Source organism: Argiope bruennichi, chromosome 2, assembly GCF_947563725.1.
Source record: "Argiope bruennichi chromosome 2, qqArgBrue1.1, whole genome shotgun sequence".
Lineage (NCBI taxonomy): Eukaryota > Metazoa > Arthropoda > Arachnida > Araneae > Araneidae > Argiope > Argiope bruennichi.
This window is the reverse complement of record NC_079152.1, coordinates 85,724,236-85,847,958: the sequence shown is the minus strand read 5'-3', so window position 1 is coordinate 85,847,958 and position 123,723 is coordinate 85,724,236. Positions and strand designations below refer to the sequence as shown.

At 27.8% G+C, this 123,723-nt stretch overlaps 1 protein-coding gene across 2 annotated transcripts; it reads right to left on the bottom strand.

Moving 5' to 3' along the window:
- Nucleotides 1-35,816: 35,816 nt before the first annotated feature.
- LOC129958323 (organic cation transporter protein-like) lies at nt 35,817-120,224 on the bottom strand. 2 transcript variants are annotated; one of them, XM_056070733.1, is made up of 11 exons: nt 120,204-120,224; nt 85,671-86,168; nt 72,294-72,397; nt 66,362-66,516; nt 65,254-65,422; nt 63,995-64,124; nt 54,764-54,879; nt 52,356-52,561; nt 49,423-49,604; nt 43,150-43,313; nt 35,817-37,675 (listed from the first exon to the last, which is right to left on the bottom strand). In XM_056070733.1, the coding sequence occupies exons 2-11, from the start codon at nt 86,031-86,033 to the stop codon at nt 37,096-37,098; spliced, it is 2,169 nt and encodes a 722-aa protein (XP_055926708.1). In that variant the 5' UTR covers nt 86,034-86,168; nt 120,204-120,224; the 3' UTR covers nt 35,817-37,095. The 2 variants fall into 2 exon arrangements, with proteins under 2 accessions (XP_055926708.1, XP_055926700.1); XM_056070725.1 differs by lacking the exon at nt 120,204-120,224 and adding an exon at nt 97,288-97,467.
- Between the last annotated feature and the right edge of the window lie 3,499 nt (nt 120,225-123,723).

The window sequence follows — 123,723 nt, the reverse complement described above, 5'->3', positions numbered from 1 at the left end:
TGACATTTAATTTTACAGGTAGCTATCTTGTGGAATGGCAGTTAAAACTAGCCGATGTCGTCTCAAAGAAACTTCATCACTTATTCTCCAATAAAGATCTCATTCTTTCTCCCTGGTTAAAATTGTGCCCGCCAGTGTCTTAACTACGAAATATAGATCTCTGACATGAATCTAGCATTTCCATGAATCTATCATGTGAATATGTAATTTGGATGACTTTTTTTGGACCGATCGTAATCAAAATTTGACACGCAACTACAGTTGTAGTCACATGATCACGCAATTTAATTTATTTAATCATTGCACAAATGACCTATTGCATTTGTATGCGTGCTGAAATACAAGCTGATAGATGGTCAACCATTTGACTTATCTGATTCAAAATATAGTAAGAATTTACATTTCATATGCTAAACTTGCGCACCAAATTTTGTCTATCTAACTCTTAACGTTTTGAGTTATCGAGTTCCAAACAGATCTAGACTTCCACTGAATGGATTTCATTAAAAATTTGATAGAAATCCACAAATTTAGTTTTAAGTCCCTATACCAAATTTCATCCATCTAGATTTTTGATTACCTGTGGCAGACATGCAGGAGACCTAATTCCAAACATGTATTTTTCGAATTCAGGGAGATCTGAAACGTGATTATTTACAAAAATCTCAAATTCGAATTTTTTTAATGATATTTTGAGACCAGTAATTTTGAGGCCGGATTTCTTAAGAGGTACTATAGCGATATTTTTTATCTACTTTACAATACAAGGGTTTTTCTTATGTTCCTACTGTTACGTACTCCGGACTTGTTATTGCTGTATTTTCACTGGTATCCATTGGTTGAAAGAGCCATTTAATTACCTTTAGAAAGTAATTATATAGAATTATATTTAAGTGGTTTTAGTTTCTGATGAAATAATCAATTATCCTTGTTTCTGCCGTCTTACGGTGATATTTTGTAAATGTATGAATCTTTTCATATATTTGAGTGGTTACTCTCCATATTAATAAGGTATTGCTGTTCTCCAGTTTATACAGAAGATATTTTTCTTCATCGCGAATTTTGATTTATTGAACAATAGTAGATATACTAGTTGGACTTTTGAAGTCTTACTTTTTTTTATTTGACTGTTTTGATGAATATGAGGGTTTTTTATCACGAAAACTGAGGTATTGAGTTTATATGTCCCATGGTATTAATGAACGAAATAAAAAAAATGAAGGGTATGTGTTTGAATTAGGAAAATAAAAAACTTCACATTTGCTAGCATTAATTTTATTAGCACCAGTCAGTTATTTGATCATCGTTTGTTGTCGATGGTTTCTTGGTTGAAATTTTTTCACAAGATTGCCCTATCATTACTAAATAAACAAGTATCCACAGATACGTATGATGAATAAACTGAAATATTGAGACTCAAATTTCTACCTTTATATTTTTGCATTTGTTTTATTCTAGGTCGATAATTTTTTCCAACTCTAATTAAAATCGTCTGTTGCTCTGAAATGATGATGTAAGTAGAATTAAACTATCTGGAAATCTAACTATCATATCGATTCAGATTATATCAATTGCTTTTGCTATGCCAGTAAATACAATTGGTATGTCATGGCCCTGATAAAATTTGTTATTTCTGTCATTTTAATCAATTTGGCTACAGTGGAAAATTTGGTTCGAAATTGAATGGAAATAATGTTATTTGATCACTTTTTACAGATCTTGATCTATTAGATTTCACGACTTCACCAAACTTACTATATGTAGATCATCTGAGGTTTTTACTTTCCTTGTGAAAATGGGAACTGGTAAGCCACTTTTCCAATTTTACGAGAAAGAATTTAGATATAAGATAAAAAAGAACCCATTAAGGTTGAAGAGAGGTTTAACCAAGTTCGGTTTAAGATTTAACAAACCTTTAATATATCATAAACTGAATGATACAAGAATATTGTAATGCTTTAATTATAATTGGATAGTTTAAACCAATGCTTTATAAGTTAATGCCTATGTCGGTACCACTTAGTGAAATAAATGTTTAAAAAAACTACCTGCATAGTTTTGGATTAGTTTTTTTTTTTTTTTTTTTCATTTTATCACCTTTTTTTTTAGAATTTTATATATTGATAATTCTATTCTTTACTGAACTTTTGAATATTCAACTATTAAATAATTAATATTTTCTTTCAATTAAATTCTCATCAAATTAATTACTTACGAATTATTTTTTTAAATGAGTTAGTAATGCATAATGCAATTGAGTTAATTTTACTAAACCGGAAATGAAGTTCTCTGAGCCGAAAGATTCCCTTTTCAAGATATTAAAATCAAGCCTCATTTGTACATGTTAAACACGTAATTAAAAAGCTGAAGTTGAACTTCTTTCAAAAAAAAAAATCAAGTTTTTGCAATTTATTCTTTCCAGATTCACGTGATAAAATTCACGTTTAATGCATAAAGCATTTTTTCAGACCTGCTGCGTTTGAACATCTATTATTGAAAGAATAAAAATTAAAATGAGTATGAAATATTTTAAATGACGAAAATACATCCTCCAATTATGTTTTAAATAGATTTCCAATTCAAGGTCGTACTGGAAAAAATAATGCAATATAATTATAATGGTTCACAGGTTTTATGACTCCTAAATTATAATAATGTAGTTATAATTTATGAATTATAAAACCTATGAACCATAAGAGCGAATGCTTCTATAGTACTATTTGGAATCAAATTTAATACCTCAATTTAGTCACATGATATATGGTAACTATTGTATTACATGGAACATCTTGGTACCACTTGGTCTTGGTAGGTCTATCATTTGTTGTTAACATCCATTTATTCCTTTTCAAGTCGTAATATGTTTTGAATGGGTAAAATACATCCTTGTCTAATGGATACATTCGATAAACATATCATTTTTGTCATCTCAATAACAGGAATAGTTACATGGTTATCAAGGTATAATAATACAGGAAAAGTAGTCATGTAAAGTTATCTAAGAGTCGAAAAGTTATCTCATAAGGAAGGAATCATAGACTAAAAGTAATCAAAGGACTAAAACATTTAGATTTACGATATTGTGTAATATCGTATATCGAATTAAGAACTGAAGTATGCTTACTAATTCAGGGATATTTTCATTAATCTTTCTTTGAAAAGAACATATAATCTAAAGAGAAATAAAGAGAGGAAATTTACTTCAGGTTTTTAAAATATATTTACCTTTTCATCTAATTTTTTCTTTACTACTGGTATAGAAATTTTTCGATAGATCATAAAACCAAGAATCAAATAGAGATATCATATGCAAAGTACCATCTACCTCATAATACGAGAAAATGATCTTGTTTGAAGTATTCCTAATTTTTTTAAAATAAGAAAGATTTTCTTATTAATAATAAAGACATCTTTCTAAATAGTAAAGATTCTGAATAAAAGAACAACCCATCTTGGTACTCAAAATTACAACTTGATATATTTTTACATTTAAACCTCTATAACTTATTTTTGATTAGGAATGGAAATATCAGAGTTTGCACAAAATGAGATTATTAGTCTCTCTGTAGTATGAATGCAATAATATTATTTCTTAGTTCTTTAAAAAGAATGTTGTGAGGTAAAAGGTTATGTTTGTAATACTTACTTTTTATTAATAAAAATACCCATTTCTTTAAAATAGTAATTATTAAAATTAAATAATATTAATGGTTAAACTTCAAATCAAATTTAACTTCACATTTCGTCACCCGTTGCAAGCACAGACATGTGTCAAAGGTACAATCTATCAAATGTACAATACACATGTACATGTATCTATTATAATATAATGAAATGTTTTATAATATATTTCATTATATTATAATATATTTCATTATATTATAATATATTTCATTATATTATAATATATTTCATTATATTATAATACATCCATCAAGCTAAATGAAAAACAATTTCTCGAAAAATAGCATGCATTTAATTTTATTGACAGATAAGCAATTTAGAAACATGAGGCGTATTTATATTATTATTTTCCCCCTAAATGATAAAAAAAGATTTTCTTAATAAATGAAATTATTAGATATTGTATAATATATTCTATGTTACTTGATAATTCCATATTTGAAAGTACGAAAAAAATGAATTAAATAAAGCGAGTATGAAAATCAAGTTATAAAATTATTGTATTTAATAGATAAGTTAATGCGATTCAAATTCTGAAAAAGAATTCTCAATTCAAACAATATGAAGATGTTGAAACATGATTTTGTTGGTTCGTTCAACGACTAATTATAATGATAAACAACAATCGTACAATCTTCCAATTTTTAAAATTATAGTGAAAAAAATCGCAAAATTCTAAATTTATTTTTTGTAGTTTCTTTAAAACCTTTTAATGTATATACATTTATTTTTAACCCGACCTAATATTTGCGGCTTGTTTTTAAAATCCTGTTCTATTTGATAAATACAAAAATAAAATGTCTGTTATTTATGCTGTTTTTGATTATACATATTATACGATGTAAATTTTCACAAATAATATATTTTTACAATTTACAAATAGCATGTATTTTATCTGTGAATTCGCTTATGAAGCTTCACTCCATGGCTTATATCCTGAGTTAGCTGAAGGTCATCTGCGAAAAAAACTACAACATGATATAAAATTTAGCTGCGAGTTTTTGGAATAAATTTTGTACAACAGAATAATAATTCAAAACATTTTGCTATTTATCGTAGTAAAATATTTAAGGATTTTTTTTTAATTTAACACTTTAATTTACACAAAAAATCGTTAATGATTCAAATAACAAAAATAATTCCTTCATAATGTTAAAAAATATAATTTTCTGAGGGAAATATTGGAATAGTATTCCAATATGTGATTTTCTTTTTTTTTTCATTTTCTTACATGTTTTAAAACAAATTCGTTGATAAAATTACAAAATTTAAATTTCTGACTGATTCCGATTTATGAAAAGTCAAAAGAAATAAATCGCTCTTGATTAATGCAGAAATTCAAGGAAATATTTTATCATTTCATCATATTGAGGACTCTGCAGATGCAGCAATGTTCATAAAATCATATAGTTTTCAGAAGAATAGCAAAGTTTGGATAATTTAAAGAAGTAATTTTTGAAAAAATATTATACTGCGATATTATGAATCTGGAAGATAAAATTTATTGAGAAAATCTAATTTCAATAAATTAATTTGTAAGATCATTTTCATCTTGCTGTAACGTATTTAAATTTTACCAAAGTTTACTTGAGTTAGTAGTTAATAGTTACATGGATAGTAGTTAATTAATGACCACAAAACGCTTGATAATATAAAAATCTATTTTCGCATTAAAAAAGAAAGAAAATCAAAACATTTTTCTTTTGTAAAATCAATCAATAGTTAGAGACGTGCGTTTACATCATTCACACTTCCTCAGATCAGCGTTTTTCATAATATGTACTGACTGTGAAGCATGATTTTATATTTCCAAAGTGATATACTTTTTAGTCTAAAGTTTCTGTTATCTGATATGCAAAGAAAAACATTATACATGTTCCTTTTTAGATCGTTTCTAAATTTTTTTCAAGGTCACATTTTACTTAAAAATACATCAATAATAAAAAAACAAACTGTTTTTATTATTCTTAAGATTTATGAAGTCTACGATGGATTCACTTTGCAATAACTTTCCTTCCAAGAAATCGATTTTCGAAAAACAATTTTCCAGTGGTTTCATGTATCCACTTTTTCCAGCTACTCACATGATTTTATATTTTACATATTCTGGAATAATATTATTCTATGACGACTTATACACTTTCAAAGACCACCACAAGAAACAAAGTGCGTTCCATTTTTAATCTTACATTCATTCTGTTTGTTGGCATCTAGCCAAAAGGGGTGATCTCGACGACTTACAGATTTCAAGCCGTGAAACTTCTGGGAAATCCTTAAGGAGAAGCTCTAGAACAGCTTGTAATTGGTTTTTTTTTTTTTCTTTCCAGTCGTGACTTTTTATATGAGGTTTTATGTTTCAGCTGCGCGACTTTCATTTATAAGAAAGAAGTATTCTGTTGTACAACTTTGTTGTAACTAATGGTAAAACAGAAAAAAAAAAGTATTAAAATTAATCCAAATGAGCCAATAAAAATGAAGTTAGCCAGACAGAGAAAATAATCTTTATTTTGATCTTTGCACTGTTTTTAGTGTAACTTATTTTTTTATGTTAATTCATTCACAAGATGCTTACACTTTTCCGAATAATCACTGTCTATTGTCAACGGTGGTCATTACTTAGTTTTGACAGCAACCGACTCGTCAGGGCTCTACGCTCACATTACTGCAACTATTAGATTAAATTATCTTTCCAGAAAAAGCAAAATATTAAAAAAAATTACTTAAAAGTATCTGTAGTACGCTTCATGAGACATCTTCTATCTACAAAAATATACCAACTTTGATTGGGAATCGAAGTTTGCAATCTATCTGATGGACCGCACCATGCCTATTCTAAGCATTGCTGTCTCACATAATATTAACCGAGATACCAATGCTAAGTTAACTGAATCCAATGTTTTATTTTATTAATGTTTTCTGTTTTAACTGTGATCACATTAGGAAAATGTTCAATTTACCTAGACTGAAGTTCCATTTAGAAGTTAGACAAGTAAACTATTTTTGGAAGGATCTCAAGATTTATATAGAATTAAATACTATTATCTTGACAGTATTCAAGCTAGTACACAACACTTCTTTTCAACATGAGGATATTTTAATAATAATGACAGTTGCATTAGACATAAAGCCAGTATATAGGGCATATTTGCAATGGGACTGGCTCTCGACCCCGTTGTTCTTAAGTTTTTTTCCATCACGCCATTATGGTCCTCATAGTTAGTGATATTAAACGCGATTGACATTTTCTAAATTAGTAATTTTCTGATAATGGGCAATTCGATTTTAAGAAACAGTGTTACTGCAATTCATATTTTTATTGAAAGAAAAAATGATGCAGTTTTTAAACAGAAAACCTATTCTAACCATGGCTTAATAGCTAATAGCTAAACCACTGACATATATGTTGTGTGCTGTTTTAGCAAATAAACATACAACTAAAAATTACGAATCTATAATTTTACGTCATATTTAGTAAAGTATATTTTGAGACACTAACATTTTTAATAAAAACCCTCGTATGCGACCAAAACTTATAGAGTTATGATGTCTCTAATTTCATTATTTTAAATCTATTATGATAACTTCAATGATTTATGTTTAGACTTTAAAGAAAAAAATATCAATCTTTTTTAGTGGCTGAAAAACGAAGTTTCATAACCGATCGGATTATAAAGCTTTGAATATCATTATTTTACCCGAGTTTTGACCAATCTTATGCCCATCCAGATGAAGACCCACCAATCAACGGGCAGTGATTGAATAATAATTTAAAATAATCAATTATTTAATAATAAAATAATAAATTAATATAAAAATTTAAAATAATTACATTATTTTATAATGGCATTCTTAATGAATGAAATACCTTAAAATAATTGAATTATTATTAACTTTAATAATTTGAAACATAATTCTTTATGTTATTCGAAATACTTTTTCAATTAATATTATATGATCTTCAGTTTAAGTGCTCATCTAACCATCTGAAGCCATCCGTTCAATCAAAATATTAGTAAACATTAATGAAAACCTTCAATTACCATCATGGACATCATTGAATGAAATACAAATTTTTTTCTTTATTATTAGTGTCAAAAGGTAAAAGTCATTATATTATCGGAGAAACTATTGTCAAGAATATAATATTTCCGGCAATAGGGAAGCTTTACAATAAATCTACGAAGATTATTCTGATATTAGAAGACATTTTTCTTACAACATGGCCATCTGAGTCAATTTAATTTGTCTGCTCAGGACCTCTTTATGTTTTTGTTAAATCTGACTTCCTATAATGATATTTTTTTAAAGTTTTTCTTAGAAGGAAAATGAATTTTTTGCTAATGAAGAAAATGTAGCCTAAGAATTGAATTGCCGAATTTTTTGCTGCTATGTATGTCATTTTTTTCACATTCACCAGTCTCTTACCACTTTACTTAAGTTTCAATCATCGCATACATAAAAAGGAAGGCAAAAAGGTAGAATTGAAACGAATGAATAATGGTCTAGTAACGAATGAATAGCCCTTTTTTCTATTCTTTTTAACAACGTAACGATTACATAAGAATATGCTTTTTCTATTCCATACTAATAAAATATTATTAAAAAAAACTAAAGCATCAAATTTCCTGAGCTCAGGAATAATTAACTGTATGTGGAATTCAATTCAATTCTTATCGTCACATGATAAAATTTGCAACTTTTATTTTATATACTCCTCCCTATTTATATACAAATTTGATTCAACAAAATTATATACATTAAGACTACTTCAGCCATGGTGAATTTAGATACTTTTGACCGCAAGCTCTACTCATTCTAAGGCTCCTGTTTTTATTATCTTACCCATTTTCAACTTGTTAATAATTTATTTTGAGATTATTTATCTTTTATTTTAGCAACTTTGTGGAATTGTACACTGCTTTATTTATTTATTTATTCATTATGTTTGCATACAATTATATTTAAGCAGACGCTAAGAATACACTAAGAACTGTTGTTGTTGCTAATCTCCATGGTCTGACTTAATCAGACCAAATCCAAAAATCCGTTGGCAAGAAGAAAGTCAAAAACGAGAAAGGGAGAAGAATAAATTTATCCCCAATGAAGTCTTAAACAGTCTAGAATATGTTCAGCAGAGGCCTGATGTTGGCAGCATTTCGGGCAAAGAGGGAAAACTTTTTCACCCTGAGAAAAGAAAAGACATTTAAGATGGCCACTAGCAAGGCGCGACAGGCAAGTGTTGGTTTTTCTATCACAAGGAAGAATTAAGGACTTGCCCGGCTTATTGGCTCTATACCAATCATGAGTAGGGGGAACCATTCAATTCTTCTTATTTAGGAATTTCGCCTGAGAGAAAAGTTCTAAGTATGTGAGCTCAGCAGAAGATGAAGTCGCTAGGCTGCTTCCTTTCTTTGCAAGCCTGTCTGCTATTTCGTTACCAAGTAGATCAACATGAGATGGGATTCACTGGAAATGAATATCATGTTGGAGTGAAATCAGCTTCAACTTCTGAAGAATAGACAAACTTGCTTTATCTCCAACATAGGTCCCATTGCTAAGGTGTTCCATTGAGCTGCAGCTATCAGTAAGAATCCGAAGGTTCTTATAATTATTTTCGTGTAAAATGGTCTTAAGTAGCTCATCGATTGCTAGAAGTTCGCTTCTAAAAACGGAACAGAAGTCTGGATTTCGTTGGCATAGAGAAAAAATAGACTGAGGAGTTACAATATATATGCCATCAGTATACAATTTAATGTCACATTTAGGGATTTTATTAATGGCTTCCAATGCCAATTGTCTAAGGTATTCTGACGCATGTTCCTTTTTATTAATGGGAACAGGAAGGTTGAAATGAAAGTGAACCCTGGTAAGTTTTTCAGTAGGATTCATACAGGAGTGAAGAGAATGTGGCTCTACATTTTTAGGAATTATATTCTGAGACAAGACTTGACTAAAGGGACTATTTTTCTTGTGTCTCTGGAGGTTAGTCCAATTACTTAGGTATTTTGAGGTGTTGTTTTGAATGCCATAACTGGAAAGTTTGTTGTAATATTTGATAAGGTTAGCATGTCTTGTAACATGGAGAGGTTTCATATCGGCTTCATAAAGGACAATATCTGAGGGGCAACTTCGTTTCAAACCAGTTATTATACGAGCTGCACTCAGCTGAACCTGTTCAAGTTTCTTCAAGTTAAAAACGGAGACACAGCAATAAATTGGGAATCCGTATTCAAGTAAAGGTCTGATGATAGCTAGATAAGTAGTTCTAAGGGTAGTCGCGTCAGCTCCCCAGTCTCTACCTCCAATATATTTAAGTATCTTTAATAGTTTTATTGCTTTTGAGACTATGTAATCAATGTGCTTATTACTTGTAAGTTCAGAATCCAAAACAAATCCTAAATATTTTGGGTGTTTTTCATATGCAAGTTCTTAATTTTCAAGCATCAATTTTGGTTTGTAGTTGTATAAGTGTTTATTGGTTGTAAAAAAGGTGGTAATTGATTTGGCAGGATTAAATTTGAGTTTAAGTTCTGCAGCAAACTTGGACAAGGCCTTCAAAAACTCATTGAGTTTGGACTCTAGAAGGTTTATATCGAATCCAGAGCTCCAAAGAGCAATGTCATCAGCAAACATATTAATGCATGTTCCAAAAGAGATAACTATTTCTGCACCTGCTGAAAACAAAGAGAATAGTGTTGAACTAAGCACTGTACCCTGTGGAACACCTTGGCTAAGATGAAAATTATTTGAAAGTGTCTTATTGAACATAACCCTGATAGATGTCTGTTGTAGATAATCTGAGATCCATGCCAAAGTATTGCCTCGGATGTTGAAGCTATTACACTAAGAACTATATGAGCATAGTGATATAGATAAGGATCTGATCTATTAGAATGGAAAAAAATGGAAATACTATTCTAATATTTTATAATTCAAAGAAATGTATTGTTTTTTTTACATATTTATTTTCCAACTAGACTAATAAAGGTCTATTAATCTATCTGTCTGTCCCCCAAGCCCAGCTGATACAGGAATTTTCCTAGTCTGCTTCGAACTCCACTACTGTTGTTTATACACTGCTGCAGTGCAATAGCGAAAGGATTATACTGAAACGACAGTGGTTTAAAGAATTACTGCGAAAGGACACATACATATAAATGAGAACAAAGCACTGTCGAATTTCGGTTCAAAATGAGATTGGTTTCTCATTTGAGACACATAATATAATGGTGCAATTATACTTTTAAAAAATTCAGAATTATTCTAGTATATTACAATTATGTATTCAATTTTTAAATTGTTTCCTTGTTTATGTAGAAATGATGCAAAATCTCGATGAGCAAATTTTATATTTTGTTATTTTTGAAGAAAGAATCATGAATAAAGAATTTTTTGAAGTTATCCACATGAATGGCAAAATTCTATACCATGTTTTTACCAATTAAAAATGATTTTATATCGGCAACTCTAAATAATTTTAAATCAGGTTTAATACAATTTTCAAATAAACAAAAAAGTAGATATCTCTTATATTTTTTTTTTGTAAAAAATATTTATAAAAAATAAATAATCTTGCAACCATATTTCATAAAACAAAACAAAGATAAAAGAAATTAAAAATCAAAAATCACACAATGCTCAGTTGCTTTAAGGAAGGCATTATTTTATTTCATTAAGTAGAATAATATGAATGATTTTAAAATTCACTTCAAAACCATCTAAATCATTAATGATGAATTTGACAATGAAATGCTTTGTAAATCTTTGCTTCTTTGAATACTCCATGCACCGCAATAAAATTTTAAAAAATACCAAATGTCTGTTGTCAAACCATCAAATTTCGGAAGGCAATAAACGAAGAAGCCAAAATAAATATATGTACTAATACCCGAAAAGTTTCTGTGGGAGACAGAACTTTGATAAATAATAAGATCCTGCTAAGTAAGATATTTTCGAAATCTTTTTCAGAATGTGAAGGCTTTAGAAATTTTTTCTTTTCTCATAATGTACACTCAACATATTATTAAAATCTTTTCCTCTGTTCAATGTGTTTCCGTATGTGTGTCTTCTTTATCTGATAACCTTCGAAATAAAGTATATCCAAACAATAGTCCTCTTTGATCGAAGTAAGTGAAATTGATACAGATCAAATTTTTAAAAAATGAAAAATATATTACAGCAATCAATATTTTAATAATTCATCGATTGTTATATTTCTTTCACTCAAATAAATTTATCGTATGGAAAGTAGACTGTGCTCTTTCTATATTTTATACTCACAAACAAAAAATAAATCGTGTTTATGCAATTATTTTCTTTGCAGAATTTAAAAAATTCACCTAGCTAGGCTTAAACAGAATTTATCAATCAATAATCAAATTTTAATAAAGAAAGAAATTTTAGTATTTAATTTGATTATTAAATACTAAATCCTCTGAATCTAAATCTATTTTTACACTATGATTATGAAAACTAGAATGTTGTCAATTCGTCATTATCTTGACGAATAACTAAGTCTTTAGTTCGAAATTTTTTACATTTGCACTGTAAAATAGTATTGTTTCCACATTCACTAGGCAAGAGTTTGTAATAGATATTTCTCAATAGTCATTTCTTTCAAGTCATTAAAACTACTCTATAAGATGCAATATTTTGAAATTGTGGTAATATAAAATTCAATACAATATTAAATAAAAATCAATAAGAATCTATAATTTCAATCAAAGATATCTTTCAGTGAAATCCAATTTTTTGTTCACTTGGCAATGTCCTTCAAACCATCCCTGACGATGATTTTGTCATATGTCAATTTTTTTTCTAATACAACGATCGATTTCATAAAACAAATGACAATATTTTTTTTAGAAAGGGACATCTGAAGATTTATGACTTTCTTTTTCGCTTTTCAACCTTGAAGTTGGAATGCTATGGCCTTCGTTCATATCGATATAATTATTGCAATTGCATCTTCTGGTGATCCTCGTGTTGTTTACTCTAAAAAAACATAAATAAATAAAGGCTGAATCCATGTGTGATAAAAATTAATATTAAAGTTTTTGCAATAGGTGTGGTTGTTGCATGCCTGCAATTGCCACACGTGCTTTTCATTGGAGTATTTCCAACTTCTCTTCATTTTTAATTCAATTTGAGGCAAACAATTCAATCTGTTAAACAGTTCTTCAAAAGTCAACATTTTATAGATTGCTCGAACGTTATGTATGAAAAACTTGAATAAACGTTACATGCTTATTTCAGCTCACGGGTCTTATAATTAAAAATTGTAATTGCTATTCATTGATAAGAATTAGACACGCCTGAGCGAGTGCCTTGGTGCCGTTTATCATGCTTTATATCTATAAATCGGTATTAGACTTTGGCTACCAGGTGGTCGTCAGAATTAATATCTGCTAAAATACTGGTATAAATATTTTATTTAATCTGACCTTAATTTCTTTCTCAGCAAAGTATTATTAATCAAATTTGAATAGACTTGGAAATCATATGGTTTATGAAGTCTTACATTTTTTTATTTATTTGTACTAAATAAGGAATAAAATACTATATCCAATTTTTTATCACTTCATCTAAAATATGAATTTTAATTTAAAATGGAATTTCTATTATTTCTGAAGTTAAATTATTTGATACTATTATTTAATAAGAATTAGTCACGCCTGAGCGAGTGCCTTGGTACCGTTTATCATGCTTTATATTTATAAATTAGTATTAGCTTTCGGCTACCAGGAGGTCGTCAGAATTAATATCGGCTAAAATACTGGTATAAATATTTGATTTAATTTGACCTTAATTTCTTCCGCAGCAAAGTATTATTAATCAAATTTGAATAGACTTGGAAATCATATGGTTTATGAAGTCTTACATTTTTTTATTTATTTGTACTAAATAAGGAATAAAATACTATACCCAATTTTTTATCACTTCATCTAAAATATGAATTTTAATTTAAAATGGAATTTCTATTATTTCTGAAGTTAAATTATTTGATACTATTATTTAATAAGAATTAGTCACGCCTGAGCGAGTGCCTTGGTACCGTTTATCATGCTTTATATTTATAAATTAGTATTAGCTTTCGGCTACCAGGAGGTCGTCAGAATTAATATCGGCTAAAATACTGGTATAAATATTTGATTTAATTTGACCTTAATTTCTTCCGCAGCAAAGTATTATTAATCAAATTTGAATAGACTTGGAAATCATATGGTTTATGAAGTCTTACATTTTTTTATTTATTTGTACTAAATAAGGAATAAAATACTATACCCAATTTTTTATCACTTCATCTAAAATATGAATTTTAATTTAAAATGGAATTTCTATTATTTCTGAAGTTAAATTATTTGATACTATTATTTAATAAGAATTAGTCACGCCTGAGCGAGTGCCTTGGTACCGTTTATCATGCTTTATATTTATAAATTAGTATTAGCTTTCGGCTACCAGGAGGTCGTCAGAATTAATATCGGCTAAAATACTGGTATAAATATTTGATTTAATTTGACCTTAATTTCTTCCGCAGCAAAGTATTATTAATCAAATTTGAATAGACTTGGAAATCATATGGTTTATGAAGTCTTACATTTTTTTATTTATTTGTACTAAATAAGGAATAAAATACTATACCCAATTTTTTATCACTTCATCTAAAATATGAATTTTAATTTAAAATGGAATTTCTATTATTTCTGAAGTTAAATTATTTGATACTATTATTTAATAAGAATTAGTCACGCCTGAGCGAGTGCCTTGGTACCGTTTATCATGCTTTATATTTATAAATTAGTATTAGCTTTCGGCTACCAGGAGGTCGTCAGAATTAATATCGGCTAAAATACTGGTATAAATATTTGATTTAATTTGACCTTAATTTCTTCCGCAGCAAAGTATTATTAATCAAATTTGAATAGACTTGGAAATCATATGGTTTATGAAGTCTTATATTTTTTTTATTTATTTGTACTAAATAAGGGATAAAATACTATACCCAATTTTTTATCACCTCATCTAAAATATGAACTTTAATTTAAAATGGAATTTCTATTATTTCTGAAGTTAAACTTTAATTGCAAATACAACAAAATTTCAAAATTATTAAGGTATATGACTACCTTAAAATGGGAAATTTTTTTATTTACTATTTCTTAATATTTGAACAATTTTCTTAATAAAACCCTTTGAAGTTAGTTTCAAAGTCTATTTTATGGAAGTTATAATGATATTTACATTTATATACGTTATAATGTTATTTTTCATCTTTAAAGGCTATTTTCTTAAATTCTAGTCTCTGTGCAATTTTCTTACGAAAAACATATAAATTAAAAACTAATAACGATTTTTCGTAAAAATTTGGTATTACAATTTCGCTATATGTTCCACCGTTCTTAGAGAATAAGTAATCTATTCATTTAGAAATATTCTGTAGTTGTTTTGATTCTTCAAAACACGAAAAAAATGGAAAATTTCGTGTTATTTTCCAGTCGAATCCCTATATTTAAAGAATGGATAAAAATATAACACAATTTTTTTGTTCAGAAGTTAGGTAATATATTTCTCAAGCTGTCTACAAAATCTTAAGCAAATCATTTGATAAACTAAAAAAGGTTTTGCTTTTTACCTTTGTTTAGCCATAAAAAAGCTTCTTTTTCCAATTTTAAAAATATTCGGGTTATTTAACGGGCTATTTTTGTTTAAAAGATGTTTTTTCAATCTTTTAATATTCAAAAATTCAAAAATATAGCCATTATAGAGTGTTTTTCAAAAAATTAATCCCGAATGTAGTCACATTTAAAAGCACGCCTTACATACATACTAGAAGCCCAGCTGACATGGGAAATTAATTCCTATTTTTCATATATTCTTTCACAAAAATAGATTAAAAATTTAGATGAAGTATTTCTAGCAATGCTAAAAACAATATAAATTTTTTTCTACATTGCAAAAAAAAAAAAAGAAATATTGTTGTAAAATAAATATTAAAATATCTTTAAAAATATGCAACAAAATTATAGGACATCAAAACTGATATCTTTGAAAAAAATTGAATTTTTAGAAAATGCGTGAATTATATCCAAAAAATGTGACACAAAATATTCTAAAATTTTGCATAATTACTAATTAATTAAATTTTTCATCAAAATTTCAGAAAGATATCGCTCTGAATTGCACATTCTTTCAGTCGCCAAAGTTTTATCATTCAGTTTATTCGCCAAGTCTGGAAAATATAATTAAAACTATTATAAAAATTTAACGTGATGCTAAATCAAGTATAATTCATGTAAGGAACAAGTTTTTGCAAATCAATATTACAGAAATTGCTTCTACATTTTTGAACCGATATGAAACAGTATTTATCATTTTTCTACATTGAATTCTAATACTTCAAACGGTATATTTCTATTACTTTTGCTTTTAACTGTTTTCAACAGTGCGGATATAGTAATTTGCTACCTTAAGCAGTACATATTACAAACAAAATGGCTAATTTAATTTTAAGTTTCAATGAATTTCCAGCTCTGCAACATCCTAATGAATTATTTTGAATTCATTTTTTATTTAGTTTATGAGCAGCAATTTATATTTATTAATTTACATTACTTATGATTGCAAAATATTTGTGTTTGTAAGCCATATAATTTAAGCTGATTCGTGTTGAATAAAAAATCTGCAAGGATTAAATGAAAGCAATAAAACAGATAGGAACTTGACTGGAAAAGTTTTAAATATTGTAACTAAATAGCAAATTATTATTTCTATATTCGTAATTCTTAACAAATGACTCAAATATGTAAAGCAAATAGAAAATCTGAAAATTACCATGGTAAAAAATGGTAATTTCATCAAGAATACTTTATTTGTACTAAAATTTGTACTAAATTTATCTATAGAGTAAATGAATTAATTAAATAAATAGAAGAACAGATTAAAATACCTAAAATTATTTTAAAATGTTATTCTGTTTGTATAGAAATGGAAATTTGATAAGCAAACGAAATAAAATTTTTAATACATATTAATTTTTTTCCTAATGTTTAAGAAATATCTTTTTTTGAATCTACAATTTTAATCAAACTATGCCTAAAAGTTTGAAAAAGAATGTCGACCATAAAAACTAGTTCTAAAATTTTTAGTTCATTAATAGCGAAGAGCATAAATATAAAAGGCGACAGAATACGCAATAAGCATTTGCTGCGTATAAAACTTGCATGTGAAATCTTTGCTTCCTTAAAGAATGAGGTCAGTAAAAATATATTAAATTATGAATACCAGAGAAAATTCTCATCATGTCAGTGAAATTTTCTATTGAAATTACTTCTTAAACTTGTTATTTAATTCCTCGCATCTTATAGCGTGGCTGGTAAAATCTTTCCTAATATGGTAATAGCTTCTTTTTTTAATTCTTGGGTTTTAGTTGTTTCGAAATGACATGTCTTTTCACATTGAAATATTTTCATCAAGAATGAGGTCAGAGTACTTAATCAATATAATGAAATATTCTAAAATACTTAGATATGAATACGAACAAAATACAAAATTCACATGGAAAATATTTGTGATATATATATATATATATATGTGTGTGTGTGTGTGTGTGTGTGTGTGTGTGTGTGTGTGTGTGTGTGTGTGTGTGTGTACCGGGTGCGGCATAAATTCGTGCAAACTTCAAAAAAATCATAATAAAAAAAGTAATATTCGAAAAAAATTGCGGTTTGCGGGAATATGTTCAGAGAGCCTTTGGATTTCGTTATTTCCATTAAAAAATGTATTTAAAAATGACCGATAGATGGCGCTCACACGGTCATACCAAGACGGTTTATGCAAATCAGGTAAACAGAGCATAGTAACATTATAGTACATTTTATTTTAAAGCAAAAGATGCTCAACATGACCGCCACCACAAGGTATTAAGCAAGTGAGGCACGTGACTACGCCTATTACAGCTGCGTGTAACATGTCGGCATCGATGCCACTTATGACCAATTGGATGGCATCTATCATTTCCATCAAAATGGCAGGAGAGCCCTGATAGACACGAGACTTCAGGTATCCCCACAACCAAAAGTCCGCTGGAGAAAGATCTGGCGATCGTTAGGGCCACTCATTCTTACATCCTCTGCTTATCACTCTGTCCTCAGTGAATGTCTCTAGGAGGAACGTCTTAACGGACCTAGCAATGTGGGGTGGGGCACCATCCTGCATGAAGGTGACGGAAGATAAAGCACGTCCTTGCTGCAAAGCAAGCATAACGTTGTCTCTCAAAAGCCTAAGATAGCGTTCTGCAATGACGGAATATGTTTTCCAACCTGATACAGGACATCGAAAGGGCCTAGAATGAAGGACGCAGTGAAACCGCACCAAATAGTCACATGTGGAGAATGTAGTGGTTTGGTCGTGTACGCACGAGGGTTTGATGCAGCCCAGATACGACTGTTTTGCGTATTGACGTCACCATGGAATGAAAAGTGAGCTTCATCTGCCCACATGATGTTCAGTAACCATTGTGGGTCACGTTCCATTTGTGCGAGCACCCATGTTGCAAAAGCTTGTCTTTTCTAGCAATCTGCTGGCAACAGCTGGTGAAATGCCTCTATTTTGTACGGATGCAGCTTCAAGATTTCGTGCAGAATGTGTCGGATAGACCTTTCCAGAATTCCTGTTATTTTACCTGCTTCACGGGCTCTAGAACTCCCCGTTGAAGTCTCGGTTGCCACATTTCTCATGACCCTTTGGACAACAGGGACGCGGTCAGCGCTGACGGATGGTCTGCCACTTCGTGGACGATCCTCTAATCTTCCCGTTTCCTCAAAACGGCGAACTAAATTCAATATTCCATTCAATGAAATTGGGTTTTTCTTTGCCTTAATTCCTTTCACAGTCCGTAACTGTCGCAATGCTTTAGTCGCTGATTCACCGTTCTTATAGAACAGTTTCACCACTAATGCTCGATTCGGTAGCGATAGCATGCTACTGGCGTCGAATGACAGATCCATTTCCAGCCTTGTGTTTTATAGCTATACTGATTGCATAAACAGTCTCGGTATGACGTGTGAGCGTCATCTATCGGTCATTTTTAAATACATTTTTTAATAGAAATAACAAAATCCAAAGGCTCTCTGAACATATTCCCGCAAACCGCAATTTTTTTCGAGCATTACTTTTTTTATCATGATTTTTTGAAGTTAGCACGAATTTATGCCGCACCCGGTATATATATATACACAGGGAGTTGCCGAATTCGACCGACAAATTCAGAGGCGTGATAGTAGACATCAAGAGGATAAAGAATCTCCATACAACATGGGGTCCCAAACGACGTTTAAGGGACGAAAATCACAAAAAACATAGGGAGTCAGAAAACTATTGGAAACTGCAAAAAATTAATAAAAAAACAAATGGTGTTTCAACTATGAATTTTTTAAAGTGAAAGCACATTCTTAAAGGCTATTTTAATGTAAGTAACATGCCGATTTGATGAACCAGGGGTCGTAAATTATTGAAAATGGAAAAGTAGTTTAGAACCCTTATCTGCAAGAGTATTAAAACTTTAATAAAAATAAAAGCTTGAAAATATAAGGAATTTTATACTCTTTAATATGATATAAGTCCGTTGCGTGAAAACTGAGGAGGTTTTAAGATATTCAACAAAAAAAAATGTTTACCAAGAAACATCGCTGCAACAACGGCACCGATGTTTACAGAAGATGTTGCAAAATTCTACCAAAAAATTCTGAGGAGTGATAGTAGGCATCAAGGCAATAAGAGTTTCCAAACAAATATAAAGTCGCAAACGACAGTGAAAATGTTTTTGGTGGAAGATACAGCATACATTTACAAACAGACATTTTACCATAAGAAAGGAGACGTTGAGAAACTTTTATAAAAGTCGCTCAATGTTGCGACCGCGAAGTTCATTACACAACCGATAACGACGTTTAAATGACCGCCGGACGCGATCAAACATACCAGGTGTGCTTGCGATTTCTCCAGCAGGGACGATGATCCGTGCTACGAGATCTTCCACTGTATCCAAAGGTGTCTGATGAACAAGAGATATCATGTGGCTCCAGAAGAAGAAATCCAAGGGATTGCGGTCTGAGGAATGTGGATGCCAATCAACAGGCCGCCGCTTCCAATCCACCTCCCAGGATCTGTACCATCTAGGTAGTTACGCATAGAATTCGAAAAGTGCGCTGGTGCACCAATCATGCATTAACCACATATTCTGGCGTGCAGTGGCCGGTATTCCCTGCAGTAAATCCGGAGGACGTTCTGCAAGAAAAAAAGGTACTTTGCGCCACTTAGGCGAACTGGCATAAGATACGGTCCCAAAAGATGATCTCCGAGAATGGCTGCCCAGATGTTAATGCTAAATTTGTATTGCACGTTCGACGAGATAGTGATATGGGGATTTTCGGCTGACCAAATATGTGCATCACGCGTATTGAAAACGCCTTCTCTAGTAAATCAAGCTTCATCTGAAAATAAAATTCTTGCAGGAAAGAGTGCATCTTCCTGTGTGGCACCAAGCATCCAACGTGCGAACTCCATCCGACGTGGGAAATCGTCATCGCATAGGAGTTGGACTTTATGCAAGTGGAAGGGGTACATGTTTTCATCCCGCATGACTTTCCACAACATTTCGCGCCGAATACCCAATTCAGCTGCAACTGATCGCGTGCTTGTCGATTAGATATCTGCAAAGCACTGCAAAACTCGGTTTTCTGTTTCAGGTGTGCGCACACTGCGTTCTTGCCCTGCATTTGGCCTCGTTATTTTGAAGGATCCTCTCTACAGCAAACGTCGATCAATGTTTCCAAAGGTACTGTGGTGTGGACAACACCTACTTGCATATTGCTCTTGGTATATTCTTTGTGCTAGGCGTCCGTTGCCATCCGCTCGGCCGTAAATTAAATACATATCCGCATATTCGTCATTCGTGAAATTTGACATGTTGTTTGAGAATGAAACTTATCGACTATCAATTCTGCACTCTTCTTTAATGAATACAAGCTGCTTTTATATTCCTAGAATGCATGGAAAATTTACATACGAGAAAGCTTCTTCTTCTCGACTACCTTGTTCCAAATCCTTGCATTCTTAGGGCCATTCTCTTCGCCAGGCTGATTGTCTCTTCGATGTCAATTGTCTTTTTGCGATATTCACAGAATAAACGTCTCCTGCTACCCTATATTTTATGATAATTTTTCATCTCTTTAATGCCTACTATCACTTCTCTAAATTTACCTTTCAAATTTGGTAACACCCTCCGTAAATTTAGTTTAGTTGAAGACACCTTGTGAGAAAAAACATTTTAGTTTTTCTTGAATATCTTAAAACCTCCTCAGTTTTCACACTACAAACTTATATCAAATTAAACATAAATAAAATTCCTTATATTTTCAAGCTTTTATTTTTTGCAGATAAGTGTTCTAAACTACTTTTTCATTTTCAATAATTTACGATACCCTAGTGCATAAAATCGGCATGTTACTTACATTAAAAATAGTCTTTAAGAATGTGCTTTCACTTTAAAAAAATCATAGTTGCAACACCATTTGTTATTTTTTTATTAATTTTTTGCAGTTTCCAAAAGTTTTCCGACTTCTTATATTTTTGAGGTTTTTACCCCCTAAACGTCGTTTGGGACCCCATGTTGTATGGTGATTCTTTATCCTCTTGATGGTTACTGTCACCCCTCTTTTGAATTTGTCGGTTGAATTCGGTAACACCCTGTATATATATATATATATATATATATATATATATATATATTACTTGGATTTTTTGGCGAAACGCTCTACAATAGCTGATAAAGACGTTTCAGTACACGAATGCTCTGCAGCAAAAATACAAATGAAATGTACACAAACTAGCACTTATAGTAAACAGTAGCACTCAAGCAATCGGTATAATCAATCGTAAGAGCGATCATAGAAAATTCTAAAGGCTAAATTGTAGCCTTGATCTCAACTCAACTGATTGACTGACTCAAGTAGCACACATAGGTTTGTACGATATTGTACATTGTTTGTACAATATTGTTAAACAGTGTCAGCAATAATGTATAATATTGTAGAATATTGAATTACTACAGCTCAAAAGGAAGTGCTCATGGAGACACCGTCTACTCTGCTTTTTATATCTTCTGGTAAAGGGGTTCGAATGTTCTAGAACGAATAGTGGACTCGATTTTAATGAAGATATCACAAAGATTCTCCAATATTCTGGGTCTTTTACTCTCGCCAAAATCAAAATTTTCCGCCAACATCGGTGATTATTGGCATCATTTGTTATGGCTATCTGTAAAATCCTCTTCCTTACTAGGGTCTAATTGCCCAGGTAAAAAAAATTACAGATTTGTAAAAATATTTTCATTTTACAGTTATTGATACAAAAATTAGAAACTGGCAATTAATTACTTTTACGGCAACTATAATACTACTTTGTTTGTCATATAATTCATCAGTCCATTATGACCATAAATTAAGAAATCATAATAAAGAAATAAGGCATTTTTTTTTATCAAAATGATCTCTGCGCATCTGAGATATAAGCCGAATCTTTAATATATAGGATAAGTTTGCATTCTTCGGAAGAATTAAGTAGGGAAGTTGACTCACATGTCTGTTTCGGTTGGTGACATAACTTTCAACGACTAACACGATTTTGACTAATAATTTGTCACTAAAATGCACATATGATGCCATTAAGAATGCAGTAATACGTATTATTGCTTTGTTTATCCATCACATTTCATGCTGTCATTATTTTAATCCTAGTTTTTAAAAATAAAATATTGCAAAGGAAAAAGAAATTAATTTTTTCAGTTTGCATTTATTCTAAAGAATTTCATTTAGACACATTTAATAACACCAACAAAACTACTTGGTTTGTAATTTTACTTGATACTAAATATCTGGTAAAATCAAAAGAGAATTTTATTATTCCCAGCCGTATTTTCAGTAAGCTTTTTCAATGAAGTATTGTCAAAATATAAATTTGCTTGCATTAATGTTTGTGGAAATTTCGATTTCTTTCTAAGGCTTTAAAATTTTAAATTCAGAACTTTAAAAAGGCTTTCATTCTGTAATGTATTTTGTATTTTAAATCTTTATTTTATATTTAACTTCTTTTAATGCGAGGGATGAACCAATAAAAGTTTAGAAGGCAAACGAAAAATGCTTTATTAACAATAGACACAGGATAGAAATGGTAATTAAGAGACAAATGTGGCGGTCACTTCTCTACATAATCACTAAACTTGTTGAGGAATTTATCACATCTCTGGACCAATTTGTTTAACTCATCTTGGCAGCAACAGGTCTCTGGCCATTGAGCCAGTTCTCGGCACCTTTTTGAACATCAGCTTATGAAATGTCTGATATGAACCTTGTTTCGAATAAGTTTTTCTCCAATGCCGTAAAAGGAAATAATCACTGGGAGTCAAATACAAGTTGTATGTGAGGGGTGGTGGTGGCTTCAGACCTTCCACCTAAACGTTTCCAGCAATCTCTCTGCTCGCTTCAATAGAACGACATAATTTCGCCACCTGTTGTCTACTCATTGCTTCAACCCCTGTACACTTCAAAGATTTGTCTGTGAATGTGCGATGGGGATACATTCTTGGTCCATAGAAACCGCATTACGGCTCGCATCTATGTGCGAGACCACTCCTTCAGACGTCTTTCCACTACTGTCGCTGTTTTTGGTCTCAGTACTATCTGCTCGAACAACCGGTCTAAGACAACTTGGGTCATCTGTCTCTACTCTGGGTATCAATACTTCCATCCACAATTTCTATTTTCCGAATACTGCTGCTTGTAAACTCTTTTTGGGATCACCCCTCTTATATTTGTATTCATGTTTGAAACAACTTTTCTGACATTGGTTTTATAAAAGGAAAACGACGTTTGCTTTGGTTTTTGAATTTACTCATTAATTTGTATTTTTAATGCGGTTTTTTTTTGTTTTTTTTTTGCTTACTATGTTATTCAGTACCGATATCACGCTGTGTTTGTTTTATAACTGTATTTTTTGCTCAATGTCTCCACCTCTCGAAACAGCGCCTTACGCCCTCTGAGTTGATGTTCGCAACTAAATAAATAAATGTTCTTAGTTCTGCCAAAATTTTTAGAATTCATTTAGTTATTATTAATTGTATTTTGTTTCTAATCACAAGTAGACAAACTCACAAGGTCTCTTCAATACAAACGTGTTTTTTGAAATTAGTCCACAAACTATCTCATTGGAATATTTATTTTAATACAATAATATTTCCTCATTCCAATAAATTTTTCTATTGTTTTCCTAGGTAATTCGGATCATTCTTAGTCATTTCGAGTTTTCCGAAACCCTTTCATAAACAAATTATTTTTAAAAAAACTGCAAAATAAATTTAAAATATATTCCCACTTCTAAAAAAATCGATCCTTATCTCAAAATTTTATTTTAAATCTCCAGAAAATATTTTATTACTGATATGACATAAGCACAGGCAATTATTTTCTTACGGTTTTGAAGAACATTTTCCTGTATTTACCAATTTATTTTTGACCACATCCAGAATCACTTTTCTATTTTTTTCTGTCAGTGGACACAGTTATATAATTGAGAATTAACTACCCTTATTGCCCACATTATTGTACAATATTGTATAATGTTGAATAATATTCGCAATATTGTATAATGTTGAATAATATTCGCAATATTGTATAATGTTGAATAATATTCGCAATATTGTATATTGTTGTTGTATATTGAATAATATATAACATAATATCGCCAAATATTGTGTAATATTGTTGTATATTGAATAATATATAATATAAAGTCGCCCAATATTGTAAAATACTGTGAAACAAAAAAAATTATGCTTCTGTAGCTGAGAAAACTATTTTCTGTTATAGTTGTTTTCACAAAGTAATATAAAAAATTACATTTCTATGCATAAAATTGATTGCATTACTAATAGTCTCTTGTATTTAGAGTCACTGTAGAACTAATTAATTAATTTTAATAATTTAACGTATTTAGATCTGATGATCTTTTAATCTTATATTATGGTCTGCTTCTTTGGATAGTACATTGTCAAAACGGATTTAAAAAACTCCACTACATAATAATGGATTTTGATTTATCTTAAGGCATTAAAATCATGAAATTTAGTTCCCTGTATTTTATCAAAAAATCAGACAATTTAAAAAAATTATTAATTCATTATCGGCTTACTTCAAATGACGCATAGAATTTTTTCTCTTTTTTATTATAACATTTTTATAGGGAAAAAATTTAAAGCTAAGAATGTGACGTTTTTAATAACTTGAGTTTTTAACAGTAGAATTTAACACTTGAGATTTTAAGTCCAATATATTAAATTTGCATGAGCTATATATCATATTGTAATTTTCTAAAAGTGACTCAATTTCAACTTGATTGAAAATTAAAAGTACTCTATGCGCATAAAAAATTAAACTGGAGAGATATCACTAGCCATTTTATTGAAATATTAAAATGACTAGCTAACCAATATTTAAATTTTAAGGGGATTTGGGGCAAATTATTTCAATCAAATAATGGAAAATTGAATTCTAAGGGAATGTCGAAAGATTCAAAAATCAAAATTAGAATTTTCGAAAAATATTTGTGAAAAGTAAAAGCACCCAAATAATTGTTTAAATCTTAAATTGCAGTCATGGATACTTATTCATAATTTTTCGGCATTTCATAGCTATTAACACTGACACTAAAGTAAATAAAAATTCTCTAGTTTTCGTTGAAGTTTCCCAGTAATATTAGGAAATGATCAATTGATAAAAAGTACATTAAATCTAACTTTAAATGTTGAAGATTTTTACTATTAAAATTGTTATATGGCTTTAAATGTAGAGTTTGGAACATGGTGGTCAAAGAAACATATCGAATATAAATAATAAAGTATTTGATTTACTTTGAATTTCTCATTCAATAAATCTAATATTCAATGTAGCGACCTACATTAATCATCAAATAATTTTTTTTTTTCATAATGCAAAAAATTTATAGGATGTTTTTTTTTTCTTTTGCATTTTTTATATGAAACATGGTAAAAATTTTGCAACTTTAACATGCATTTCCAAAAGAAACCCATAGTATTAATTTCAGTGACTTATTTAATAAAAATTAACTTATTACATTAAAAAAATGAATCGAAATTGCAAAAACAAACTATAAACGGAAATGAGTTTTTGAAGAAATTAAACTAATTAAAGAATAACTTTGACAAATATTCAAGAATAATGTAAATAAATAATTGATAATTTAACTGTAAAATTGGGAATTTTATTAATTCTAACCGTTCCAAACGGGAAAAAAAGATTTTTCAAATTAAATTTCATGACTAATAGTTTGAGATAATTCACTTCAATGGGATGTTCGTACCACCAAAAGCTAGACTGATAACATTCTGAGAAATGAAGTAAGTCCATATTTGTGTATTACATAGCTATTTTTTGTTCACAAAATTTCTGCATCAAATTGTCTTTATTTTGTATTGTTATTTTATTTTATATACTTTGGAAAAGTATACTTTCAATTTACTTATAATTGACCATTTTGTTGATAAAATTATCAAACTACTTAATTTATTCTTTGATAAAACTGTTTTCAAAGTAAGAACCTTTCCTGATTTTATTTCATAGTATTGTTGATGCTGACAAGTTATCATTATAAATAATAATTTTTTCCTCATAATTTTTAATTTTGCTGCATTCATTTTTGCTCTAATAGTTTTTTTTAATTAAAATTTTCTTTTATATTATACATAAATATTTGTATAAATTGAGATATAAATAAAGAAAAAAATAATTTTATTTTCATTTATTTAAGAAACATTAATATAACTGACACAAATTATCTGTACTTTAGTTTTCTTTATTTTCTTTTCTTTATTTCCATTTTGTATATTGGGTGGGTGAAGGGAATTATTATTAGTAAGTGCAATAGAATAGAAAAAATATTTAAATATTTTAGGCTTAGTTGCCATATGAAATGATTTGCAAAAATGTTCAATTCTTTGAGTAATAAAATAACCAAAGTTTTGCCAACTACAATTGATCAAATTCTTATCTGTTTCATTACATTTATTTAGTAATTAAAATTACCTAATTTTAAATACATGTTGAAATATAAAAATTAAATATTTAGACATTCTCACATAATTAAACACTTATTAATAATTGTCATTTATTTACTAAAAGTTGAAATATTTAAAAATAATTATGAACATGGATGCTATGTAATCAACCACGAGACACATGGAAAAAATAAATGTTGCAGAATTACTAAGATAAAATATTGATCCAAAAGAAGTAATAAAATTCATTAAATAAAAATATATTGAAATATAAAAATAATTAACCAATATATCAGGAGATAATGTGCACTGCATCTCAAAAGGTATAAATCTGCCACTGTCGTCATTGTAACAGAAATGCATCTGTTTCATATTAATATTTGACGCATCTTCATGATAAATAAAACATATAAGTCCTTAAATGCTTTTGATTGTATAGTGTATATTTATTGTAATTTTTAAATATATTCAATGCAAAAATAAATATTTAATGAAAATAATGTGAATAACATAGTAAAAATGATTGTGATTTATGATGCCAAATTTGTTGCAATTTATGTTACTTGTTTAATTTTAAAATATGAAGGGGAAATTAGTGTAAAGGCTAATTTTTGCCTTATCTTTCTGGAAATTTTCATATGGAAATTTTATATTAATTGCCTTATATATCTGGTTTTGAAGTTATGAAAGTACGCTGCTCTTTGCACATGCATAATTAAAAGTTATTTACTTCGAACATTCATATTTCCTCAATTATAAAAAATATTTTCTTCCATTTTTTTATAATAATGCTGCACTTATTTGATATATTAGAGCACTGCAATTATTTCGTAAATTTTGCGTAATTTGGTTAAAATCTTTGCATTTTATAAGCAAATAATAATAATAAAAACAAAAAACTTAAGCATTTTTGTTGAAAAAGTACTCCTGAAAAATTCGCTATTTTTATAAAACATTTTCAATTATTGCGTATAACAAACAAAAGAACCTTTCAAACCATTATAATTTTTCTGTTAAAAGGATTACCCTTAAATATTTTTTCTATTATCTATTCAATCCCTTGAACACACTCATTATCGAATTTTTACTGCAAAATGCCAATTCAAGCATATTCTTTAAGTGATTGAAATTCAACTGTAGTTCGTTCAGTCTTTCTGGAGATATATTCGAAAATGTATCAATCTAAAGTGGTAGGATACTTTTGATCACATAATATATGAAAATATTATAGGTTAATCAGTGCCATGTCGAAACCATGTAACTAAAGTTTCTGTGGCATATTAGGAGTTGTACTATAGATAATAAGTGAACAAATTGATTTCATTCATTATACTGTATGCAAACAAGAAAACAATTGTTATTAAATTCTTTCTTTGTTTCTTATTAATTCAATTTTAATTACTTCACAATTATAATCTCATCAACATATCCTAAATTATAGGGTAATTAAATAACTTTTTGTTTTAATTTTCGAATGTCAAAAAAAATATTCTTGTGAGCAATAAATTTATTTTTTAATTCCATCTCGGTTGAAGAATTCCATGCTGTTCCCAAGTATCTAATATATTTATTTGGTGCCGCCATCTAGGTATAAAATATCCAATCACAATTTTTCCATAAAAAGATTTCACGGGAAATTAATCGAAAAAATCGAAAATATTTGGGAAAGCTCTGACATTTCGAACTTAGAGAAAATATCCAAATAGCTCACTCATTACAGTTTTGAAATATAAAACTATAATGAGTTAGCCCAATGTGTGAACAGTGTAAATTAAATAAAATTATATACATGTATACAATAAAACTTGCATATGTGCATAAAAAATTAATTTTAGAGCAACTATATAAAGATTGTTGGAGTCAAATTCTTATATATTTCATTTATAAAAATTTTTTACTCTAGTTTTAAATTATGTATTTCGGGGCATTTCAATTACAAACAATCAACATTCCTTTAATTAGCTCTATTCAAAGAATAACTGAATTTTTTTTTTCACTAAATGTAATTAAAAAGATTTTTAGTTAAAATTTAAAAAATAAGAAAGTGTATTTCATAAGCATAATATTATCTTGGTAATATTAGAATTTTAAAATCATCAAAAATGTTTTTACAACTTATCATACGATTGTGAAAAACATTAATGTAAATAATTATATTTATTATTAATTATCAAATTGTTATAACAGATAAGAGAGGCAATATAATTTTAAATATATTAATTAAAAATAACTGTACTTATATATATGTCAAACTACGTGAATACTGAAAAATTAAGGTTTCTTCGTTTGGAAAATAGTATATTTAAAGTGACATTTCAAATTAAAAGATAATTCAATGGAATAAATATTCTACAGAATATTAATAAATTTTAATTAACATCAGAAAAATTATAAACATTACAGTAAGCAAATTTCACATTTCCACGTGGTAAAATTTATTCAGGGAATTAAAATTGAATGTTTGAAAATTATTGGTATCGTAGGCTATAAATATTGTTGGAAAAAACTTTGAGTCTTATTTAAGCTTAAAAATTGATTTTTTTCAAGCTTTTTTAGAATACTGTATAAATTAAAAATATTTATTAACATTAAAATCAAATCTTGTAACAATTAAAAAAAAACAAATATTAGGCTGCTATTACATTTCTGCATTACGCATTGCTATTATATGTATTATTGTTGTTTTATAAATTATATTTGTTGCCTTCTATATTTATTTCAGTAATCTTTCTTGTAGAAAGGCACTTATTTGTACACAGTCTTATTTAATTCATCTTTATTTTAAAAAGAAATATTAAAAGGCTTTTCAAAAAGAAAAGAAAGAATAATTTTACATTTCTACTAAATTTGCTTTATTTCTTATACTGTTTTTTAAATGATAATTTAATTTTAAAATCTGTGTTGAACGTAATAGATACATTTTACTACTAACAAACTTGAAGAAGTACTTTCTAATTCTTTAGCATGAAAAATTATAAAGATGACAAGGTTCATTAAAAACTGGAATAAAAAATTATCATTGTGTGAAGGTGAACTGGAGAGCATACGAAATCTTCATAAATAAATTATATTTTTATATAAATATTTACATTTTGTTATAAAAATATGACATTTTTTTTTTCAAAAGCAATGTTTCTTAAGCATACAGTATCTAGAAATTGTCTGAAATGCGTAAATAAGATAGCACATTCCTGCTTGTTCGTAATACATCTTAGCCTCCGTTTTTGGTCAAATGATAATTTGATTTGCATGTAATAAAGGGGTGGAGTTCTATTGCATTTCATTCGCATACATAAAATGTCAAAGAACAGCTTCTCAGCACAAATTTATAACTACGCCTATCATAATAGAAATAGTTCACAGAATTTTAAGAATAAATTACTTCCGAAAAATAAATAATCGTCATATATTCCATTTCTTTATATATTGAATTTTTAACATTCATTTGAAGTTCTTTACATCTATAAGAAAAATTAGAGGGATTAAATTTCAAATTAGTATTATATACTTTTAAATATCAGTGTAATTATTTAAAAACAAAAATGCATTTATTTCTGTTTAAAGGCAATAGATGTCGCCACAAAAATGTATGATTTACTCCCTTTATTTTTTAACGTTATTTTTGAAAGTTGAAAACAATAGATAATATTTCCTGCTTTCAGGTGAGTGCCCATGTGACGCTCGCGTGTCAAAGGAGGAGGAAAAAAACATGTGTTAATAGGCTAGGTTGAAAAGAGGCACAATAGGTCAATTATAGAACTTTATTTTCCTGTTCTTCAAATAAACAAGTTTGTACAAATTGCATAAACTATGAAGTATTAGGATAAAATTAATATTTTATCAGATATAACGTCAGGTTCTTATATGTTTCACTCAGTTGTTAGGATATTTATAAACAAAGATATTTGCATTAATAACGTTGAGTACAAATGTGGATGCCAGGATATCTAGAAGTCATTGTAAATAAATAAAATCAATGACATAACCACAAAGTAAATAAAATGAAAATATAACATTAACATGTTGATATTGCATCATAATATAAAACTAAATTCACCAGTTTGTTGAAAATAGGTTCTCTTACCTAAGGTCACTAAATACCTAAATCTAACTCTGATTCCCCATAGAATATTATAGAAATATATACATTGCATAGAGCTTTAATTCAGCAAATGAATTATATTTTGTTATATTTTTATGTTTATAGCAAATCTATGTATATTAAATGTTAACGTACGTCGCACAGAAATCGCTCTTATTACTTATTACAGAATGGCAGCAATGAAATGCGATGAAAGTTTCAGTACACTGCTTTATTGAGAGTTTTAACAGCTACATTTAATTTAACATTTGCTAATTAAATATAATTATCATTTTATAAACACTGCTCGTCTTCTCAAACACTTCATTCTGCCAGAAGAGGTAAAATAAATTAAAAAATAAACGTTAATCGAAAAATTTAATAATTGCGAGTGAAAATAGGCTTAACCATCACTATGGATACTCGTTGACTTTAGAATTTTCACTTCCGCTTATATTTCATAATATATACACTTTTAATTTCTACCTACAATAATTTGTGTCAGAATAATTCAATTAAAGTCCTATTGTTATGTATATCAAATGAACTGAAATTTAAAAAAATGCATTCCAGATAAATCGTTAAAAAACCTAAAATATCAACGATATTGGCGAGCAAGTTGGTCGTCAAATATATATATATATATATTAACAACTACTAAGTCAGAATATAATTTTTTTCTCGTGTATTTATTTATAGGTTTTTCATTTATTAAAACATTAGTTTTTCGTAAAAACTTACAGGTTACAGTAATTATAGTACTTATCCAAATATTTTTGTGGTTCATCTATTGTGGCTAATCCAATTGGTTTGGATTAGCCACAATAGATGAACCAAAAAAATTATTGACATCATAAGATATCAAAAAATCATTTCTAGCTAGAAAAAAAATCTATATATAAATTTTGAAATTGAAGAATAGCTTTTTGTATGCGATTATGGAAATTTTACTGATTTTTAATGAATATTATTAATTACAAACTAGAAATGAAATATCCAAAACCTGAAATTTGTTTTCACTCACCAAGTCATCTGTGAGAACGAGATAAAACATTGTCACGTTAATAAAAAAAATTATATTGAAAATGAAATGCTATTAAAAATCAAGCAAAATTAAATTTAGTTAAATATATTTATTTGTAAAATTAATCTGAAATCCTTTAAATCATATTAGTTCGTGATATCAGCTTGACTTGTTTTACTTTTGCATCGACCGAATTTAATAATCGGTTTTTCCCTCACTTCCGATCGTGTTCGAGCCCTCAAACTTTGTATATTTATATGTTGTTATTGGTAATAATACCGTTTTGAGGTTTTTAGAACCCGATGGGGAATTAATTTATTATTAATTTATAATTCTATTTCATATCATGACGCCACCTGGTAGTAAATTTGAAAAGCAGATTTGAAGATATGAGGAAATTTATTTATAAATTATAGTCTAAAAAGTAGATCATACTTAAATTATAGTCTAAAAAGTAGATCATACTTAAATAAACTTTTTTCTTTCACTAATGACAATATTTTTTTACCTATTTTTTATCAAATTTATTATTAGATTACAGAAGTAAATGCATCAAAATTTTGCTGACCCCATTTATGGTCGGAGTTTGTTGCTAAATTGATTGTAAAAGTAACCTCATAAGGAGACTAAATATGCAATATAACTATGCATACTAACTATGCAATATTTCATCAAATCGAACAATATCTTATTTTGATCGATTTATTTTAATTTCCTAATTGAATTAAACAAAAGTATTCAGATTTAAATGAAAATATTCTCAAAATCAAATTATTCAGTCTTTACAAATTGGTTTGAAAAGTATGTGTAGATTACGAAACATATGAAACGATTAAAGACATTGACTGTATTCGTTTTTACTGCATCAATGAACATATTCAGATAAAGAATGAATTCGTGTTTCCGTGATACACATCGAAAAATTGAATTTTGGAATCTTTTATTCATCTTGCATGTAGCAATGCAAAAAATTAGATATGTTGAATGATATTTGTTTGACAATTTTTTATCGTTAGGTGAATCGATTCCATTCTGTTGATTATCAAACAACATGTGTATAAACTCTTTGTGAAAAGATCAGAAGACTAATAAAAGAATTTTTATTTATTAGTTTCTAAAGATGAGATAAAAGAATTGCAATGATTTATTAGGATACGTGGTGTTTCTAAATCAACCACCATTGTGGAAATAACTCCTGAATAATATTTTATTACATAGATAAATATAGTTTTGGGTGCCGAGGATATTTTAATTCATTTTAGGAGTAGTTTATGTGGTCAAAACCCATGCATTTTCTTTTTCGTCATCGACTCATGTTTTGTAAGATACGATAGTAGCGCTATGTACCCTAGCACATTCAATTAGGCTTAAGCTATAAATTTTAAAATAAAAATCCTTTTCCGTACAAATTCTGTAAAACTTTTTACTTAATTGAAAAACACTCAACAACACTCTGGTAAATCTATAATAGTTTAATTAAAAATAGAAATTAGAAGAATTAAATAAAAAGAAAAGGAAAACTTATTATGTTTTATATTCTTGAATGTTCTTTGTTTATAGTCTTTTTTGCCGACAAAGTCCAGTCGCAACTCTTGCCATATAAGTACCCTTAATATTGGCTCCACAATTTTTTTATTTTTTATTTTGGATAAATCAGCCATCTTTATTAATTTCATCAAAATTTTCAAAAAAAAATTATATAAATGGCTGAGAAAATAATGAAATTTTATGCCATTTTACAATCAATATCTGAAACTGTTAAGGGTGTTATTAACTACATATATCAAGATTGTTTTTTCATTTATTATGGTACATAAAGATTTTCATAGCAAGAATGAAAAAGAATCTTCATTTAACGTTATATCTTATTCACAGAAACCATAAATTTATTATCCTTTATGACCTGCCTGATTTGGGAATTGTAAAAAGTTAAAACTTTTAGTTCTTATTATTTTTGTTTTAATGGCGGACATTTTTCTTCTATCAATGCTTTATGTCTCCTTGACAAAAACACATACTCTAAAACAAGTGGAAGAAAGAAGAGGGTTTATTTACAAAAAAAAATTACCAACATCAAATGTCATATATCAAAGTTTTTTCTTCGTCAGAAACCTGCTGCCTTTACTTCCGATAAAAATTTGGCCAATCTTACTTCTCCAGATTCTTTCCACTCTAGTCTATTTCCAGAAGAATGATGAGTGGATCAGGCGAGCAATTATTTTCTCCCTCATATCTTCTATACCATCACGATCATAAATTAGCTTAAAGAGGAGGACTGTTCTATATATCTATCGAATACTTTGTTCCTTTTATGAAGGACTGCTTCATATAAGCATATCATAGAATATTCCTGTCAAGAACTTTCATGTATCCCGTTTCATTTATCCAAGCTTTTAGTGTAGCGGAAAAAAGACTAACTAAGATTTCATGACTAACATTTTTTCCCCTTTAATTACCATATTTTTTTCTTTTCTTTTTTTTTTCTTTCGCCATATTTTTTCTTATCCGATGTTATGTTTGGATACACTTTTCCATTCTGTATGTATAAAAGGTCCCGTGGCATATGGACTATGGTTTACTGACAAAAAAAGGAAGAATTCCATATAATTTACTTTTAACATTTAATGAATTATCTTAAAATTTTTCTCCATGACAAAACTATAATATTATATCCCTCTTTTATACATTGCATGATTTTCTGTGAAAACAAAGTGCTAATCTTTGTCATTTTCTTTCTTATGATTAATCTGTTTGAGGGATAATTATTTTTTTTTAAGTTTTAATCGTTTCATTATTGTGTGGCGGATTGAATTGAGCGAGGATAGAACTTGGGACCTTGTGGTTCGCAGCCCAGTAACATGACCACGATGCAAAAGCAATTGCTCGTGCAGCGTAGCTGTTAACTGGCTTATAAGCTTTCACCATAGACTCTCCCTCCAGTGAGTCGGATTTGAGACGAATGATATGGCTATTGAGTAGTGATGTATTAGCTGATGATTCTAATGCGCCTGTACCCATTTAAGTAGCTCCAAGCGTTATGCTTAGAGGGTGTGGGTGAGTGGTTGCGGATGCTTTTTGCTGCGTCAAGTGAGTCTGACGACTTTGTTTTGCTGTGGGTATATGGCGCCACAACAGCTGTACGAAGGTTCATCGCCCGAGGTCACCAATGTGGCGAATTGTTATGAGCGAGGATATAACCTGGGACCTTATGGTTCACAGCCCAGTAACATGACCACGATACAAAATTAATTGCTCGGGTAGTGCAGCTGTTAACTGGCTTATAAGCTTTCACCACAATTGATAGCTACACTGAATCTCAAAAAAAATATCTGATATGAAAATAGATCAAAATATTTATTTATTCAAAATCATTTAAACATTTCAGGCACAAAAAATATTTTTGTAGGCTTTTATGTTATTTCCAATTTTAAATAATACATATAGTTATAATTTTGCACGTGATAAATTTTATTCGTTTTGCACCATATATTAGTTTCATTTAATGCTTCAACATCTCACAATAAGCTTGTTTATTTCTCAAAAAACATTTTTCATTGATATCTTCTATTCTGTTTTGTAAAATATGTTTTTAATTTGTAATTTATTAAAAAAAATCAGCAGAGTTTAAATTTTAATAATGATTTAAATGGTAACAATTTACTTATCAGATACAGAAAATAAAGAAATTCGATAAAAAAAAAAATATTTTATTAGCTCAATAAGTTTACACAGAAATAAAAAAAATGCAACAATGCAACAAATCTACTTTTATGACTTTTCACAATACTAGATGAAACTAAAGGACAATTACAATAAAAATATTTAACATCAACAATTATGCACACACTGATCCATTTTAAGAGCAATATTTAACTATAAGATTATATATTGAATGAATAAATTTTAAAAAGTAGGTACATTAGCTTTGAGGACATTCAGTGAATTATATTTCTTAAATTAAAAGAATACAGCTTTCAAACAAAAGCATATATTTTTTTCATACAAAGCCGTATAGTCAAATTTTAGTATTTTTTTAGCAAATTTGTTTTCAAATATTAAAATAATATAAAGAATAATTATTATATGCATTCAAATTACATTAATTATCTTTGTATATACACGAAGCAAAGTTAAAATTCTTTATAAAATATGAATACAAATTTTATTAGAGATTAAGAATAAATATCTAAGAGATGTGTAATCAGAATTGATAATTGAAATGCTTCATATTAATGAATAAAATTCGACAGTCAAGAATTCAGTTTCTTAAACTGTTTTACGAAAATATATGCAATGAAATAAACAAAAATATAGACAAATATAAAGCTCGTTTCTGATCATAAAGATATATTCCATGGAAATGCTGTTAAGATAAAGTATGCAATTTATAACTAATATTTATTTCATAATATACAAGGAAATATTCGCAACATACAGGTAAGTAAAAATGCGTTACTTCCTAAATATGAAATGAGATCGCAGATTTAATGATTCAAAGAACATTCAGAATTTATAAAGATTCTTCATTGAAACAAAATGACATTTCAGAAGGTATTCAAACGAAAATAATAATAATATTAAATAGTTACATTTTTTTCCGTCCTATGATTTAACAGCAATTCATTATCCAGCAATCTTACAAATCCAAATGAGCATTAGAGTTTCCAAAACTGGTTTTGAATTGTGCGGACAAAAGTGATTATATTTGGTATTAATAAAAGGGATTTTCAAGTATTAATTTTTATTGATTAATCTCATTAAAACTGAATGAAATGCAAAATGACAGTTTAAACATAGCATACGAACACAACAAAAATAACAAACTATACATTAAAAATAAATCTCTTTTTAAAAATGAAACATTTTTCAAAATTAGCAGGCTTTGGTTTTATATTTGAATACAACTGAATACAATCCGTTATGGATCTAATCCATCACCCTTTCCCAACTACTTTTACTTAATCAACATTCAATCCTTCCGTGTATCATTACTTAGAAATCTATCCTCAAATATACCTTTCTAATTTATTCTGAAACACAGCTTAATCTCTTTTAATTATCACCCACTAAAAACTGAGATTATTTTCAGATATTCATACTTTCTAAATCCATCCTAAGCTAAAATATGTGCACTGCTTTCTTCAGTTTTATTGTATGGAAGGATTAAATACTTGATTTCTACACATCAATCTTAGAGGTATTATCATATTCAGAATGAACGCTTCCACTCTTTCCATCTCTGATTACTACATCATCATTTTTGGTACCAACGGCATCATTGTTATCAAATACCATATTTACATATGAAAATTTCTCGTTGGAGTCCTGTCCAGATTGATCTGGAGCTTTATTCTGAAACCCTTCCTCGTTTGCTACGCTTGTTGACGATTCTTCTACTTTATTACTCTTACTGTCATTAGCATTTTGCCTCAGCTCTTGGGCACTTGGCATTGTAGAATCTTTGTTTTGCTTGTCTGAATCCCTGGACAACCCATTAGGAACAGTGCCGATTCCATAGGATTCTTTAGTGGAACTGTCAGCTGAATTTCTTTTTCTCATATTGTGGGATCCACCATTCAGAATGTTCACTGAATCGACGGAAACGCATGTGGTCTCCGATCCTGGAACAAATTCGACATTTTGTAGAATTTGCGAGGATCTATAGACTTTTGATTCATTATCGCCATCCCCTGTGCCATCAGGTTTGACTTTAAATCCAATCGAAGCAGCTCTTTCTCGACTAATAGAATGTTTTCGTCTAAAACAAAATAAAATAAAATTTAGGACATTTTTCATTGCAGATTTGAAAATGAGTAGACACTTCAAAAAAGTGCAAAAGCATTGCTGAACTTAAAGTCTTTATCACCATCTTTCTTTCCCAATTACTTAAAATAATGAAATATTTTGAGCAAATATTGATAATATTGTATTAACAAAATAATAATGAATGCTGTTTCATCAATATTTGAATTAAAGACTAATCGAATTTTTAAAAATTATTATAAAGTAAAATTTTGGCACAAAGTTTGATGATTCATTTTATTTGATATTTCATTAAAAAAAATCACTGGATTAATTTCTAATAATAAGTCTAATAATATACAATATTATGCAAAAATATTTCAAATTTTATATTCATTTGAATAACATTGCAAAAAAAGTATTTTTGTTTAACAGTAAGTGATCTTTAATGTTGTTATGATAACATTTTAATTTCTGCATTCAACTATGTGAAAACAGTACAATTTATTCGTTTTATGTGTTTTATCTGAAGTGACCTGTCAACCTGATTGTACTTCCTTGCGCAATACTCTCGCAATTGCGCAATAAAGATATTGCGCAATACTCTCACTTTGTTATTAGCAATATTGTGAAAATATCACAATAGTATTGATTGGCAATTCATGCTAATAGTTGTTAATATTCTGGTTTTTATTCTCTGTTATATCCAAACTTTAAAATTATTCGATTTTTAGCAAAATATCTAATATTGCCATGTATTAATTTATTTAAAGTAAAATAAAATTCTTTATAAAATTTAAAAAAATTATTAAAAATTAAAAAAATTAAATAAAATCATGATAAAATTAAAATGTAGTTATAAAAAAATTTGATTTAGAAAAATTATCTGTTTCCACTTTTATTATATATGGCATCTTTTGTTTTACCTTTCTATTTCATCTTTTTCTATTTTATCTTTTTTTTAATAATAAAGAGATTTTAATGTTCATAAACAAAATCAAATTCGAAAAATTTTTAAGTGGATGCGGAAAAAATAATAACTATTTTAATGTCACAGAATTTTAAAAACAATAACTTTTGAACTTAATTTCCATAATTTATTTTTAAGGCAAATCATATTTGCAATTGAAAATGTCTTTGATCTCAAAATATATTCATGGTACAAAATTTTAAAAAAAATAATTAAGAAGAATATTTAAAATTAGATGTGAAAGTATAGGGCAGTTCTCATCGTACCAAACTCTAAACAGAGCCTCCTTTGCTATAATTTACCAAAACTCTTCAAGGTCTAGCTAATCCAATAAACAAGATGCATAATAGATAGCTAAGAGATACCGGATTCGTTTTTCAAAAGACTTTATATTTCGGATAGTAAGAGAATTTATAAGGTAACGATAACAATATTGATTAAAAATGTTGCAAGGAAGTAAAAATAATAATTTTACCATAATTTTAATTTTAATTTAATTTTAGAATACTTTAGCAATATGTTTGGAACTAAATTGTATCATTTTAGAAACTTTGTTTCACAGTATTGGCATTCAGTATTAAACAATATAACAAAGTCTTATAATTCACAGTATTTTAATATTTTAAAACAGTAAGCTACAGTTCATCAAGTTTTGTAGTATTATACAACACATTAGATCTTTCATAAAAATAAAGTAATAAAAAGTATTTACGCTGATAAGGTGAAAAAAAATTTATTTGTTTTTTCTATTCATTTTGAAGGGGAATAGGAAACTATAAGCATTACTCTAATGCAAGCATAGATAAAAAATACCGTTCAAAAATTGGAAAAAAAAATATTTTAAATTTTTCCTAAGGTTTCAGTACATTTTGGCATATTTTCATTATATTGAAGACACCATTAGTTCGTAATGGAATCATACCAATACTGAAGCTAGTCTAAAGCAATACACTTACCCCTTTTAACGCCAAAAGGCAACATTTTAGAATTCGTATTACAAAGAGACTTATTTTTTATGCGAACCGTATATTCTATAATTTTGTATATGTTGCAGTACGTTTAATATTTTATTTATTTTCCATAAAGCAATCATCCCATATCAATAATTATTGGAATGATTAATTTAATCATCATATATAAATAGTTAATTAATGATTAATTTAATTAATCATTAATTAATTTTTGGAAATTTAATGTATAGTATTTTAATTTTGATACAAAGGGGAATTTTTTCTCTACTTCAATGCCGAATTTAACAGTAAAAAGAACATGTTGCTGATTAGAACAACTTAGGCATTTCTCTATTAAGCAGCATAAAATCTCGTTTAATTAAAAAATTTCCAATTTTGTCTCGTTAAAATGTAATACATTAATCTAATTTTTAGTGATGAATTTAATAAATTCTTGTTAATTAACTCTAATAGTCTTCACTAATATATTCTTACTAAATATTATTCAGAATTCGAATGCTTTGAATTAAACTTTCGTTGGTGATTTCCTTATATTATCACAGAGAATGAATAAAAGTCTTTATAAATTTGATAATTTGTTAAGTCATAAATCAACTTATCCATTCCAACAAAATGTTATACTATCGTTTTCAATCTGATGATAATAATAATTCCAAAATTTAACTACAATTTTTAACGTAAATAGATATTTGGAATGCAATCTAAACTTTGACCATGTAAATTTACAATTTGTCATACAATTTTAAATAATTATGTTTCGAATTGAGCAGTTTCTAGATAAAAAACATAACAATACATTGAGATATAATAATAATAAATTATTATTATTTCATCAGTTCTTTCACTTTCGAAATAATAGAGCAGCAAAAATCTTTAAAATTGGGTGAATGTTGCCTAAATTGCTCCGTCATTCCTGAAAACGTTGAACTATGTAGATAATAATGATAAGATAAATTTTTTAAGACAGTTGGATATATTATTTCGTTCAAAGAAAGCATTAAACGTTAATCAATTATTTGATCTTAACAAAAATTGTTAAACCGCTTATAAAAAAGTTGATATTATCTACATACCAAAAAACTATCGTAATCGAATAAGAAAAGGTAATAATTATCATGGCTTACTGTTTTCTTACTTCTAAGGTATTCGGTATTTAATAAGTGTTAGAAAATATTGCTTTGGAGAGTGAAAAGGAAGATATTAAATTACATGAAAGGGACTGCAATTGATGATGCAGAAAATTCATTTTCTTAATATTCCTAGCATTCGTTCTAAATTGTTTTGAGGAACTGACATTTCTACTGATAATGGAATATTTACTAAGGATGCGCAGTTGCAAACACATGTACTTAAAATTCCAATTCGGTTTTATATTTCTGCTTAGAGGTGTAAAACAAAATGACTGGAATAATTTATTTGTTACCGAAATCTAGATTTTTTTTCATCGATATGATTTGCTTGACGTATGTACCGTTTTAAAACTTCACCATAGCTTGGAGCTATAGCGTATATTGCCACAGCCATAGCATCACCTTCACCATAGCCATAGCATATATTTAGAGAATTATCTCGTTAATTGTAACTCATATTCATATGACTAGGGAAAAAATTGGGCCTGGACTCATCAAAAAACTTTCTTATCAAGTGTTCTTTCAGATATTTGACATCAATGGATTAAATGTAAAACAAGTTTGGATTCGTGACAGATCTTACTTTCCTATATAAAGAGTATATATTTGTCTTTTTCCCAAGCAGTCTTTGTTATTTTTATCTTTTTAGTTTACCTTTTCTTCTTGCCGCCTAAATGAAATGTATTATTGAATCTGATAGCACTTTTAAAGCTTTTCAATAATATATGACGAATTTTCACAAAACATGGATGACTCGTTATGATCCACAAACTGTTTTATAAATCTAGCTTAAATGAAATAAAGTCACTTATTTTCGTATATATACATTCTGTTATTCCTTGAAAATTCAAACTTTTTAAAATACTTATTATGTACTATCTCGTATTTTTTTTATTTGGATTCAAACTTATTTACAATTTAATTTTTCATAATTTAATTTATATAATTCATATTTCATTTTTTTAATTTAATTTAGCATTTTATTTCTTTTAAATTCTTTTCATTTGCATTCCAATTATTTCATATTTTCCTATATAAAACTTTTTTAATAGGATAACAAAATTTTGTCTTTTTGCCATTGTTTTTTCTTATTCAACTGAAATAAAATTCAGCAAGATTTGTTGAAGAAAATAGAAAAGTGACTGAACATTCAACAAGCATAATACCTTCAAAAAAAAAAGAGAGACAAATTTCTTCAGCAGATTTTAAATTTCAAAGTGAAACAAATTCATTTAAAAACTTTAAGAGTTTAGATATGCCATAGGTAAAGATAACAGAATGAATAGAGATAGATAGATAAGATAGATAAATAGATTAGATAAATGAAATAGATAGAATAAATAGATAGTTAGATATAGATAGATAGAATAAATCGATAGATAGATAAATAGATTAGATAAATGAAACAGATAGAATAAATAGATAGATAGATATAGATAGATAGAATAAATCGATAGATAGGTAGAATAAATAGATAAATAGATTAGATAAATGAAACAGATATAATAAATAGATAAATAGATTAGATAAATGAAACAGATATAATAAATAGATAGATAGATATAGATAGATAGAATAAATCGATAGATAGGTAGAATAAATAGATAAATAGATTAGATAAATGAAACAGATATAATAAATAGATAGATAGATATAGATAGATAGAATAAATCGATAGATAGGTAGAATAAATAGATAAATAGATTAGATAGATAGAATAAACAAATGGATAAATTAGATAGATAGAACAGATAGAGAGACGGTTAGGCAAATCAGCAACATGCCGTAATTTGTCAGGAATAAAGATATACAAAAAGATCTGAATGCCTCAACTTTGCAAGACTTCAATAAGAAACACTCAAAGCGCTTGTTTGAAAAAAAAAAATCGACAACAGCGATAATAATGCTTTAAAAAATTAAAGTATACTATCTAACATTTCCAAATAATGCTAAGCGACCTCGTCATTTCCTACATGTCTAGGATATCACCTTAGCTTTGCCATCGACTGGACTCTGGACCGATTTTGCCAAAATTTATTAGTGTGAAATCTTTTTCGTTATTTTTTTCTCTCTCTTGTGTTATTTTTTAAAGCAAATCCACAATTTTTCTTGCACAAACAGTTATTAAATAATCTCATTGTATACCATTACATGCCATTTATTCACCTATTATGTCCGAAGGTTAAGAATCTAGAGTTCAAGCACTCCATGACAATCCTCTCAAATGGGCAAATTGGTAGATATATATATAGAGAGAGACAGATAGATAATATATAGAGAGAGATAGAACTTTTAGAGGTTAGATAACAGCCATGCCTTTTTTAATTTTTTACGACTTTTCTGAAACATTAAAATACAAATTTAAAGTAGAGTACTGCTTTACCTTCGGGTATCTTAGTTAAAGAAATGTGGTATTTACCTGTTCCAAGAGAAAAACTTCTGATTCAATCCAAACTTCTCCGCATCGTTGATACTTTGAGGCAGGTTCTCATTAAGAGTTTCTGGTAAGAATGCAGCCATGATTCCTGCGACGATACCTGACATGCCGATGATGATGAAAGGGATGGCCTTGCCATAAATACTCTGTTGAAAAAAAAATTAAAGAAAGATATTAAGAACAGGCAATGAAAAAATATTTAAAAATAGTTTTTACATCTTAAGATTAAGGGAATGAAATCTCTAAATATCATTCTAAAACGCTACTTTTATGTGGGGGTTGGGAATTCTAAAACACTGAAGTGGAGGGAAAGCATTTTCCTATTCCAAAAGCAATAGGAAAATGCCTCCCCCCCATTTCCCTGCCTCCTTTTGCAGGTTATTGGAATAGAAAATCTGTAATACCTTTCGATCGGAATATGCTTAATCGATTCATATCTTCCAGCAATTCCAATGAAAGATGAATAAATACATATGTATTGAAGTTCTGCAGGCCAGCCGGCTATCAAGCTTGGTCTTTAGAGGGGAAAAATGTTAACCTCGGATATATTTTTTTTGAAATTTTAATTAATTGAAAATTTTGACATTCCTACTATCGGGAAAATATTACAACAAAAAAAAAAGATTTTTACAATATCCTAAAATTTAAAAAAAGTGTCTTTTTATGGGTATTACTTTGATAGTTGTTAGTTGATTTTCTAAATTTGGTAATTTAAAAAAATATTTTTTGCTTAATTTCTAAGAATAGATTACACTCCTGCTCTGAAATTTAAACCGTTTTCATTTTTTCATCAAATATTTAATAGCATGATTTCTTTTCCATTGTTGAAAGCTAAAGAAAAAGGATTTTTTTAATTATCTATGTAGTTTCTAAAATGAACAAAAAAGTAAAATTATAATATTGCGAAAGTTATATGATGATGAGCTGGACATTTAAGTTTTTAATACAGCCACGATGTTATAGGATTGTTCTCCATTTGAAAAGTTCATGTATTCAATGAATAGAGGTTATGTAGGAAAATCAAAATAACATGGCTTTAATATTTGACAATTTGATGGAGTCACAGTCATAAAATTATATTTAAAGGATTTAACTGAAAATAATTTTAACCAATATTCCCATCACATTAACTGGAGAAAAGCGATTAGTCGATAATAAATTTAACCATCACATATAGAGAAATAAATAAAGTAGAGAAATAAAACTATCTGCTAAGTTATTAAAAAGCAGTCCGATCAGTTCCAAAGAGAATTGGGGAACTATGGACCACAAAGAACCTGTGGCAGAATTTCGGTTTAGCGATCAATGTGTGGTACATTCGAAATATAATTCTACAACTGATCTATCGTGTATACGGACTTAGTAAATATATTAAATCTTTTAATAGTTTAATGTGGTTGGTGTGGTTAATGTGGTTGGCATGCAAATTGGAGGATGGGAACGACTTCAGGTAACGTTCTAAAGATATGATCATGATTATTTTTTTTTTTTAGTTTCTAAACGAAAAGTTAATTTTATTATCATAATTATTATGGCCATGGAGGAATTAAATCCTAACAATTTAGCAGTATAAATCCTATACCAGCTTATAAATTCCAATTTTTTTTACTGATATAGTAAATATATCACCTACAAGAAAAACGATACAAACCAGCATTCATTCTTAATGAGTGGACATGTAATGAGTCCTTTCCTGATAATACTATTTTATTATATTATCTTTATCTTTAATTATATGACAATAACGTAACTTACAAAACTCGTACTTCCGCATAATTACAGAAATGTCACTCTCTGTCGAAACCTGAATCTAACACTTCCGTGCAATTGTTCTGGTGACATTTTAAGTGACAGTCGAATTCTTAATCCGTACGAATTGTAAAGCCAAATAATCATTAAAATAATGACAATGATTTTTTTTATAAATGTATAAAGGTAAAACATTTTTACAGGCAATCTGAAAACAAAATACTTTATCACTGTTATTTAACTGTGTTCCAGAATGTAAACTCATCTAATCGATGTTTAGTAAATCTACTCATTATTGCTTTTAAAGCTTTTGATGAATGCATTGTTTACTATATTGGAAAAATCCTATTCTCCTTCATTAGTCGTTCCATTATAGAGTGTTATCTGAAACAAAATATATAAATTATATATGTTACGGCCAAAGCCCGAAATACGGCCAGTTCGCGAATTGGCCGGCCAATTCGCGAACTGGCCAAGTGGTTTGGCCAAAGTCCGAAATACTTGCAATTAATGTTGTATTTTCTACTTTGGCTGGCCATTTCGCGAAGTGGCCGGGCATCCTTGGCCAAAGCCCGATGTGATAATCTATACTTATAAATGAAGCTCAATGTATGTTTGTGTGTGTGTGTGTGTGTGTTGGCGCTCTACAGTCCAAACCGTTTGACAAACAGTTATCAAATTCGGCATATATATACCTTGGGGTTCGGAAATGTGCACCCTGGAGCGATTTTTTTAAATTTTTAATTGGAATTTTAATTAAAAATTAAGCGTAATTTCGGCGTTTTATCGCTATAACCAGAAAATATTACAGCACAAAATGGATTTTTGCATCAAATTAAAGCTTTTTCTAACTAAAGCTTAACATTTAATTTATAAATTATGCTTAGATTAAATTATGCTAAAATTTAATCTGCATGAGCACGTCAAATTAAAAAATATATATCTTTTATCAACGTGTTGCCACACATTGATAGAAGTTTAAATTAAAAAATAAATCAACTATTATTGCAAATTTAATAAACAAAATTGTAATTTTCTGCAGGTGTCTGTATAAAATGAAAAAAAAAAAATGAAATAAGATATTTTCTGAAAAGTAAAAGGAGAAAAAGTTTTCTATGAACTTTGACAATACCTATATTATTTATTCAATAAAACAATTTAATTTAAGGCAAACATAGTTTAATATACTTAGGATAATCATTCTAATCAGCTACCATCAGCTAATTTGGGGCATACATTTGCTAACAAAATGGTCTAAATTAACTAAATAATTATATTTAATATAACTTTAGTCAATAAATGCTCCGATGAATCAGGAATTTTAAATTTTTACATAGGTCCTCTATCCTTTGAATCATATTTAACAAAATATTCTTGAGACACCAATATTTTTAATAAAAATTGTTGAACTCCAACCAACTAAATCAATTACTAAAACTGACTGATTAATGAAATTTCAATATCACACTTCTATAAATAAAAACTGGCGATTTTAGACCACTTCACCGACTGTCTTAATGAAGATACGCTAATCCTCTGCAGGGTTTCTAGACAGTGATTGGCCTGTGATTATAAAAATGATGCATAAAAACTTCATAAATCGGTCAGATTTCACTGCTGAACGACTCAAATTTCAGTTTTCATATTAAAAAAAAAGACATGGTTAGCTTTAATATAAAAAGCTTTTATATTGATTGCAGTTTAACATTTCCACTTTAGTTTAAAGTAGAAATTTTATGGATACTGACAGAACATTAGGGAAAATAGTACAATGAAACAGAACTGTTTAAGGCCTACATAAAAGTACGACTGAATCATATAACTACCAAAATATGAAGCTCAAAAATATTTTGCAGAAATAGCTACTAAGAGAGCAATTTACATTAATTGAAAATTTTAGGGATCATTAATACTGGTGAACCGCATGGTCGCCAAAGGCGACTAGTGGTAAATAAATATGACATTCATGTATAAAATATAAATAAGGACATGTAGGAGAAATTCGACAGATGGCGCCAACAAAAAAATGTCTTTAACTGATATTAATAACAAAACTATATGTCCTTCATATTTGTTTTAATTAGCCCTTATTTTTGTTATTTGCCTTTGCAAAAAATTTCATATTTTTTGAAGCGACATTTCGAGAGACAATGTGATCTGGGATCTTTAACATTAGGTCCATGGAGCAGAAAAAGACTAAGGATCACCCTAAAGGTAATTGAAAACTGAATACTCAATTTGCCTTTGTATTCATACATGATACGCAACGCCTTTGCTCAAGATATAATTATTTTATTTTGAAGGGCGCAAATCTAATCTTTACGCTATCACGTTGTTAAAGTATACACGTTCACTGAATAATTTCTATTATGGCTTTAATATGAGAACAGAATAACACGAGATCATATTTTTATATATTACAAGATTATTTTTAACTCAGACGTGTCACTTATATTTGAACTCGTTTCTGAAACAGTTGCACTTAAAAAAAACAGTACACAGAAGTACTCATTTTTAAATACTTCATTTTTAACAGGGTGTAAAACAATGTGCTCTTGATTCCTTTCTTTCTACTTTGGCCGATCGTCCCCAGCCATTTCGCGAATTGGCCGGCCAAAGCCCGAAATCAAGAAAAGATCGGACATTGGCCGGTAAGTTTACAGCAACGTTGGCCAGATCGCGAATTGGCCGGCCAATTCGCGATCTGGCCGATTTCGGGCTTTGGCCGTAACATATATAATAAGAGACTAATTTCAGTATTAATAATACTTAAGTTTTGAAATAATTAATCTATTTCTTTACTGTTTAAGGAAAAATATAGGGCAAATTTCTTTACAAATTCTAAATTATTTCTTATCTACTTTCTGTTAAAACAATAAAAAATAAATGACTATAAATTTTATATTTAAAATGTCATTTTAAAAAAACCAGGAAGAAGAAGTATTATTATTAGAAATTCGTATACGAATCAATTTACTTTAATATAAATAGGATTTTTTAAATCGTTCTTTGGTATATTTATAATAAAAATATACTGATTTTTAAAAATGTATACTAAATATAAGTAGTATTTCCAGACGAATAGTTCGTTTCAAAAATATATGGAAAAAAGGTATTATTACCACTAAAAATACTTTCTATTAACTTTCTCCCTTCCTTAATACAAAGTAAATAAATCGTGATAAAAAAACTTTATTTAATAGAGATTCATGCTATATGATAGGACAAAACAGCCTAACATAGCTCTATTTAATTTTGATTCAATTTAAGTTTTGTTTTTAAATTACAAAAGAGGCATTACGATATGAATCTAAAGAATTTGAACCGTTGACAACATCTGAATCGATTCTATTTTTTTCTCGCAATTTCTGCGCTAAGATGTTTTACCCTGACGAATCTTTTTCGCCCATCTGCACGATGAAATGACAAAATCTTAAATTTCTGCCTCTATTCGACCAGAACACAATTTTGTTTTTTAAAAAAAATCAAATAATTTTGAATGAGTTTTGTAAGAACTCAATTTTTTTTATTGTACTTTCTATAGAAAGAGGAAAAACGGAATATAATTTCTAATAATGATTCTTATTATTATAAACTTCTAATTTGTCTAATTATTTCCGCTTATAAAACTATATTTTTCAGATATATTTTATCTCTACCTATTTCTGATGATATCAGAACAATGTAATTGTTAGACTTTTAAAAAAAATTCGAAATACAACAAAATATGCAATATAGAGTAGAAAAGAATCTTTATTGTTCCATTTATACCTGTTTTGAGAACATTTCTTTTTCGAAAATTGAATGAAATCACTTCACCAAAAGCTGCATGACAAAGTAAAGACAGAATAGTTATCCAAACTTTAATTTATGCCATCTATAATTTAATTATATTGAGGAGGTCGATTCAAAATTAAAAATGACATACCTTATGATTTTATTATCCAATATTTACTACTTTATTAACTTACTAGATATTGCTATTAAAAACTGCATAATGAAGCCAATGTTATCGTTTCGTACACCGTTACAATTAATGATTATTTGGATTTACAATTCTTTATCAATTTGTTCGCCTGCTTATTTAATATTGTAGCTGTTACATAACTCAACTACCTTCTTTTTTGATACAACAGAGGGTGTTATCTTATTAACATCAAGGTATATTTCCCATGATCTTCCTTGGGAGTCATTATTAAATTTTATTTGAAGTGTGTGTTGGTATGTCCGTGTTCGTGTTTGTTTTGTCTTGTCTTGTGAAATGTGAAACTTAGAAAATAATTAAATAACTGTTCCTCAAACTCGTTTATTATTTTCATCTATTTCATAATGAAGTTATAAAGAGTCTCGTACCTCTGCAATGTTTAAATGTATTGGTTTGTGCAATTGCTTACTTTCTGTACTGCTGTCTGAATCTGTAAATTTATGGTACTTTACTGAAGAATTTTTACTTTATTGAATATAACTCTTATGAACATGTTATATAAATATGCTTTAAATACTTACAAGATAGACTATGTATGGAACTATGAGAGTGACTAACATGGCCACTGTGCTACTCATGCCCATTCCAAGAGACCTTACCACAGTAGGATACAATTCGGAACTCTGCTGGTAAGTGGCCATAAATGTCAGAGCTGCAAAGTATTTTCCGAGCATGGAGCAGATGATGTCATTGTGAGGGAATTCTGGAAAAGAAATAAGCCATAAGCGATAAAAAAGGAGCGAATAATTGAATAATTAATTAATTAAATAAATGTTAAATTTTAAATGAAATAAACGAATGAAAATTGTTTGTCAGCCATCCTATTTTTGAAATAAAATTAAATAGTTGGATTTTTAGGCATCATGATCATTACCATCATCATCAATTCATGAATTTTTCGACATCATTTTTAGAAATTGGATTATAAGACTATGTTGATGATAAAACCAGTAGAATTACGTGACTTATTTTAGGTCTCAAATCTTAGAAATTTTGGATGTTAGGTTATTTAGAAATTTTAAATTTTATTTTCAAAATCACTGAAAACAAGTTTGGCAGAATGAAATGATTCTTAAGAAAGTTCAACAATCCAACAACTTTATTTATCTTTCTTTTTGTTTTTATAATATATTGTTATAAACAGCATGCAATATTAAAATTGCTGGAATGTTTGCTTTAAACATTGAAAAATGGTCTAAGAAGTTTTTAATGTATATTAATGATGTGTAATGTCATTAACATTTATAATATAAAACATGTTTAAATATGCTTACTTATTTTTTGTTCCATTTAAACATAATTATTCTTAAATATTTAAAATATATGCAAGAGTACGCTAAAAGTGTCTGCATATTAGCTGTATTAAATTATGAATGATATTTTTTGTAAAAAATTATTTCATCAATTCATTTCTTTTGAGAACTCCTATTACATTTTAAATTGTAGCATTAAATATTATTTTTGCAAAGGTATGATCCGATGAAATTGAGTGAAGAATTGGCATTCCTGTAAAGAATAGAAGTTTGACTAACTTTTCTTTATTTTACAACAAGGCAAATAGAATTGCCCCGAGTTTAATCAAATATTTAAAAAAAATCGATTTCTGTTATTAAGGCTACAAGCCAATTGAGAAATTATTTATTTAACACTATATATAACTGAAATATTTCTTTACTTTTATACATTGAAATGAATACACAGAGAATTAAAACTGTATGAAAGGAAAATTCTGATCTTAAGAAATTTTTAATTGCCTTTATACTTATTAAGAAATTGCTTTTATTCGATTTTGTTTAAGTTTATTTCATCTCTTCACCTTGGTTAACTATCACACAAAAATATGCAATAAATTTTCACAATCCAAACTATTGATTATCATTACATGGAATTGATTATCATTACGACATAAGAATATAAATTAAAAGAATTCTAATAAAGATATAATAAGGTTACCATTAATTTACCCCATGATCATCAGATTAATTTCTTTTGAGGAAAATTTTCTAAAGAATGGACAATTCTTTTAATAGAAACATAAGGATCATCACTCGAAATCTGTCCTAAAAGAAGTCGAATTTTGAATTTGAGCGTTAACGTAAATCTCTTTGTACTGAATTTGATTAGCATCAGCTTTTAAAGCGAACCTTAACTACGTTTCAAGAACGCTAAATCACATTGTCACTGGACGGATCTTTTATTAATTATATCTTTCTGTAACTGACGGTTTTTTTTTTTTTTGTTTTAAAGCTGGAAAGGCAAAGCAAACACGTGTGAAAAACAAAATGTAAACAAATATGCAAATAAAATAAAAAAAATATGTAAATTTGACAAAATTTTGCTGAAACGTGTTAGATATTTCAAAAATTTTCTAGAGATAATTGTTTTATTCGATTCCAATGTCGTGATTGATACCGAATATACAAATCTACCAGAAATATCAAAGACTATCCAAGAACTGTACGTCTTTCCACATTATGTTGAACAAATACATAATTTTATTTGTACTAGCCACAATTAACCATCTCTGAAATAGAGAAACACTAGAAGAAACACATTCTTAGAATTTTGGCTGATAATCTGTAGACATATCGCAATGGAACAAAATCTAGGCCTTGTTACTTCACTCATTAATAAAACATGAATCATGTCGCAGCTAGCCAGACATTGCTTCATCATTTCCAAACATTCTAGAACGTGTCGTTAGAGAACGTAATTCTTCATATTTGACTTTGCGGAATTTCTTTTGTTCTCAAAGTTGAAATCCATCAGAAGGAGTTGTTTGTTTGAAATAATACCCGCGAAAGAAGAAATTTTTGCTACAAATCTTACATTTGGTAGCAAAAAACGATTTCCAGGAACAATTGCAGATATGAATACATGTTAAAGGGTGTATTAGTAGAGAAGGGAAATATTTTGAAGGATAAAAGTTTTATTAAACGGTTCTTTTTTCTACTTTAGAGTATGTCTTTAGTGATAGTATCTTTTTGAGCAGACTCTGTACAATCGACGTGTCGGGATCTCATTTTTTGACAAATTATGTATAACCGACGACAGATTTCATTTTTGACAGATAAAAAATTATAGGAATGACAGTTGATTTTTTTTTTTTTTTGACAGACTGTGTATCGTCGAAAAGATGAGATTTATTTTTTTGGACAGACTGTATTTCATGGGAGAATTGAGAGCAACCATAAAAGAAAAATGCTATTAAATGCAAAGGTTTTGTTCTGTGACATATGAAATTACATCTGCATTATCAACATTGCTTTCAAGATAACATTGATTATTTTCATCAGTGATAAAATTCTGTAAAAGAATAACAATTCTACAATTTTAATTAATGTTATTAAAAATTAATGTAATAGTTATTCAAAGTGTGTAGGAATTTAGGGACATCGCATATAAAAATGCTTTGCTTAATTTTAAAACAAGCAAACAAAAAATGATATTTTACCAATAGCTGACATCATGCATACAACTCCGGTAAGCAAGAAGCCTGCCACGGAACACCAGCGTCGGCCAAAACGTTCCATGAAGAACCAACTGCTCAAATAACCAGGAACTTCCGCAATACCCAGGAGAAAGAAATTAATGAATTCATTTCCAGCCAAATTAGAGATATTTAGCTGAAGTCCGTAATACGACATGATGTTCGCCATCCTGAAGTATAAAGAAAAAAACAATCATTTGGCACATAAAAATATTTGGTAGAGGATTCTCCAAATAGCTTCTTAAGCTATTAATACCTAAAGATTCCAGATCGTGATGATAATATATGTAAAGAATTTACTAAAGGAGTCAATTTTTCAATAAATAAATCTTTTTACATGTAATTGTTTCATGTAATGATAAAAGACATAGAAGCACTTGGTATAAGATTCTTCAAATAGCTGTTTTAAGCTGTTAATATTTAAGGATTCCTCCTCATGATACTAATATATATAAAAAAATATTATAGGAATCAATTTTTCGATAAATAAATCCTTTTATACGCAAATGTTTCTCGTACTTATAGTGATAAAAGGATAGGAATAATAAATAATATGGATACATTTTGTTGGATTTAAAAAATGTGACACTTCAAACAAAAGGCTGAACCTTAATATCTTAACTTCCACAAAAAAGAACTGTACTGTAGGACCTAATCGTACTGTAGGACCCAATTTTTTTTGCTTGAGAAATTTTTGAATGTATTCAAAATATCACTGCGTTCAGATTATAATGACTAATTATATAATTACATGTGAAATTTTACATAAAAACAAACTTTATCACGCATCTTACAGTTCCTTATTTAAATTTGGTACGTTAAGTAATTTAATATCATATACTTAATGTTTTTTCACTATTTATCTATACTATTATTTATTAATTATCCATATATTTCATTATATTAAAATTATTAATATATTTTTTTAAAACTAATGATCTTTCTCCAAATATCATTAGAAGAATTCGTAGAAATCAAAGTAAATAAAGCTGAATAATTTTTAAAAAGGTAATTTATTTGACGGAATTTATTTTTGTTATTTTTTGCTATATCCTTTTTTTATTTTTTAATTCTCTAACTTTTCTTTATCGACACTGAATGAAGACAGCAGTAGCTGCTGGAAGAATTTGTACTGTAGGACCTGATCGACTGAGTTTGAATCTCAAATTTCCCCGAAATAATAAGTATTAAGCTCATCGGGGTCAGATATATTCCTGATGATTGGTTTTAGGATTAAAGGACGATGCTAGTTCAGATTTCGCCCCTTCTTCTGAGCACTGTTCGAAAGAACGAAGTCCATATTCAAAATAATTCCAAAACAGAATCTTAATGTTTTACTTAAAAATAGTGAGAGATTGATCGAAGTATGTCAACATCTGTTTAGAATTTAAAAGTTTTTCCTTGGTTTAATGTCATGTTTTTTCTCTCATGCTGAGAATACAATTAACTATTTATTATCCACAGAATTTGATGGCACAACAGGCAAAGATAGTCTGTAAAATGATCGAAAAAGAACACAAATAAATATGAAATTGCTCTTGAGCATTTTTATTTGCGAAAGGGAGTTTTTCGTGCTCAATTATGATTAAATAAACAGTAAAATTCTATATTTACAAATTTGTTGATTTATTTTTTTAGAAAAAAGTATTTGTTGAACTATTGTGATTGTTTCTGTGCCAACGTTGATTGGGACTGAAATTCATTTGCCAACGTTTTGAAACGAACAACCGAGGATGTGTAAGAGATTACTAATTCATAAAAGAGTTTCAGTGGCCTGGTACCGGAAAGTCTCAGGTTCAAGACCCAAATCCACCGAAGAACCAGCGTGTAAGCAGGCATGATGCACTCCAAATCCGTCGGGAGCAAACGTCCATCCGCTGGTGTGTCATGATATGAAAGCTTGGAGAGGAAGGCGCTATCCAGGTGTTGTTCTCGTCATCTGACCGCGGTTTAAAATTAGTATTGCTTTAAATAAGGACGTTAATATAACTAAACTAAACTGCTTATTTATAATAAAAAAGGAAAGTGATTTCTGAAAATATGAAGTTACTTTCTTTAAATAAAAAAAATAGCTGTGAAAATTTACTATGCCTTTTTAACTCTATTTTCAGTAATATATTATATGTATATAAAAAGTAATTATTGGTTTCTAAATGAAGATACCGGTTGTCATTGTATTTCGAAAATTCCCATATTGTAGTTTCTTCCTCATTTAGGTTCATCTGTTTAGATTTTGAATCCTCTTTAACACTGTAGTGTTAAAACTTTTGAAATTTAGTAATAATATTTCAAAGAATTTGATGTGTAAAAATGCTTATTGTTAATAATTAATCTTCGCTTTTAGAAACAAACTTGTTGCATTTGAAACTTACCAACAGAAAGTGATGATGATGAATTTCTTTCTGAGTTGGGGATATCTCAGTAAATCCAAAGAAGAATTTTCAACTTTATCGACAGTCTTTTCTTTCTTCATCCTTTCTCCCAGTTTCTAGAAAAAGGAACATTTTGATATATTATTTATTTAAAGAAATTCCTCACATGTAGAAATGCTTTCTTGAAATATTTTTAAAAAAGTTGATTAAATAAATTCAGTGGTTCTTTTCAACAGGTAAATCTCCACTTTTTTAAAAATTTAAATTACACATTTCCAATTTTACACATCATATAAAGCTTGTTAAAATTTGTTATCAATTGAGTAATTTTTTTTTATTTAGTTATGCGATTACAAAAATAGCGTTTATTGACTTTATTAATAATCTAAATATTAATTCCTTGTTTAAATGAAGGAACGACCAAATTTAATATATAAAAAATCAAATAAAGTTCATAAATTTAGAAAAAAATTATCAGATATTTTTAAAATTATTATTTTTCTATCAACAGACTATCAATCGGTATGATAAATTTATGTTTTATCCATATTTTAATTTGTGAAAATAATATGTTATGTTCATGGATCGAATAAATTGTAATAATATGTATATCAGGGAGAAAACAAACAAAGAATGAATTTTTTTGAATGAATATTTCGTTTTTTTAAATAAATGAAATATTTTTATCTTATTTCTATTTTTAAATGTTTAAATTTAAACTTTTCTCAAATTTCTATATCATTATACTCTACATTTTAAATTATAAACAAAATTCAAGAATAATTTTTTTCATGTGACAAATTTTTAATAATTTTTGGAAAACTAATTTTCGCTTGCTATGCATTATACATTCTACGACACTCCACTGGTTGAAACTGTACTAATTATCAGGAGCTTTGTTCAATAAATTGAAAAAAAAAATATTTTTATATCAATAAATCTATAATTTTTCTGGCAATTATATCAATTTTATCGATATATTTTAATGGCCAATTTAATTCTTCTGATTCGAAGGTGAATAAACATGAAAAAGAATATTTATAACATCACAGATAGTGCACAACCGAAACGGATAAATCAGAAGTTGTGAACATGTGCACCGTTTTAACTAGTTAATAAGAAAATTGTTTGCGTAAACTTTGATTTAAAATAATTTGAGTTGATTTAATTGATTTAAAATAAATTGATTTGATTTAATTGATTTAAAATAAATTGATTTGATTTAATTGATTTAAAATAAATTGATTTGATTTAATTGATTTAAAATAAATTGCGTGTTAAAAAACTGCATTCGTGTTTTCTTCGATCGAAATAGATTTTATTAATCAAAAAAGTTGAATTATTGTTTGGTTGGTTGGTTTGGATTTTTATGACACAGGAGCCAGTGTTGGCTATGCTGCGCCAAGACACATGGTATGAATATATTACCACACAATTAAATGAGAAATAAAAGTATGTTTCCACCAGGCTAAAAGATTGATAAAAACATTTTATTAAAAGAAGCATTTATAAAAAGATACGAAGCTTTAAATAAGATAAAAGTCTATGGCTTTAAAAAAACAAAAAGTTTTTTTAAAAAAACAACAGTGATATTTATATAAAACGGATAAAATTAATAGCTCTTAAAAATTTGAGAATATTTCGGTGAGTTTGTTCTCCAACAAGTTCAAGCAAATCTAATGATGATGAAGTAAAGAAATGCATGCGATAAAAATTAAATTTGGGACATTCAATTAAAATATGTAAAACTGTAAAGTTAGCTCTGCAATACGAGTACATCGGTAACCTCTGGACAAACAGAAGATGTTCGTGAGTTAGGCGGGTGTGACCAATTTGTAGTCTAGTTAATTTTACATCAGTCCATCGAAAGCAACAGGCAACATTCCAATTGTCGGATTAGTAAAATGCAGTTATTTTCGATTTCTTGATTCCAACATTCTTGCCAAATCGAAAGTATATCGCCACTATGCATATTAATTAGATGAATATGTGGGGAAGGGCGATGTAAAAAACAATTATTATTGTTAATAATCAATAATGTTGATTCTTTAATGATATTGATTATTACAGTTGTGGTAATAATCAATAATTCAACAGTTTTGGTAATAATTATTGATTATTACTATAACTTTTCAGCTTGAGACATTTCTTTATATTTTAATTCAAATCCTTTTTACTCGATTTAAATATTTAAAATTAATATATTTAATAAATATTCTTTTCTATTTTCTATGATCTCTCTTTATATGAGTAAATGGCTCCAATAAAACTTAAGAACTGTGGATATGTTTATCTTTATAATCTATAAAAATATAAATCTTCTTAATTTAATTTAATAATGACATGAAGCAGCAAAGTTCTTTTGGAATCTCCCGAACTTTTAAATGTCAACTGCATTTGCTCGTTGGCAAATATCAACGCTTTCAAAAGGCAGTAACTTATACTTAAGCTGCTTTTCAAAAATATATTTATAATAGTCTAGAAATGTCACATATTTTCTTTTGAAATACAAATTTAATATTTAAAAACCCATGAAATTCTGTGATGGGTTTGTCTTTTACTAGCAAAATTTAAGTTAGGATAAAGAGGATGCAACATATTTTAAAATGTATGCCTATAATATGTTGGAAAATTGAAATAAAAGGTAAAGATTAAATACATAGAAATTAAATAAGAATTATATGATTTAGGTAAAAGCCACGCAGCAATATTATAAGATGTTTAATATCAAATATTACATCTTTTAATACGAAAATGATAGGATAATAATTCAATTCAATCTGATAAAATGTCTTTAAGTAAGAATCTTTTAAATAATTCAAATTATTTAAATCATTCATTGTAATATTTTTGATTTAATGACCATTTCATAACATTTCTTATTCATGATATTTCTTATACAAGACGATTTTTTTATTTATTAATAGGTCAAGTAAATGAAGTTAATCCACTGAATCAAATTTGCCTTATCTGATTTGCGACTAACTGTTGCATGCAAATAGTCCTGGATGAAAATGGCGAAATAAGCAGGAAGTTCAATGTTCTTCAATTTCGTAACTTCATTTAAATACAGAAAGGTCAGCCTAAGTTAAAGGACAATTAGTTTATGATGTTATTTGAAGATGCCGTGATAATGGCGAGATGGTAGAAAGCAGTTGACCTCGAAATTCAGTCGTATAGATAAGCACATTTAGAGCATTATCTGAAATTCGGCGTTTGAGAAAAAAAAATACTTTCTCTTTCAATGAAAGTGGCATGAAATATATTTGAAATAGCCTTGGAATTATATTTTGAGTTTAAAAGCGTATGCAGTACTTATGCAAAATATCGACGCACTGTTTGTCATTGACGCTTTCTGTATTTGTTTGATAAAATTTCACGTTGGAAATAAAACTAATTAAATATACATTTGAAAATACGCATATAGGAAGATCCAATAAGAATGGGATAAATTCTTGCGGCTATGATTTTGCTTGGGTATAATCCCTAATTATGCATTATTTTATAATAGACGCTTTTGGCGAACTGCTTACTCACATAGATTGCTGATTAATTTTTGGTTTTTATTTGGTTCAAATTCATTTTTAAAAATTTAGTTTTCTTTAATATTTCTCAAAAATAAGACTTGAACTGAATCCTTATGTAACAAATTATTGTAGGCACAATTTAAAAGTGTATATATTATGAAATATAAGCGGAAGTGAAAAACCTATTTCGTAATAAATTATGAAAAAAGTTATTTTTCATCTTAATTATCATCAAAAGCACTCGATTGAATATTTTGATGGATGAGTTTGAATTTCATAACGTCAAAAAAACTATTGAAGTGAGCGTTACTCTGAAAAAGCTTATTTCAAGCCAAATTAAACCAAATCAAACCTAACATTAAAAGCATCATAACATTGTAAAATAAATTAGAAGAATTTATTACAATTAAAGAAAAAAAACTCTATAGAAAGAAAATCGGTATCATTATAAAGATAATTTTGAGTTTTAAGATAATACAAAAACCTTTTTGGGAAATTAAAAGTGTTGAAGTCATCTATTTCCAGTAGTTAAATCATAGTGAGTATCCATGGTAATAGTTAAACCTATTTTCATTCTCGATTATTAAATTTTCCGATCAAAGTTTATTTCTGAATTTCTTTTACATTTTCTGATTGAATGAAGTGTTGGATATAGCGAGAAGCATATATAATATAATAATTTTATTTAATTAGCTACGTCTTGAATAAAGTGCAGCTGTAAAAACGCTGAATAAAGCAATTTGCTTTCATACATAGATATGTTTACATTTCATTGCAGCCATTCCTTAATAAGTAATAAGAGCGATTTCAGTTATACGAACGTTAATGTTTTATATATATAGATTGCATTATGACACTGTGATTTGTTTGCTCCTTGTAGATGTGTAATGTAAAATTAAATTGATACTACTCAGTTGAAGAATACCATATGAGCATAAAATGACAGTTTGCAAATTGCAATTAGTTCATCAATTTAGCTTCCATAATGTTTCTCAGAAAGAGAAAAACACATTTTCTTTTCATAGAGAAAACTGCGAAAATTTCCTCCTAAATATGGAATAAAATATAGGTGCAAATTCGCTGACCATTTTCATTACTAGAAGCACTGAAATGTTGCAAGTATCATATAATACCTCTATTCTCGATTTCATTGCCTCCAATGAATGTCTTTATCTCTCGATAGAACTGATAACGCAAGTTGTCATTTAGTAGGTGCAATTCAAAATTATTGCTTGCATTCATCTGTCTGTCTATCGGATCTGCTTTGAAGCATTGAAAAACGTATTATTTCATGACATGCTGTTTGCCCTGGAATCCGTCAATTGTAGAGCAGATGCCTGCAGTAATTAATGAATTTCCTGACATTAAGTTGAATTTGACAATAAACCAAGGGGGGGGGGAGCGATCTACCCAAAACTTCTTCGTATATTCTATAATAAGCTTGTTATGTCAGAGAACCCCTTACATGACACAGACGTACAATAGTTATGAAATGTTTTGGCGTGAATTTAGCAATTTTAGTGAATATATTGTGTTATTCTTGGCGAGTTATTTAGCGATTAATCCCTGGCATACTGTTAATAGTATCCGAAGATGGAATGTGACTTTTAGGTACCCACCGATTGAAAAAAAATAGACACATAACCACACTTGTAGCCAAAAAATCCCACATTAAATTTGATATATTCAAGTCACTGCGCTGTCGAGTTATTGCTTTTGCTTGTTTTAGAAAGTACAGATCTATAGATATGTAGTAAGGTGGAAATTTTTTTTTTTGGATTTTAGTTTGGTAATAATAGGGAAAAGTTGCCTTTTAGGTCCATAAAGAATAATTGAAAATTTGATTGCAATATTGCAACATCTTGAGGTGCTGCAAAGAGCTTGAAATTTAAAAAAAATTGAAAAAAACTGACAAATTTTAAAATGGGCCTTTATTTTTTTTCTTCGATTTCAGTTAGGTAATAGAGTGAAAAAGGTGCCTTTTAGGTTTAAAAAAGGTTGCAATACTATAACCGCAGCTTGCAATGCTATATAACTTGAGGTGCCGCAAAGAATTTAAAGTTTGTAAAAAATTGGAAAATTATAAACTTTGATAAAAAGAATTTTATGAATTTTTCATGAATAAAATACACATATAGAGGGTTTTAAACACATATATAAGCACTACAACTCAAAAAAATTTTAATTACAAAATATAAAAATAAAAAAATATATTAAAGTTATTTTTTTTTAACTTTTGTATCTTTAATGATTACAAATGCTACAGTTCAAAATCTTTTCTTCTACTTCATTGCCACATTAATTTTTTAGTATTAAATTTTGACATATTCACACGTGAGTCAATTTTTGCTCTTATGTATCCTTCTCTTGCGACTGAACAATAGAAATTTTGGGCCGATTCGGTCACCAGATTTACAGCTCTTTCCACAGCTTGTGTGTGACAAGGAAGCCGGAGAAAGTCGATAATCGAGCCCACTATATTATTTGGTTCAACTTCAGATGCCTGCAGTATAAAAACTTTGAGAGAATCACTGGAAACATGTTTTAACAGGGGGGGGGGAGCTCAGTTACATCATTTTCAGACCATGAGATCATATCCATGTAATCCTTTGCATCGAAGTTTATCTTTGGAATTTTGAACTTCCTAACTATGTCTCTGCTTTCTGTTCTAGCTTTTAAAAAACTTTGTAAATCAAGTTCTCTTTGAATTTTACGTTCATCACTTAGCATGGATAAAAGATATTTCCTGGAGCAGCAAAATACCTATTTCTTCGAATAATCGGGTCTATAAGGTTCTTGAGATCTTCAAAAAGATAGCGTGAATATGATATAAGATTAAACTGATGTTTGGAACCATACGTACATGATAGTTTTAACTTAATATTAAACTATACAGGCACATACACTTTCACAATGTACTCAGCCGGAGTCTTAAGATTTTCAGTTGTTGCATATAATCAAAGCAAGTGATTGGCTAATGTCAACCACCTGGAGTGAGCAGATTTTCCAGGATTTCTTAAAGATAAATCTAATGAGCAATTTCCACTTGATACAGCGACACACATCCCAATAAATATTTGTGATATGTACTTAAATCATTTTTGTCTCCCAGAAGTGGAAGGTTATTTTCGATTAGAAAGAAGGTAACCACAGGAAGACTAGCACATTTTTCTAGCTGCTGACATATTTTGCCTTTAAACTCATTGGGTCCTTTCGTTTTACCATCTAAATGACAAAAAAGATGTCGCAATGGTAGCTCATTACAATTAAACAAACAGATTAACCATTAAAAATGTCTTCCTATTTCTTTTTCCACCAAAGAAATCACGCTATTATTATACCCAGTGTTTACAACAGCAGTAAAGTTCAAAAGTTGTTTGTTGCGCTTTCTATCTTTAAGGAATTCCAGTATAAGTTTCTGCTATGTCTTTTCCAGTGCCAAACTTAGGTGTTACATGGCCTAAAAACTTTGAGTTTGATCCCTCTATTAGCGAAACGTGCACTTCTGAAATAACTTTTTAATACAATTTCCTACCTATCTTTTCTTTAAAAATTGTTATGTCTTTTCTTCCATCAAAAAACAATACTATCTGAGTATAACGATTGTCTTTAATGAGAATTCTTCAGTTTGATCTTGCTCTTCTAATTTTCATCCTGTCTATTATATAAGTCTTGCCTTCTTCTGTGATTATACCCACGTCCTGTAAAGCAGCATTAGCTACAGCTGCATCAACTCTGTCTGATATTCCGATACGGTCAGGAATGGAAGCTACATATGGCAATTTGATAAGCATTTGAGTGCTTTTCTCTTCGTTCAGTTTTGAAGAGTCTGTTAGTTTTATCTCCTCTTGTCTATTTGATGGATCTGATTGGTTTGTCTCTTCTTGTGATGCTCTCTTAAAGAACACTGTTGTTCTTCAGCTCTGTCAATAACCATTTCTGGCACACTAGTATTTTTTTCCTGTTCTTGATTAAATTTAACTATTATCTGTAGTTCTTTACTTTTTCTTCCTTCTCTCTTCCGCAAAGCGCTTGTGTTAGCTCCATCAATGTTATCCATAACTATTTTCCTGTTAGAGTGTTGACCGTTTAGAAACTCTTGTTCCATAACTGGTACTTTGTTTTCTTTTATGCAGGTTCAAGTATTAAAATTTACGCATTTACAGGCAGCAATATTAAATAAACGTTTAACTACTTCTCTAAATTTTCTGAGATTGGAATCAAATTCATCTGAAACTTTTCTGCTTTTAGAATTTAATAAATTCCTGTATTTAGCATGATAAGCTTTTATCATTTGTATATCATTTATCAGCTTTTATCATTTGTATAATTTTATCATTTGTTGTAAATTTGTAATTTTATAATTTGTATTCTACAAATGATAAGCTTTTATCATTTGTAGAAATAAAGGGAATAGAAGATCTTGACCATATTTGTTTTATTTTGCGAACTAAAGTGTCAGATATTTCCCTTACAGAAGGATCCTTCTCTGAAGCAATTTTGAGGTTATGTCTAATTTAATAATAGCATTTCATAACAGATTCGTAAGTAGGCAGTTCAACTTCAAGAAAATCACTAAATTTCCCAAAAGTAGGGTCTTTACTAACTTAACTTGGGTAATTTTTTACTAACTACAAAGTGCACAAGGGTATAAATTCACAAATCAGTTGCGTTAATCATTACACAACAGACGGAGCGGAGACTCAAACTCAACTGAACTCGGCACCAGCTCTGATCTCATCACCAAACGCGGACATAACTCCACCTCCCCTCAATAACATCTCCATTTCCTGGGTACCATACCATAGCAAGAGTAAAATTGTTTTTATATTTTTATTCATATTATAACACCTATTTAAAGCTTTTTATTTCGCAATCGAGGCTCGCAAAAATCTTTAAAAAGTTGTAAAAAGTGTGTTTTTATTAAAATTTAATGTCCTTGGGGCACTACAAAATGTACTCCAATATTTTTTATGATTTTTATTTTTCTTATCTATAGCAAGCGACATCTTTTCCACGCTATTACAAATTAAAAATTAAAAGTCGATTATTTCGTAAAAAAAACTTTAAAATGTAGCAAAAATTTCAATTTTATGAAACTTTAACGCTCTTGCGCCACCTCAAGACGTGCTCTAAAATTGCCCATATTTATAATTTATTTTATCTGTACCAAAAGGCAGCTTTTCCTCGCTATTCCAAATTAAAAATCAAAAGTTCATTTTTTCTCTTCACTATAATGGACAGCTCTTCTTTGGATTTGGCTCAGAATTCCATGGATATCTACTCTATAGATGTTAAACATGTGTATATATTCATGTAGATCTCTTCGTTTTGTAAATTATATTCGAACAGCCGGACAGGCAGACTTTCTGCTAACGGAGTTTGCTCAAAATCTCATAGAAATCTGAATATTTGGTCTAAAACCCATATACCAATTATCAACCGTCCAGTTCTCGAGTTCGAATTTTTGATGGCTACAGTACTTTATCTATACTGCGTATACGAGAAGGTAAAAAAGGAATATATGTGCTTTAAAACATTTTTTTACTCATCATGTCATATAAAAATATGCTCCAAATCTTAACTAGTTTAAAGATATTTTTATGATAGTTTGGTGCAAGAATATATAACCAAATAGTATAGAAGAAACATTCAGCTATTTTTAAAGCATTATCATTTTGCATAACTTAAGAAGACATCCTACCTGTAATTTTTGAACCAGTTCATTCTTTTCAACGACTTTTTTATTCTTCTCACCAATCTGGTATAAAATTGTTGCAGCTTCGTCATACCTTTCTTGAGACACCAACCAACGAGGTGATTCTGGAAGGAAACTGATGAGGAAAAACGGTCATAAAGGGATTCATTAAAAAGCGTTTAAAATATTTTTCTGATATAAAATGTTTACTCCTTACGAGATATGCAAATTGAGCGTTCTGTGTTTTTTCTATTCGCTTGCATTCTAAGTATTTTTACATTTTTTTTGAAGTTTCAAATCATTATTACAATTTTTAAATACCTAATATATTTTTTGATGAAAACAGCCTGAAATAATGCTGTGAATTATTTTGTGGTTAGATCTTTATTTCAAGAAAGTTAGGATTAAAGCGAAATCTTGAAAAGAATAAGATTACATTTTCTCTTTTTTAATTGTTTTTCTGTATTTATAATTATTTTTTTATTGTTAACTTAATTTTTACCGCTTTACAAGCGTAACATGATTTTAATTCCTGTAACTGTATCTCATGTTTTCCTGCAGGCGCATCCTGTTTTTATGTAAATTAGCTAATAACATAAAAACTACATGTTATTTAAATTAGCTAAATTACATGTAATTTGACCATTTTCTAATTATTTTCCTGTTTTGATCAAATCTACGTAAGCGGGATTTTTTTTCTTTTTTTTTTTAAATAAAGTTTAATGTTTTTCTAAATTTACGTTACACAAGGAGCAAATTACACAAAACCAATTAAAATAGAAAGGTAGCCGTATTGGACTAAGCTTTTTTAAGAAAATTGTATCTTGATAAGATTGAAATTGTTAGAAACGGTTTTACGTTTTATATTTTTTTATTATCTCTTTCGTAATTTATTACATATTTTTGAAATATATTTTTATGAGCTCAAAAAAAAATGAGTTCATAAAATTTGATAACATACTGATATTCCAAATAAGCATAAGAACTTCCAATCATAATTTATCAATAGTTATTTATCAAATCATATTACTACATTAAATACAGTCACGACTCAGGGAGTTCTCTTGATGAATTTCTTATAAAGAAGTAGTTAAAACGAAGTAACCATGAGTCACTATCAAAGTTAACCATTCAAAATAACCGGATACCATACCTCTGGATTTCTTTTATTGTTGACAGCTCATATATAATTTCAGCCTATGGGGAAATCGTAATCATATTTCCTATTTCAAGTATTGCTAAATACGGCATATAGAAGAACTTACGTGTAATACAGGAAGAAAATAAGCGTCACTGAAGAAGTAAGAAGACCCAGAGTAACCCAGCTGCGAGAAAAGTATGCTAATAGAGGCAAAAAGCAGAGTCCAACCGTCCAAGAGATGTTGACAATACCATTCATGCGTGTCCTCATTTCCGGAGCTACAATTTCTAGAACTGTAGGAAAGAAAAAAATCTATGAACTCAAATGTCGCTTTAAATAAGTTTGAAAAAAGAATAATTACAAAATTTTATAGTAGCCTTTTTTTTTAATAAAATAACATATTTCCAATAAAATTATTAATTTTTAGGAATAATTCAATTAGTAATGAACATAAGAAAATATTTTCAATATTATCATTTATATCAAGAAAATTAAATGTGAAAAGTAAATCATAAAATAAGACTGTTTCATTTCCTGTTTTTAAGTTGTTTTCACTAGAGATTCTTAAAGGTACTTACGAAAAATGTAAAATTTTTAACGTGATACGAGTATTTGCTCATTTTTAAAACGCACACAAATTTAACTTGTTATAATGCTGATATATTTGTACTCCTTAACTATGGGTTCCGTCCTTTGGTAGAATTGAACATATGAATTTTGAGATTTTTAATTGCTCTTTCTGTTTTCAGAATCTTCAACAATATCAAAAATTGTTCTTAAAGTTAGTACACCAAAACCATTTACAATTATTATTAAATTTTCCAAATATTCTCAATATATTTAACTAATTATTTATATATAATTTATCTATTCTGTTTCCCTTATTCGTGCATTTAGACGTGTACCCACACATACATACACAGACTTAATAAGCATTAGTGTAAAATAAAAAATGGCGAAATAAGTCAAGTGATTGTAGCTGATTGGTTTAGCCAATTACTTTAAATACATGCATTTATTTTTCTAATTGCTTATCAAATTAAACTTCTGTATGTCTTTTAATCAATTATATTGAACTCATTATCAGTAATTTGTAACTAGTTCAAATATTTATGGAAATAAAACTTCCAAATGCCAAAGTAATAACTATAGTGTTATGAATGAATAAATATGAAAATTAAAGTTTACATTTAAAAGCAGAGTATAAATTTTAATGAAAACTAAATGCTTACTTATAATATAGGGTAACTGGAAAACAGATGGCATGAGGCTTCCATTGATGGTTTTGATAACTACGAAAGCTGTAAAATCTTCCATGAGCACTGATGAGATTGCTGAGATGGCTGTTACTATTATGGTGATGAAAAATGTGATTCGGCGCCCAATTCTGAGTAAAAGAAACGTTGAAATAAAGATTAGAAGCTATAATCGTTTAATCTTATAAAGTGTGAATATTCAATATTTCGAATATGATTTATAAAATATGTTTTGATGGATATTCAAGGCATACTAAATTTTTTATAAGTATATTGTTTTCAAGTTATATCACATAATATGAATTGACGTTAAAACTGTGTTTAGGTAAACTAATCATCTAAAATGAGCCCGAAGATCAATGGAATTTGTATTCAAAATTTATTTGATTAATTGTGACGATAAAATCTCATATTTTGTGCTATGGTGTACTCGTTAACTCTTTATTTACTGACGGTATTTAAAAGTACCATTTAAATCTGACTTATATCTTCGTAATATGACAATTTTTGCTGATGGTATTCTAAAGAACACGGAGAATGTAACCCATATAGCAAGAAGTTAATGTAAGCTAAAAGTAGGAATTAAACTATTTAATTAATAATTAAATTAATGAAGATATTTCTATTAATTAAAGTATTTTTCCTGGGTTCCCTGGGATTATTCTGCAAGAAAACTTAACTACTAGTGCAAAAATGAAGTTGAAAAATTGATGGCAACATAATTCAGTAAATAAAGGGTTAAGTAGAGAAAGGAAAATTTATACATTTTTTTAAAAAAATTTAAAGTTTCTTTTGTTAAACAAAAAAAAAATTATATTACAGTAATTCTAATAAACATTCAAAACTATCCCGACAAATTGTAAAAGTCATGTATATTGAACCAATCTAGTTTACTCCAAACTTGTCAGTGATAAGTGTTACTAGTGCGTGTTAGAAGATATTATTTGGATTAAAAAGAAATGGATAGAAACAGACTTCATAATTTCAATGAAATGTGAGCGGCTGGGATAGTTTGATCGTGAAGTCTCAAATTCGTAACCCGATCCCATTAAATATCAATTGTGTATGTGAACCTGGTGCAGATTAAAGCTGATGTCGAGGGTTAAAAAAGCCTGGTTCAATTTTACGATGTCCATCCCCAAATACTCCTTATGTTGTTTTCAAAGAGACGTTTAGATAATTAAATTAAACTCAGTTAATAAACAATAAAAGGGGTTTGGAATCTCAAAAGACTGCTGAAATGACAAACTTTCATTTAGTGTATGAATCAGTTAATTAAAATGTTATAACAAACGAATTTTGAAAGATATCAGAAAAGATACATGGCCATCATTAAATCTTGAGAAAGATATCAGAAAAGATACATGGCCATCATTAAATCTTGAGAAAGATATCAGAAAAGATACATGGCCATCATTAAATCTTGAGAAAGATATCAGAAAAGATACATGGCCATCATTAAATCTTGAGAAAGATATCAGAAAAGATACATGGTAATCATTAAATCTTGGGAAAGATATCAGAAAAGATACATGGCCATCATTAAATCTTAACACCAAAAATTGAGTGAAGCCTAATTAAAACTGAATGTGGTCGATTTTTTCATGGATTTTTTGCGTCTTCCGCAGTTATATGCTCACTTTATTTAATAAGTCTATTTTGAAAACCGTATTTCTCATGGAGTTTTTTGCATCTTATGCAGTTGCATACACACTTTATTTAATAAATCTAATATGAAAATCATATCTACATTAATTTTTTTAAATTATAAATCGTATTTAACCTAATATCGCTAGTAGGGATACACGAAGTCTTCACTTGTAAATTCCTAAGTATTATTCCATTGATGCGTAACTTACAAAACATCCTTATTGGAATTCTTCCAGAAAGTCATGCATATTGATTGGCGTTTAAGTTTTCTCTAACTTTCACTTAAAAAAGATATATTCATGTGTTTGTTTTTTGTAATAGAGGAGTTTACAGCCTAAGACGCCTTAAGAAACATAAAAGAAAATACAGGCCAATAAATGCATAGTTTCATTTAAAATTTTTACATTTTTTTTTCACTTTTGCATATACTTTATAAGTTTATAAGATCTTTTAAAAAAATGTTGGCTTTTCTTCCTCATAAGAACAAAAAATATATATAATTCATTTGTTTCATAGAGATCATTCACAAAAATTGGAAATGCATTCTTTTGAGTAAAACATGTAAATTCCGATCTGAGAGGAAGTGTTAATTAACGGAAGCAAGACTAGACAGGACTCAAAACAAAGAAGTGTCAGGGAAAGGGTTGAATTTGTACGAATAAACTGTGAAGCAAAATCAGAAATTCTAATGGAAGGTCCTTGCAAAAGAAAAAAAAACTACTGGGCGGAAATTCAACTAATTTACGAATTATGTACCTACAATAAGTCTGTATTTGAATAATAATGCATAATGGCATTTTTTATGCATAGCTCAAGGACAGAAAATTTTTGTTGAAAGGAAAAATTTATTTATTTTTATTTATAATTGTGGAAATAGTTCACCGGCGCTGGCTATTTTTAGTCTAACATAGCTTACAAGAATAATAGTTACAAAAAGACGGCACTTTCCATATTATTTGAACTATTCGTTTTATAGAAACTGATACAATAGGGATACGTATATCTTTTGTTAGTCTTTGTTTGTTTGACTTTTGTTAGTCCAATGATTCTTGAAGTCTATAAGTCTGGCTTAGTTCAAATACATGGGGGAAAATTGGTATTCCAGAGAGTTTTCAGGGAAAACTTATGTATGTTTTTGTTTTACTTAAGAAAATATTTAGTAGTTAATCTTTCCTAACAATCAATATCTGCTAAAGCGCGTATGACAGATTTTGAATAGCGCTGGTTTTGGGTACAATCAAAGGACACAACCCGTGACTTCTTCTTCCATTCATGCATGAAATCATTGCGCCTTTAGAGGGCTGAAACTTTTTAAGAGGTTAGAATTCCCAATATGAGCCAAAACTGGATATAAATAATTTAATTTTTATAATTAATTACTTCCATATCTAAAAACATACTCATTCAATAAAACTTATGTTATAATTTAATTCTGTATTACAAAGAGTCTTAATTTCATTGTATTTGGAATTTAACTGCTTATATCGGAATTTATAATTTCTCTTTTCATCGATTATAGTTCGGTTTTTCCCCTTTCCAGTGAAATTCGAATATTTAATACCCAAAAGTCCTTAAATCTTATATATTTATACAGCTGCTTTTAGAGACTGTACTTTATTTCTTTTCCTTATTATTATAAAAAGAAAATCTGTAGTGATAGACAATCCTGCCACTAATCGCTCCCAGTATGGATTACAATAACATACATGCTATTACCATGCTGTCATTATACAATCAGTCTTTCTTTGAACGAATGCATGTGTTTCTTTCTAAGCAACTAGGTGGACTTTATTATCAGGAACCAAATGGTTTTATTCCGAGAAATGAAAGGGAAAAAATGTGGATATATGAGGGGAAAGGGACGTGAATTTTCCTGAAAGTGTAAAAAGTTGAATATCACTGAAAAGGGACAATTGCAGCCATTCTCCGAGAGTTGCGGTTAAGATGGCGAATGAAGGTGAAAGAAAAACAAGTTGGAGTTCTACTCTAGAGATCATTCATCCACTTTCTCGTTTTTATGAAACTATTAATTTCAAAGTTGCTAGTTTATTAAGTATATTTTATATGTATCGCAACATTTTATGTTATTAGTTCAGGTTCTCAATAGTGCTGAGAAATTTAGGAAATATATTTAATTGAAAAGATATGTACCGTCTTTTTATCGTCAAATTGTAATTGAAAAATAAATTATATCCAGTCAAAAATTTTTATTCTATTCTATAAAATAAGAAAACATACCGTCAAGAGATCTGTCCTTGAGAATTTTATGACCCCCCCCCTCACCCAAGTTAGACCTCCGTAATTTCTAACAGAAAACTTTTTGGAATTAGAACTATCGGTCTCTCTAAGAATATCGGTCTCTCAAGAACTCACGAGGTAAACTAGATGGATGAAATTCGACATGAGGTTCTTAGAACAAAATTCCATCGGTAGCTGATTTTTGAACTAGATCTATTAGATAATTTAGAAATGCAGCGATCTAGATAGAGAAATCATACACATAGTTTAATCACCAGAATTGCTTCTAAATTTCAACCGTCGGAAATTTGTCTATTGATTCGTATGTTTGTGGGTTTGTGAACACGATCGTTAAAAAACAATGGAAGTTAGAAAAATAAATTTTAAAGTATGATCTTCCCATTAAAATTGTAGTAAGTGGATATGTCAAATTTTTGAGCATATCCACTTACACGTTGACTGTCCGTAGATCCGTTTATTTGCACGTATATGAACACGGCACACATACACAAAACATGCTGGAAAAATTAAATTTTCTTTTGCAGTCTTTATTTCAAAATTTTAGATCATTTCTTTGTAATCTATCAAAAGGTGTATTTGTTTCTCTATAAAAGTCCATTTTTATATTGTGTTTTAAAAATGAAACTAGCTAAGATATATATTTTGGTATTTGGTCTTCAACCAAAAATTGCAGATCGGTATATGTCACATTATCCTAATTATTTTTTCCCCCGAAAATAATTTTTCATGAATAAAGAAATGAAAAACGTGTTTGTAAAAGTTACAAACTCATCTCTTTACCTTCAACCTTTTTTTTCTTACACGTTAACTTATCTGTAGCAATTCCTAACAATTAAGATATGAAAGTATTTGTTTACAGTTTCAGATAATCACTTGTAAATGCCAATGTTTAACTATGTATTACTTTTTATCCCTTGCTAAACACCGGTTTCAAGTTACTTTTTTCTTTTAATTAAATTCATGATTTATTCTGGCAGTTTGATTGGCAATTCAAACAACAACTCTATTCGCATGATTAAACTTTAGTTAAAATGTCTGGGAATAAACAATAGAGATTTCAACCTTCATTCTTCTTTACTTTGTTAGTATGCAATTGCATAATATGTGCTTACATTTACAGTGTTTGTGTACCTTCATTGTTGTCATTTAAAAACCTTACCAAAATAAAAAAAGTGTAAAAAAATTAAATATTATCAAATATAGTTCTTTAAAAATAAAAAGCAAACCGGTATATAATTGGGATTCTTTTTCTCACAAGGAAAATTTCTTCATATTTATTATCAAGATATGTATTCAAAATTCTTTTATAAAATTATTGCACCATGATTATTTTTTGTATCTATAAAATTTGTCATTCATTTTTTTTTTTGCTTAATTTCGAAATTTTGTAATATATGTTGAAATGGAAATTTATTTTGAATATTTTGTATTTATTTGGAATATTAAATATTCAAGTCAAAGTTTAAATTTGAAAAATCGGAAATGTTAAGTCATATATTGCTATCATAACTTTTACTAACAAAGCAATTTTAGTTTTATTTGAATTTTTTCAGAGCATGGCAAGCCAAGATGCATGAATTAGAATTCCAATATGTATGAAAATCTGCAGGTATATTTTACATATGGTTTGAAAATATGTATATTGTCATTGATGATTACAACTGGATTAAGAATTTCTACCTGACATTTCTTCCTGAAATTAGACATCAACATGTCTAATTTCCGGATCGGGCTAGCTTTTAAGTAGTAAATCCTTTATACACTTAGTTTTGGTTCAAGAACAAGAGAAAATACTTTTAATTTCTTAGATATATGATACATATATCAGAAATTATACAAATCGAATTAGAAATTATATATTTTAATTCACTTAATATGAAAGAGAAAAAAAACCAAGTATCTGGTACATGTCATAACAGTTTGCCAACGAGTTTCATTAAATATCAAAATAATACATAGCTTTCACTTTCAGTTTATTATATAATAAAATATATCTTACTTGTCTGATAAAGAACCATAAATTGGCGTTCCAATAATGCTTCCAACGTTGTACATGGTCAGGACGAAACTATTATAATGAGCATCATCGCAAACCATATCCCACTGTAACAAATTTTTTAATGTCAGTACTAATTCATTCAGTAATTGAAGTTTTGAACCGCATAATTTATAAAAATCATTACATAGAAGAAAAAATTATTATTTCAGAAAATGAAACAGAAAAAAATTCTATTTATTAGTGTTCTAGATAAGTTCCATGTAGATAAAATTGTTTTGCAAATATGCTCTAAAAAATAGAGTTTTCAATTTTATTTTTCTTTAGCTTTCGTGACCTTTTTGTAATATGTTTCATAGTAACAAACCTTTAAAACCACACAATTTTATCATAGCATTTTGCTTCGAGTTTCCATTTGAACGTCCGATGTATAAATAATTAACTTCCGAATTCAAGAATCATATAAATCAATCTTCTATTTGTATGGCAAAAGTCTTTTGAAACTAACCCAATTACAAAACGAAGCTACGAAATACTAAACTTTCCCATTTTAAATATAAATATTCTATCATTGGGTTTTCCAAAATATCAGTTTTATTATTAGAAAAAATTACCGAGCAAATGGACAGTTTAAAACAATGTTTTTTTTATATCATATTTAAATAGTTAAATCCAAGAATTATACTCGGATAGAATTTATTTTGAGATGTCATAGTGTGGCTTATTGTGTACATATTTTGCAATTTTGAATAACCATCAGTTGGCGAAAATCAAAATCTTGTTTTTCTTTTTCTTTTAGAATCACCTTACTATTAAATTTGCAGAAGTATGAGCCATGATTACATTTTATTTCCTTCATTCCCACCTGCAATTTTACTTATTTGATCATATTTTTCATGTTTGGTGACGCTGAATTCCACGATCATGAAACAGAAACTTTCGATCTAATTCTGAAACCTAAGTTGTTTGATGAACTAAGTTATGTAAAAAAAAATTATTATTGGATATTTACTTATAATTTGAAATCTTATAAACTTGCCATTTAATCAATAACATTCGAAAATAAAAAATATTTTTATTTAATTGACAATCTTTTTCTTTTACATCAATTAGAATCGAAAAATAAGTTCTTCTAGATATTTTAGGCTTAGTATTGATGTAAATAATATTTTATGTCATGGAAATGCAATCATATTTATACTCATTATAAATGATGAATGCTATTTTTAATTCTAGAAGATCTGAAAAAAAATCACTATCTCAGAAAATCTAAAGGAGAAGTTAGATCAAAAACAGAACAAAAAAAATGTTTTGCAGATTTTATTTTATTTATTTTTGATTTGATATATTTAAATTAACAAAAGAAAGCGAAATTTCTTTCATTGGCGTATTTTTTTTTATTTTTTACTTTTTATACATTATTTTATAAATCAATTCCAAATCTGTCAATAATTTTTTTATAATTTTCTAGTATTAAGTTAGCTAAATGCAATTTAATTTTCGGTTTTCCGCTTATCTAAGCTCCAACTTATTGTGAAAAACAATTTCTAAATTTCATAAAACACTTAAATAAGTTCTACTTTTCATTTCATTGAAGTCTTAAACCAATATATATATAATTTATCCATATAATTTTAGCCGTTATAACATTTACAATTCAAATATTTTTTGATTAAAAATTTCATTCTTTTAGTACTCTATAAGATAGAGAAAAACACTGAATTCTTTTCATTTCGACTACAAAAGAAGAATCACATGTTTTAGAATGAAATGTTTCTATTTTGATTACATTGCAGAATGCAGTGACCCTGTAGTTACACCCTTATAGTGACCTCGTGAGAAAGTCTTGGATTTGAAACCTAATTTCGAGAAAGGTCCGTGATGTATACAGACTTGGTACATTTCAAATTCAGCGCATGTCAAACACCTTCTCTGAAGAGTGCGGATCTTACAACACATACCGATTTTGGTGCTTTCCTCACCATTTTAGCATGGTTCAAAGCTACGATGTCCAACACTAAATATATCTGATGCATTTTCAAAACAGGACGCAATTAAATCAAATTCTGAAAATAAAAATTCCATCCTAAACTTTGCATTAACTTTTATTCCTCTTAATTGATTTGAAAAAAGTCGAGGGAGGATATGAGAAATATTAAAAAAGTGTCATATAAAAGTTTGGTTCCTTTTCAATTTCATTGAAAATTTTTGGAAAACATAAATGTTGCAAATAATCTACAAAATCTTATTCTTTTATTGAAATAAAAATGTTTGATTCATTTTCTGAGCCTATCTAATATGAGACATGCAAAATTTCCATCCTGGCGTGATCTTAATCAAAACTTTATTAATTCCGAACATTTGAAATTTGATATGCTTCTTTCGTCTAGCTCTGTATCTCAATTTTATACTATATATTTTAAAATAAATTAAGACTTTTCCCACTGTAACGCAGATTTAAAACATACCTATGATCACTTTAATATAACAGAAAGGAATCGAAAACTATAAAATCAATTCATGATATCATTACTCAGGTAATATCACTATCGGCTACTTGCATGCGAAGCGTGCGGTGGCAGGTTGACCTCTTTCCTCTAGTTCATCGTCATAAGCAGGTTCGCTGGGTCAGAGATCACTGACATACATTGTCCAACAACCAAAGCAGTGAAACACTGAGCTTGACATACTTTATGACCTATTGTAAGATGTTTGTGGACAAGTTTCTTTGCTTTCTGAGTCAGAAATACATTAGTTTTCCCTGTATGAATGACGGGTTTGCCCTCAGAAAAATAATTCATTGTTTTGAAAATGATGTTTACACCCATGAAATGGACGACATGCAAAGAAGAACAGTAACTTTCGTCAGTTACGAGTTACTATGAGACGTCTCTGTTGTTACAAGTGATGATGTATTGCGAATTTAATGTTGATGTTGCGTAATTCCGAGCTTGTTCCCATTCAGCTGAGGTTTTAAGATATGAAATTTGAATGAAAGTAACTGGCTAAGTTATGATGTAGAAAAGAAAAATATGCAATTATGTTGTGCCATATAGATGACTAATTATTCATTTTTTTTAGATTTATCTGAAAGACAAATACAATCTTGCGACAGAAGTTACGACAGGAAAGTTGCTTTTAAAGGCCTGCTTATGATTAAGAGGGCATAATTTTATAAAATACGTTCATAAATATAATATTATTTGAAAGTAAACATTTATGCAAAAAACAATTCATACATAAAAAAAACTTTAAAATATTAAAAATTTGGTAGTTTTTTATATTTTTTAATTTAATCTTCTGAATTAATTTTATTATTTATTGCAATCAATGACACTTTGTAAATAAAATACACTAAACACATTATTAACATGATAATGTTAGGATAAAAATTAAAAATTTTGTTCCATTTAACATCATTCTAACTAAATTAATAGTGATCTAAAGGTATAAAGGACATAAAGGTTTCGGTCTAAACGTAAAGTTCTATTGATCATAAAGAAATATAGAGAGTGTTACTTTATGAATTGTAAGCTGCGAAAACGTCTGTAATATTTATAAGCATCAAATGAATTTTTATTCAGAGATACTCTATAATAAATTTTAATATAGTATATAAATAAAATTACTTACCCATTTTTAATATGTATGCTATATCTTGAAAAGATTTTCAATGATTTGATTGGTTTACAATTATTTTAAACATTGTGGCAGTCATTTAATTTTATTTACGAACTCGCTAATTTTATTTTTTTAGTTTTCAATCTATTTAAAACTTTTAACGCTTTAGAAAATAATTACCCCTAAAATGTCTTTATAAAATGTTTTAAATTAAAAAAAATAGTATTACTTATCTAAAGCAGTTCATTTTTGTCACACACACATACACATTTATATATATATATATATATATATATGTGTGTGTGTGTGTGTTTATATATATATATATATATATATATATATATATATATATATATATATATATATATATATATATATATATATATGTGTGTGTGTGTGTGTGTGTGTGTGTTCTATTTCATATATTTTTAGATAATGCTTTAAAACTTTCATTGTCATTTTTAGATTTCTAAACAATGTTTCAGTGATATTGCGAGCTGTTTATTTCTTTTATGTATACAAACATATGTTTTGCAAGTGAAACTAATTATTAACAACAAATTAAAATTATAATTATTTCTTCAAATGGATAATCGCTGAGCACGAAATCATATCTTATGATGCAAACAGCTTGAAGCTTAATAGATTTTTCGCGTGACAACCTCAATATTTAACGCAAGGAAGAGCAGGAGGATTTCAACATAAATTTAAATCAGTCATTTAAACATATAAGTGATTTTTATTTCAAATGAATTTTTGAATGAATCACCATTTCTATTGAAATAATAAATTATTAAATTTAATATTTGAAATATTAATAGTTCGTTATTTAATAGTTCATTAAATCAATTGTCTTTTGAACAACTAAATATGTGGAAAGATTAATATTTCAATTAAAAATACAAAAAAATAGATGATCTTGGAATATCGGATAATAACTTGAAACAAAGATTATATTAAATGGTTTTGAATTTATAAAATAATAAAATCAATATAAAAATATTTTAATGATAGAGTTATTTCTATAATTCATCTCAGAAGTGTGGTGGTAATATTATAATGAAACCAAATTTAATGTAAGAAAAACTATGTTGAAATATTGATTGCCTAAATGTAACCAATATTTCTACATAATAATCAGGGTACCAAACAAGAAACATTTAAATTTCTTTTAAACTATAGTAGCAAAATAATCAGTTAAAGGTGTCCGTCAATTTCAGGTGATTTTAAAAATAAATTTTAAAAGTGATTTTAAAAGTAAAGTTTTAAAAGTAATTGATTAAAAAAACTCATGATTTGAAAATGAAATTCCAATTCCAATTCATATGAAACAAATCAATTATATGGCCATACAAATATTTAACTTATATTGTTAATACATTTTCTTTTCATTGCATATAATTAAAAATAAATCAAACTCATTTTATATCAAAGCGGAAAAAGTTTCCTTATTTTTCTTTTCTATTCAATGCTAGAAAATAGCTATAACCTATTTCAAAATTATTTCTGAACAATCGCCATAGAAATTATACTTTTGATATTATAAAGACAGATTTACATTTTGCAATTTATAAACTTTAGAACAATAAGTTCATAGGTTTTAATTCTAGAATAAAATATATTTTGTTCATATATTGCAAGTATGAATTAATAACAATACGAGATACATATCCATATCATTTATACAATAAAGAAAAACTTCGAAAATATTTCGCAAGTCTTAAATGAATGATTATTAAACAAACTAAAAACTCTTATAAGTTTCTGCAATGACATTTTTTTCAACGCTGTCTCCAAGAGAACATATGAAGACAAATTAACATTGTTTAAACAATGTCTTACTCATCATGCTCACAAGAAATGAATTTGTAGAACAAATTGTTTTCGTAACAGACCGGTGTAAGGAATTCGTAATTAGCATGTTCTGTATTTCACAACAAATTGCACATCCTCTGTAAAGATGAACAAAGGAGTTGAGGCTTCATAGCTGAAGCGAAATGCACGACATGTGGTTCACTATTGTACAATGAAGAGCTTTTTTGTCACTACTTACATACTGTATTCCACCTACTTGAATGAGCTTTTCTGTTTCAAATCTATTCTTTTCCGTCCAATTTGAACGACATGGTATAACCTACATTACGGTATTGCAACTCTTGATTAGTTTCCAATTAGTTTCAGAATTTCAGAAATGCCTTCATCCATAGATTTGGGAACTCGTTTTTGTGAAGAAGATAAGTATCTTGGAATGTATACATTCTTTTTTTTACTTGAATGATATTCATCTATGTTATCAATGGTATTAAATATCTGCAAAGGATTTAGTTTCAAAGTTAGTGAAGATCACTGGAGAACACCATTACTTTTAATATTTCTAGCCATGTACCTATTAAAAATTTATTCTGTATTAATGATCATTTTTTCTCTCTGGAAATAACAGATCACATGTATCGAAATCCTTCCCGGGAAGTTAACTGAATTGTTCTATCTCACTCAGCTAATAATTCAGACCTTTCTCCAAGTGATTGCAATTTTTTAACCACCTTAATAGTTTTCATACTGATAAGTGTTTAACAGCCAAGAAGTAGCTAAAAGTAATTTAGAAATTTTCTAGATCATTAGGATTTTGTTCTTCTGGCTGGAGCAAACTTTATTTTTGTCACGAAACAATAGGCTTATTCAACAGATTTTTTATATCAAATTTAAAGTATGATTTTCAAAATTAATTAAAGCAAAATTAATTTCCAAAGAAATTATTTTACTCGGTGATTCAAAGGACGGAAGGGAAAAAAATAAACTTCCACATTTTTTGGGTTCATTCATTCTTTTCTCAGATAAAATTTTATTTTTCCTGTGAGGAAAGATTAACTTTTGTTTTTTGTTTTTTGAAAGAATTAAAATTATTATCTTTGTAACATTCAGGATGTATGAAGATGTAGGAATACAACATCATTAAAAAAGAATAAGAACAAAGGTATTAATGAGTCTCTCGTTTCTATTATAAAAAAAGAGAGTATGTGTGCAAGTTTCTTGTCTATAGGCCAAACCATTGATAGACTACCAAATTTGGCGCATATGTACTTATAAGGGTAGAAATGTACACCTCAAAAGAATCTTTTTGATATCTTATTAAAAATTAAACGAGATTTTGTAAGTTTTCTGTAATTAATCCAAAAATATTATCATGCAAAACTGATACTTACATTTTAAAATTTAATAAATTAATTTCCACTCATGCGATATCGCGTGATTCAAGTTCTCGCCAAACGAAATGCCAGTTTTCAGCCCGGCAATGAACGCATTTAAAAAAATGTAATTTTAATGATACTAACATCATTTCCGTACATTTTTTTCTAGGATTTCTGCGATTTTTTAAAATTATTTTTTTGTTTGATTCTCAAGTATTGATTTCATTGTTGTATTGAAATTTGAAAAGTTTTCATTGCTTCGTCAATTATTTAATAGCGTTATATTTGCCCATTGTTGAAAAATTAAAGAAGAAAGATTGTATTTAATATCTGTATAGTTTAAATGAGAAAAAAAGTGAATTTACAGTACCAAGAAAGTTAGGAGTTAGATGATTGAAACAATATTTATTGTGATGTTATGGAGCTTGATTTCATTGGGACGGGTTCAAATATACAGTGAATAATAATTTAAATAATACGGCTTTAATGATATGGTATTTAAAAATACTTTTTTTGAGAGAATCGCAATCATCATGCATAATAGATTACGCAATGAAATTAAACATAATCAATATTCTCAACGAACCAGATTGTTGTAAAAGCCGGCTAGCATATAACATCAAACATTGTCAATGACATTTATTGGTCCATTTTCCATTATCATTTGTTTGTTATATAGAAAATCCTTTCTGAATATGATTTTTGAATCCCGACGCAGACAATTTTCATTTTTAGTCTAATTTAAAATAGCAACTATTTCTGATTCATTGCTGAGTTATTAAAATATATCTGAATAATATACACAAACAATTCAATAAATAAACTGAATATTTGAATATTATCAGCAATATTTCATAACTTAACATCTTATAAAAGAAAAAATAAATGTAAAATATAGAATAATTTTATGATTTAGCTTAATTTTTATTCTCAAATTTCTTAAGAATTATTGAATAACATTTTCTAATAATATTTAGTGAAATAGAATAAGCGTATATGTTGTGGTCAATAACATTAATTTATTATTAATAATAATAATCACGGTTAATATTAATGACCAGCCAAGGGGATAAATCAATTAATCTTTACTATTAACCGATTAATTATATTTACGGAACAGATCTTTTAAAATCCCTGCTATAATAAATCATTCAGTCGTTTATAAATAATTTTTTTCTAAAATATTTTTTTAAAAATTGTAATTATACATTATTTTGCCGATTATTGATAAATAAATATATTATTTGATTAATTAGTGTGTTAAAATAATTGCTCTGTTATTTAAAATTACTACAAAACTTTACTAAATATTTTAAATTATTTATCCGTTTCTTCTTTTTACCCATCACCATCAAATAGCAATCCGAGCACAATACCTTTTACCTTTCAGAATAATTTTGCGTATTGAATGAATATTAAATATAAAATTCAGTAGAATTTTCAGCAATGCAAGTTTTTATTCGATGCCTCAGTAATTTTTTGTCTATGTTTTTTGTTTATGTAGGTGTTTTCTTTTCACTACCTATGTAATGGTTTAATTTATATGGAAGGACAGATTAAAAGGATTTTTTGATAATTACAATTAACTTTTCTTTCTTGTCATATACGTCCCTATTTAAAATCAAAATCCAATTATTTTCCAAAACTCCTGATGCAAAATAGGTGGAAGAATGAAAAAGATAATTACATTATTAACAATCAATATCCGTATTGAAATTTATCTCGAAATGTATAAATTTATATTTCGTAAATAATGTTGTATTTCTTGCTATACAAAAAGAAAAATCTGAAACCAGAACACAAAGAATGAAAAGTATGAAGAAAGGGAAAGTGCACAAATGATGTAAATTTTAACGAAATAGATTCTTTTTGATGCCTTTTTCCGGTTGGTAATTATAAATCTTGATAAAAGTATTAAATGACATGGATATTTTATACATTTTCAAGCACTTTATGATTTCCTGTTTATTAACTTGCATATTCGAAATTTTAAATCTCTTCCTCGGCCATCATTTATTATTGCCTGTTTTACATGACAAAGAATTATCTAAAACGTTCATCTACGTTTGATAAATTTACAATTACATTTCTCACATAATGTATATATATGCTGCTAAGAAATTTTGCTTTCATTTTGATCTAAATGATTTATGCATGCAATGAAAATTATGCTTAAAATTTTCCTCGGGAGTTGCATTTAAAAAATATTATTTAAGTGTACAGAGTAAAATACGTCATACATTCTTAATTATATTTTCCCTATCTTTACAAAAACTGCAGCTTTCTTTCAGGAAAAATTTTATTTTGATTTCAACACAAAATAAAAGAAAAAGAATATGATAAATCAAAATAAATTTACTGAATCCAAAATAAATTATATAATTTTTTCTGTTATTAAGTAACAATAAAACATTTATTAAATAACCTCCTTTACAAATGTAAGACTCATCAACACAATTTTCTAAGAAAATTCAACTATAAATTATGTTGCAAGTTTCCATTAATTTATGGAAACCTCTCTTATTAAATAATAATCACAAAACAGAAATTACCTTCCGCCTTAAGAAATTCTTTAATGAATTTCATAATTGAAAATTGATTTTATTTATGGTTTCTTTCAAAAATATTTTTTATAAAATAAAATAATTTTTCAATTGTTTTATGTAATCATCAATTGTTCTTTTAATTAAATTGTATAACATTCTTTTATTTTACGAATAAGTCATATCGGAAATTTTATAATCAGCATTAATTTAATAAATAATAACTAATTTATTTACAACGTTGTTCCAATTTTGAGAAAATAATACTTTGTTTTCAAAATTATATAAATTCATTCAAACATTTTCTTCAAATCTTTTTTTTTTTTCGATTGAAATATCCTATATTTTGTTTCCTCAAGCAAAAAGATTTATTATCTAAAAAAAATAGCACGTACGGTCTTCTCTTCTGTAGCCAATCCTCGATTTTTTATTATTTTTATGTTGAGCTGGTTTGTTAGCTAGTAATTGATTTGAAAAAAGTTCCAGTTTCCGGAAGCAAATCTGTTCCATTTTGTTATTTATCTAGTTTATATTTACTTGTTTATTTCTCTATCAGACTCTCCATCTCTAACAATTTATTGAGGTGGAAAAAAATTAGATTGAGTAGATGTACTTATCTTTTTCATGTATTGATGATATTTTTAATGAAAAAAAATTACTTTCAAAAAATAAAAACTTAGATTAAAGAAAGTACATTGATTACCTAACAGTGATTTTATATTCTTACATAAATGAAAAATATTTGAAGTATTATTTGTAAAAAGCAGCTTCTTAAAGCTCAAAAAATTATTTATTCAAATATGTTAGAAATACTAATTTGCAATAAGAAAAAATATATTTAAACATAAATTGCAGTAGAGCTTTTCATTTCTTCTATTAAATTGAAATAGGTTTTAATTTTTAAATAAATATTGAATCTTTAGGTTTTTTTTACTAACATAAAACTTAAAAATGCTTATTATTTAACAGTTTTGTAATAAGTAAGGCAGATTGAAATAAATATTATAGGTTTATTATTTGTGAATAATTTTGCTCTACCTTATTGTATAATTTGATATATATGAAGTATTTTATAAGTCTTATTGCACAATTGTTTACTTTCTTACCTTAATGTACTGCTTTTTTTTTGTTGAAACTTTGATAAAATCTCAATAAGTTATAGATTATAAGTTAAGGAGTAAACTGTGGAGCATGTGCAGTTCCCACCCAATTTCGATGCTGAACATTTGCCGAAAGAAATGTCAGTTCCTTTTTTTTATCCACATCCTTCAGAACATGTGAAGAAAATTTTTTATTATTTTTATTAAAAATTTATATTTTATTGAGGCACAGACTTCTAACTACATAAGTGCATTTACAAAATGAGCTATAGAGATGTAAAACTCGCTATGTAGTACACATAAAAGGTGTCGAAGAATTTGAAATTCAAAAATGTCACCATATATATGTCAAATGTCACCTTCTATGCGTAAGAAGGGTTTTTTTAAATGAAGTATAACCATCTCATCTTTAGAATCGTTACAATCGTTCGAATAATAATAAATCAAACATATTTATGTGTACGCGCTAGTCTGAACAAATTATTTAACTGAAAAAATTTCAAACTAAGATATTATAACGCTTTTTATGGATTTTACATATTTGACCTCTAGTTTGAAGCTCGAATTTTTACATCTTTATTATAAGTTAATTCATGAATTCATAAGATTATTGAATTAATTTATAATAAATTAAATATATAGATATCTGAAATTAAAATTTAACGTGTTTCACTCCTATTCTGTTACTATTAATACTTATTATTGCTATTAATTATTATTACTATTAATTCCTTTAATTTGTATTCAATATTTTATAGTATAGAATATTTAATATTAGAATAATTATTGTTAGAAAATTTAATATAGAATGTTTAATATCATAATAATTATAATAAAAGTATCTTTTTTAGAAAATAAATTTAAAAATCTTCACAGAAAAATAAATATAAATATACTATACTTAAATTGATTTTTGATAAAATTTCAATTAATATTATTTATTATATTATTAATATCATTTCATCTTATTATTAATATTTAAAATATAAAATTACTTTTTCATGTATTTTTTAGTTGCATCAAAATTCTTTCAAAATAATTTGTTTCGGATCATATTCAGTATTCTGTTTTGCAAATTTAAATATTCAGTAAAATGAACGCTTTTCTTCAGAAAAGGTACACAAAATTTTTTGTGAATGTCAATTAGCGTGAATTCATATCTCTAAGAAAAACAAAACTGTACGTTGTCACGCTTTCGGATTATACAAATAAACTGCTATTGCGAATTATGCGAATTATGTTGTTTCTAAAGTGAGGATGAATTGATTTCATTCTTACTTCACGAATATGAATGAATAGGAATAGAAATAAGAATATTTCTTCTAAAGTGAGTAATAAATTTACTCGCGAGCGTCATTACACGTACATTGACAATAGAATATTCATAGTGTAACCACAAATTGTACTATTGTATTCTAGTTGATTATACGAGGCGATGCACACTGCTTATCTTTAAAGCGCAAATGAAAAATAAAAGTGAAAAATCTTGTATCTTTCCCGCGTTGTTAAGTCTCCATTTTTTTAAAAACTTTTTTTTTAACTCAGGCAAATACTATTTTTTCATAATATTTGATAGATGTCAATCATAATACTAGCAGGGATTTAACTACTGACTAACTGTGAGCAACTACATTGTAAAGATAAAGGTTTCAATGCTATATTTCTTCCTTTTTTGACAGATTATAAATTTATTCTTCGGAAACAAATTTTTTCATATGTTTTTAGCTTCAATATTATTAAAAGAGAATAATTTTTTTAAATTTAATAAAATGTCTTTTTTATTTCATTAAGTTGAAAATAAAATAAATTTTGAGAAATGATGGCAAAGAAGAGTTACAGAAAGTTTTTATGCAACTTCGTAACTATGTTAGGTATCAAAAGATGAAGTTTTAAAATAATGTTTGCACGTTGATTACTTTTGAATTTATGTTAATTGATAGTTCTAGAAAAGATTTATTTTCATTAATTATATTTAAATATACTTCATTGAGATTAATATTCAGTATTAAGCTTGGATTTACCTTAATATATATTAAAATTGATAATTTTACATTGCATATTCCTGTTTTACTACTTTATAGTATAATTGAGTTTAGTTTCAAAGAAAGTAAATATTCCATCAAAAGCATAATTTATCGCTATTTAATACATTTTTAAATTTATTTATTTTATTTTGTTAAACAAAAAATAACGTTCTTTATCTTAAATGTTGAAATTTTTTGTCATGCACAATTATAATAAAAATTGCTAATTTTTTAATGTTTCAGGTAAATAAGTTCTAATTCTTATTTAAATTACAGTGTAGCAGATTTGCTAACATTATACAGCAAAATTAACAATTCTGAAAATATTCTTATATATAGAGTTTATATATTATCATTGCTTTTATTATAATTAACTTTATTTCAAACTGTTTAAAAATAAAATTCTATCACAGCACAGTGTATTATACAATAATACTTGATACTGCTAATATTGTATGATATCGTATAATCTACTACTAGAGTAATTACAGTTTTTTTTAATAAATAGATATCAGTAATAATTTCTATTATTAAAAAAGTATTTTTGACTTTAGTTTTAGTATTGTTTAATTACATGTATAATACAAAATGAATTTATTGCTTTGATATGTAATTTTCATCTTAATTAAAAATGAATAATTTAAATTTTACTCCTATAATTTTATTTGTACTTAATATTTTGTGCCATAGATTATTTAATATTAATCCATTTAATATAAAATATTTAAGAAATTAGTAATTAATATTAAAAAATTCAATGAACAATTTTTATATTAGAACAATATAAATAAATGTTTTAGCATTAAATTGTAACAGATAATGTTCACCCTTCCATATGAATGTAATTATAAAAACATTTTAAAGTTATTTTTATTCAATAAAAAAAATATAGAATAATTCTTACCTTAGTCGATGCAGTCGAGTCCCAGTAGGTCTGATCATATTCCCAACCTTGATCGCATGGTCGAGTCGTCGATCCATTAGGTACCGAATAATTTCCAAAGTCCAAAATATCCGTGAAATTAAGGTCATATCTCAAACAATGCTCCCCAGGTGGGGCAATAAGGGATTTCTGTTGTTCCATACTTAAATTGAAGGAAGACAATTCTGGTACATTGCACCAATGATCCGGAACGGACACCATGAACAGAACATTCATCGAGAACCATGGAAGTAGGGATGCAGCGGGGACCAGGAAAATCATAATCAAGTTCCTCTGATACTTTCCATAGTCCCCCACTTCAATCAAGACGTCTTCGAATTCCATATTGCCAGTTGATGTGACAGGAAAAATACAGCAATTAACTTTTCTTCAGTATGAACAAATTATCTTTTCATAATTGAACAGAAATTTTCAGGATAATGGTTTCTCCAAATCAATGAGGATCAAGAAAATAATTTTCTAGAAAAAAAAAATTCAGAGATATATTAGTAATAAGGTGAATTTAATTTAAATAAGGTTTTCAAATCAAGAGCATCGACTATCAGAGTGGAAAGAGCTGCATTCCGTTTATTTCCACGGATTCTCAAAGAAAGAGAATGTTCAGACTGTCCGCTAAGAATGTTTTTGTGCTTTTAACGCATGGTCAGTCAGAACGCGGCGAGTAAGATTTCCCCGATGCTCAAAGTACATGACCTTGTAATCATAACGCTCTTTCATATCAACAACGGAGGGCTTAGAAATACTTATCCACGCATTTCGGAAAAATTATAAAGGGAGATTACAAAATCAGTGAAAAAATTAAAAAATAAGAGATACGATAATGTTTTTCATGCTTATGCAATCAATAGACTCAGTGTATTTACATTTCCTTGAGTAAAAACATAAACGAATAATGAGAGAGTAAAATAAAAAGAAAACTATCTAAACTAGAAGATCCTTTGGCCCTTTTTGTGAAAAAGTTCTAGTACAATAAAACGGATGTGAACCGCAAAAACAATTGAAAAAATTGTGTGCTGCAGAAACCTCAACATAAAATATATTTCCCATCTTTTGTACTGTGATCATTATTCACGATATGGGGTTTATTGTTTTGTTTTATTTCACTCAGATTATTTGTCAGGTTTGTAATTTGTTGATAACCACAGGAAAGAGACGAGTCAAAAATTATTCACAAAAATCATTTTCGTGACCAAAAACAAAACATCGTTTTCTTTATTTTATTAGTTTGAAATAAATAAAATAAAATAAAGGATGCAAGAGAACAATTGCTGCACTTAAATGTGTTACAACATTGCAATCACTTTTGGTCTCCTAAAATTGCTTCTTCGTGTTTGAAAACCATCAGCAGTTGTAAAAATATTTTAAACTAAGTAAATAATATTAATAATTTGCTTTATATTTTGGTATGAAATAAGACATTCCTCTTTAAAATTAATTTGAACAGAAAGTTGAATTACTAGCTTTGCAATTTGATTTTTATCTTTTATTCAATAAAACCCAGTTCTATTATTTTTTCAAAAATATAAATAAATATAATATTTAAATATAGCTTTCGAATATTGATCAACTGATTTTTTAATTATAAATTAGTCCGCAATTTTATTATTGCAATAAGTCTATGAAAAAAATAATAATATGATTATGAACTGCAGCAACAAAGTTACCTGAATTCCCATTGTGTTTTTCAAAATTCTATGCTACGCTTCCGCGAAATCTCTTGATTTTACACTGCTTTAATGGACATCCTTACATACAGAGTATTAGGAAAATTCTAATTGGAGACCGTCTGGTTTAGAAACTTAGTTATTAACATTAGACCATTATAATCTATAAAATGGGCTGTTGTAACTGCTGCGTGTTTATTACAATAATAGAGTAATTAATATGTAAACAATACTATAAATATATTATCGAAAAACAGTTTAATAATAATCGTGGAAATCAATAAATAATCTGAAATGAGGTTATCGATACATTAGTTGCTCATCAAGGAAAAAGTCATTGTAATATTTCCTGCAAGCAGTATCGAACAATTAAATGAAAAGATACTGTTCTTCATCACAAATTCTAGACCAATGTGGGAAAATGGAAAGAGCGATTCAAGGATGGAATACAATATAAGTAATATAAAAAAAAATTTCATAATAGTCTAAGTAAATCAAGTTTGGGAAAATATTAAAAAAGAAAACGAGAAAATTAAAAGAAAATGTGAATCACAAATCAAAAAGAAAAGTAAGAAGCTTAACTTCTTCCCCAAATGGTTAAAATACCTGATGTTTACGATATATCATGACTTTGGCACGTGTTTTTCAGTGTTTACAGGTGAAAGTATATGCAAAGAAGATAAAGACTGAAGAATTATATTTTAAATCAAACACTTTATACCAAACAATTTACACCTTTAACTTCAAAAACAATTTTTCAATCGCTATAGCATTTGGGATGAAGACAGTATATTTTTACTTAATTATTCGATACTGTTTACAGAAAATGCTGTAATTCCTTTTGCAGTCGAAGTAATTTCATCCCCTGATTAGTAATTAATGTTTCGATCGCTTTGTTTCGCATTGTGTTTTATAGCTTGTTTTATTGCTTTTAAAATTTTACAGGTGATTAACGATTTATTTTCACACCGCTCTTTGAAGATTTTTGCAGACTCGTGTGGCATATTTTTTATATCTTTTCTTTTTGTTTTTCTTCATACGTTTTAGCACTTTTTCTCTTTACTCTGGTTAACTTTCCCTTCTCACAGTGCTTTTTATTCTTATTGTAAGATTTTTTGTTATATATATGTATATATATATATATATATATATATATATATATATATATATATATATATATATATATATATATATATATATATATATATATATATATATATATATATATATATATATATATATATATATATAACATCCATCACCCATATATATATATAACATCCCGCCATTTTCCCACATTGGTCTAGAATTTGTGATGAAGATATTTGTTATATATATATATATATATATATATATGTGTGTGTGTGTGTGTGTGTGTGTGTGTGTGTGTGTAGAGAGAGAGAGAGTGAGGGATAGATATAGATATAGTTTTTAAATATAATGACAATTTATAAATCTAACTCAGAATGAATTTTGATTTATACTATAAGGAACAGTAAAATATAATTAATAACATAAGAAAAGAATCGAAAAATAACTTTCAGGTCCACACGGAGCGGCTCAAGTCTTATATTTAGTTGCTATTAAAAAAAATTATTCTAAGCATGAAGATTACTTAACTTTCCGCAGAGACAACAGATCTGATGAACATATTTCCCATGTTTTATGATAGAATATATTACGTTAGACTGAATATCAAACAAATTTTAAATTAATTATTTGTATTTTTCTTCTATATTCATTTCTTCTATATTAATTATTTGTCTTTTCTTCTATATCGTGTCCGAAATCAAATATTTAAATAACGTCAGAATTATATTGTTACGAATTCGCAGTGTTGTTTTACAGCACAGTAAATTTCCTGGTGAGGAAGATGTTTTACATACAGCTCTGATGGATGCTGAATGACCTTCTGGTGGATGGTTAATGACCTTCAGCCATCGCGACCATTTGTTCTTGAATTTGGCGATTTTGGTGACAGCACTAAAGAGTCTAGAAATCGCAAGTATCTTGGCGATTAATCTATTTAGACTCAAGTTTTAGTTATCTTTCTAAATGCTTCTTTCCCTGTCAAGGAAACTATGTATAAAAAGTAGAAGAGTTGTAGCCAGTCGAGTATTGAGTCGGTGAGAATATCTGATGATTCTAGAGGAATACATAGCTATGCGAATAGTCTCCAGCGAATTCTCTCTGAATGCTTTATACTGTAATGGTTATTTATTGCCGATTTGCTGTTTGTGTGTTATTGTTTACTGCAAGTGCTATTCTTTTGCACGCTTCGGTTGAGTTTTGTTTTCTCCGTGTTCGTGTTTTTATATAGAATAAAGTGTCGAGGCTATTGATTGTGCTGAATTTTTCACAGTATAAGCTCATTGGATTTTTGACGTTTTCTCTAATATTATATAATAGAATATTCAATACTCTACATGAGAAGATGTTCAGAAAATAAACTTTAATAAAAAATAAAATAATAAAATATGTGTCTAAAAATATTTTACTAACAAAAACAATTATCGATTTAATATCAATTATCATTATTTTTCAAATAGTAAATCAATACATATAAAACTATTATTCTCGCTTGATTACGAAAAAGCTTATTGATTTATCAATTTCTTGTTTAAAGAACTTTTTATACCCGTATTACCTTATCTCAGCACCTTTTTCATTATTTATTTAAACCTCAAGAATTGAATTTCAAAATTTCCTCATATTTTTTTTCGAGATTTAATTTGCCATATATATACGTTATAAGTAATTAGAAATTAATATATCAAATTCTGTGGTTGCAAATATTACATCACATTATGGTCCTTACATTTATAGCATGTCATTTCCTTATAGATGTTACGAATGGGAAAATAAATCTGAAATGTAAATAAAATAATCCTACCTCAATGAAAGACTTCTCTTAATCTGATGTAAGGAAGTACAATCAAGATACCGAAAAATACAAATGATTGAACACTTACATATTCGTGAGTTCTACTTATTTAATGATTTAAATATATTGTTTTGACTATGCGTTCAATTTTTACCTCCTTATGAATTAAGTAATGTTTGATAACTTAATAAAAATAATAGTTGGGCAATTTTTCGTCCCGACATAAAGATTCATAAAGACAAGATAAAGCAATGTATTCTTTTGCAACAATCTTTAATTTAAGTGGCTAGTTTTAAAATGACCCCTATTATTTATTAGGAAGTAAGAGAAAATGTAATAACAATAGTAAGAATCCAGTTTTATGCTCTCGAATTTAGAGAAAGTAAATCCATAATAAAGTAAAGATCCCTATTTCCTTCTCAAATCAAGTTCAGAAAAAGGCTATTCTTTTACTTTCGAAAGAATGAAATACATTAAACACGAATTAATTTAAATGAACTAGTTTTTGACCCGAAACTGCCTTCGAGTCACGAAATTGACCTAACCTGTACGCTTATTTTAAATGAAATGCGTAATTTTCATATCGAAATCTGTTTGATTGAGAGAAGTGTACATTTTTTTGTATCAAATACTTCACTGTGTTTCGCAACATTGAAAATCGTTTGCATGTATAATGAAGTCGATTTTTGACTTCAGTGCAATAATTGCAAATAAATTATTGTGAAATCTCGTATTCGTTTTGAGTCGCATTCTTTTTTCGGTATTTAAAAATAGACAACAGAAAAGTAGAAATGTGCGAAGAAGCATTTTTAAAGATATGATGTTGGAAGATCAAAATTAAATGGATATGAATTCTCTCAAAAATCTTGATCTCCCGAGTTTATCGAATCTTAGTAGAAATAATAATAAATAAATAAGTTAAATAAGTAGTAATAATAAGTTAAATAAGTAATAAATTTAATATAAAAATATAAACTTTTCTACTTTTATAAAATAAGGATTTTTACAAGTGTAAAACATTTAAAAATGTGTTTATGGTGTTCCGTTGTAAGTAGAGCATATAAGTAGTAAAATAATTATTATTATTTAGAAAAGTCATTCAGGTATTTTCTGAAGGCATTACCATTGTACTTTTCATGTAATATGAAAAACAAATTACCGACGAAATTTTTATACAAATATTTCTAAATATTCAACTTTAGAATAAAAAGGAATTTATTTAAAAAAAAACTCTGATTTAATAAATAAATAATTATATAGCTACCGCCAGCATGTTTTAAAAACTCTTGTGCTTGCTTAAATAACGCGATAGAATCTGGTAGCAAGGAAAAAAAAAAGGTTTCTTTTTAAAAGAATAATAATTTGCAAGCATTCTTTTAGCAATCTTTATCAAATAATCAAAATGTAAATAACTGTTTTCTGATGGCTTGAGCATATGTTTCCAATTGGTCGCGATACACATATATATATGAACAAAAGAGAAAATAATATGCAACAAATATATATACATATAAAACTGTTAGGAAGGTTAGTAAGGTAAAAGGTATACAGTTAAAATATCCTATATCATAACTATTTCCAATTAAACACACAAACACACATGCACATATATATATAATACTTTTTAAATGGAAATAGTTGTCATGTTTATGCTAATAACTTTTTATATTAAATTTATTTTATTAAGTTTAGCGATTGCTATGAATGATGTTATTAGAAAGATAATGAAAATTTTTTTTTATTTATTGCATTTAACATTTAACTTTCCTTTAAATATCATTTCAAATATTATTTACATTTCTGATTTTTAATATTTTAAAATTATTTTTCAGCGTAGATAGCATAATATTGCAATTTAACTGCTGCCAAATTCATAAATATTGTTTTGAAAATAAATAATATAGTGATAAAATAATAAAATGATAAATATTCTTATCAAATGTGATGGTTAATTAGATTACATCAATTTCAACTATTTAGGAACGATACAAAATAAAAGGGAATCTATTTCGAAGAAAATAATTTGATGCTTTAAAGAGTACTATCTACAATTATAACATAACGAAAACTGGAATAAATGATATTTCAAAGAATATAAAATTCTGTAAAAATGTTCTAATTTGATTGAATGTAACAATGGGGTACTTTTTTTCACTATCAGTCTGATGTCATCTTTTTTTAAGTCACCAGAAAATCAGAAATAATGAAAATCTGTAGTTTTCCACATATACGAACAATTCTTTCAAAATATTGCATTTAAGATGTGAAATATCAACGCGCAGTATTTATTCCAATAACATCGTAAACATCATGTTCAAATGTTACAGATTTGATAATATTTTTCTCAGATTAAGGCTAGTGCAAGTGTGGATACACTTTTTTTCCCAAACTGCGTAAGCAGATTTTTCTGATATAAACCAAAGGGAAGGACATAAAATAAGATATCCTTGTAAGTAAGATAGATGAGTTTAATGATCTTCGAGATTTGTGATTGAAATGTAGCGTGAAAGGCTTTTATAATCGTCATATTGAATCATTCCCTTAGATTAACTTGTTGACAAGATATTAGATTACCTCTTATTGTTATATATTTTTCTTAATCTATTTTTGCACCTTTCACAAAAGCGTTTTAGAATTAAATCTGCGCAGCAGCTGAAATTTGGGAAGTTTAAGTATGTGAACACATGTGCGTGCATATATTTGTTTGTATATATACGTTTATTCAAAAACATTTTCCACATGAATAAATAAGTAAACTATCTTTAAATTAATACAAACGATTTAATACAATGAAAAAAATGATTTTTTTATTTAAGAAAATATTATAAATGTCAAAAAATGATACGTCTAATAGCACTGAATGTCTAAATTACAATAATACTAAAAACGTGCTTGAAACATATAAAAGTATGTAAAAAAATCCCTTTCTCCTTTCTCTTATACGAATTATGCAAAAGGGGGATAGTATAATCATAAAAAAATATTCGACCTCGAGATGAAAGTTGATTGAAATTCTTAAATAAATGTTTTGTAATAACTTAATGTTCTTAAATAAATGTAGATGGAGGAATAAATTATTTACATGGGCAAACAGCTGACAGCCGAAGGCGCCAAGTTCAGTCACTAGACGTTAAATATCACTTCCCATGTTATAATTGTAATCTTAAAAATTTGATCCTTTTTTTTTATTTAATCAAAAATATACTCTAAATTATCGTTATAATAACTTGCATTTTAATTTAAAATAGCTGACTCAGTCTTTGCTTATAAAAAGATAAAATAATATTTTAATATATATTAGTTATCAAATGTGCTTGACCCTATTAATTATTCAATTCATGTCAAGAATTTTATTAGAACTACACTGAATTTAATTGATATTCTTAATTAATTACAAAAAATTAAACTTAACATTAATTGATTTATTTTATTACTTAAGTAGTATTTGGTATCCCAACAATAAAAGAACTGCTGGTAGAAATAAGACAGCAGAAAAAGGTTTTTTAGCCATGAAGGGGTTAAAAGTTAAATCTTAAGTGTACCGTTTGATTCGACAATATAGATAAACAATATAAAATCGGAATTCTGACCCTAACTTAAACATTCAGTAAATAGAGTTTTAACAATAGTGACATACTTAATGCAACTAATCAAAAGTTAACTTTCAAGAAGAAATTTCCATCAAAGCAAAAAAGTACGACCGCAATATCAATTCAGGATATTCACCTGAATTCATCTCATGTGACAACTAAACTTAAAAGAAGAGAGAAGTGTCTGCACCTGAAAAAAACAATTTCAAGGAAATGTTCTCAGTTCCATCCTCCAAGTAAAACAAAATAGGTTTTAAGAACTATGAACAATATCCTGTTGACCCAGTATATTATTTGTTGCTTTTAATTATACTTATGTTCGAATGGTAAAGCTTTGTTCAGTATATTATTATAATGCAAAACTATTAATAAATAGCTTTCAATTTCCGTCCTATATAAAGTTGACGAGTCTCAAGTCAGTTTATAGTTGGTTTTTAGTCTGTATTGCTTCAAACGCAGCGAAACAAAGAAAAAGAAATGGAGGAAAACTTTCAGCCCTAGACCCATGTTTTTAATAAATCAAAGAATGGTTTTTTTTTAATTTTATAAAAACATCCTTTATCCTTATAAAAGAAAGGTTTAAACAGTTTAACTAAAGGTTTATTAAATTAAATAATACTCTATTTAATTAGACTGCATATGCAATCAGTGATTATCTTTTTTTTAAAAATTTCATGCTTGTTATATTTTTCAATAACTAAGACTAATAAATAAAAATCTTTTTATTACTGAATAATTTATTCTACTTTCCTGCTTATAGGGCCAAATACTATTTAACATCTATCACTTTGTGTTTTTGTCATCTCCTCAGTTCCCTGTAGGCTTTGTATTAAAAGTAATGATAACTACACTTTTCAGATGCCATATATAAATTTATTGAGTTGCCATGTATGGATGAGAGACAGAAATCTTTTTATACATCAAATATTTTGCTTTACAATTTTAATCTAAAAATTGTATAATATAATATTGATATTTCATAAAATCTAAAAAGAATGGCCTCACATATGCCTTTATAGGATTTAAAAAATCAGCCCCATACAACGCTCCTTAAAAAATGTAATGTATATATATATATATATATATATATATATATATATATAGAGAGAGAGAGAGAGAGAGAGAGAGAGAGAGTCAATTTCAAAATTATAAATAACCATTTAAATAATTTATAAAAATTATCTGATAATCTGAATTATTTGATATTTTCAAAAGTGTTTAAAATTTTGAAAACTTTATGATTAAAAAATACTAAAAATGAAATTTTTTTGAATAATCTAATTAAGTTATATAATTCTGTGCAACCTAATTAGGAACAACTAAATTTCCTCATTAAATGATTAGCAAAATGTTCAACATTGTACTGATTGAAAATATATAATAACACTATACATTTTTATAAATAATAAATCATCATTTCCCTTTATTTCCATATGACTCAGTTTTCCTCATTTTATTTTATATAAATGCATGATAATATTACATTCTGTCTTTGAAAATAATAATTTTACCCGATGCACTACTCAAAAACTTCTAAATAGATATTTTAAAATTTATTTGGAGTAATATCTTTAAAAATTGATCGGCAATATGTTGTATTTTTTTAATTTATTAAATTTTCATGGTATATTTTAATTTCCAAATTTTTCTAACAATTAAAAAGTCAAAAGTAAGGAAATTGTAATCTCAAATTAAAGTCTCAAATTAATTAGAATTTATTTTATAATGTCATAATCAAAAACTTTTATTAGTAATCTTCATCTTAATCTTCATCACATAAACAGGTTATATCCATCATCGTTTTAACTGTCAGGCGATAAAAGAAACACTAATATACAAAATCTAGTTATCTACAACGCAGACGCCTTAAGTCGAATAAAATATTCTTCTTCTTTTCCTTTATAAATAAATTCTCTTAATTGCTTTTAAAATAAAATATAGTCATACACTTTATCAAAAATGTCATTTGAGTTTAACTTTAAATGGAACAAATAAGGAAATTATATTTTTTTATAGTTTTATTTGATATGCAAACATCTGTTCTTTTAAAACTAAGAACGTACTTAAAGCATTTAAAATTTTATTACCCTTGATATGTATTCGAAATAGTAATATAGTTACGTAATCAAAATATATAATCTACATTTTTTTTCTTTTTGATTATAAAAGAAAAATATTTCTATTCAAACATTATGCAAATTGTACTCCTGCGTTGTGAGTTATTGAGCAATTTGTAATGCAGTTTTAAAATTTAGTTTGTTTTAATCAAACTTTAACGATAATTTGGTAAAGTATTAAAGCGAAATATTAAGGTATAAAGTGAACACATATAAGCTATAGACGAATAAATTTTGAAAACTACCCGATAATTATTATTATTTTCGGAAAATCATACATTTGTTTTATGATTTTATGATATATAATATCTTAGTCATAAAATATATAATTGATTGATTTCATATATTAACGCTTTGAAAGACTATTTTTTTCCAGTAATAGTATATTAAAATATTTTTAGTGCTGAGATAGATTTAGGAATAGTGATTCATTTCGCTTATTAGATCAATTTAATTTCATTTATTAATTATTTAGTTAATTAATAATTAAGTAACAAATCATGATGCATTATTTTGTTGAAGTAAGGAACTGAAACATCTACATTTCTATTTTTATTGAAAAATTCTGAGAACTTATGTCAATCTGCATAACATAATATAAAAACTGGTAAATTTGCTTTTGTAAGTATACTTTGTATGGCCTAAAGAAGGTTAAATTAATATTTCAGTTGGCAGCTGCATAAAAGGATTTTTATTACATGAATACGTTTTAGTATTTAAGATCGAAAGGTTTATTTCTTTATAAAAAGCATTATTGATCTTTTTAACAATAAGCAAATTTTCTCTTTCTATATTTCAAACACAAAAACATGAAAAACTATGGAGGCTTTCTTCAGAACAAAAACACTCACTGAATGTTTTTAAATAATCATAAAAATTTGTCTCTTTCATTGAAAATGTCATGAATATTAATTTGAAAGAGCTTTTTAAAGGAATGTTTTACAGGCTTGAAAACTGATATGGATTCTCGTAAAAATTTTTTGGCATAAAAAAATTTTAAATGGAATTTTGAAATTAAATACATTTTTTCAGGAACAGTTGTAGGGATTTAGTTCCTTTTATAAACAATCTGAAGATTTCTTTTCTTTTAGAGCTCAATGAAAAGAATCTGGATTTTGAATAGCATCTACTTTTAAGATGAACAAATTATTTCCTATAAACTTTTTGTGATAATTTTTATGATTTAATTATTTTATATAAAATCCTAACATAAAAAGTGTATGAAGAAAGAGAAAGGGAATTTTCTTTCCTAAACGCTCAAAATTTTAAATTTTAAAAGCGCACAGTAAGCACATTCAGAAATTCAGATGGAAAAATACATACCTTCTAAAGCACTGACTTAGATGAAACTGTGCGATGAATTCCATAATGTTATGTTATTGCTTTTTCCTTCCTTAAAATATTTTCTTAAAAAAATCGATAGACAAAAAACGTTTTAGTTTTATTTTGAAGTTTTGAACACCAATTTGAAAATAATATGACTATTCTGTGTCATTGATGAACACGTTCAATGCTATTGAATGCATAATAATCTTAAAATTATATCATATCAAATATTGTGTTAGAGACTTACTGGTTGATTTAGAAATGTCGAAATAAATCTCTCTAAGATGTTTTTCTAAAATCAATGTAGTTGTGCAAAGTTTAGTGACAGCAGCTGCAAATGCCATGCTTACTGTCAATCTCTGTCACTAAACCTTTAGCTTTTAATGCAGATTTCCATACAGCTGAACATTTTTAGCGGATTAATTTGTGCTCTATGTGTTATAAAGAAAGATTTTTATAAGTAATAACCACAGTTAAAAGCACAATTTTTAGCTTTCTATTTAATAGCGGGGATTAATTTCTCAGAGAATTATTAATAAAGTATTTTCTCGTCGTTATTAGACTTTATTCTTACTTCAAAAACTGTCCTTAAAAACTCATATTGTAGAAATTTCCTTAATAACTCATATTGTCCTTAATAAATCATATTACAGGGAAAATGGTAATACTATGGACGAAAGTTCGATATCAAATTATAATGAAAATTATTAAATATTTTCATAATATTTGGAGAATTATTTTTATAATATTATTACCAACTTTAGAAAATATGTTTTTACGTACTTGATTGATTCCATGTATGATACGTAAAAATAAATTTTTTGGAAAAAGGTGTTGCAAATGTTTAAGATTTAAATTATATTGCTCAAATTTTAAGAAAGCATCAACAATACTGTTCGAAGAATTTATCGTTTGCATAAGCAATATTAAACACAGTGATATTGGTAAAAATGATATTGTATAATATTGAGCCTATTCTGTTTAACTTGCATTGACGGCTATTGTGAATCATCATTTTTTATCAGTTGTAGAAGCAATATGAAAACAGAATTGACGAAACAATGAATTGTAAAAGGAAGTAGCAACGATTTTGATTCTCTATATTCGGTAAATTTTCTATTGTATCCTTATAAAAATATTTATCTCTTTTTTATATTAATTTTTTAATCATGTAAACATCTTTCAGAAATGTCGCAATCAAGAAAAGCTTCTTTTTTTAATATAAATCATAGTTGATGAACTTGAGACAAGTTGAAAATATCAACGACAGAAAATTTCGATTAACTGCTGACTAGAGATATTCCTAAAATATTTTATGAAATTTTGTGTCAATTAAGTTTTATACTACTGCAGTGTTTTGCATTATTATTTGTAATTTTAAAATTTTATTGTTTCTTTCTTCTTGCAAATAAGAACGATATAATAGATTTCTTTTATATTTATTTTTTGAAAGAATTGCAAAGTGAATTACTCGTTTATAAGAATTTCATGAATTCTTCTAATTAAACTACACAAAATTAGCGATCACTTTCTGTGTTGCCGAAAGAAAAACTGCATTTTTTGTAAAGAATTTGAAATCTTTTTTTATATTTTTAAAACAAAAATCTGTTTTACTCTTTTAATTTCTATTAAATATAAAAGATGTAATGAAGCTTTAATTATGAAATAGTTTCAGCTAATTAGTTTAGTCAAATTCCTTTTAGCTAAAAGAATCGGTACTTGTGGATATTCACAACTCCCAGTTTATTTGATAGCTTTCAGATTGCGTCAAGATCGCCAGTTTCCGTTATATATAATGCAACCATCTTGGCGATATTGCTTATTTGCTTGGCGATAAAATCAGAGAGGATAGCGTAATTGTCCACAAATACCAAAAAACAATATCTTTCGAAATTATGTTACATGCTTTTCTTAGTATTTAAAAATTGTACAGATGGAAAACAGTGTGCTGTTGCCCATGAATCTGCACATATAAATGTGAGGACTCCAACTAAATGTCTAAACAATTCTAAGCTTTTATCGTATTAACTAAAAATTATAAAAAGTTTCTTTAAGAATTCTTAAAAGCGTTAAAATACAGTAATATAAAACATCAGTAAAAACAGAAATTTCAATTCAACCATAAGAGTGAAAGTTATTTCTATTCCTAGATTCGAAATCATGAGTATTTTCATTGTGAAACGACTTATAAAATGCTAAGTGATGAGCGTGATTCAAACATTAAAAAAAGCAAAAAACGTTATGACACATTTTCTCGTTCATTTCTTGCACCAGCTGTTGACTTCAATGGCTTCAAGGCAATTCTCGTGATTGAAGACATCTGTTGCACATTTCAGTCCGATAAATCGACAGTAATTGTATTGAAGGAAGTGGATTTCGTGACGGTGCGTCATTCAGTTGTAATTTGGGGACGTGCGACAAACATATCATTACATTGTCTTACAGAACTATAAGTAAAAGGAAGTTGCACGCTAATAAGTTTTAACACTTTTTGACGTTTTTTAATCACTTACCAGAGTAAATATCAATTGCATGAATCTAGAACATGAATACAGAAAAACAGATAAAGTAAAAGTATGCAAACGATAACACACAATGAGGTTGATTTTCAAGTATATCATTGAGTTTCGCTAAATATAATTGCATATTTTGTTAACTACTTTTAGACCATTTATTGTAATTTGGCTTACAGAAGCTAGCAAAGCTTATATGTTTGCAAATAGATGTTTGTTAAAAAATAATTCTAAACGCTTTGAGCTAAATGGATGAAATATGATAAAGTTCTTTGTATCAAATTTATAGATTTCTCTGAAATTTTGAACGAATTCCATTCTGAAGAAGTTCATTTCGGCTATCCGAACATATGTTAAAACGATATTATTAATCGAAAAGAGTTAGATAAACAGAATTTAGTACATATATTTAATAAAGTGTTTATCAAATTTGGAACTAATTCCAGATAAACGGATGAAAATATGATTTTTACGCCAACTTTGCCGATTTCTATTAAATTTTGAGTGAAATACATTCAGAAGAAATTTGTCTGTCCGGCTATCCGAGAGCAAGTGAACACGATGATTACAAAACGTAAAGAGCTTGATAGATAAAATATGGTACACAGATTTTACATTAAATAATTTGGAATCAAATATGTCAAGGGATTGGCCATCTGTTGGCCTGAAACTTTGGAATGCATGTTGCGCAATAATTCAAAAATGTAGCAACTTGGGTAAATGAAATTTGGTTCACAGTTTTAGCACCTAAAGTGCATATTTTTATAGAATTTTGAAACAAATCTCTTGAAAGTTGGCAATCTGTACTTTCGCATTCATGTTAATGCAATGATTCAAAACCGCAATGACTTCAATAAAGGAAACTAGCCAGATTTTAGTTTCAGTCGATCGGAATACAGGTGTCCTGGTTCTTGTGTATTAACCGCATGTCAGCAATTAATCGATAGAATTGCACGCTGTATTATTTAATACGCTATATTCTAGTGTAATTACTGAAATTATAATTCGCCAAAGACATAAATTAATAAAATACAAAATGTAAATTTAAACATGTTTACATTTGAAAGTTTTAATTAGTTTACGCGAGAAGTAATTTAATTTTATTCCTATTTTTATTTGAAGCATGTGTCCACGATTCTGAAAACGACTTCCAGATCTGGCGATATTTCGAGGTCCTAATACCTTTTTTGCGCACTGTACATCAATAATATTTTTTATATACATAACTTGTTATCCTGATGGGAAAAGAAATGATTTAAAATCAGTTCTTTCCATTTCGATGAAAGAGAATCCCTCCCACGAGAAGTCTTGGGATGTGAACCGTGATGGCAGTTATGACACCATACTCAGAATATGACAGAAATTCCATTTTTACCATCAGAAAGACAGAAATTCAAATTTTCCGGATGAAAAGGAAGATGGATTATTCTTTTATGATTACCCTGAACCGTGACTTCATGTTTTATTTATTTTTTTTAAATGTTTGACACATTCAAAAATTGAATTGGCGGTGTGAACATGATATACACCACTTAATCATCATGATTTCATTATATTTCATTCGACACCTAGAAAAGTCAGCGTTTCTCTTCCGTTTTCTGTTCTTTTAATATGCTTAATAGTTATTATTAATATTATTAATGTTTCATTAATATTTTATAAATTTTTTTACCAACAACTCCCAGTGACATTAAAATTCATAATTTATGCTACGACCTAAACTTCATTTCTGAATGAAATTTTTCTAGATTTCTGTATGGAAGAAATTTAAGCATACGTTTTGCATTAATGGTATAAATTATCTGATTAGATACTATTGGCAGATGTGACAAGGCAGATATCTGACTAATTTTTGTAAATTTCCAACAAAATAAATATATTAAATTGCATTTCCCATCTCTAATCTTCTACACTGCTGTCGCGTCAGAATCTAAACATTCTTTCGAAATCATGTTATTAACTTCTTATCGAAAAAATAATATATAAAAAAGGACTACAAATGGAAGCAGATTTTAAATAAATTGTTTATGTTAGTAAAGAATAAAATTTTAAATAAATAGAAGCCATTTGAGGAACCGATTCTAAGTGGCTATAAGTGGAATACTTGAGAATCTTGCTGATTAATTTATGGCGAACTCGTGTCTGAACCACAAATATGGTAAACTAATTTTAGGTTGTGTATTATCAATCGTATAGTTCATTATTAAAACCTATTTTGAGCATGAAAACATTTTTAATAAATATTTAATAAAGATATTTATAAATAAATTATAAATTTAGTGGAAATTAATTATACTATAATTGTTGAATTAAAATATATAAGGACAAAGTAAATAAAATAAGACAGCAAGAAATTAATTATTGATAAAATTCTATGAATAAAATAAAATGAATACACAGTAATGGTTTCTATTAACTTTAACTTAGACATATTTCTACAGTGCCAGTTTAGATGCGTTGTTCTTAATTCTTTTTTATTCTTCTAAAAAGAAAACGGTTGAAAAAAGAAAAAAAAGAAAACTCCAAATGCATCAGTTGATGTGAATTTAGTGAAACGCATTCAATCACCCCCAATTTTTAATTCACAATTAAATATATCGGCATACATGAAGACAATTATTTTTCCTTATCTTCCCTGGAGGTGTTTATTGAATTTAATTCAAAATTGTACATCATCTAAATTTTATAGGTCACGAGCTGTTACTCGTTTTAAAACTATTTCTCTAACAAATAAATATCTTCAAAATGACTTTTTAAAATAATTTTACTATGAATTTTTAAAAAAATAATATTTTGCAACTGAGATAATAATGCGTATCAGAAAAATTGCAGCGCAAATGCATATTTCATATTACAATATTTACAACATCAAAATAAATAAACCTTTGTGATAAATATTGGTAATTTTGAAAAATGCATTTTGTAAAGCATGAATGAGTCATTAACAACATTAACCCAATACATCCCAGAACACTGAAGTAAAATTCGAGATAAATTTGAATCCTTTTTTCCAATATAGGACAAGCCGTCGAAATTCGGAATTGTTCCAGTTGGCTATTGGGGCTATGGTGGCCTGGTGGTAAGGTCTAATCTTCGGGACTTAAGGATTCCAGGTTCGAACTGGTCCATCTTTCCGCTGCTGTGGCGCAGAAGCATGGAGAGGAGGGCGCTAGCTCAAGTGGCATCTTCGTCATCTGACGCGGTTAAAAATTAAGAGGTCCGTCACAAAACGGGACACTATTGTAACTAAATCAGGATTATTTTACGACAAGCTTTTCCATTTCCCTAGATAAGTTATTTTTGTCATTTTATAACATAATTTTTAATCATTATGTCTCGACCTCCTCTCCCCCTCCATTTTATGGTATGATTCTCATTTTTGGGAGGCTAAGTAATGGTGAAGACTGTATCTAAGCAATCTGGGCATAGGTCAATGATCGCAGATCTTGAATTGAAAAAAGAAATTATGGCTTATTATAGTTTTATTGTTTTAATCACTTAAGTTTGTGTTCAATATGCCTCACAATTTCACTATCTTTCAGCAAAATGAGCTTTGATATCCAAATAGGTAAAATAAAGTGAAATTAGGTATAATACAATTTAAAAATCGATAAAGAAGAAATTAACGTGTATACGGAAAATCTTTTTTTTAAGATCGTATTACTTTATGTATGAATTAGCCTCTTATCCATTGCCACCTTTAATTAATATGGCATGATAAAAAATTCCGTTTGTTTATTATGAATTATTAGACACAATTACTGCCAAAATCCATTACATTGTGCTGCTTGCATTTTTGATAGTGGATCTATCCCCCGTTGTGTAATTTGAAAGTAATTGGTGATACATTTTCAACAATTTTAGACAATTATCCCCCCCCATACTTTAAAAAAAGGATATTACAATCAAGGAGCCATTATTGTTGTTTCTGATAGATACTCATCATTACTAATAAAAAGCACCAAATCAGCTGAATGCCTTAGACATATTAAGAAACACATTGCACTGGAGTTAACACTCAATGAGTTGATTACACTTACATTGCCTCAAGTGCGTTTACTCTCAAAAGATAATAACAAATGAAGACGTTCAGTTATTTCACAAACAAATTTGGTATGGATTTTATCATTTTTAGCGTCGTAAATTAAACAGGAAGCAGTCTTAACCGGAATGTACTATATGGTATTTCACTTTAGTCCTCTGACAATAGACAGAGGACTTCACCAACACTCACACGCGCATTCAGAAAAAGTTTTTTTTTTTGAGAAATTAAAATTTAAAAATTATTTCACATTTAATAAGAGCTAGTACTCAACTGTTTTACATCAAAATATACAATATTAATGTTTATCTCATGTGGATTTTTATGCTCTTCAACTTTTATCAAGCCCTTTCAAAGACTGAATGTCACATTTTCAAGTAATCTAGGAAAAACTGGGAACACCTTATTTCACTTGACGTTTTTTCACACAGCAAACAAAATTCATCTTCAGAGGAAGGGAGAAAAGATAGTTATTCTGGATTGTAATTAAGGTAATCAAATTTTAACCACAATATTTTTTCGAGTTATGTTCCCAGATCACTGACCTATGCCCACATTCATAAAGGATCTTTTCACTTATCTCCTTTACATCAAAAAAGGGAGAATCATAAAACAGAATGTATGGTATATTTCAGATATAATATAATGACATAAATAAGGTCTCAACAGGAAATAACACTTGACAAATTTATTTTGGAAAAAACTGCTAAAATTACTGCAACAATTGATTACGGTTTTGATAATAATGCTTCTCATCACCATTACTTAAGTTTCTTTTCCATAATCACCTGCATCGAAAGCATAAATTCAGATGAAAAGTAACATTCTTCAAAATATAAGAAATGCTTGAAATTATTTTATAAAAACTATTCGAAATGTTTATTTTTAAAAATTGAGTAATAATTTCAAAATGTTAATATAATTTTTTTTATTATTTGATATTATATAAAATGTTTATTTTTAATTTAATGTTAAATATTAATAAAATATTGATTTTTTTAATGAGAAGTTTATTCCGATCTTTTTTTATTTGATGTTAAATGCTAATAAAATATCAAATATTAAACTTTTAATATGGTATGATGAAAATTAACTATTAATTAATTACTAGACAATTAATGAATAAATAATTCCTTGCAACTAATTATCCAATGTGTATCTTAATTATTACTATTGAAAGACATCAAGTTCTTATAATGGTTATGTAATGGTTCTTTACAAATATTTTGATATAGAAATGAACTTAAATTTCTTCAATACAAACATTTCTGAAGGTAAAATTAGCAGATTATTAAAATATGAAGTAAATTTTGCATGTTACCTTTTCTATCTAGCATATCCATTACATTGACTTCTTTGATGAATAATTTCCTTTTAATTCTTTGAGCTGTCCATTTCACATGACCTTCGTTTTTCAAATTCTCTCCAACATGTAAATTTGTAAACAACAGAATCGATTTCAAGTACATCAAGTGAAGCTTACAGAGATTTCATTTCATTAAAAGCATGTAATTTTTTAAAAATCTTAACAACCATTCAGTTCTCATATCAAAGAGGGAAAAATATTTGTTTTCCGATCGAAGTGCTGTTTTACATCGTAGCTGTATCATTAAGTGAATCATATGATATCTTGAAGAAATTTTATAGTAGTCTGTCGCTTTATCTCAGAATCTACGAATCATGGATCGACTAACTTCTCAACCACAAATTTTGATGTAAAGAAGTTGACATTTCAATTGGCTTCTTGCTTTGATTCGGAACGTTTGGCCTAGATTTGTTTTTTCTGTTCTAATATTACTCAGTTCATATTCAATTCTTTCCTATTGTTCCTATTCCTGTTTCTGTAGGATAGTTTCATTATTTTATCTTTTTTCCCCGTCTTTTCAATAGTTTTTGATAAATTAGTGACACGATGCTGCTCTCATTCTCTTATATATCAGGGACATTATGGTCGTCGACCTCTTTTTAAAATATATATATATATATGAATAATTTTTACAATATATTCAAAATTTATGCTGAAGTAGTTAGAAATTTTTATATTAGTTTTAATACGACTTTTCTATAAAGAAAACTTTCTAGGCTTAATAAGTTAATTTTAAATGAAATAAATAGTTTTAACGAAAAGCAGAGTGAAAAGAATTCAAACTAAAAATTCTTTATCTGGCATTATCATAAAAAGTTATTTATAAAATGATATTATGAAAAAAGCTGTCTGTTTTTATATCTAATTAGATGTTCTTGTCTAGACGGTTGTTATCCTGTTAACAATATATCGGTCATAACTGTTACAAATCAATTAATGTAAGTTGTAGAAGAAAGTCTCTTGCGCATTAATGGAATGATTAAAAAAACAAAAAAAGAATACATATTATCAGTAGTAAAGACATAGTAACATTATATGTTTTATTTCCTTTTCTATCCATAATGTTCGCAACATTCAAATCAGAACTAATCACTAAAACCGATTTAAATAAATTAATAAACACCTCGGCTCATTAACCTTTGCAACAACCCAGCTTAAAAAATATAATAAAATGTGAATCTTAAAATCTTTTAACTAATTTTTAATTATGTTTAGATTTATTCGAACACTGATAAATCAGTCAATTCAAACATAAAAAAACTGTCTCATTTTCTAGACGCCAAAACAGAAGTTCGGATTTCGCATCTGATAATGACGCAAATCAAAAAAGTGGGAATACTTTTGATTCCGTCTGTTGCAGATGGTGGTGGACGATTATATATACTAAATATTTGAATAAATAACATCTTCCTTTTACTGTAGACATTTGTCTAAATTCATTACTTATGTAATAAATACAGAAATATCCTATCAGAAGTTACAATATTTAAAATATAATTACAAATGACCGTCTGATTGCCTCATTCGCACTAAAACAAATTGTATAAATAATTGCTGACGTTTTCCATAGTCATCATTCATTCTTTTTGTTATAATAATAACTCTAACTAAATAACTCTAATTAAATTGTTGAACATTATATAATAAAATGAGGGATAAGCAATGACTCATCGACAATTGCATGGTTGAAGTTCATCTTAATTCCTTATGAATTATGATGGTATTGGTGTCTTTTCTTATTAGATCGTTTATGAAATTAAACACAAATTGCATCAAAAATTCGAACATAAATGGGCGTGAATTAAGATTAAATGATTTTTACATTATTCTGATATAATCTATTAAGAAAGACACTATTTTATGGGAATGCATAGGTCTTATTTAAAGAAAAACCACGTTTTTATCATATCCATTTAAATTATATGTTTGAACTTTATTCCTACTTAAGAAACTATCAATCCTTAAATAAACAAAGTGCAAAAACACCTATATAATTTTTCTGAATCTATATAATAAAATATAAAATATACATTGTATTTAGAGAGAGCTAATGCTGCTACAACTAAAACACAAATGAACTTAACCAAAATTAGAAATAAATAAATATTAACAACCAAAGAATCAAAAAGAAAGATTAAATGAATCCGGCCCGAAGACTTTCTCAAGGGTCACCCTCAGGCAAGGATTCAAACCACGGATTTTTTCTGTGAGGGGTCTGACTTTCGTCCAACAAACTGACCCCTCGTGACCCGAAAATCCCAGAAAATTGAGGTTTTGAAGATAAATTAGTATCACAAGATTAAAACAAGTAAAAACACTAGCAAAAAAAACAATCCAAATAAGACCACAGCAAATCAAACCAAAAAATACATGAAAATAGAACCAAAAAGTAATATACTGTACTTGTACTTTCCATTTGTAAGTATTTTGCCTTGTGTTTATATTACTTTTTGGTTCTATTTTCATGTATTTTTTGGTTTGATTTGCTGTGGTCTTATTTGGATTGTTTTTTTGCTAGTGTTTTTACTTGTTTTAATCTTGTGATACTAATTTATCTTCAAAACCTCAATTTTCTGGGATTTTCGGGTCACGAGGGGTCAGTTTGTTGGACAAAAGTCAGACCCCTCACAGAAAAAATTCCTGGTTTGAATCCTTGCCTGAGGGTGACCCTTGAGAAAGTCTTCGGGCCGGATTCATTTATTCTTTCTTTTTGATTCTTTGGCTGTTAACTTAATATTTATTTATTTCTAATTTTGGTTATTCCTACTTAGTTATTCATCAAAGTGTCAGTACCTAAGTACTTATACTCAATTTGTATATAAAGCGAGACTTTGTGAAAAGTTTAGAAACTTAGCAAACAAGCATATTAAGTCTGACTATAAAAGTCGTTTACGATATGACTTAGATATAAGTTAAAAAATTGTTCATTAATATTGAAGTTACAGTGAAAGACTACATACAAAAGAATGTAATTCAAACTGTCTCGATTTAGAATCAATAAAAAGAAAGGATCATTTGGTAGTGGTATATGAAATGTTTCACAAGTGGTGATTTAGTTAGGGTGACTCTTGATTCAGCTGCATAAATTCCAAGACCGCTTCAGAAAGTAATCTTCAGTTTTATCGAATTTCAGTTTATTGTTTAACATTAATTTCTCAGGTAACATGGCGCAGAAAATTTTATTCTGTAAAATGCGAATGATCTTTCTACGCGTTTTTGCTGTGAATCCTAAATTTGAGCTGCGTATGTCAAGATAAGATGATGTATTTGTTTGTATAAGAAGACTTTTTGTAAATGACAATGAAGATATTTATCTTTTTTAATATTTATCTTTCTTTTTCTGTCTAGTTAGCATGTAGCAAAATTTTAAGTAAAATTTTCCCCATGATATCTCTGTTAGAGTATTTGAAATTAGAAATTCTTTGATTCATGCGTCTCTGATATTATGCTCTTAACGTTGTTGTAATTTGATTTAACATTGTTCATTCAATGTGCAAAAATTTTGGATGGTTCACATCTAAGTTTTGTTTCATAAAAAATTTAAATGATCAAAATTACTATCTATCTAAAATCATTCCAGCCTTGCAACAAATCATGTGACCTTATTCCCTAGAATTAATATTGATTTTTTTATATTTATTTGAATTTATATATAATCGTACGAGAAGAATTTAAATATTACGGTATTCTAAAAATATTAAATATTTCCAAATTTCTTTTTTTGCCTAATTTAAGTTTTTAAAATAAGTTTTTTAAAATAAGTTTTTAAATTAAGTTTTTTTTCCCATTAAGGTGTATTTTATTTCCATGAATTAGAGTAAAAAACTTAAGATATATGTAGAGATCGCTATTTACAGTTTTTCTGATCACGTTTTATAAAGTTAACTTAAATCGAAACAATCTGCGTTTTATTCTGACCAAAATGAAAATTTTATTTTCTAATTTCAAATACACTAGCAGGGGTATCATTTTCCATTCTTACTGAATATTATAAAGCAATTCGTTTAAAATGATATGTCATTATGCATAACATCACACAGGGCATTAATTAGACCAAGTGCCTCTTGATAATGTCATACGATTGCAATTTGAATTTTTCATAATGGATTTTGTTGTGAGATAGTACTTAATTATCTGAAAATCTGTATTTTGGAAAGATTATTTGATTCTTCGCTATGCTTGATTCGCATTTGATTTCGCACAAATTACTAAACAGGCAGCTTGTGAGAAATCAAATGCAATGAGTCAGCAACATCTAAGCAGCATATTAATGAATTTAGACATTTTGCGGCCTCATGTACTGTTAATTATGGGTTCCCTCTTTAAATAACTTTAACCATATACTTTACTTTTTATTTTAGTAAGTTTTCGAAAATATACAGTGTCGCAATATTCACATATTTTTCAAAGGATTGTCACAAAACGGACTTATGAATGAAAAGATGTATTCCTGAAACTTTAACAAGCAACTTTGATTGTTACAAATATAATCCTATTTTTACAAATTAGTTTTAAAATGATAATTTCATTTTTTTTCTTCTAAATAATTTTTGAATATTACTGCATAGTATTGAAAATAATAATTAAAATTTAAAATTAAATTTTTAACATAAAAGTGAAAAAAAATCATCTATATATTTTCTAATCATAAATTTCTTATTTTATATGAATAATATATGTAGAAGTAAGCGTCTAGTTTTTAAAAAAAATCTTTAATTGTCGCTTAATGCATTAATTATTCGTTTGTTTTTAAATACAGAGTTATGAATAGAATTAATTTATATAATATCTTTCAACAGTATTTTGACAAAAAAATATTAATATTTATTTATTAATAAAAAAATTAAAGACACAATGGATTTCATTATGTTTGAAAGAAGTTAGAAAAACTTATTTACGTACTTCATCAATTAAATTTACACCAAATAATTTTAATACATCAGTTATCATAATATCAGTATAAGTTAATACACTCCCCGAAAACAATTTTGAAACCAAAATGAAGTATAATCCTCCTTTGTGTTGTATAAACGAAGTACTTTATTACTAAAATGGTTACGAAAGAATAGAAGCTATGATGAAATGGCGTATAAAAACTTATAGGCAATTCCTTATTGCATATGTTTTTACTTATTTATATTTTTGCTTACATAAATAAGTGAAATTATTTATTATGTTATTTAGTTTTTTATTATATTACTTATTATATTAATTATTTACTTTTTACTTATTTATATTTTTTATATTATGAAAAAAATGATTAAGCTATAATTATTAATTAATCATTTCTTTACCTGTATATAAGCATTTACTTATGATGGGTAATATAAGAAATATATATATCAAATAAACATATAATCATAAATTATTATTTTACTGAAACTGTCCAGTGAAATGTACCGTAATGTAATATATATATATATTATTTAACAACGATTTTAAAAATTTAATGTAAACAGACATCATAGTCTTAATGTTTTGAAATTTATGTTGAATTCTTATTTTTTGCAAATTTTATTCATTTGCCTAAGACCAGCTATCCAGAAATTTAATAGCGACACAATGAATATGTGAAGTCAGATAATTCCGTTGGTGCTGTATAATATACTTTTAAATGCTATTGGTAAAAGTTTGAATAGATCATTTTTTCAGGTAAAAAATAACTCACCTTAAGTTAATTCCGAATGATAATCCACAATTAGCGTCCGTTCCGATCCCAATAAGAAGCATTTATTTGACTATGGGCAACTGTAAAATATCTACTTCTAAACTAGTACCAAATTTTTTACCTGAAAAAATGATCTATTCAAACTATTGCAAAATAGTTCTTAGAAGCTTGCTTTTTTAATACGAATGCATTATTTTTAATGAATATAATGAACCATTCTTGTTCAACTGTTGAGAAATATGTATTTATAAACTAAAAATAAACACGGTTGGCATAAGAATTAAAAAATTTCTTTTCTAAACCTTCGTTTATTAAAAGCGTGAGGGACACTCAAGTATAATATATATATATGATGGACACATCTTTTTTTTCAGTGCAAAAAGCACGTAGATTCATGGTTTTTTTAATAAATTAATGACAGAATACAAGGAATTTTTTTATAATTTGATTGGGAACGAGAGATGCTACGAAATGTAAATTTTCTTCCTATTCTTTTCACGTTATAACACTTAAATTATCACTTTTCATTGAGAATATTACTGCCATTGACCTTATTAAATCCCCGTTAAAAATTCCTGTTAGATTCAAGACATAAAATTTTAAATGAAAACAAACATTTCAGAATTTTTATTACATTAGATTTAGATAACAGATAAAACGCGTAAATAACCTTGAGAAAAAGATAATATTTCAAGGAGAAGAACCTTAATTACGTTTTAAAAACTCTAAAGTATAGATACGACCTTATTAATATGACATTTAAACATTTTTCTTTGAAACAGAATTAGATTAACATACAAATGGAAGAATAATAATCTGCTTTCAGATATTTTCTAAGATCATATCCTTCATAAAATAATCTATTACATAAGACTTCATTCTTCGAAGAATTTGAATATTAAAATTTTAACTTCACAAAAAGAAAAACAGTTTTGATTAATATAAAACACTCTTTTAAATATGTTGATAGCATTTATAAGATTAATTCACATTTTATATTTTTAACCACCGCTGTCCTCGATAAATTAGGATTTATAACTAACCGAGCCTGTGTTCAGAATGTTGAGACAATTTTAAAGTAAAATAGTAAATTAATTAATATAGTAAAACCTAAATATCTCAATTAGTTTATTATAAATCTTATGAAAAGTACGTGAAACGATTTATAAAATATTTTCATATGAGTTCGTCTAATGTTATTGTTATCGTAATGCAATTCACATAAAAAAATTGTAAACAGATACTAAAATTCTTTTATTTATTTATCAATTTACGGAGTCAATATTGACAGTGATTGTGATGTAGCCCTTTATTGGGTTTTCTTTCTTTTTATGCTCTTTAATGAAATAAATAATTAAATCATTAATACGAACAGTGATAGCAGATTTGCAATTAAAAGAATAATGTTTTATCTTGATATAAATTTAGTCAAAATTATTCAACCACCAGAAAAAACAAAATATCTTTCAGGCTGTTTTAAAATAAGATTTTATATGCACCATTTTTATTTAATTATTTTCTTATTCATTTTTTCATAGAGTCTATTGGAAAATTTGGATTATCATTAGTGATGTTTTCCATGAATATTATACAACAGTTAATCATTCATAAACTAATTTTCTACTTAATTATGCATAGTAAACAAACATAATATTTTAGCATTTATTTCATAACTAATACAAAAATTGTAATAAATTTCTGGTTCAATGTTAGGATGATTTTTTTTTCTCTTTTGATCAAATTATGCAAATGAAATTATAAATAAAAACGATATAAGCTTTAGTTAGCATTCACAATAAAAAATACATCAACCAATTTAGACTATAGAAATAATCTGTGGTTTGATGAAACACTTAATTATTTTTAAAAAGCTAACATTTAAATTAATAATTAATTATGGTATCTACTTCAATTTCTTTTCAATTCTCCCTCAAAATATTCGATCAGTCTGAAAGAAGCTTGTTAAAAATCTTACATTCATTAAATAAAAAATTATATAAATGGAAGTGAATTTTTAAAAAATCTAAATTCAATTTTTTTAGAAAATTTTGCTTTTTTCTCATAATTATCAATTAGGGTATAAACTAACTATATTTGAACAAAGAAAGAAGAACTGAGACAAAATCAACAAAAAACGATTGAAAATATTCAAAAGTTTGCAAAGAAATTAATCTTATGAAATAGAATAGTTTGCGCATTAATACTACCCAGAACCCACTGTTTTTATCTAAAAATGCTACTAAAAGTATTGCTAAACATTTCATTTAAAACAAATTTTGGATTTATATCTCACTAAATACACAATATTACAGTTTCACAAGAGAAGCGAGCTATAAAATAAATGGTAAAACACAGTAGAGTTTTGTTTTTTATTCCAGGTAAATTGTCAAACCCTATGATATATGCAATAAAATTGTGAAGAAATTTCATGTTTATCTACTTGAGGCACATATGTCTCAATTTTTGCCCATAAAAACATTAAAGAATGATCCATTTTAATTTATATCAAACTCAAGATTAAATTTTAACTTTTAGAATATCTTTATACGTATATATAAGTTTGATTGTGTAGATTTTATTTTCTTTCCTTTTTTTTTTTTTTTTTTTTTTTTTTGAGAATAGAGATTTTTAAGATTTTAGAAATATTAAATTGCCTACAGCGACGTGTATTGTTTATTTCAATTTTCATATCGATTTTATTTTTTAAATTAATTTAAAGAGGAGTAAATGAGAAACATTAGTACTGTTTTAATAAATAAATTACTAGCTGATTTGAGAAGTCATTCGTTCTTTTTCTACAAACATTCCTGAAAACAACATCACTTAAAAAATGTCACAACTTTTCTTCGTAACAATTTTAAAACTTTGGATGGCCTAAATTAATCAGCTGGAATGGTCACCACGAAACTTTCTCGCGTAATCTCCAATAAAGGTCTCTTATTTATCTTTACCCGCGTAAGATTGGAGACCTTGGGTAAGGCCCCGAATACATCGCATGGCATTAGCAAATGATAAATACAAAATATAATTTTTTTCCCATGACTCTGGCATTTTTACGAAATCTATCACGAAAATATGTATTTCGGTCGTCCTTTTTTTTATTGGCTGATTAATACCAAAATTTGGTTGTTATTGTTTCTTATGGCACTTGCCATGGACAAGACCGCTGTTACTAAGACGATTTTAAGCCGGTGGAGGAGCGTCTCTTGTTTCTATAGTAGCGCCAACTAGGGCCTAGAGTACGCCTTTGCCACTACACACGTCATTCGTTCGCTTGCACAACCCCTTTTTACAGGAGGGCACATTCACACATCTCACAGTTAGAACAACGGAAGAACAACCATGCCTAAACCGGGACTCGAACCCAGGACGCCCAGATCACGGGGAAGACGCACTACCCCTATGCCAGGACGCCGACACCAAAATTTTAAAACCTAAAATTGTAGTTACTAGATAATATACCGAATTTCATTGGTTTAACCCTTTCTAGGGCCGTGGGAAGTATGCTTCCCACCAAATTTGTCAATATTTGTATGAAATTATGTAGGTTGGCAATTTTTTTTCTGACAATTTTTTTTACAAAGACAGAAACTTAGATGCTTCAGCTCTTTATCTTACACAAAATGATGTGTCTTGATTTGTTACTTAATTATTAATTAATCAAATTAAATTTATCTAATAAGTTAAATGAATCCCTTTTCTTATTCTAATTTCAAACCTAAAAATATTTAAACATAATATGACTAGAAAAAAATGGCCCTTTAAAGGGTTAAGTCATTACGTTTATATGCATGCGATAGTACAGACTGACAGACAGTCAAACGTTTGACGGATTTGGTTCAAAATTCTATACTAATCTCTATCTTACAGGCTAAACCTGTTCTAAACTAACGAGAACATTTGACAGAAGTCAGACGGAATGACTTCCTGTGAATGGATTTTTTTAAAAATATTTGCTAGAAATCTACAAATTTGGTAGGAATTCAGGGTACCAAAGTACATCCATCTAACTCAAAGCGTTCTGGAATTATCCTGTTCACTGACAGACAGACGAAAAGACGAAAATAATGTCAAAAATTATTATTTTTCGAATTTCGGGTGGTATGAAATGTGGAGATTGCAAATCTAAATTGTGTTTTTTTTATTTTATTTATTTATTTATTCTTTTTTTGAGATTACAATACTCTTTCTCTATAATTACTTATACGAAACAGTAAAAAAAAAAAACATTCAAAAAACTTTTAAAAGGTTAAAAAAAGGCTTAAAAAGTTTAGGAAATAATATTAATGGCGCCGATTGACAATTTTCCCCAAGCTGAAAATAGAAAAGATTTCCTTAAGTGACATAAAAAATTAATATTTTTCTGAAAGAAGCTTATTTTAGATATAATGTAACATTCAATTTTCTTTTGAATTCATTTATCAGTGTGTTTCGAATTTGCTTCGAAATATCATCAATACTTTGATAGTGTATATACTAAATAAATCTAAAATTTCAATACAAACTGACATGATAAGCATAAGATTACTAGTGTGAGTGAAATCCTTAATAGATTTTCGCACGGATATTAAACTGACATCGCTTATAACATAACGTTAAGTAAATATTTTGAAAATCGCATCTTTCCTCAGGTTATGCAAAGAAGAAGGATAGTTAAATATTACACTGAATTATTACTAGATTATCGCACAAATATTAAACTAGCATCTCTTATTACATAACTCTAAGTAAGCATTTTGAAACTAAAATCTTTCCTCAAGTTATGCAAAAAAGAAGGAGGGTTAAATAATGCGCTGAATTCTTACTAGATTATCGCACAAATAAAACTTGAATCGCTTATTAGATAACGCTAAGTATTTTGAAACTAACATCTTTCCTCAGGTTATACAAAAAAAGGGGGAATAATACACTGACGTTCTTTTTTTTTTTTGAGTCAAACAGTCATAAGTAGATATGATAGTAAACAAAATCTCATATTCCATAAAAACTATCGTAAAAAACTGAAGAAACTTCTAGATTAACCTCTATCCAAGCCACTTGAAGAATTTAAACATTTAACATCAGAGATAAGTATTATCAAACCATGAAATCACCCATTTTGTTATTTCATTGCAGTTCATCTACATCTTATTGAATTCTGCACATTCTAGAGCAGAAAAAAAATTGTAACTGAAATATTTATTCATAACAGGAGAAGAAACTATAATTGTGACAACAGAAATCTTTGATGTCGCATCTCTACGAAAATAATTCATAATATTTGTGTATTAATAAATGTCATTTACAAATGCTTTTGTTTGAGTCAAATTATTCTGCATAATCATAAAATTATTTTAAAAATAATTATTCAATTCTCACCTAATTTTTTGAAATTTTTTTTTTTAAAAAATCGAATTAGAATGTTCGAAGAATCGAATTAGAATGTTCATAAATTACAAATTAATGTTGATGTTTTCCGAAATATTTCGAAAAGAATTAAATGTTATTTTAAAGTTGTTCTGAATATTTCCAAAAAGAATTTAAAATTGTGAAACTATTAAATGTTTCGAAGAATACGCAAGTAACAATAAAATGCGCTTGAGTTTTAAAATCTTAAAATTTATAATTTCATAAATAGGTTTGTTCAATATGATACGAATTTATCATTTTACTCTCTTTCTGTTACAAACTCTAAGAACGATGAAAGCTCATTCGATTTTTTCCATGCTTCATAGTATGAGTCCTTTTATCAAGCAATTATATAAAACTTTCGTTCTGTAATATCCATTTTTGCTTTCTCTTATACACAGTATAAAGAAAGTAAAGTAATCATCAAAAAATTGGAATCTCCCTGTTTTTGAACTCCATGAGTTCGAAAATTACATTTTGGTAAAATATTCGCGTCTCTGAAGAAGATCTCTATTCTGCCCATGGTTATTACGGTTCTATATTGTTATTATACCAAATTTGTAGATTTCTATCAAATTTTGAACGAAATCCGCCTAGAAGAAATCAGTCTGTTTGGCTGTTCAAATATGATTTAATACAATAACTACAATACAAAAGGATCTAGATAGATAAAATTCGATACGCCGATTGATTGTCAGACACAGATACAAGGATTGACTGTCCGTCCGTCTATACTTTCAGAAGCATGTAAACACGATAACTCAAAGACACAGTGATTTAATATATTAAATTTGGCAAGAGATTTTGTGACTACAATTATAGTTCTGTGTCAAATTTTTGTATCAATCGGTTGGGAAAAATGCGATTTCGCCAAGGATTACACAATAGATTCAGTAAAAATATTGAATTCACTCCAAAGGTTGATGACAATGTCGTGTCTGCGTTACCACGGAAAGGGTCTGCAGTAGCTCCTGAGGGTAAAGACCCCTGAGCACCCGAGGGCAGAAGTGTGACTTCTAGCTCATATGAAGATGAAACTCTCACATTCGCTTGCACAACCCCTTTTCACAGGGGGGGGGGGCACATTCACACCCTTCACAGACAGAACACAGATGAAGAACAACCGTGCCTTAACCGGGATTCGAACCCGGGACACTCATATCATGGGGAAAATGCGCTACCCCTATGTCAGAACGCCCAAAGATCACTATTTCCTAAATATTGGACGCCAATGCCATACAAGGCGTTCTCTGGGATAACACTTTTATTATAGAGAATGCGAGAAGGTTTTGGAGAGACTACTCCAGCTGGTTACAATTAGATAATATTCTTTTTTGTTTTAAAAGATATTTAATACTTATAATTTCTTTTTTACTTATTACTTAATTAATTATAAATAAATATTAAGTAGAATAATAAATTTAATATTATAAAATGAGAACATTTCGGATTATTGGTTAATTTTTCCTCTTTTTATTAATTAATATAAATAACGAAAACATTTTTAAATAATTTGGAGGAAAATAATTCTGAATTCTTCTGATTCTTGTTACTAGGAATAATTATTTTAATATGACTGAAAGAAAATTTATAGAATTTCTATTATATTGGAATTCTATTCTAATATAACGGAAAGAAAAATTACAAGAAAAATTAAAAACATATATGGAGCGCATATATTTCAGCGAATCATGAAACACTCATGAATTTATGTAAGACAGGTGATTATTATTTATTTCATCGCTCAAAGTATGTCGACCGAATGTTATAAAATGTTTGATGATATCTATCACTCAAAAATAAGGAAGAAGTTACAGTAGTTTCAATTTGCTGAAGTAAACAATATTTTAATTTAGTATGTATTAAATAATTGCTGCATGACATTATGATTTTGGTTTTAAAATTCTCATATTTATCTCTCTGAATGAACGTGTTTACAATAAGTGCACAAATAAGACAATATTTTTTGCTATAAATCTGTAATTTAAATTCTTTTCTTTCATTAAGATTTTAATATCCCATTTTCCAATGCGTCTTAACTGCACAGCTTTATTATAATAAAAATTAGTACTTCTATTAACACAGGAAAAATTGTATATTTTAAAATATGCAAATAATTTGATGTTAATTGCTTCATGTGATCACTAATGATACCTGTACAAGTAGAAATGAATAAAGAATATTCATATGATGACAACTGCCGAAATTTGCAGTATAATGCATCAAAAAAATTTAAATTATGCAAAGAAAGAGGAAATTAATGCTTTAACTAATATAAATTTGCCTATTTCTTCAAAAATTATCATATTATTTGGCTGAATTCGCTTTACTATCATTGATCTATTTTAAGATGCAAGTCATTTCAGTAATCAAATATGTGATACCATCAAATTCCGAAAGCAAAATCCCTTATAGTAAGAAAATATATTGAAATTTCCTTAACAATCAAATCTATAATTTAGAGATACTGTTTGAAAAATTATTGTACTATTAATTACCAAAAAATTTCAAAAAAATGGAGCACAAATATAAATGCAAAATACTTAGAGACCATACAAGCCTTAATTTGGTTTAAAAATATTTGAAATAAATTTAATTTCTAAAAATATTTTAAGCAGTCAGAAAAATATCCCTCATATTGGAGCATATTACCAAGCTACCATTAGCACCATGAAGCATATTACCAACCATTGTAGCTCTAGAAACAGCTGAAAAAATTTGTTTATATAAATTTAATTAAAAGCATTATAAAATTTTATTTTACTAAAAAAAATATTTGTACTTTTGTTTAATGAAACAATTTCGACCTTGCGAATTCCGTGTACTTACAAGAATAACGTGGAAACCCTTGTGGTATATGGAAATATGAGAGTTACGGAGGTAGTAATGTATTAATACATCTCGTGATGAAATTTCAACTTCTGCTTCAGGAATGAGGATAAATTTTCGTACTTGTATTTTTTCAAGGAAAATTGAAAGAAAAAATGAAAAATTAACCTAATGGGGAACTACAAGTTCCAAAATGTATTGAACAAATTAATCATATTTAGATTCTAGGTAATTTAGGAAATCTATTCAAACAACTCCGTTATTGTTAGATATGCATCAAAGTTATCAAAGCAGTATTGATGTAAGGAAAGAAAAGAATAATAAGAACATGTCATACAAGATGAAAATATTCATTATAAGAAATGAACAATATGAACACTGACATATCTATTCCAATCAACCTTAAAATCGTTTCTTCCCCAAATTGTTAGTAATCTAATTAATCGAAATGTAATTATAATCGAATAAAAAATTAAGGATAAAAAGTTAATTTTTAAAACCATTATCATATCATTCAAATGTGTAATTATTTTGGACTAGTTTATAAAATAACAGTTTATGGTAATTTATATTTCGTTTCAATAGGGAATTTATTATGCATATATGAAACTTAGGCATAACTACTTAATTACATAAATGAAAAAAACATGGTTCAAGTTTTTGATTCATTCAAAAATGCGAAAATTCATATATTCCTATTCTTCGAATTTGTTCAGACAAAATTACCGAAATTGATAATTCTTATTAATATATAAAAACATATAAAAGGAAATTAAATATAAATAAAAATAAACACATAATGTTAAATACATACATACAATAAGTTATACTATTTGCACAATAATACGTTTAAAAAAGGAAATTATAATATGAAAAACTAAACTGAAGGCTATGTGACATAGATACAAATAAAACTAATGATTTATTTTTTACTTTTTACGATAATTTTGTATTAAAATAATATCACACTTACTTTCATGTTTTTTTACTCAAAATATATAAAGAAAATACATTATACATCCTTATTAATTCATCCATTTAATTTATGTTCTAACAAAAATTTATTTAAACGCATACATATTATTGCAAATATTTATAGACACTTACCTATCAATAAAGGTTAATAATATAGAGATATATTATTTAACAGATCTGTATTTTTCGACAATGAAGAGCCCCAATAACCTTCTTTTGGACGGAGATAAAAGATAGCATCCTTTCAAAGGTTTTTATATCATTTTAAATTAGGTTACTTCCATGGTTTCAATCTCTTAAGCTTCGTAAGATGAGTAGTATTTCCTTATTAGTAAAAGGGAAATCAAATCATTATCCGTACTATGTTGGGTGAAAAATGTAGCTTTCCCGCTTTTCAAGGGACACGGCAGAAGGTCTATATTGCAGACAAATTTGTAAGAACAGAAATTTCGAACAAGAACAGAAATAATAAACTTTTTTTATATTTATCTTTTTTTTCATACGTTACGTTCTATGTGTTCTGTCAATATGTATAAGTTACGAGTTTTTTAAATTAGTGAAACTTTGACTATAAATTTCTCACAACGATGCAAGATGGACTTCACGTGACTGCTAATTCCTGGTACCTGTATAAAAAAAAGCATAAAAAAATTCCTAGCTATTATCAAAAATTTGTCAAAGTTGAGTTTTTTGTAATGAAGTTGAACGTGGTATTACTGTAATTGCTGTCTCTTATCATTTTATATAAAAATATTATGTATAATTTAGATATGATTTTGGGGTCAAATGTTCTGTGGAAGTAATCTAAACATCTCAACACCACACTGTAAATATATAGTGAGATGGGTTTAGTTTATTTATTTTAAACATCGTTTTAAAGCAATAATAGGGATATTTCATTAAGGGCCTCGTAATTTTAAATCTCGGTCACTCGACAAGAACGGCTCCTGAGCTGGCAATCCCCTCTCCAAACTTCCACATCAAACAGCGGAAGCACATTTAGCCTGGACGGCTTTAGAGTGCACTAGACCTGTTTACATGACGGTTCTTCGGCGATTTCGGGTCCCGAACCTCGAATTGTCGGGGCCTGGATATGAGACCTTACAACCAGACCACCGTGGCCTAGAGATGAACCTTGTCCCAGTGTGTACTATATGAGATAATTAGGGATATGAGACCTTACAACCAGACCACCGTGGCCTAGAGACGAACCGTGTCCCAGTGTGTACTATATGAGATAATTAGGCATTATTGATACTCTAGGCAAGAGAAAAAAACAACAACAAATATCTTGTTATTATTTTGATAGGATTGTTTACAATGATTATAAATTAATATCAGGTATGGTAAAAAGCAAAACACAGTTTGTAAAATAGGATTTTGTACATAGTATATAACTATTTTGGTTCTCTTTTCTATAGCTTCTATTGACTTCCGAACTAGTGAGGCAATATTTAAAGAGTTTTAGAATTGGTAAAATCCCAATAGTATTATATTCTGTTTCGTGGGACATATGATTCCTTAGGGCAGTTTAAGGGAGTGAAGGAAAATTACATTTTGGGTCCCTCTCTTAGAACGTACTTCAATTTTCGATTCAAATTGATAATTTTGGTATCAAGATTAATTATATGACTATATATATCTAGTCCTTTGCATATTCAAGTACACGAGAATAGACAGACCAACAGACTGACTGTCAACTAGAAACTTTATTTTAATAAAGAACTGCACTTGTGGTGATAAAACTGCATTGATTCCCTGGATGTGAATTTTAACCAAAATTTAATACAAATCTTTCAGTTTCGGTACAAATCGCATACCAAAGTTAGTTATATCGACCAATTTTTCTTGTAGTTTCGTCGATAGATAAAATATAATACCAAAAATGTTTTTTTTTTTTTTTTTTTTGGATTTGAAAGAAGTCAGGAGCTTTAAATATAATGATTTATTAAAATCTCTTGGCGAATCTAAGTATTTATCTATACTTATAATAAAGCTCAATGTGTGTGTGTGTTTGTGTGTTTTGTCGCTCTACAGGCCAAATCATTTGACATACAGCTATCAAATTTGGTACATGTATACTTTAGAGGTCGGGAATGTGCATCTGGGGTCCCTTTTTTTGAAATTTTAATTATTAATTAAAACTAACTTTCCAGCCAAAAAAAATCTTCCATTTTCCCCACCGCCAAATGAGTAAGGCTTCAATTTTTTTTTTCTCCCAACAGTAATGAGGCTAGGGTTAACATTTTTCGGCGGATTATTTCAAACGATTCTGTTTATTTTCTTAAGGTTTTATGCATTTAAAATTAAACATTGTTAATTAATCCATGTTTCAGATTCATTCTGAAGTACTTTTGAATTAAAATAACACAGAATAAAGGAAATTAAAAATGTATAATCTGCATAGCGTTACCCCAACTGGCGTAGAAAAATTCACGCATTTGCGTTACCTAACTGGCGAAGAAAATTCACGCATGCGCATTGTTCTGATTGTTGTCATGACAACCAACCACTATCAACGGATGATTTAAATTATTTTTAGGTTAGTTGTATGCTTTTGTAAGTAAATTGTACTTATGTTAGTTATATATTTTTTGTACATGCTTATAGTTTTAAGTACACCGTTTTTTAAGTAGTTTTTTTAACCTGTTTTCAATGATTTAAATTATTTTTAGGTTAGTTGCATGCTTTTGTAATTAAGTTGTATTTATGTTAGTTATATATATTTTTATATATGCTTATAGTTTTAAGTACATCTTTTTTTAAGTAGTTTTTTTAAACCTGTTTTAGACCGATTATTTTAAACGATTCATTTTATTTTCTTAAAGTTTGATGCATTTAAAATTAAACATTGTTAATTAATCGATCTGTTCATGATGAATCTGAGAAAATTTTGTTGACAAATTCTTGAGATATTACATAACTTAAGAAAGGTATTCTTTAGTGCCCATAAAGTTTAAACGCTCAGTGACTCTATTATCAGTAATCATATTATTAAAAAAAATGCTTTGTTTTAGTAAAAAATATTATTATATTAATTGCAGTTTAGTCATTTCCATTTTAATTTTAAGCATAAATTCTACCGGTGCAAACAGAAAATCAGAGATATACATATTATGTTATGGCTGAGGACTGTATATTATTATGAGTGAATTACATGACTATCAAAATTTGAAGCTTTAAAATATTTGATGAAGAAGCTATTAAAGTAGGAATTACATAAAATATTTAATTATTAAAATTTTAACGAGCATTAAGATTGGCGAACCGGCTGGTCGCCAAAGGTGGCTAGTTCATATATAAAAGAGTAAAACAGATTCGCTTCCAAGTTTCTTTAATTTCTAAAATGTGGCAGCTTGTTTAATTTTTCACGAATATATTTTTCTTTCAGCGAATAAAAGTTTGAAATATGGTAAAATTAATAAAATTATAGATAATAGCATAAATAATATGGCTTATTTTTAATTCTTTATGCTTAAAAATGAAATTATATTCCTTTGAAAGAAAAACAGTGATATACCTGTAACACGATTTCTCTGAAAAGTAATGATCTCTAATGGTAGAGTCAAATCACATGATGCCACAATTAGATAATAAAAAAAAAACACATATGCGAATATGGTCTGTATGGGCCTCTATTATATCAAGTTTT

Coding starts and splice junctions, on each gene's coding strand:
- LOC129958323 (XM_056070733.1), bottom strand. CDS start 86,033: ATGGAATTCGAAGACGTCTTGATTGAAGTGGGGGACTATGGAAAGTAT. Junction 72,398..85,670: donor ACTCGACTGCATCGACTAAG/GTAAGAATTATT, acceptor AATTTGTTACAG/TGGGATATGGTTTGCGATGA. Junction 49,605..52,355: donor ATGCATGATGTCAGCTATTG/GTAAAATATCAT, acceptor TTTCTTTTCCAG/AATTCCCTCACAATGACATC.